Source organism: Ambystoma mexicanum, chromosome 10 (genome assembly GCF_040938575.1).
Source record: "Ambystoma mexicanum isolate Mex_15411 chromosome 10, UKY_AmexF1_1, whole genome shotgun sequence".
NCBI lineage: Eukaryota > Metazoa > Chordata > Amphibia > Caudata > Ambystomatidae > Ambystoma > Ambystoma mexicanum.
This window is the reverse complement of record NC_090932.1, coordinates 1,667,364,351-1,667,508,529: the sequence shown is the minus strand read 5'-3', so window position 1 is coordinate 1,667,508,529 and position 144,179 is coordinate 1,667,364,351.

Below are 144,179 nucleotides of genomic sequence, written 5' to 3'. Positions count from 1 at the left end.
TTAAAGAAAGGGGTGTCATTCTCCTGGGATCTACAAGCTCAACAAGCCTATGAGACTCTGAAAAGGTTGTTTACCTATGCCTCAATTTTGTCCAATCCCGACAATTTATTGTTGAAACTGTCGCCTCTCATCACGCGTTATGGGCAGTACTCCTGCAAAGATCAGATCAAGGGGAAGAAAGACCCGTCGCCTATCTGTCCAAGACTTTTAACTCCTCATAAAAAAATTATTCTGTACTTGAAAAAGAACTGCTAGCGATTAAAAAGGCATTTGAGGAATGGAGACATCTATTATTAGGTTCTCCCTTTCCGGTGGAGGTCCGTACAGACCATCAGAATCTCAAGGTACTCCAACAAGCCCAAACTACTAACAGCAGGCAGGCACGATGGGCTCACTTTTTTTTTACCCTATCGGATTGAATTCACATTCCTGCCAGGTAATCAAAATATGAGAGCAGATGCCCTGTCTCGCAAGTACCCGCAAAATACCAGATTCTCCCCAGAAAGGATATTTCCGAAGGGCAAATTAATTGCAGCAATTTCCAACTTTCTCCAGCTACTCGTACAAGACACGTTCCAACAACGACAGTTATGCAAGGAGCTTGTTTCAACTCATAGGGCCTCATTACAAATCGCCCGGTATGGAAACAACGGTGGCGGTGAACCCGCCGCCACCGTTGTTTCCATGCCAGGCGATCACAACTCCTGCAGGCGGGAGGTGATGTTCCCGCCAGGTCCGACCTGGCGGGTTTAACACCGCCCGCCTGCAGGCGGATGAGGAAACACCGGCAGCATTACGAGATGCTGCCGGTGTTTCCATGATCCCCATTCCCATTGAGTCCCAGTGGACTCAATGGGAATGGGGATAAACATCATTCTGCCTCCGTTATTCCCGGGAAACCGGGGTTGTAATGCCCCGGTAATTCTGGGAATCATGGAGGCGGAATGGTAATACAAGTCCGGCGGTAACCAGGAGGTTTTACCACCTCGGTTACCGCCGGACTCGTAATGAGGCCCATAGTCTTATTAAGAATCAAGATTTTTACTTTCATGGAGAGCAAGTCCTTGTTCCTTCCCCTTCTCTCCAAACGGAAGTGCTCCGGATGTGTCATGACTCTTGGGCCGCTGGACATCGGGGTATTCAGACCACTCTCGATCTTGTCAAACGGAATTTCTGGTGGCCTAATCTCCAATCGGATGTTCAGGACTATGTGACCGCATGCGTTACGTGTATTCAATCCAAAACTACACATGCTCCACCATATGGCCTGCTAGCCCGCATGCCTATTCCGGAGAGACCTTGGCAAGTGATATCTACAGACTTCATAGTGGACCTTCCTTCTTCTTCTCAGTACTCTGCCATTATGACCACTATCGACTATTTCACAAAGTTGGCTCATTTTACTCCTTTACCCAAGATCCCAGGGGCAGCTCACATGTCCAAGATTTTCATCTCAGAAGTGTTATCTTGACATGGTCTCCCCAATACTATTGTATCAGACAGAGGACCTCAATACACCTCTCAATTCTGGAAAAGGGTTTGCCACATTCTGGGAATCAAAAGAGCCCTTAGTTCAGGATATCATCCCCAGACCAACTGGCAGACTGAACGCCTCAATCAAACCTTGGAGGGTTACTTACGTTGTTTTGTATTAGCCGCACAGGACAATTGGGTGGACCTTTTACCTTTGGCAGAATTTGTGTACAACAACACCAGACATTCGGCTCTAAAGATTAGTCCCTTCCATTGTTCAGATGGGTATCATCCTTTCTTCATCCCAGCTGTGTCGTCACCTTCTTCCAGTTCTCTTGGGGTGGACAGCATCATTGCGATATACAAAATGGACACAGGATTGCCCATTTATCCCTGCAAGCGGCACAAGACCGAGCAAAACACTACGCTGATCAACATCGCCGTGAGATGCCAGCTTTGAAAGTGGGGGACTATGTGTGGTTAGCATTGCGATTCCTCCCTAGACATTTAGTACCCTCCAAACTGTCTCCTAGATTTTTTGGACCATTCAAGGTAGTGTCTTTGGTTGGTTCATCCGCTTTTCAATTGGCTTTACCCGTTTCCTGGTCTCGCATACATCCAGTTTTTCATCTTTCCCAGATAAAGTTGTCTGTGAACGATTGGTTCCTACGGACTACCAAAGCCTTTTCTCGCCCGTTAGTTACTGATACGGGAACTGAATATGAAGTGGCCAACATTTGTGACTCTCAATATCATAGGGGTCGACTCCAATTTCTTATCGATTGGAAGGGATATTCCACGCCCCCCGCCTGGTGCGATGGTTTTTCCATCTCCATCCAGGGAAACCGGGGTCGCCCCCCATGAGGAGGGGGCATACTGTTACACCATTCCGGCATTGGCCCTTTGGCATAACAGATGATTGTGTGGTGCAGTACGACGGGATTCATCCAAGATGGATGCTAATTTTGTCTGCAACGCGGGATGAAGCAGTCTAGTTGCTTCACGTTTTCTACAGACACGATCAGCTGGTCATGTGACTCCATTTAGGAACCGAAAGAGCCCACTTCGACGCGTCGCTACTGTTTTACGTGACGCTCCGTATGTTCGTATCTAGGTGATTGCCTGCTCTCTCTGTTGTGCTCGTTTGTCTCTTCCCTAAGCCTTCTCTTTCAACTAATTCCGTTATTACAATCCCTCTACAGATTATCCTTACTGCCATTCCTCCAGAACGTCTTTCATTCTCTGATCACTTTCAAGACACCTCTTCGTATCGATCCTCCGAACGAACATCAAGTAGTAGGACCCCTGTCCATTTCCGGAAAGTGAGTTCCTCTCTGTTATTTCTCGCTGGGTATCTCATCCTTTCTTTTGCTCTGAGATTAATTCCCAATCTTTTCAGGGACCTCTCATTCCCCACCTTCCGAGACAGAGGATCTTTGGGTCAATCCGAACTGACTCTGGAGCCATGCTTCGAACCAAACACATTAAATAGTGCCTGTGATTGGAGACCGGCTTTCCGTTTACAAAACATTAGGACTTACCTCTCTTTTGCATCTTATTCGCCTTTCCTAATTTTCTTCTGTAGAACTCTCACCTCTGCCTTCCTGTGGTCCAACGCCCAGAGGATTACGACGACTCCCAAGACCCAGTCCTGAACTTATCCATCAACATCGCAGGGTTTTTTCCCCACAGAGGGTTTCCCTGGGGGTTGTGCTCTCTCCCTTACTGGTCGTTAGTTCTGGTGGGAGGAGGCAGGATCCTCTGGGAAGTCCTTGCTTTTTGCATTGCTGTTCCTCACATCTGCCATCTGACCAGGTTAGTGCTTACTATTGGAATTGCAAATTGGTGGGATTGCAGAGGTATTAATCTACCTAAACTGTTTGTTATTGCCTTCACTATCAGTTAACAACAGTTCCCACTTAAGAGTTAACATGTTGGCTAAGCCTACCTTAATGAACCAATCTTGGGTCCCCACCAACAAACTCCTATATGCCTGAGGTAATAACCAGAGTGCTTTGTGACAGGAAAGAAATAGGGGTGAACACATGTACTAATAAGTCCCACCCATCTTCCTGTCTGTTGTGAATCAAAGGGTCTCTTTGTTTAATTGAGCTCTCTGTGGTTCCTGATTAAAGCGGCAGGTTTCCCTTGAAGATGTGGCGATACCAGACTTTCTGTCTCCATCAAATCATATATTCCTACCCTCTGAAAGGGGTCCCGCTGTGGGGGTTGCGTACTGTAAACACATGTACCAGATATGACAGCTCATTGTCATTGATACTGAGAGGTGGGGGCTAGCTTCCAGTTGACACATTGCATATCAAAGATTGTTGGAGGTTTACTGTCTTTTGTTAGCCCTGTGACCAGGCCTCTTGTGGGCCTGCTTGAATTAATTTTCACCAGTATGTGTAGCTGCCACCAGCAGGGCCGTCACAGGGCATGGCGGATCCATGGAGCCTTTGCCATTTAATCAAGCTGGCCATGGCAGGAGGATGTTTCTGCCCTCCCCCTATTGGATGCATTGATGTACTCCTGGCTGTCACATTCCAACTAAATTTGACTGGGAGGGGGGTGGCGCCTATAGGTTCTGTCCACCCAGAGTACACAGGTCTACACATTTGTCGTGCAGTGAGCATAGGAAAATCTTTGCGGATTACCCCAAACATTTTCCGAGGTTGATCTACTATCATTCAATTTCACATACAATTTTTAAAAAGCCAAGGCAAGTGCACACCCACCGTGTGGATGGTCCAATTCCTCACATCTACTGATACTTATTATCTCAGTCTCAGAAGAACACTGATTGAGCAGCAGCTCTCTCGCACTGCTGGAGCAGTGCACCTTCAAGCAAAATGTACTTGTGCTTTAAGATATTCCTAATCACTATTGTAAACAGGCCGACTCATTATTTGCTGCTGGAGCATAATTGCGCCTTGACCGCAGAGCCTGTATTACATTTGAATTTTCATCTGCTGAGCATCACCCCAGCCGAAAAGAAAGGAGCTGCAAGAGTCCCCTACTCGCTTTATGGGATATTCGCCATTGCAAGCCACGAGGAGGACTCCATGCCAAGATGTCTGCCATAACTGTCTGCCATATAATCTGTTGGCCTACCCCGCCTAACAGAAGCCATCAGCTGGCCCGAGGCGCAAACTGATTGCCCGGAGTGCCATAGGGCCGTACCAGATTCCGCACTGCAAGTTCCCGACTCTTGATTATCTACACGAGGACTGCATCTTATCGCCGTTCAATCACGGTAACTAGTCAAACTCCCTTAATAGCCCCATACAAGTTTGTTTCACTTGCTTATGAGTAACGCCAACAATACTTATAATTCATATCGGACCATTCAAAACCTGCTCAGACCGTTACTCCTATTCATGCACCCTTTCTCCTCCTCAGAGGACCAGCCTGCCTTGCCACCGATGTACTCTGCGTAACTGCATCTCCTGTGGTATTCCCACCACTATGATTCTAGCCAATAACGTACCGCTCTCTTAACTGATCCTGTACATTTGTTGAAGTCAATTGCCGATGACATCAATAACTATTTTGATCATTAACTGCCTTCATATCGTTTGATTTTATGTGCTACGGTGGCCCGCGATACCGACAAATGACTCCTGCAGATATTACCATGCGTTAAATGTGAAAGGTTCCATTTGAGATATCACATTGCCAGGCTGTGTTCAAAATCGTGTTTACATATGCCAGTACGTACCATTGCCTAACGACACTGCCTAGATACCGTGCACCTAAGTATATTGTCTTGACAAAGAGCAATGTCTGATGCTGTATAGAGCAGTGTCTACAGGCTTTAACAAACCTGTCAAATGCCTCCAATTTCAGTGATTAACACCAACTAACCGCCATTATTACCAGAGCTCTCTATCTGGAGTAAGTCATTACCACATCTATGTATTTAACCACGCTGTCCAGACAAACACTTCGCTATGAAATCACTTACTGTATTGCGTATGTCTGCTTGCCTGCATACATAGGGGGTCATTACGACCTTGGCAGTAAGGGGTTAATGGCGCCGGTCATGGTGCCGGAGCCGGCAACCCCTTACCGCCCCATTACGAGTCTGCTCGTGGGACCCGCAAAGGGCGCCTGGTTTTACCAGGCGCCCTTAGCGGGCCCCGCCAGCAGACCAGAGAGCTAACAACGGGCCGTTATTAACAGGCCCGTTATTAGCTCCCTCCCCATTCCCATTGAGCCCTATGGGGGCTCAAATGGGAATGGGGATGTACCGGGTCCGGGTTCCTTGAATGAGGAATTACCGGGTCCTCCAAGGTTGGAATGGCCCGGTAATTCCTCATTCAAGGAACCCGGACACGGTACCCGGTAAGGGGGTAACCATCCTGCAAATTGCGGCATGGTTAACTCACAGGTCATAATAACCCCCATAGTCTCCAATTGTATGTACACCTACTTCTTTAAGTTCTATGAATGTATGCTTCCCAATGCAGATTCAGTGTCCAGTGAACCAATTAGCAACTGACCGTTGTCGTTTGGTATAACCTTAACATGCCTATGATATCACTTACTGTACTGTGTATGACTGCATGCCTGCATACCCATCCTCGAACTGTATGTACTCCTACATCTTTAAGCTCCATGAATGTGGTAATATCTAGCTGTGCCCGGCTGCTCACTATATAGACTGTCAAATATAGTGCATATATATGTCCTATGTTAGATGTCTAGTTGTGCCCTTTATACTACTGCTCCCTATTGAAGCCTTGACTAGCATCAGCCTTAGGCTGCTCATAACGATTGCCCATCTGTCTGTACCTGTGCTACGAGGGCCCTTACAGGATGCACCTAAGTAAATACAGCGCTTTGACTACTCATTTCCCTATGCATAGCTGCATTGTTACTATTTACTATGCACACCGCTATCCAGTACATTGTCAACTCTCTAACAACTGCCATCCTTATTAGCCAAGAGGGCACCTGTTCTCATCTTGAAAGTAAAATCCTTACAACGGCCATGACGACTTTTACATCACAGGAGGTTAAACCCACTAAATTCCTCCCACCCCTCAACCACATCCCTTTGCACACATCTATCAAGCCAACTTCCTTCTTACCTACATTAAATCTAGCTACTTAGCCTCCTCATTATACGGACCGACCCAGATCCTCTAAAGAAGTAGATACCTTATCCCCTCGCCAATGGATTCATCTATATGCTTCGAACCCACATCTAACCAGCCATGTTCTACAGAAGTCACAAACAGTAGGCTAGATGAACCAACTCCCATACCCAGGAACAACCACCCCACAACTAAAGTTAATTACAAGAAAAACACAAAAACTAACTGTAGGAAGGAATCGCCTATTATACCGCCCAAAACTACCCTGTATATCAAAGGCGCTTTAATAAACGCCAGACCTGTGGTTGCCCATGCCACAGATACAGCTGACCACATCAAACTGGGAGACCTAGAATTCATTACCATATCAGAGACATGGTTGCATTCTGTGGCAGGACCTTCCCTGCTTCTTGCCATACCTGATACCTATACTATGGTGAGAGTAGACAGAACAACCATGAAAGGGGGAGGCATTGCCCTCATAGCAAAGTCGAACTAAGGGCTAAGAGTTGCCATGTCCCCTATGGTGAAATCTTGTGAATTACTCACTGCCAAACTAACCACATCCAATTCAAGAACCCTCACCATTCACTTGTCTATAGACCTCCAGGTCCTATTGGATCTTTTGAGGAAGATATTATGACTATATTGGCAGAAACCAAACATACTTCGCTAATCCTAATTCTAGGTGACTTTAACCTGGGTTTCCTCGACCCCAATGACCACCAGGCTAAGACCTTAGCAGATATATTGACTGAATTAGAACTTATGCAAAAAGTCAACCAACCAACACACGAGAAAGGGAGAATACTAGATTGGGTAGCAGAACTTAACTATGAGACGGCTATCACATCTGTTGAACCTCAGATGTGGACTGACCACCATCTAGTTTTTTTCACTCTTACCAAATGACCAGGAACCAAGGCTATCCCCATCGCACCACCACCTCTCACTCGTAATAAGCGGAATATCACAGCTGATAAACTCATGCCTCTCTTACTTCCTACCTTGAATTCAGTATGTGAGTCCTCAGACCCTGACGCACTGGTAGAATTATTCAATTCCTCCATCACACAAGTTCTAGACATCATTTCACCTCTCAAAATGCGTAAAGCCAAACCAAGAGTTCACCTCAATTCGTGGTTCACTCCGTAGTTAAAAGTTCTCCGCTCAGAGAAAAGAAAACTAGAAGTTGTGTGGAAAAATATGCCTTGTAAAGAAAATAAACATAACTTGAACTTAATGGCTATCAAATACAAAGCAGAAATTGTACGAACCAAACATGAAACCTATAACAAAAGAATAAATAAAGCTAGTTAGAAAAGTAAGGAACTCTTTGTGATCCTGAGGGAAATGGAATCTCTTATTCCTCCTGAGGACTCGTGCTCAAAGTATAAAGAATGGTGCACTAACAGTCAGAATGTTCATAATATCACCACTCTCCAAAAGAAAATTGAAGCCAAAAGATGTATCTTGACTCATCCAGATAAATTTAACAAATTCCAAAAGAAAATTGAAGACAAAAGTTGTATCCCAATTAATCTAGACAAACATGACAACTCCCAAAATCACCCTCTAAAACATGCACATGAATTCAAATTCTCCCAAGTCACCACCTCAGAGGTAGCAAAGATGATCGCTTCGCTCAAACCTTCGAGATACCAGGGAGACACTTGCCCTGCACAAATTATCAAAGAGGCTGCCAGAGACCTGGCACCATTTATCACTAAACTAATAAACGCCTCATTCCGTGCCTCTAACGTCCCCACCAATCTTAAGGATGCGTGGGTACTACCTCTGCTAAATAAATCTACACTGGACCCAACCATCCCTACCAAGTATAGGCCAATCACTACCGCCCCGTTCTTACTCAAAATACTAGATAAAGCTGCTTAACCCCACATCGAGCGGTATTAAGAGTCTAATAACCTACAAGGTCTAGGACAATCAGGCTTCAGACCACTCCATGGCACAGAAACGGCTCTGATTGACTTCAAATTGCAGCATTGATATTAAAGTTGCCAAGGAGACTAAAACTCTAGGATTCTACATGGACTCAACCTTGAACCTGGGTTAACAAGTCAATGCAACAGCCTCCACCACGGCATACACATGCAAGCTGATTAGGGCTCGCCAACCAATTTTATCCACCAACAGCTGCATTACATTAGCGAGAGCATTAATTGTATCTAAACTTGATTACTGTAATGCCTTGTATGCAGGAGCTAACAAATTCTGAACAAGCTACCAATTCTCCAAAATAATGTCTTAAGATATGCTTTAATCATCTCAAAGAGGCAACACATCTCTGAGGCCAGAAGTACTTGCAATTGGCTCCTGATTAAAGACAGAATTCAACTCAAGATTGTATCTCTCACTCATAAATGCATAAACAATGCGGCAACGCAGTATCTAAGAGACAAACTTATTTTAAAAACATCTTCACGCCCTACTAGGTCTGCAAACCTGCACTGTATCACAGTCCCTAGGTTTAACCTAAAAAAAGCTGGGGGCAGTAGCTTTCCAGTCCAGGCTGCCCACTTTTGGAACTCGCTCCCCTTTCATCTGCGAACAGACCAAACGTTCCATATATTCAGGAAAAACATCAAAAATGGCTTGTTGCGAACGACATCTGACCACCTCTAGTTCCTAACTTCTGGTCTCCTCTGTCCAATTCTGTTCCTGCCTTATACTATTACCTGCCTGCCTAATCTGTATGTTGACTACTGCACTTTAACGAGTTGTATTTGTCTTTTTCTGAAATTGTAAAGCGTGCATTTCTATGCAATGCGCCCAGATACCTTCGGGTCAGGAGCAGTGTTCCCTCTAAGCTGTGCGCAGGTGCGCTTGCCCAGCTTCCTTCTGGGTGCCACTCAGAAGATTTTTAGCAGCACACACAGACAATTCTCACCTATTCAAACATATTTAATAAGGCACAAGCCACTGCAATTTATTGAAATGTGCTTTCTCTTAAAATAAGCAACTAGTCTTGATATTCTGCTAATTTGCATTAACCTACTGTGCAAGGGTGACCGTAAACACCTAAAACCCCTAACAGCAAAATACACACATAAGAGGTTAAAAATTAATATGAAAAACTGGCTCCATGAAAAGAAGAATCTAACCAAGAAATGCCTGCACTCATTAACCAAATAATGTTCCCTCCCCACCCATGACTCCTAAACTTTACTCTACCACACTTTTACTGTATGACTCTAACTTCCGCCCTAGAACACATTAAGATAGTACCGGACAACGATGACTCTTCCTATCTTGGCTCTGCGAAAGGTTAGAAGAGGTGTACCTAACTCCACTTGTTTTATGTTTGTTGTAATATGAATAATATGAATAACATGTACATACTAGAATTTCTGTTACTAATTGTGCCTTACCGAAAACGTCACCCACACGATACAATCGAACTAGCAGCTAAAATATTAGATACTAACTGTAAGTAAGCAGGCTATATGGATGTGTAACCTTATCCCATACTTCCTCTTCTTTGTACATATGTCACGCAAGTGCTTTGAAGTGGCCCTCTTGCAAGTTAACGCATTATAAAACTCAAATATTAATTTGCCCTGTAAGGAGTTTAAGACAAATGTGATGCTCAGTATCTCCTTCTTTAGCATTACTAACATTACCCTATAAGTGGAGACCAACATTGCAATATCATATATTTTGAATACAAGGGATAATGGTTATGGTCTATGTCTAGGATTACTCGTCCATAGTATCAGGGCACCAGATATTATGACAGGAGAATTCTTTTCACACAATCTGCCTCATTTCCAGTGATCAAAGTTCCTTTGGGCATAGACCTTCACACATTATATGTTAACTCTCTGCAATGCAAAAACTGTTTCACTGAACACTGCGTAATCCTACACAATGATATAAGGGTGGGGTATGTTGCAAACAATCTTGTATGCACTGCAAAAGAATTACGTACATGCAGTCATGACATTCATAAAATGCACATATGCTTGCAAAGTATTGTGGACCTGCAAATATCCCAGTGAGTGTTTACTGCTACAATCCGTCACTTTTTTACAGTGCTCCATCTACTAGTTTTGGAGGCTAGGCCAGTGGCCGGGGAAGGGTGTGGGTGAAAGTGCTCAGGTCATCACTCCTTGCGGGTGATGAACAAAGCAGCACATTTCAAAAACCAAGTCAGACGTTTTGGCAGTGCACTGAAGGAAATGTGTTGCTTGTTTGCTGAAGGATAGGAAATTCTAGTACCCGTCTAGACAACAGTTCCTTCTTTTTCTTACTATGCTCAGCTTCTGAGGGCTTTTCAATATAACCATGTGCTCTGTGTGCATCGTCTCTAGCATCCCCCTGCATCTTATTGAATTAATAAAGAATTACAGAAGAGGAATTCATAGTTACAGAGGAAGGCACTCAATCAGTTCTATCTCTGATGAATTGATTATATTAACTTAAAAGGCATATATATATTTTTTATTTTCTTGAGCAGGGCACCATAACAAACCTTGTCAAAAAAGAAATGATATTGTGCCTCCTAATGCAATAAATATATGTATATTGGCTTACGCCAAGCTGCTCACAAGTCGCTTGCGAAGGAATCTGTGTTGCAGGGTCCTGACTTTAAAATCAATGTAAGCCGCCATTTTAGGTCAATCCGCCATTTTAGGATCGCTTTGTATAGTCACCCTGTGAGTTAAAATGGTGGACGATGTCATTCCAAAATACAACATGGCCATCTTGACCTCTTTATGTAGCTAATATACAACTTGCCTCCAGGCCACTTGTTGAGGTCGTGAACTGAGACCTTGTCCTTCGTTGACCTGTGTGTAAAGGATTACTTGGGCAATGGAACTAATCCACGAGCATACGTTGAAAACAATGTATTCAAATACTGAACGTAGAACACTTGTTTAACTACATTGTACTAATGTTTGAGAAGACCTGCATTGGAAATCCCAGAATATACAGTTGCCGTATAGGCTTGTTGATATATGTATTAAAAGTAAACCAGTTATATGTGGATGTGCGAGACTTGGCATGAACCCTAGATTGGTGATGTATTAGTGGAATATTAACCCGAAGTAGGGCTGGACATCGTGCTCACAAAAAGTATAAAAAGCCAATGCATTCTAATGTACAGCGTCTCTAACTGAACACACTGAACCACGCTAGAGTTCGTTGTGTTGCACTGAGGGCCGATAGCTATCTGATTTTTTTGTTTTGCTCTTTGTAACTGGATTCAGTATAAAATAAAGTACTTTGTATGTTCCTTTGTAACCCGTCTTCGGTGTATTTCCTTTTGGGGTACTCAGCCTCGATATTTTGATTTTGTTTTCACAACCTGAGTAAGGCTCTTAGTAAATTGTATCTAGGCTGTGGTGCGGAACTATAGCCTTTATTATGTGCCCTGTCGTTCCAACTTCCTATATCAGGGGTATAAGCAGGGCGCTAATCAGATGTTGCTCCCTACTTGGAGTCACATGATTTTTCAGGGAGTAAAAAAGTTATTAGCTTTGCCAGTAGGGATACATTCTGCTTATTAAAAGATGTTCTTCCCCTTAAAATTCCTGTTGAGATCAGGAATTAATAGAGTTCCTTCCTATGCCACTGCTCTTCCGGTCACCGATTCAAAAAAAATATCAGTAGAGCTGTTTTTCGTTTTTGTTGGGCACATTTTCATTTTTAAGAGTAAAAATGGATGGTGATTATGTCTCTTAGCTGTAAGGATGGTGTTATCGCTACCCAAAGTACAACGTAATGTGGCTAGTAAGCAGAGGCACATGAATATGTGTTCACATTCTGAGGTGCAGTTATTCTGATGCAATTATCTACCTTACACAAATTATTAGAAGCATGTTCTCCTGGCCCTTGAATTACTTCATTAATGTGGCACTTGAACTCCTATCAGCATGTTTTTTGACACATTGCTTTTTAATCCTTCGGCAAATGTTGTATTCTGTCTGAATTTCTTGACAGCCACATCAGTTTACGACAAGCAATATTTGTGTTTTGTATTACACATGAGTAATTTTCCAGTGGCATAAAACGTTTTCAAGTTACTCTGACAGATGCTGAAGTCTTGGGCTGGTTGATGAGTTTTCTGTTTAATCACATATGACATTCTATTTTAGCCTATGTGTTTGAAAAAAGTGTTGCAAGATTTGTCAAGAATTGCCGTGGCGGGGAAGAGGAAATTCCTTTCCAAACTCTCTTCTGCGACGATAGTTCACTAAACACGCATGCTCACATAGTGGCTTACCTCATTAGTCAGTTGCGCACAAGGAAAATAATGTGCGCGCAACAGCCAACCAGTTCTGCACATAGGGAAGAAGAATTGGAGGGAACATTGGTCAGGAGCGCAACACAAATACAAATACAACACAAATACAATAAATAAACAAAATCAAACATCTCTGACTCTGTGACTTGATCAAACGGGCAGCATCCCTGCACCAAGTGTCCATCTGGTGCCACAAGCCAGCGCGGCGGGAGACGCGAGGCAAAGCCATATCTAGCAGTGACCACATCCATTCTGACAAAGAGCAAGCATCCATAACAGGCCTTGAGCCCCTCATCTTAAGAAATCCCCTCCCACACGCTGATAAGCCTGTTGCGTGTGTCCCTCACGCGTGGCTGCTGGGGTTCAGGACTGAGAAACTCCTCACCCTGAAAGGAACACAGCAATTCACTTGACCAGTTTTTGACAAAGCATCTGCCAAATTGATGTGGAGATTATGTTTTGTGAATAGTAGATATGTTCACAAAGGTACTTGTGTTATATTCCAAGGGTATTTGAAGCGCCTGTCATACACCCCGTGAGGCACCAAGGCGCTAGAGCTAACATGAGAAGCTATAGGTGCATAGAATACTGTGATTGGCCATTTACTGGGAACGAGTTTCATAAGGCCCTGAGTAATTGAAATTATATGATATGATATGATATGTCATTTATAACGCACTTATACACAAGTGTTCATCCATTCACTTTGAACTTTAGGCAGCGGCTGAGCCCCCGGAGAACTGCTGCTTTGCTATGCAAAGGAACGTTGTCGCTTTGTGGAAAGCCACGAGGACGGAACCATCTCTATGGTTCCAGAACATTTCGAAAGAGCATGCAAGTGTTACGCTTCTGTTTAGAAACCTAAGCTCCAGTTTTGGAACGCGCCTTGAAATTGATTCACAGCGCTTTAAATCGTTTTTTTCTCTGCCACACATAGCCAATGAAGGTGTCTCACACAGCAATTGTGTTTATTGTATTGGCAAATTACATTGGCCCTCATTACGACCCTGGCGGAGTGGGTTTACGCCAGCGTTATTCGCGGCGGACCCGTCCGCCCTACTACGAGTTCCCGTAGCGCCATGGAACGTTTTCCGCCTGGTTTTTCCGGGCGGAGAAATCCATGGCGCTACGGGACCTTGATGTTAATTACGCCACCGTATTTTGCGGTGGCGCAATTAACGCCTTCCCCACTCCCATTATACCCTATGGGGCAAAAATGGGAATGGGGAAGGGTAAAATGGGGATTGGGGATTTACCGCCCCGCCAAGGTCGGCATGGGGCGGAAAATCCGCCAACCTCCATGGCGCTATCGGCAGCTTTCCGCCGTGCTCCGCGGTGCATTTAGCACCGCGATTTCCGCCAGGGTCGTAATGAGGGCCATTGTGCTTAATGCTGGTTTACGGTCTACTTATGCTTCTAAGCGAGAGACTGGTATTAAAACCATGTTGGGGCATCGCTTTGCTACCAAGGCAAGTGCATTGCCACTGAGCTGGCCCTTGGCTTGGTGTTGCGACTTCAATAGACTTCTCCAGGTGGCAGATTACAGAAACTTTGCACAGGTGCAAGTGAAAAGTTTCCCGGTATTAGCACTAGGGCAAAGTTTGCCCTATTTATAAAAACGCTGGGCTATATTGCAAAACCTTTGCATAAAGACACGTGTAGTTTGGCATGGTGTGAACGCTAAGGCAACAATTGCCCTACTGCAAAAAAGCTACATATTTGATGCATATTTGCATCGGGGTAAACTTTGCGCTGGTGTGGAAATGTAGCTTTTTTCTACTAGTGTAATTGTTGCCCTGGTGCTTATAACATGCCAAACTGCATTTGTTTTCAAATGCGTCGCAGTATTTTTAAAAATAGGGCAAACTTTGCCCTAGTGCTAATACCGTGCAATTTTGCACTTGCACTGGTGCAAAATTTCTATAACCTGGCCCCAGGTGTTAATGGGTTAGTTGAACCACCTAAACCGATTTGCAGTAATCCGTCATATGAATGCATTCAAGATGGTTAAACCCTCACATTAAAAATAAAAGGGTGGTTTTTTAACATTCTGATCTGAGGAAACCCTTTAGCGAGCAAGGATTTTTCAGTTGGGTTTGTAAGAAAAGTCATTTTCCATCGAAACACACAGTTCTGTGGCTGGTGTTGGCGCAGGGGGCAGACTTATGTCCTGTCTGCAAGTTGGTAATCACACTGGCCGAAGACACACACCCAAGCCCCTGTTTTTAATGCGTTGCAGTTGTATCTGTTAGACACCGTTGGGTCGTGTGCAAACACATCATTCTGTTAGGTTTGACCAGTTTGCGTGGAATTTGTATGTCATCTCTGTATGTGTGCAATTGCATTGCAATGGATGTGGGGAAACTCAGAGAATGTAAACGCAGATTAAGTAGAAGCACAAACGGTGTTGACCCCTGAGGTACTCCACAATTATTGGCATGGATTTTTGATTCAAAGGAGCCGAGAGCTATCGAAAGGAAACGTCAAGCCCAAAAAGATGGCATCCAGCAGAATGCCGTGCCACGAATGCCAAACTAGGCGAGGATGCCCAGGAAGATGTAGCGGGTGAGAGTACTGGAGGGTGCAGGAAGGTCCAGCAGGATACAGGGCCTGACACGCCCATTGGCCGCCATCTTTTGAATGTCATGGAACACGGCTGCTACCACAGTTTTAGTACCCAGGCATGGTCCATATCCATCCTGGACCTGGTCCAGTAGTAATACTCTCTAAACAAAGTGTCGCAGCTGACAGGTACCTGTAGTTCCAGGTAACTTCCTGAAAAGGGGAGATGAGCGTTTGAACTTAAATTGGCCAGTTGAGAATGACCAAGACATTTCTTTGGTAAGAAGGGCGGACAACCATGGCCTTTTGCCCTTAAATGCCCCATCAATTGATAAATAACGATCAGGTCTTAATAATATGGCACGATTGCTGCTGTACATTTGCTGGACATGGATTTCTGGACAAAACAGAGGCTTGTGCATTTTTCATTAAGTACTTAAAATCACGCTCGCGGAGAGGAGACGATTGGTGGTGACAGCCATCCTTCGATTGGTAGAATTAGCATCTGAATCAGGTGATGGCGTATTGTTAATTAGTTCTTGTCTAATAGTCTCTGCCTTAATAAAAAAAAATTTAAAAAGCAGAACAAAACACAATGTCCTCCCTTAACCTGGGAGAGGGAGTAAAGGAGTCTGAAAGTGTCCGAGGCTGTATGAGTTACTGTGAGGACCCACATAGGGCATAAGGGAGGATATTTGAGGTTAGGACTCGATTTGTTAAATCGATTTCCTTGGATTTAAAAATATACATGTTGCAGTGCCTCCTGTCTGTTTTAAGTGCTCATGATTCTAATGTCAATCCCTTTTTGGATGGGACCAGGTCTGATTGGCACATGGTCTTTCCCCTTTCTGTAATGGCTCGGCCGGCAGGTGAAGAGTGATGGTCTGGAGGGTTGCCCAGAGCTGTGCCAGGGGTTGACATGAATTCTAAACCTTACAGCCATCACCTCTTTTGTTTTGCTATTGTCACCTCAAGTGGGATCTGAATGCCCGCTGTGGGTCCCATGCCTGCTGGGGCTAGAGACCCAAGCTACTCCTCACTGATGAGGCCCAATGAGGATAAAACATGTCCGGGGATGCTTCTGGTCTCTCCCAGAAGGGATGTGATCCAGCAGTTCGGGCTGGACTGTCCATTTTGGGGTGGGACCAAGTCTTATTTGCATATTGTCTTCACCCTTTCTGTAATGGCTTGGCAGGCTAAAGAACGATGATTTGGAAGATTGCCCAGAGCTGTGCCAGAGGTTGAGATTAATTCCAACCTTCCAGCCATCACCTTTTGTTTTTCTTATATTTACTAAAGTCATAGTTTGTCATAGTGCTTGTTTAATATTCAATAACCGTTGACTTAATGGCGAGCCCCCATCTGCGTGCTTGGGACATTTCCTTGCATTTTATTTCAGGATTTGTTAAGGGGGGGCTGCCCCTCCGTTCCCCTGTTCAATGTATTCCTGCTCCATTTTAACCTTCCTCCCAACGCCTATTTTACCAACTCTGCCCCCCTAGTCGCCCCAAACCTACAGCAGTAAAATGCAGTAAAATGTCCCACCACTAAATGCGGCCAGTCTGCTGTGGTCCGACGTGAGGATGTCGTAGCACACTCTTCAGTTTGGGTTTTATCCTGGCAAATCCTTGAGGTGCAATGTTCTCAAATACTTTATATGAGTTTATTCTTGGGAGAGGTCTGCGTCGACGAGGGTCCAGGATATGAGTATAAAAGCTGTCAAAATATTCAAGACTACTGCTAATGGTTTCTGCTCACAAGTATGCTTCGTTAGAAGGAGTCATAGTAAAGGTTATTTCGGTTTTACAGCTGTAATAGTTTGAATATAGAATTAAACTAATGAAACTTACTAACTTAAAACTTAAAGTTGCCAGGAGATGTAAGAAAAACAATTTAAAACACGATATATTGTAACGGAATAGTGCTGTTACAGGCCTACACTGCACTTATTTATTGGCAGTCGACAACTCACCAAATGATCTCTGCCAGTCACTTAACAGATTGCAACTTACTCCCTAGCACTTCCCTCCTTGTTACTCCTAGCACTTACAGCCCAACATCCCTCTCTGCACTCGCACGCTCTGAAGGCTCACAAGGCCTAGTAGGACCACCTCTCTCTGTCATTGTTATAGTTGCCTTTCACTTCCATGTTCCCTCCCTGCTGCCCTTTGGGCGCTTTGAAACACAATTTACTTGATGCATAAGTGCCTTACAAATGCACACTATATAAATAAATAAATAAACTAAAATAAATATAAAATATTAAATATATAAATTATATTATATATATATATGTTTTGTTTATATATAAATATGAACAAATTTATATATATTTTATATTTGCAAAGAAATATAAAATATATCTAAAAATATTAAATAAATAAATACATCTAAAATATAGAATACAGTATATGATATACATAAAACCAACAACTTCTCATAAATATTAACCATAAATGAGAACCAAAGCGGAGAACAGAAGAAAATAAAAACTGCCACATCTGTTTTCCTCCTAAAAATAAAGGGGTGCCTGGTGCGGGTGCTGGGGTCCCATTGATTGAATCCTACCTGGACACTTTCATCATCCTACCTGTCAGCAAAGGGTATTTCTTAGATAGCAAACTTCTTCCCTTCCGAAGGGTCTGGAAAAACGGGGCACCCCTTCAGATGACTCTCTGGGGGCAACTGTCTGGCTGCCTTATTTGCAAGAACATATTTTACCGATGAGCCTAGCAGCTGGCACCACTCAGTGACTGGAATATAAATTCCCGCTCTTTTTTACCTCATAAAACTTCTAGTCAAACCTAAGAGCAAATGGGGGACTCGTATGATTTTTTTGGTAGAGAGCTTTTTTAATGTGTAACTCCTTGAGCTCGTGGATCTTTTGTATTTCATGACATGGCCGCCTGCATGTTTTAAACCTGCATTAAACCTTCCTTTCTTCGGGAAAGGGCCGCACACACTCTCTCTTCATCTTTACATAGAGGATTCGTGTTGTAATATTTTTGAACTCGTTGAGGAGGCGTTGAAGCACTTGCCTGCATCTCCAAATCTGACAGAAGGACCAGTACCTATGTTCTTTTTAATGTTCGGTTCCAGAGCAGGGCTCTGCGGCTCAGCTGTTTCTGAAGGGTAGACCCGGTTTAAGGACATTGAAATATGCGACGGCAGGAAGTCTGGGGTCACCGCGACCCTTTCTCTCTGCTATGCCCCGCTCCGGTTGCCCATCCCATAGTACATCTGTACTCATCCTTCTCATAGCCTTGTTCCTTTGCTCCAAACAACACTGTTTGCATTCTTCTGTGCTTTCAGTGTGTCCATCCCCCATTCATTCTGCACCCATCATTCTCATATCCTTTTTACTTTGCTCCAACACTGTTTGCATTCTTCTGTGGTTTCAGTGTGTCCATCCCCAATCCATCTGCACCCATCCTTCTCATAGCCTTTTTACTTTTCTGCAACACTGTTTGCATTCATCTGTGCTTTCAGTGTGTCCATCCCCCAGTCATTCTGTCCCCAGCCTTCTCATAGCCTAGTTACTTTGCTCCAACACTGTTTGCATTCTTCTGTGGTTTCAGTGTGTCCATCCCAAAGTCCTTCTGCACCCATCCTTCTCATAGCCTTGTTACTTTGCTCCAACACTGTTTGCATTCTTCTGTGGTTTCAGTGTGTCCATCCCCCAGTCTTTCTGCACCCATCCTTCTCATAGCCTTGTTACTTTGCTCCAACACTGTTTGCATTCTTCTGTGGTTTCAGTGTGTCCATCCCCCAGTCCTTCTGCACCCATCCTTCTCATAGCCTTGTTAGTTTGCTCCAACATTGTTTGCATTCTTCTGTGCTTTCAGTGTGTCCATCCCCCAGTCCTACTGGCCCCAGCCTTCTCATAGCCTTGTTACTTTGCTCCAACACGGTTTGCATTCATCTGTGCTTTCAGTGTGTCCATCCCCCAGTCATTCTGCACCCATCCTTCTCATAGCCTTGTTACTTTGCTCCAACACTGTTTGCATTCTTCTGTGCCTTCAGTGTGTCCATCCCCCAGTCCTTCTGCACCAATCCTTCTCATAGCCTTGTTACTTTGCTCCAACACTGTTTGCATTCTTCTGTGCTTTCAGTGTGTCCATCCCCCAGTCCTTCTGCACCCAGCCTTCTCATAGCCTTGTTACTTTGCTCCAACACTGTTTGCATTCTTCTGTGCTTTCAGTGTGTCCATCCCCCGTCCTTCTGCAGCCAGCCTTCTCATAGCCTTGTTACTTTGCTCCAACATGGTCTGCGCATTCTTCTGTGCTTTCAGTGTGTCCACCCCCCAGTCCTTCGGCACCCATCCTTCTCATGGCCTTGTTACTTTGCTCCAACACTGTTTGCATTCTTCTGTGCTTGCAGTGTGTCCATCCCCCAGTCCTTCTACACCCATCCTTCTCATAGCCTGGTTACTTTGCTCCAACACGGTTTGCATTCTTCTGGGCTTCCAGTGTATCCATCCCCCAGTCCTTCTGTCCACCGCCTTCTCATAGCCTTGTTACTTTGCTCCAACCTAGTTTGCATTCTTCTGTGCTTTCAGTGTGTCCATCCCCCAGTCCTTCTGCAACCATCCTTCTCATAGCCTTGTTACTTTGCTCAAACACGGTTTGCATTCTTCTGTGATTTCAGTGTGTCCATACCCCAGTCCTTCTGTCCCCAGCCTTCTCATAGCCTTGTTACTTTGCTCAAACACGGTTTGCATTCTTCTGTGCTTTCAGTGTGTCCATCCCCCAGTCCTTCTGTCCAAAGCCTTCTCATAGCCTTGTCTCTTTGCTCCAAACCGGTTTGCATTCTTCTGTGCTTTCAGTGTGTCCATCCCCCAGTCCTTCTTTCCCCAGCCTTCTCATAGCCTTGGTACTTTGCTCCAAAACGGTGTGGTTTCTTCTGTGCTTTCAGTGTGTCCATCCCCTAGTCCTTCTGTCCCCAGCCTTCTCATAGCCTTGTCTCTTTGCTCCAAACCGGTTTGCATTCTTCTGTGCTTTCAGTGTGTCCATCCCCCAGTCCTTCTTTCCCCAGCCTTCTCATAGCATTGTTACTTTGCTCCAAAACGGTTTGGTTTCTTCTGTGCTTTCAGTGTGTCCATCCCCCAGTCCTTCTGTCCCCAGCCTTCTCATAGCCGTCTTACTTTGCTCCAACACGGCTTGCATTCTTCTGTGCTTTCAGTGTGTCCATACCCCAGTCCTTCTGTCCCCAGCCTTCTCATAGCCTTGTTACTTTGCTCCAACACGGTTTACATTCTTCTGTGCTTTCAGTGTGTCCATCCCCCAGTCCTTCTGTCCCCAGCCTTCTCATAGCCTTGTCTCTTTGCTCCAAACCGGTTTGCATTCTTCTGTGCTTTCAGTGTGTCCATCCCCCAGTCCTTCTTTCCCCAGCCTTCTCATAGCCTTGTTACTTTGCTCCAAAACGGTTTGGTTTCTTCTGTGCTTTCAGTGTGTCCATCCCCCAGTCCTTCTGTCCCCAGCCTTCTCATAGCCTTGTCTCTTTGCTCCAAACCGGTTTGCATTCTTCTGTGCTTTCAGTGTGTCCATCCCCCAGTCCTTCTTTCCCCAGCCTTCTCATAGCCTTGTTACTTTGCTCCAAAACGGTTTGCATTCTTCTGTGCTTTCAGTGTGTCCACCCCCCAGTCCTTCTGTCCAAAGCCTTCTCATAGCCTTGTTACTTTGCTCCAACACGGTTTGCATTCTTCTGGGCTTCCAGTGTATCCATCCCCCAGTCCTTCTGTCCCCCGCCTTCTCATAGCCTTGTTTCTTTGCTCCAACCCAGTTTGCATTCTTCTGTGCTTTCAGTGTGTCCATCCCCCAGTCCTTCTGCAACCATCCTTCTCATAGCCTTGTTACTTTGCTCAAACACGGTTTGCATTCTTCTGTGATTTCAGTGTGTCCATACCCCAGTCCTTCTGTCCCCAGCCTTCTCATAGCCTTGTTACTTTGCTCAAACACGGTTTGCATTCTTCTGTGCTTTCAGTGTGTCCATCCCCCAGTCCTTCTGTCCCAAGCCTTCTCATAGCCTTGTCTCTTTGCTCCAAACCGGTTTGCATTCTTCTGTGCTTTCAGTGTGTCCATCCCCCAGTCCTTCTTTCCCCAGCCTTCTCATAGCCTTGTTACTTTGCTCCAAAACGGTTTGGTTTCTTCTGTGCTTTCAGTGTGTCCATCCCCTAGTCCTTCTGTCCCCAGCCTTCTCATAGCCTTGTCTCTTTGCTTCAAACCGGTTTGCATTCTTCTGTGCTTTCAGTGTGTCCATCCCCCAGTCCTTCTTTCCCCAGCCTTCTCATAGCCTTGTTACTTTGCTCCAAAACGGTTTGGTTTCTTCTGTGCTTTCAGTGTGTCCATCCCCCAGTCCTTCTGTCCCCAGCCTTCTCATAGCCGTCTTACTTTGCTCCAACACGGCTTGCATTCTTCTGTGCTTTCAGTGTGTCCATACCCCAGTCCTTCTGTCCCCAGCCTTCTCATAGCCTTGTTACTTTGCTCCAACACGGTTTACATTCTTCTGTGCTTTCAGTGTGTCCATCCCCCAGTCCTTCTGTCCCCAGCCTTCTCATAGCCTTGTCTCTTTGCTCCAAACCGGTTTGCATTCTTCTGTGCTTTCAGTGTGTCCATCCCCCAGTCCTTCTTTCCCCAGCCTTCTCATAGCCTTGTTACTTTGCTCCAAAACGGTTTGGTTTCTTCTGTGCTTTCAGTGTGTCCATCCCCCAGTCCTTCTGTCCCCAGCCTTCTCATAGCCTTGTCTCTTTGCTCCAAACCGGTTTGCATTCTTCTGTGCTTTCAGTGTGTCCATCCCCCAGTCCTTCTTTCCCCAGCCTTCTCATAGCCTTGTTACTTTGCTCCAAAACGGTTTGGTTTCTTCTGTGCTTTCAGTGTGTCCATCCCCCAGTCCTTCTGTCCCCAGCCTTCTCATAGCCGTCTTACTTTGCTCCAACACGGCTTGCATTCTTCTGTGCTTTCAGTGTGTCCATCCCCCAGTCATTCTGCAGCCATCCTTCTCATAGCCTTGTTACCTTGCTCCCACACTGTTTGCATTCTTCTGTGCTTTCAGTGTGTCCATCCCCCAGTCCTTCTGCACCCATCCTTCTCATAGCCTTTTTACTTTTCTGCAACACTGTTTGCATTCATCTGTGCTTTCAGTGTGTCCATCCCCCAGTCATTCTGTCCCCAGCCTTCTCATAGCCTTGTTACTTTGCTCCAACACTGTTTGCATTCTTCTGTGCTTTCAGTGTGTCCATCCCCCAGTCCTTCTGTCCAAAGCCTTCTCATAGCCTTGTTACTTTGCTCCAACACGGTTTGCATTCTTCTGGGCTTTCAGAGTATCCATCCCCCAGTCCTTCTGTCCCCCCCCTTCTCATAGCCTTGTTACTTTGCTCCAACCCGGTTTGCATTCTTCTGTGCTTTCAGTGTGTCCATCCCCCAGTCCTTCTGCAACCATCCTTCTCATAGCCTTGTTACTTTGCTCCAAACCGGTTTGCATTCTTCTGTGCTTTCAGTGTGTCCATCCCCCAGTCCTTCTTTCCCCAGCCTTCTCATAGCCTTGTTACTTTGCTCCAAAACGGTTTGGTTTCTTCTGTGCTTTCAGTGTGTCCATCCCCCAGTCCTTCTGTCCTCAGCCTTCTCATAGCCTTGTTACTTTGCTCCAAGACTGTTTGCATTCTTCTGTGCTTTCAGTGTTTCCACCCCTCAGTCCTTCTGCACCCATCCTTCTCATAGCCTTGTTACTTTGCTCCAACACTGTTTGCATTCTTCTGTGCTTTCAGTGTGTCCACCCCCCAGTCCTTCTGCACCCATCCTTCTCATAGCCTTGTTACTTTGCTCCAACACTGTTTGCATTCTTCTGTGCTTTCAGTGTTTCCACCCCCCAGTCCTTCTGCACCCATCCTTCTCATAGCCTTGTTACTTTGCCCCAACACTGTTTGCATTCTTCTGTGCTTTCAGTGTGTCCATCCCCCAGTCCTTCTGCAACCAGCCTTCTCATAGCCGTGTTACTTTGCTCCAATACGGCTTGCATTCTTCTGTGCTTTCAGTGTGTCCATCCCCCAGTCATTCTGCAGCCATCCTTCTCATAGCCTTGTTACCTTGCTCCCACACTGTTTGCATTCTTCTGTGCTTTCAGTGTGTCCATCCCCCAGTCATTCTGTCCCCAGCCTTCTCATAGCCTTGTTACTTTGCTCCAACACTGTTTGCATTCTTCTGTGCTTTCAGTGTGTCCATCCCCCAGTCCTTCTGTCCAAAGCCTTCTCATAGCCTTGTTACTTTGCTCCAACACGGTTTGCATTCTTCTGGGCTTTCAGTGTATCCATCCCCCAGTCCTTCTGTCCCACGCCTTCTCATAGCCTTGTTACTTTGCTCCAACCCGGTTTGCATTCTTCTGTGCTTTCAGTGTGTCCATCCCCCAGTCCTTCTGCAACCATCCTTCTCATAGCCTTGTTACTTTGTTCCAACACGGTTTGCATTCTTCTGTGATTTCAGTGTGTCCATACCCCAGTCCTTCTGTCCCCAGCCTTCTCATAGCATTGTTACTTTGCTCCAACACGGTTTGCATTCTTCTGTGCTTTCAGTGTGTCCATCCCCCAGTCCTTCTGTCCCCAGCCTTCTCATAGCCTTGTCTCTTTGCTCCAAACCGGTTTGCATTCTTCTGTGCTTTCAGTGTGTCCATCCCCCAGTCCTTCTTTCCCCAGCCTTCTCATAGCCTTGTTACTTTGCTCCAAAACGGTTTGGTTTCTTCTGTGCTTTCAGTGTGTCCATCCCCCAGTCCTTCTGTCCCCAGCCTTCTCATAGCCTTGTCTCTTTGCTCCAAACCGGTTTGCATTCTTCTGTGCTTTCAGTGTGTCCATCCCCAGTCCTTCTTTCCCCAGCCTTCTCATAGCCTTGTTACTTTGCTCCAAAACGGTTTGGTTTCTTCTGTGCTTTCAGTGTGTCCATCCCCCAGTCCTTCTGTCCCCAGCCTTCTCATAGCCGTCTTACTTTGCTCCAACACGGTTTGCATTCTTCTGTGCTTTCAGTGTGTCCATCCCACAGTCCTTCTGCAACCAGTCTTCTCATAGCCTTGTTACTTTGCTCCAACATGGTTTGTGCATTCTTCTGTGCTTTCAGTATGTCCATCCCTCAGTCCTTCTGCAACCAGCCTTCTCATAGCTTTGTTAATTTGCTCCAACACTGTTTGCATTCATCTGTGCTTTCAGTGTGTCCATCCCCCAGTCCTTCTGTCCCCAGCCTTCTCATAGCTTTGTTACCTTGCTCCAACCCGGTTTGCATTCTTCTGTGCTTTCAATGTGTCCATCCCCCAGTCCTTCTGTCCCTAGCCTTTTCATAGCCTTGTTACTTTGCTTCAACATGGTTTGCGCATTCTTCTGTGCTTTCAGTGTGTCCACCCCCCAGTCCTTCTGCACCCATCCTTCTCATAGCCTTGTTACTTTGCTCCAACACTGTTTGCATTCTTCTGTGCTTTCAGTGTGTCCACCCCCAGTCCTTCTGCACCCATCCTTCTCATAGCCTTGTTACTTTGCTCCAACACTGTTTGCATTCTTCTGTGCTTTCAGTGTGTCCACCCCCCAGTCCTTCTGCACCCATCCTTCTCTTAGCCTTGTTACTTTGCTCCAACACTGTTTGCATTCTTCTGTGCTTTCAGTGTTTCCACCCCCAGTCCTTCTGCACCCATCCTTCTCATAGCCTTGTTACTTTGCCCCAACACTGTTTGCATTCTTCTGTGCTTTCAGTGTGTCCATCCCCCAGTCCTTCTGCAACCAGCCTTCTCATAGCCGTGTTACTTTGCTCCAACGCGGCTTGCATTCTTCTGTGCTTTCAGTGTGTCCATCCCCCAGTCATTCTGCACCCATCCTTCTCATAGCCTTGTTACCTTGCTCCAACACTGTTTGCATTCTTCTGTGCTTTCAGTGTGTCCATCCCCCAGTCCTTCTGCACCCATCCTTCTCATAGCCTTTTTACTTTTCTGCAACACTGTTTGCATTCATCTGTGCTTTCAGTGTGTCCATCCCCCAGTCATTCTGTCCCCAGCCTTCTCATAGCCTTGTTACTTTGCTCCAACACTGTTTGCATTCTTCTGTGCTTTCAGTGTTTCCATCCCCCAGTCCTTCTGCACCCATCCTTCTCATAGCCTTGTTATTTTGCTCCAACACTGTTTTCATTCTTCTGTGCTTTCAGTGTGTCCATCCCCCAGTCATTCTGCACCCATCCTTCTCATAGCCTTGTTACCTTGCTCCAACACTGTTTGCATTCTTCTGTGCTTTCAGTGTGTCCATCCCCCAGTCCATCTGCACCCATCCTTCTCATAGCCTTTTTACTTTGCTGCAACACGGCTTGTATTCTTCTGTGCTTACAGTGTTTCCATCCCCCAGTTCTTCTGCACCCCGCCTTCTCATGGCCTTGTTACTTTGCTCCAACCCGGTTTGCATTCTTCTGTGCTTTCAGTGTGTCCATCCCCCAGTCAATCTGCAACCATCCTTCTCATAGCCTTGTCACTTTGCTCCAACACGGTTTGCATTCTTCTGTGATTTCAGTGTGTCCATACCCCAGTCCTTCTGTCCCCAGCCTTCTCATAGCCTTGTTACTTTGCTCCAACACGGTTTGCATTTTTCTGTGCTTTCAGTGTGTCCATCCCCCAGTCCTTCTGTCCCCAGCCTTCTCATAGCCTTGTCTCCTTGCTCTAAACCGGTTTGCATTCTTCTGTGCTTTCAGTGCGTCCATCCCCCAGTCCTTCTTTCCCCAGCCTTCTCATAGCCTTGTTACTTTGCTCCAAAACGGTTTGGTTTCTTCTGTGCTTTCAGTGTGTCCATCCCCCAGTCCTTCTGTCCTCAGCCTTCTCATAGCCTTGTTACGTTGCTCCAACACTGTTTGCATTCTTCTGTGCTTTCAGTGTGTCCATCCCCCAGTCCTTCTGCAATCAGCCTTCTCATAGCCGTGTTACTTTGCTCCAACACGGCTTGCATTCTTCTGTGCTTTCAGTGTGTCCATCCCCCAGTCATTCTGCACCCATCCTTCTCATAGCCTTGTTACCTTGCTCCAACACTGTTTGCATTCTTCTGTGCTTTCAGTGTGTCCATCCCACAGTCCTTCTGCAACTATCCTTCTCATAGCATTGTCACTTTGCTCCAACAGGGTTTGTGCATTCTTCTGTGCTTTCAGCATGTCCATCCCTCAGTCCTTCTGCAACCAGCCTTCTCATAGCTTTGTTAATTTGCTCCAACACTGTTTGCATTCATCTGTGCTTTCAGTGTGTCCATCCCCCAGTCCTTCTGTCCCCAGCCTTCTCATAGCTTTGTTACTTTGCTCCAACCCGGTTTGCATTCTTCTGTGCTTTCAGTGTGTCCATCCCCCAGTCCTTCTGTCCCCAGCCTTTTCATAGCCTTGTTACTTTGCTTCAACATGGTTTGTGCATTCTTCTGTGCTTTCAGTGTGTCCACCCCCCAGTCCTTCTGCACCCATCCTTCTCATAGCCTTGTTACTTTGCTCCAACACTGTTTGCATTCTTCTGTGCTTTCTGTGTGTCCATCCCCCAGTCCTGTCCCCAGCCTTTTCATAGCCTTGTTACTTTGCTTCAACATGGTTTGCGCATTCTTCTGTGCTTTCAGTGTGTCCACCCCCCAGTCCTTTTGCACCCATCCTTCTCATAGCCTTGTTACTTTGCTCCAACACTGTTTGCATTCTTCTGTGCTTTCAGTGTGTCCATCCCCCAGTCCTTCTGCACCCATCCTTCTCATAGCCTTTTTACTTTGCTCCAACACTGTTTGCATTCTTCTGTGCTTTCAGTGTGTCCACCCCCCAGCCCTTCTGCAACCATCCTTCTCATAGCCTTGTTACTTTGCTCCAACACGGTTTGCATTCTTCTGTGATTTCAGTGTGTCCATACCCCAGTCCTTCTGTCCCCAGCCTTCTCATAGCCTTGTTACTTTGCTCCAACATGGTTTGCATTTTTCTGTGCTTTCAGTGTGTCCATCCCCCAGTCCTTCCGTCCCCAGCCTTCTCATAGCCTTGTCTCTTTGCTCCAAACCAGTTTGCATTCTTCTGTGCTTTCAGTGTGTCCATCCCCCAGTCCTTCTGTCCCCAGCCTTCTCATAGCCTTGTTACTTTGCTCCAACACTGTTTGCATTCTTCTGTGCTTTCAGTGTGTCCATCCACCAGTCATTCTGCAATCAGCCTTCTCATAGCCGTGTTACTTTGCTCCAACACAGCTTGCATTCTTCTGTGCTTTCAGTGTGTCCATCCCCCAGTCATTCTGCACCCATCCTTCTCATAGCCTTGTTACCTTGCTCCAACACTGTTTGCATTCTTCTGTGCTTTCAGTGTGTCCATCCCCCAGTCCTTCTGCACCCAGCCTTCTCATAGCCTTGTTACTTTGCTCCAACATTGTTTGCATTCTTCTGTGCTTTCAGTGTGTCCATCCCCCAGTCCTACTGGCCCCAGCCTTCTCATAGCCTTGTTACTTTGCTCCAACACGGTTTGCATTCATCTGTGCTTTCAGTGTGTCCATCCCCCAGTCATTCTGCACCCATCCTTCTCATAGCCTTGTTACTTTGCTCCAACACTGTTTGCATTCTTCTGTGCCTTCAGTGTGTCCATCCCCCAGTCCTTCTGCACCCATCCTTCTCATAGCCTTGTTACTTTGCTCCAACACTGTTTGCATTCTTCTGTGCTTTCAGTGTGTCCATCCCCCAGTCCTTCTGCACCCAGCCTTCTCATAGCCTTGTTACTTTGCTCCAACACTGTTTGCATTCTTCTGTGCTTTCAGTGTGTCCATCCCCCGTCCTTCTGCAGCCAGCCTTCTCATAGCCTTGTTACTTTGCTCCAACATGGTCTGCGCATTCTTCTGTGCTTTCAGTGTGTCCACCCCCCAGTCCTTCGGCACCCATCCTTCTCATGGCCTTGTTACTTTGCTCCAACACTGTTTGCATTCTTCTGTGCTTGCAGTGTGTCCATCCCCCAGTCCTTCTACACCCATCCTTCTCATAGCCTGGTTACTTTGCTCCAACACTGTTTGCATTTTTCTGTGCTTTCGGTATGTCCACCCCCCAGTCCTTCTGCACCCATCCTTCTCATAGCCTTGTTACTTTGCTCCAACATGGTTTGCATTCTTCTGTGCTTTCAGTGTGTCCATCCCCCAGTCCTTCTGTCCAAAGCCTTCTCATAGCCTTGTTACTTTGCTCCAACACGGTTTGCATTCTTCTGGGCTTCCAGTGTATCCATCCCCCAGTCCTTCTGTCCCCCGCCTTCTCATAGCCTTGTTACTTTGCTCCAACCCAGTTTGCATTCTTCTGTGCTTTCAGTGTGTCCATCCCCCAGTCCTTCTGCAACCATCCTTCTCATAGCATTGTTACTTTGCTCAAACACGGTTTGCATTCTTCTGTGATTTCAGTGTGTCCATACCCCAGTCCTTCTGTCCCCAGCCTTCTCATAGCCTTGTTACTTTGCTCAAACACGGTTTGCATTCTTCTGTGCTTTCAGTGTGTCCATCCCCCAGTCCTTCTGTCCCAAGCCTTCTCATAGCCTTGTCTCTTTGCTCCAAACCGGTTTGCATTCTTCTGTGCTTTCAGTGTGTCCATCCCCCAGTCCTTCTTTCCCCAGCCTTCTCATAGCCTTGTTACTTTGCTCCAAAACGGTTTGGTTTCTTCTGTGCTTTCAGTGTGTCCATCCCCTAGTCCTTCTGTCCCCAGCCTTCTCATAGCCTTGTCTCTTTGCTCCAAACCGGTTTGCATTCTTCTGTGCTTTCAGTGTGTCCATCCCCCAGTCCTTCTTTCCCCAGCCTTCTCATAGCCTTGTTACTTTGCTCCAAAACGGTTTGGTTTCTTCTGTGCTTTCAGTGTGTCCATCCCCCAGTCCTTCTGTCCCCAGCCTTCTCATAGCCGTCTTACTTTGCTCCAACACGGCTTGCATTCTTCTGTGCTTTCAGTGTGTCCATACCCCAGTCCTTCTGTCCCCAGCCTTCTCATAGCCTTGTTACTTTGCTCCAACACGGTTTACATTCTTCTGTGCTTTCAGTGTGTCCATCCCACAGTCCTTCTGTCCCCAGCCTTCTCATAGCCTTGTCTCTTTGCTCCAAACCGGTTTGCATTCTTCTGTGCTTTCAGTGTGTCCATCCCCCAGTCCTTCTTTCCCCAGCCTTCTCATAGCCTTGTTACTTTGCTCCAAAACGGTTTGGTTTCTTCTGTGCTTTCAGTGTGTCCATCCCCCAGTCCTTCTGTCCCCAGCCTTCTCATAGCCTTGTCTCTTTGCTCCAAACCGGTTTGCATTCTTCTGTGCTTTCAGTGTGTCCATCCCCCAGTCCTTCTTTCCCCAGCCTTCTCATAGCCTTGTTACTTTGCTCCAAAACGGTTTGGTTTCTTCTGTGCTTTCAGTGTGTCCATCCCCCAGTCCTTCTGTCCCCAGCCTTCTCATAGCCGTCTTACTTTGCTCCAACACGGCTTGCATTCTTCTGTGCTTTCAGTGTGTCCATCCCCCAGTCCTTCTGCACCCATCCTTCTCATAGCCTTTTTACTTTTCTGCAACACTGTTTGCATTCATCTGTGCTTTCAGTGTGTCCATCCCCCAGTCATTCTGTCCCCAGCCTTCTCATAGCCTTGTAACTTTGCTCCAACACTGTTTGCATTCTTCTGTGCTTTCAGTGTGTCCATCCCCCAGTCCTTCTGTCCAAAGCCTTCTCATAGCCTTGTTACTTTGCTCCAACACGGTTTGCATTCTTCTGGGCTTTCAGAGTATCCATCCCCCAGTCCTTCTGTCCCCCCCCTTCTCATAGCCTTGTTACTTTGCTCCAACCCGGTTTGCATTCTTCTGTGCTTTCAGTGTGTCCATCCCCCAGTCCTTCTTTCCCCATCCTTCTCATAGCCTTGTTACTTTGCTCCAAAACGGTTTGGTTTCTTCTGTGCTTTCAGTGTGTCCATCCCCCAGTCCTTCTGTCCTCAGCCTTCTCATAGCCTTGTTACTTTGCTCCAAGACTGTTTGCATTCTTCTGTGCTTTCAGTGTTTCCACCCCTCAGTCCTTCTGCACCCATCCTTCTCATAGCCTTGTTACTTTGCTCCAACACTGTTTGCATTCTTCTGTGCTTTCAGTGTGTCCACCCCCCAGTCCTTCTGCACCCATCCTTCTCATAGCCTTGTTACTTTGCTCCAACACTGTTTGCATTCTTCTGTGCTTTCAGTGTTTCCACCCCCCAGTCCTTCTGCACCCATCCTTCTCATAGCCTTGTTACTTTGCCCCAACACTGTTTGCATTCTTCTGTGCTTTCAGTGTGTCCATCCCCCAGTCCTTCTGCAACCAGCCTTCTCATAGCCGTGTTACTTTGCTCCAATACGGCTTGCATTCTTCTGTGCTTTCAGTGTGTCCATCCCCCAGTCATTCTGCAGCCATCCTTCTCATAGCCTTGTTACCTTGCTCCCACACTGTTTGCATTCTTCTGTGCTTTCAGTGTGTCCATCCCCCAGTCATTCTGTCCCCAGCCTTCTCATAGCCTTGTTACTTTGCTCCAACACTGTTTGCATTCTTCTGTGCTTTCAGTGTGTCCATCCCCCAGTCCTTCTGTCCAAAGCCTTCTCATAGCCTTGTTACTTTGCTCCAACACGGTTTGCATTCTTCTGGGCTTTCAGTGTATCCATCCCCCAGTCCTTCTGTCCCACGCCTTCTCATAGCCTTGTTACTTTGCTCCAACCCGGTTTGCATTCTTCTGTGCTTTCAGTGTGTCCATCCCCCAGTCCTTCTGCAACCATCCTTCTCATAGCCTTGTTACTTTGTTCCAACACGGTTTGCATTCTTCTGTGATTTCAGTGTGTCCATACCCCAGTCCTTCTGTCCCCAGCCTTCTCATAGCATTGTTACTTTGTTCCAACACGGTTTGCATTCTTCTGTGCTTTCAGTGTGTCCATCCCCCAGTCCTTCTGTCCCCAGCCTTCTCATAGCCTTGTCTCTTTGCTCCAAACCGGTTTGCATTCTTCTGTGCTTTCAGTGTGTCCATCCCCCAGTCCTTCTTTCCCCAGCCTTCTCATAGCCTTGTTACTTTGCTCCAAAACGGTTTGGTTTCTTCTGTGCTTTCAGTGTGTCCATCCCCCAGTCCTTCTGTCCCCAGCCTTCTCATAGCCTTGTCTCTTTGCTCCAAACCGGTTTGCATTCTTCTGTGCTTTCAGTGTGTCCATCCCCAGTCCTTCTTTCCCCAGCCTTCTCATAGCCTTGTTACTTTGCTCCAAAACGGTTTGGTTTCTTCTGTGCTTTCAGTGTGTCCATCCCCCAGTCCTTCTGTCCCCAGCCTTCTCATAGCCGTCTTACTTTGCTCCAACACGGCTTGCATTCTTCTGTGCTTTCAGTGTGTCCATCCCACAGTCCTTCTGCAACCAGTCTTCTCATAGCCTTGTTACTTTGCTCCAACATGGTTTGTGCATTCTTCTGTGCTTTCAGTATGTCCATCCCTCAGTCCTTCTGCAACCAGACTTCTCATAGCTTTGTTAATTTGCTCCAACACTGTTTGCATTCATCTGTGCTTTCAGTGTGTCCATCCCCCAGTCCTTCTGTCCCCAGCCTTCTCATAGCTTTGTTACCTTGCTCCAACCCGGTTTGCATTCTTCTGTGCTTTCAATGTGTCCATCCCCCAGTCCTTCTGTCCCTAGCCTTTTCATAGCCTTGTTACTTTGCTTCAACATGGTTTGCGCATTCTTCTGTGCTTTCAGTGTGTCCACCCCCCAGTCCTTCTGCACCCATCCTTCTCATAGCCTTGTTACTTTGCTCCAACACTGTTTGCATTCTTCTGTGCTTTCAGTGTGTCCACCCCCAGTCCTTCTGCACCCATCCTTCTCATAGCCTTGTTACTTTGCTCCAACACTGTTTGCATTCTTCTGTGCTTTCAGTGTGTCCACCCCCCAGTCCTTCTGCACCCATCCTTCTCTTAGCCTTGTTACTTTGCTCCAACACTGTTTGCATTCTTCTGTGCTTTCAGTGTTTCCACCCCCAGTCCTTCTGCACCCATCCTTCTCATAGCCTTGTTACTTTGCCCCAACACTGTTTGCATTCTTCTGTGCTTTCAGTGTGTCCATCCCCCAGTCCTTCTGCAACCAGCCTTCTCATAGCCGTGTTACTTTGCTCCAACACGGCTTGCATTCTTCTGTGCTTTCAGTGTGTCCATCCCCCAGTCATTCTGCACCCATCCTTCTCATAGCCTTGTTACCTTGCTCCAACACTGTTTGCATTCTTCTGTGCTTTCAGTGTGTCCATCCCCCAGTCCTTCTGCACCCATCCTTCTCATAGCCTTTTTACTTTTCTGCAACACTGTTTGCATTCATCTGTGCTTTCAGTGTGTCCATCCCCCAGTCATTCTGTCCCCAGCCTTCTCATAGCCTTGTTACTTTGCTCCAACACTGTTTGCATTCTTCTGTGCTTTCAGTGTTTCCATCCCCTAGTCCTTCTGCACCCATCCTTCTCATAGCCTTGTTATTTTGCTCCAACACTGTTTTCATTCTTCTGTGCTTTCAGTGTGTCCATCCCCCAGTCATTCTGCACCCATCCTTCTCATAGCCTTGTTACCTTGCTCCAACACTGTTTGCATTCTTCTGTGCTTTCAGTGTGTCCATCCCCCAGTCCATCTGCACCCATCCTTCTCATAGCCTTTTTACTTTGCTGCAACACGGCTTGTATTCTTCTGTGCTTACAGTGTTTCCATCCCCCAGTTCTTCTGCACCCCGCCTTCTCATGGCCTTGTTACTTTGCTCCAACCCGGTTTGCATTCTTCTGTGCTTTCAGTGTGTCCATCCCCCAGTCCTTCTGCAACCATCCTTCTCATAGCCTTGTTACTTTGCTCCAACACGGTTTGCATTCTTCTGTGATTTCAGTGTGTCCATACCCCAGTCCTTCTGTCCCCAGCCTTCTCATAGCCTTGTTACTTTGCTCCAACACGGTTTGCATTTTTCTGTGCTTTCAGTGTGTCCATCCCCCAGTCCTTCTGTCCCCAGCCTTCTCATAGCCTTGTCTCCTTGCTCTAAACCGGTTTGCATTCTTCTGTGCTTTCAGTGCGTCCATCCCCCAGTCCTTCTTTCCCCAGCCTTCTCATAGCCTTGTTACTTTGCTCCAAAACGGTTTGGTTTCTTCTGTGCTTTCAGTGTGTCCATCCCCCAGTCCTTCTGTCCTCAGCCTTCTCATAGCCTTGTTACTTTGCTCCAACACTGTTTGCATTCTTCTGTGCTTTCAGTGTGTCCATCCCCCAGTCCTTCTGCAATCAGCCTTCTCATAGCCGTGTTACTTTGCTCCAACACGGCTTGCATTCTTCTGTGCTTTCAGTGTGTCCATCCCACAGTCATTCTGCACCCATCCTTCTCATAGCCGTGTTACCTTGCTCCAACACTGTTTGCATTCTTCTGTGCTTTCAGCATGTCCATCCCTCAGTCCTTCTGCAACCAGCCTTCTCATAGCTTTGTTAATTTGCTCCAACACTGTTTGCATTCATCTGTGCTTTCAGTGTGTCCATCCCCCAGTCCTTCTGTTCCAGCCTTCTCATAGCTTTGTTACTTTGCTCCAACCCGGTTTGCATTCTTCTGTGCTTTCAGTGTGTCCATCCCCCAGTCCTTCTGTCCCCAGCCTTTTCATAGCCTTGTTACTTTGCTTCAACATGGTTTGTGCATTCTTCTGTGCTTTCAGTGTGTCCACCCCCCAGTCCTTCTGCACCCATCCTTCTCATAGCCTTGTTACTTTGCTCCAACACTGTTTGCATTCTTCTGTGCTTTCAGTGTGTCCATCCCCCAGTCCTGTCCCCAGCCTTTTCATAGCCTTGTTACTTTGCTTCAACATGGTTTGCGCATTCTTCTGTGCTTTCAGTGTGTCCACCCCCAGTCCTTTTGCACCCATCCTTCTCATAGCCTTGTTACTTTGCTCCAACACTGTTTGCATTCTTCTGTGCTTTCAGTGTGTCCATCCCCCAGTCCTTCTGCACCCATCCTTCTCATAGCCTTTTTACTTTGCTCCAACACTGTTTGCATTCTTCTGTGCTTTCAGTGTGTCCACCCCCCAGCCCTTCTGCAACCATCCTTCTCATAGCCTTGTTACTTTGCTCCAACACGGTTTGCATTCTTCTGTGATTTCAGTGTGTCCATACCCCAGTCCTTCTGTCCCCAGCCTTCTCATAGCCTTGTTACTTTGCTCCAACATGGTTTGCATTTTTCTGTGCTTTCAGTGTGTCCATCCCCCAGTCCTTCTGTCCCCAGCCTTCTCATAGCCTTGTCTCTTTGCTCCAAACCGGTTTGCATTCTTCTGTGCTTTCATTGTGTCCATCCCCCAGTCCTTCTTTCCCCAGCCTTCTCATAGCCTTGTTACTTTGCTCCAAAACGGTTTGGTTTCTTCTGTGCTTTCAGTGTGTCCATCCCCCAGTCCTTCTGTACCCAGCCTTCTCATAGCCTTGTTACTTTGCTCCAAAACTGTTTGCATTCTTCTGTGCTTTCAGTGTGTCCATCCCCCAGTCCTTCTGTCCAAAGCCTTCTCATAGCTTTGTTACTTTGCTCCAACCCGGTTTGCATTCTTCTGTGCTTTCAGTGTGTCCATCCCCCAGTCCTTCTGTCCCCAGCCTTTTCATAGCCTTGTCACTTTGCTCCAACAGGGTTTGTGCATTCTTCTGTGCTTTCAGCATGTCCATCCCTCAGTCCTTCTGCAACCAGCCTTCTCATAGCTTTGTTAATTTGCTCCAACACTGTTTGCATTCATCTGTGCTTTCAGTGTGTCCATCCCCCAGTCCTTCTGTCCCCAGCCTTCTCATAGCTTTGTTACTTTGCTCCAACCCGGTTTGCATTCTTCTGTGCTTTCAGTGTGTCCATCCCCCAGTCCTTCTGTCCCCAGCCTTTTCATAGCCTTGTTACTTTGCTTCAACATGGTTTGTGCATTCTTCTGTGCTTTCAGTGTGTCCACCCCCCAGTCCTTCTGCACCCATCCTTCTCATAGCCTTGTTACTTTGCTCCAACACTGTTTGCATTCTTCTGTGCTTTCAGTGTGTCCATCCCCCAGTCCTGTCCCCAGCCTTTTCATAGCCTTGTTACTTTGCTTCAACATGGTTTGCGCATTCTTCTGTGCTTTCAGTGTGTCCACCCCCCAGTCCTTTTGCACCCATCCTTCTCATAGCCTTGTTACTTTGCTCCAACACTGTTTGCATTCTTTTGTGCTTTCAGTGTGTCCATCCCCCAGTCCTTCTGCACCCATCCTTCTCATAGCCTTTTTACTTTGCTCCAACACTGTTTGCATTCTTCTGTGCTTTCAGTGTGTCCACCCCCCAGCCCTTCTGCAACCATCCTTCTCATGCCTTGTTACTTTGCTCCAACACGGTTTGCATTCTTCTGTGATTTCAGTGTGTCCATACCCCAGTCCTTCTGTCCCCAGCCTTCTCATAGCCTTGTTACTTTGCTCCAACATGGTTTGCATTTTTCTGTGCTTTCAGTGTGTCCATCCCCCAGTCCTTCTGTCCCCAGCCTTCTCATAGCCTTGTCTCTTTGCTCCAAACCGGTTTGCATTCTTCTGTGCTTTCAGTGTGTCCATCCCCCAGTCCTTCTTTCCCCAGCCTTCTCATAGCCTTGTTACTTTGCTCCAAAACGGTTTGGTTTCTTCTGTGCTTTCAGTGTGTCCATCCCCCAGTCCTTCTGTCCCCAGCCTTCTCATAGCCTTGTTACTTTGCTCCAACACTGTTTGCATTCTTCTGTGCTTTCAGTGTGTCCATCCCCCAGTCCTTCTGTCCAAAGCCTTCTCATAGCCTTGTTACTTTGCTCCAACACGGTTTGCATTCTTCTGGGCTTTCAGAGTATCCATCCCCCAGTCCTTCTGTCCCCCCCCCTTCTCATAGCCTTGTTACTTTGCTCCAACCCGGTTTGCATTCTTCTGTGCTTTCAGTGTGTCCATCCCCCAGTCCTTCTGCAACCATCCTTCTCATAGCCTTGTTACTTTGCTCCAAACCGGTTTGCATTCTTCTGTGCTTTCAGTGTGTCCATCCCCCAGTCCTTCTTTCCCCAGCCTTCTCATAGCCTTGTTACTTTGCTCCAAAACGGTTTGGTTTCTTCTGTGCTTTCAGTGTGTCCATCCCCCAGTCCTTCTGTCCTCAGCCTTCTCATAGCCTTGTTACTTTGCTCCAAGACTGTTTGCATTCTTCTGTGCTTTCAGTGTTTCCACCCCTCAGTCCATCTGCACCCATCCTTCTCATAGCCTTGTTACTTTGCTCCAACACTGTTTGCATTCTTCTGTGCTTTCAGTGTGTCCACCCCCCATCCTTCTGCACCCATCCTTCTCATAGCCTTGTTACTTTGCTCCAACACTGTTTGCATTCTTCTGTGCTTTCAGTGTTTCCACCCCCCAGTCCTTCTGCACCCATCCTTCTCATAGCCTTGTTACTTTGCCCCAACACTGTTTGCATTCTTTTGTGCTTTCAGTGTGTCCATCCCCCAGTCCTTCTGCAACCAGCCTTCTCATAGCCGTGTTACTTTGCTCCAATACGGCTTGCATTCTTCTGTGCTTTCAGTGTGTCCATCCCCCAGTCATTCTGCAGCCATCCTTCTCATAGCCTTGTTACCTTGCTCCCACACTGTTTGCATTCTTCTGTGCTTTCAGTGTGTCCATCCCCCAGTCATTCTGTCCCCAGCCTTCTCATAGCCTTGTTACTTTGCTCCAACACTGTTTGCATTCTTCTGTGCTTTCAGTGTGTCCATCCCCCAGTCCTTCTGTCCAAAGCCTTCTCATAGCCTTGTTACTTTGCTCCAACACGGTTTGCATTCTTCTGGGCTTTCAGTGTATCCATCCCCCAGTCCTTCTGTCCCACGCCTTCTCATAGCCTTGTTACTTTGCTCCAACCCGGTTTGCATTCTTCTGTGCTTTCAGTGTGTCCATCCCCCAGTCCTTCTGCAACCATCCTTCTCATAGCCTTGTTACTTTGTTCCAACACGGTTTGCATTCTTCTGTGATTTCAGTATGTCCATACCCCAGTCCTTCTGTCCCCAGCCTTCTCATAGCATTGTTACTTTGCTCCAACACGGTTTGCATTCTTCTGTGCTTTCAGTGTGTCCATCCCCCAGTCCTTCTGTCCCCAGCCTTCTCATAGCCTTGTCTCTTTGCTCCAAACCGGTTTGCATTCTTCTGTGCTTTCAGTGTGTCCATCCCCCAGTCCTTCTTTCCCCAGCCTTCTCATAGCCTTGTTACTTTGCTCCAAAACGGTTTGGTTTCTTCTGTGCTTTCAGTGTGTCCATCCCCCAGTCCTTCTGTCCCCAGCCTTCTCATAGCCTTGTCTCTTTGCTCCAAACCGGTTTGCATTCTTCTGTGCTTTCAGTGTGTCCATCCCCAGTCCTTCTTTCCCCAGCCTTCTCATAGCCTTGTTACTTTGCTCCAAAACGGTTTGGTTTCTTCTGTGCTTTCAGTGTGTCCATCCCCCAGTCCTTCTGTCCCCAGCCTTCTCATAGCCGTCTTACTTTGCTCCAACACGGCGTGCATTCTTCTGTGCTTTCAGTGTGTCCATCCCACAGTCCTTCTGCAACCAGTCTTCTCATAGCCTTGTTACTTTGCTCCAACATGGTTTGTGCATTCTTCTGTGCTTTCAGTATGTCCATCCCTCAGTCCTTCTGCAACCAGCCTTCTCATAGCTTTGTTAATTTGCTCCAACACTGTTTGCATTCATCTGTGCTTTCAGTGTGTCCATCCCCCAGTCCTTCTGTCCCCAGCCTTCTCATAGCTTTGTTACCTTGCTCCAACCCGGTTTGCATTCTTCTGTGCTTTCAATGTGTCCATCCCCCAGTCCTTCTGTCCCTAGCCTTTCATAGCCTTGTTACTTTGCTTCAACATGGTTTGCGCATTCTTCTGTGCTTTCAGTGTGTCCACACCCCAGTCCTTCTGCACCCATCCTTCTCATAGCCTTGTTACTTTGCTCCAACACTGTTTGCATTCTTCTGTGCTTTCAGTGTGTCCACCCCCAGTCCTTCTGCACCCATCCTTCTCATAGCCTTGTTACTTTGCTCCAACACTGTTTGCATTCTTCTGTGCTTTCAGTGTGTCCACCCCCCAGTCCTTCTGCACCCATCCTTCTCTTAGCCTTGTTACTTTGCTCCAACACTGTTTGCATTCTTCTGTGCTTTCAGTGTTTCCACCCCCAGTCCTTCTGCACCCATCCTTCTCATAGCCTTGTTACTTTGCCCCAACACTGTTTGCATTCTTCTGTGCTTTCAGTGTGTCCATCCCCCAGTCCTTCTGCAACCAGCCTTCTCATAGCCGTGTTACTTTGCTCCAACACGGCTTGCATTCTTCTGTGCTTTCAGTGTGTCCATCCCCCAGTCATTCTGCACCCATCCTTCTCATAGCCTTGTTACCTTGCTCCAACACTGTTTGCATTCTTCTGTGCTTTCAGTGTGTCCATCCCCCAGTCCTTCTGCACCCATCCTTCTCATAGCCTTTTTACTTTTCTGCAACACTGTTTGCATTCATCTGTGCTTTCAGTGTGTCCATCCCCCAGTCATTCTGTCCCCAGCCTTCTCATAGCCTTGTTACTTTGCTCCAACACTGTTTGCATTCTTCTGTGCTTTCAGTGTTTCCATCCCCCAGTCCTTCTGCACCCATCCTTCTCATAGCCTTGTTATTTTGCTCCAACACTGTTTTCATTCTTCTGTGCTTTCAGTGTGTCCATCCCCCAGTCATTCTGCACCCATCCTTCTCATAGCCTTGTTACCTTGCTCCAACACTGTTTGCATTCTTCTGTGCTTTCAGTGTGTCCATCCCCCAGTCCATCTGCACCCATCCTTCTCATAGCCTTTTTACTTTGCTGCAACACGGCTTGTATTCTTCTGTGCTTACAGTGTTTCCATCCCCCAGTTCTTCTGCACCCCGCCTTCTCATGGCCTTGTTACTTTGCTCCAACCCGGTTTGCATTCTTCTGTGCTTTCAGTGTGTCCATCCCCCAGTCCTTCTGCAACCATCCTTCTCATAGCCTTGTTACTTTGCTCCAACACGGTTTGCATTCTTCTGTGATTTCAGTGTGTCCATACCCCAGTCCTTCTGTCCCCAGCCTTCTCATAGCCTTGTTACTTTGCTCCAACACGGTTTGCATTTTTCTGTGCTTTCAGTGTGTCCATCCCCCAGTCCTTCTGTCCCCAGCCTTCTCATAGCCTTGTCTCCTTGCTCTAAACCGGTTTGCATTCTTCTGTGCTTTCAGTGCGTCCATCCCCCAGTCCTTCTTTCCCCAGCCTTCTCATAGCCTTGTTACTTTGCTCCAAAACGGTTTGGTTTCTTCTGTGCTTTCAGTGTGTCCATCCCCCAGTCCTTCTGTCCTCAGCCTTCTCATAGCCTTGTTACTTTGCTCCAACACTGTTTGCATTCTTCTGTGCTTTCAGTGTGTCCATCCCCCAGTCCTTCTGCAATCAGCCTTCTCATAGCCGTGTTACTTTGCTCCAACACGGCTTGCATTCTTCTGTGCTTTCAGTGTATCCATCCCACAGTCATTCTGCACCCATCCTTCTCATAGCCTTTTACCTTGCTCCAACACTGTTTGCATTCTTCTGTGCTTTCAGTGTGTCCATCCCACAGTCCTTCTGCAACTAGCCTTCTCATAACATTGTCACTTTGCTCCAACAGGGTTTTTGCATTCTTCTGTGCTTTCAGCATGTCCATCCCTCAGTCCTTCTGCAACCAGCCTTCTCATAGCTTTGTTAATTTGCTCCAACACTGTTTGCATTCATCTGTGCTTTCAGTGTGTCCATCCCCCAGTCCTTCTGTCCCCAGCCTTCTCATAGCTTTGTTATTTTGCTCCAACCCGGTTTGCATTCTTCTGTGCTTTCAGTGTGTCCATCCCCCAGTCCTTCTGTCCCCAGCCTTTTCATAGCCTTGTTACTTTGCTTCAACATGGTTTGTGCATTCTTCTGTGCTTTCAGTGTGTCCACCCCCCAGTCCTTCTGCACCCATCCTTCTCATAGCCTTGTTACTTTGCTCCAACACTGTTTGCATTCTTCTGTGCTTTCAGTGTGTCCATCCCCCAGTCCTGTCCCCAGCCTTTTCATAGCCTTGTTACTTTGCTTCAACATGGTTTGCGCATTCTTCTGTGCTTTCAGTGTGTCCACCCCCCAGTCCTTTTGCACCCATCCTTCTCATAGCCTTGTTACTTTGCTCCAACACTGTTTGCATTCTTCTGTGCTTTCAGTGTGTCCATCCCCCAGTCCTTCTGCACCCATCCTTCTCATAGCCTTTTTACTTTGCTCCAACACTGTTTGCATTCTTCTGTGCTTTCAGTGTGTCCACCCCCCAGCCCTTCTGCAACCATCCTTTTCATAGCCTTGTTACTTTGCTCCAACACGGTTTGCATTCTTCTGTGATTTCAGTGTGTCCATACCCCAGTCCTTCTGTCCCCAGCCTTCTCATAGCCTTGTTACTTTGCTCCAACATGGTTTGCATTTTTCTGTGCTTTCAGTGTGTCCATCCCCCAGTCCTTCTGTCCCCAGCCTTCTCATAGCCTTGTCTCTTTGCTCCAAACCGGTTTGCATTCTTCTCTGCTTTCAGTGTGTCCATCCCCCAGTCCTTCTTTCCCCAGCCTTCTCATAGCCTTGTTACTTTGCTCCAAAACGGTTTGGTTTCTTCTGTGCTTTCAGTGTGTCCATCCCCCAGTCCTTCTGTCCCCAGCCTTCTCATAGCCTTGTTACTTTGCTCCAACACTGTTTGCATTCTTCTGTGCTTTCAGTGTGTCCATCCACCAGTCATTCTGCAATCAGCCTTCTCATAGCCGTGTTACTTTTCTCCAACACAGCTTGCATTCTTCTGTGCTTTCAGTGTGTCCATCCCCCAGTCATTCTGCACCCATCCTTCTCATAGCCTTGTTACCTTGCTCCAACACTGTTTGCATTCTTCTGTGCTTTCAGTGTGTCCATCCCACAGTCCTTCTGCAACCAGCCTTCTCATAGCCTTGTTACTTTGCTCCAACATGGTTTGTGCATTCTTCTGTGCTTTCAGTATGTCCATCCCTCAGTCCTTCTGCAACCAGCCTTCTCATAGCTTTGTTAATTTGCTCCAACACTGTTTGCATTCATCTGTGCTTTCAGTGTGTCCATCCCCCAGTCCTTCTGTCCCCAGCCTTCTCATAGCTTCGTTACTTTGCTCCAACCCGGTTTGCATTCTTCTGTGTTTTCAGTATGTCCATCCCCCAGTCCTTCTGTCCCATGCCTTCTCATAGCCTTGTTACTTTGCTCCAACCCGGTTTGCATTCTTCTGTGCTTTCAGTGTGTCCATCCCCCAGTCCTTCTGCAACCATCCTTCTCATAGCCTTGTTACTTTGTTCCAACACGGTTTGCATTCTTCTGTGATTTCAGTGTGTCCATACCCCAGTCCTTCTGTCCCCAGCCTTCTCATAGCCTTGTTACTTTGCTCCAACACGGTTTGCATTCTTCTGTGCTTTCAGTGTGTCCATCCCCCAGTCCTTCTGTCCCCAGCCTTCTCATAGCCTTGTCTCTTTGCTCCAAACCGGTTTGCATTCTTCTGTGCTTTCAGTGTGTCCATCCCCCAGTCCTTCTTTCCCCAGCCTTCTCATAGCCTTGTTACTTTGCTCCAAAACGGTTTGGTTTCTTCTGTGCTTTCAGTGTGTCCATCCCCCAGTCCTTCTGTCCCCAGCCTTCTCATAGCCTTGTCTCTTTGCTCCAAACCGGTTTGCATTCTTCTGTGCTTTCAGTGTGTCCATCCCCAGTCCTTCTTTCCCCAGCCTTCTCATAGCCTTGTTACTTTGCTCCAAAACGGTTTGGTTTCTTCTGTGCTTTCAGTGTGTCCATCCCCCAGTCCTTCTGTCCCCAGCCTTCTCATAGCCGTCTTACTTTGCTCCAACACAGCTTGCATTCTTCTGTGCTTTCAGTGTGTCCATCCCACAGTCCTTCTGCAACCAGTCTTCTCATAGCCTTGTTACTTTGCTCCAACATGGTTTGTGCATTCTTCTGTGCTTTCAGTATGTCCATCCCTCAGTCCTTCTGCAACCAGCCTTCTCATAGCTTTGTTAATTTGCTCCAACACTGTTTGCATTCATCTGTGCTTTCAGTGTGTCCATCCCCCAGTCCTTCTGTCCCCAGCCTTCTCATAGCTTTGTTACCTTGCTCCAACCCGGTTTGCATTCTTCTGTGCTTTCAGTGTGTCCATCCCCCAGTCCTTCTGTCCCTAGCCTTTTCATAGCCTTGTTACTTTGCTCCAACACTGTTTGCATTCTTCTGTGCTTTCAGTGTTTCCATCCCCCAGTCCTTCTGCACCCATCCTTCTCATAGCCTTGTTACTTTGCTCCAACACTGTTTGCATTCTTCTGTGCTTTCAGTGTGTCCACCCCCAGTCCTTCTACACCCATCCTTCTCATAGCCTTGTTACTTTGCTCCAACACTGTTTGCATTCTTCTGTGCCTTCAGTGTGTCCACCCCCCAGTCCTTCTGCACCCATCCTTCTCTTAGCCTTGTTACTTTGCCCCAACACTGTTTGCATTCTTCTGTGCTTTCAGTGTGTCCATCCCCCAGTCCTTCTGCAACCAGCCTTCTCATAGCCGTGTTACTTTGCTCCAACACGGCTTGCATTCTTCTGTGCTTTCAGTGTGTCCATCCCCCAGTCATTCTGCACCCATCCTTCTCATAGCCTTGTTACCTTGCTCCAACACTGTTTGCATTCTTCTGTGCTTTCTCTGTGTCCATCCCCCAGTCCTTCTGCACCCATCCTTCTCATAGCCTTTTTACTTTTCAGCAACACTGTTTGCATTCATCTGTGCTTTCAGTGTGTCCATCCCCCAGTCATTCTGTCCCCAGCCTTCTCATAGCCTTGTTACTTTGCTCCAACACTGTTTGCATTCTTCTGTGCTTTCAGTGTTTCCATCCCCAAGTCCTTCTGCACCCATCCTTCTCATAGCCTTGTTATTTTGCTCCAACACTGTTTTCATTCTTCTGTGCTTTCAGTGTGTCCATCCCCCAGTCATTCTGCACCCATCCTTCTCATAGCCTTGTTACCTTGCTCCAACACTGTTTGCATTCTTCTGTGCTTTCAGTGTGTCCATCCCCCTGTCCATCTGCACCCATCCTTCTCATAGCCTTTTTACTTTGCTGCAACACGGTTTGTATTCTTCTGTGCTTACAGTGTTTCCATCCCCCAGTTCTTCTGCACCCCGCCTCCTCATGGCCTTGTTACTTTGCTCCATCCCGGTTTGCATTCTTCTGTGCTTTCAGTGTGTCCATCCCCCAGTCCTTCTGCAACCATCCTTCTCATAGCCTTGTTACTTTACTCCAACACGGTTTGCATTCTTCTGTGATTTCAGTGTGTCCATACCCCAGTCCTTCTGTCCCCAGCCTTCTCATAGCCTTGTTACTTTGCTCCAACACGGTTTGCATTTTACTGTGCTTTCAGTGTGTCCATCCCCCAGTCCTTCTGTCCCCAGCCTTCTCATAGCCTTGTCTCCTTGCTCTAAACCGGTTTGCATTCTTCTGTGCTTTCAGTGCGTCCATCCCCCAGTCCTTCTTTCCCCAGCCTTCTCATAGCCTTGTTACTTTGCTCCAAAACGGTTTGGTTTCTTCTATGCTTTCAGTGTGTCCATCCCCCAGTCCTTCTGTCCCCAGCCTTCTCATAGCCTTGTTACTTTGCTCCAACACGGTTTGCATTCTTCTGTGCTTTCAGTGTGTCCATCCCCCAGTCCTTCTGCAATCAGCCTTCTCATAGCCGTGTTACTTTGCTCCAACACGGCTTGCATTCTTCTGTGCTTTCAGTGTGTCCATCCCACAGTCATTCTGCACCCATCCTTCTCATAGCCTTGTTACCTTGCTCCAACACTATTTGCATTCTTCTGTGCTTTCAGTGTGTCCATCCCACAGTCCTTCTGCAACTAGCCTTCTCATAGCATTGTCACTTTGCTCCAACATGGTTTGTCCATTCTTCTGTGCTTTCAGCATGTCCATCCCTCAGTCCTTCTGCAACCAGCCTTCTCATAGCTTTGTTAATTTGCTCCAACACTTTTTGCATTCATCTGTGCTTTCAGTGTGTCCATCCCCCAGTCCTTCTGTCCCCAGCCTTCTCATAGCTTTGTTACTTTGCTCCAACCCGGTTTGCATTCCTCTGTGCTTTCAGTGTGTCCATCCCCCAGTCCTTCTGTCCCCAGCCTTTTCATAGCCTTGTTACTTTGCTTCAACATGGTTTGTGCATTCTTCTGTGCTTTCAGTGTGTCCACCCCCAGTCCTTCTGCACCCATCCTTCTCATAGCCTTGTTACTTTGCTCCAACACGGTTTGCATTTTTCTGTGCTTTCAGTGTGTCCATCCCCCAGTCCTTCTGTCCCCAGCCTTCTCATAGCCTTGTCTCTTTGCTCCAATCCGGTTTGCATTCTTCTGTGCTTTCAGTGTGTCCATCCCCCAGTCCTTCTTTCCCCAGCCTTCTCATAGCCTTGTTACTTTGCTCCAAAATGGTTTGGTTTCTTCTGTGCTTTCAGTGTGTCCATCCCCCAGTCCTTCTGTCCCCAGCCTTCTCATAGCCTTGTTACTTTGCTCCAACACTGTTTGCATTCTTCTGTGCTTTCTGTGTGTCCATCCCCCAGTCCTTCTGCACCCATCCTTCTCATAGCCTTTTTACTTTTCAGCAACACTGTTTGCATTCATCTGTGCTTTCAGTGTGTCCATCCCCCAGTCATTCTGTCCCCAGCCTTCTCATAGCCTTGTTACTTTGCTCCAACACTGTTTGCATTCTTCTGTGCTTTCAGTGTTTCCATCCCCAAGTCCTTCTGCACCCATCCTTCTCATAGCCTTGTTATTTTGCTCCAACACTGTTTTCATTCTTCTGTGCTTTCAGTGTGTCCATCCCCCAGTCATTCTGCACCCATCCTTCTCATAGCCTTGTTACCTTGCTCCAACACTGTTTGCATTCTTCTGTGCTTTCAGTGTGTCCATCCCCCAGTCCATCTGCACCCATCCTTCTCATAGCCTTTTTACTTTGCTGCAACACGGTTTGTATTCTTCTGTGCTTACAGTGTTTCCATCCCCCAGTTCTTCTGCACCCCGCCTTCTCATGGCCTTGTTACTTTGCTCCATCCCGGTTTGCATTCTTCTGTGCTTTCAGTGTGTCCATCCCCCAGTCCTTCTGCAACCATCCTTCTCATAGCCTTGTTACTTTGCTCCAACACGGTTTGCATTCTTCTGTGATTTCAGTGTGTCCATACCCCAGTCCTTCTGTCCCCAGCCTTCTCATAGCCTTGTTACTTTGCTCCAACACGGTTTGCATTTTACTGTGCTTTCAGTGTGTCCATCCCCCAGTTCTTCTGTCCCCAGCCTTCTCATAGCCTTGTCTCCTTGCTCTAAACCGGTTTGCATTCTTCTGTGCTTTCAGTGCGTCCATCCCCCAGTCCTTCTTTCCCCAGCCTTCTCATAGCCTTGTTACTTTGCTCCAAAACGGTTTGGTTTCTTCTATGCTTTCAGTGTGTCCATCCCCCAGTCCTTCTGTCCCCAGCCTTCTCATAGCCTTGTTACTTTGCTCCAACACGGTTTGCATTCTTCTGTGCTTTCAGTGTGTCCATCCCCCAGTCCTTCTGCAATCAGCCTTCTCATAGCCGTGTTACTTTGCTCCAACACGGCTTGCATTCTTCTGTGCTTTCAGTGTGTCCATCCCACAGTCATTCTGCACCCATCCTTCTCATAGCCTTGTTACCTTGCTCCAACACTATTTGCATTCTTCTGTGCTTTCAGTGTGTCCATCCCCCAGTCCTTCTGTCCCTAGCCTTTTCATAGCCTTGTTACTTTGCTCCAACACTGTTTGCATTCTTCTGTGCTTTCAGTGTTTCCATCCCCCAGTCCTTCTGCACCCATCCTTCTCATAGCCTTGTTACTTTGCTCCAACACTGTTTGCATTCTTCTGTGCTTTCAGTGTGTCCACCCCCAGTCCTTCTACACCCATCCTTCTCATAGCCTTGTTACTTTGCTCCAACACTGTTTGCATTCTTCTGTGCCTTCAGTGTGTCCACCCCCCAGTCCTTCTGCACCCATCCTTCTCTTAGCCTTGTTACTTTGCCCCAACACTGTTTGCATTCTTCTGTGCTTTCAGTGTGTCCATCCCCCAGTCCTTCTGCAACCAGCCTTCTCATAGCCGTGTTACTTTGCTCCAACACGGCTTGCATTCTTCTGTGCTTTCAGTGTGTCCATCCCCCAGTCATTCTGCACCCATCCTTCTCATAGCCTTGTTACCTTGCTCCAACACTGTTTGCATTCTTCTGTGCTTTCTCTGTGTCCATCCCCCAGTCCTTCTGCACCCATCCTTCTCATAGCCTTTTTACTTTTCAGCAACACTGTTTGCATTCATCTGTGCTTTCAGTGTGTCCATCCCCCAGTCATTCTGTCCCCAGCCTTCTCATAGCCTTGTTACTTTGCTCCAACACTGTTTGCATTCTTCTGTGCTTTCAGTGTTTCCATCCCCAAGTCCTTCTGCACCCATCCTTCTCATAGCCTTGTTATTTTGCTCCAACACTGTTTTCATTCTTCTGTGCTTTCAGTGTGTCCATCCCCCAGTCATTCTGCACCCATCCTTCTCATAGCCTTGTTACCTTGCTCCAACACTGTTTGCATTCTTCTGTGCTTTCAGTGTGTCCATCCCCCTGTCCATCTGCACCCATCCTTCTCATAGCCTTTTTACTTTGCTGCAACACGGTTTGTATTCTTCTGTGCTTACAGTGTTTCCATCCCCGAGTTCTTCTGCACCCCGCCTCCTCATGGCCTTGTTACTTTGCTCCATCCCGGTTTGCATTCTTCTGTGCTTTCAGTGTGTCCATCCCCCAGTCCTTCTGCAACCATCCTTCTCATAGCCTTGTTACTTTACTCCAACACGGTTTGCATTCTTCTGTGATTTCAGTGTGTCCATACCCCAGTCCTTCTGTCCCCAGCCTTCTCATAGCCTTGTTACTTTGCTCCAACACGGTTTGCATTTTACTGTGCTTTCAGTGTGTCCATCCCCCAGTCCTTCTGTCCCCAGCCTTCTCATAGCCTTGTCTCCTTGCTCTAAACCGGTTTGCATTCTTCTGTGCTTTCAGTGCGTCCATCCCCCAGTCCTTCTTTCCCCAGCCTTCTCATAGCCTTGTTACTTTGCTCCAAAACGGTTTGGTTTCTTCTATGCTTTCAGTGTGTCCATCCCCCAGTCCTTCTGTCCCCAGCCTTCTCATAGCCTTGTTACTTTGCTCCAACACGGTTTGCATTCTTCTGTGCTTTCAGTGTGTCCATCCCCCAGTCCTTCTGCAATCAGCCTTCTCATAGCCGTGTTACTTTGCTCCAACACGGCTTGCATTCTTCTGTGCTTTCAGTGTGTCCATCCCACAGTCATTCTGCACCCATCCTTCTCATAGCCTTGTTACCTTGCTCCAACACTATTTGCATTCTTCTGTGCTTTCAGTGTGTCCATCCCACAGTCCTTCTGCAACTAGCCTTCTCATAGCATTGTCACTTTGCTCCAACATGGTTTGTCCATTCTTCTGTGCTTTCAGCATGTCCATCCCTCAGTCCTTCTGCAACCAGCCTTCTCATAGCTTTGTTAATTTGCTCCAACACTTTTTGCATTCATCTGTGCTTTCAGTGTGTCCATCCCCCAGTCCTTCTGTCCCCAGCCTTCTCATAGCTTTGTTACTTTGCTCCAACCCGGTTTGCATTCCTCTGTGCTTTCAGTGTGTCCATCCCCCAGTCCTTCTGTCCCCAGCCTTTTCATAGCCTTGTTACTTTGCTTCAACATGGTTTGTGCATTCTTCTGTGCTTTCAGTGTGTCCACCCCCAGTCCTTCTGCACCCATCCTTCTCATAGCCTTGTTACTTTGCTCCAACACGGTTTGCATTTTTCTGTGCTTTCAGTGTGTCCATCCCCCAGTCCTTCTGTCCCCAGCCTTCTCATAGCCTTGTCTCTTTGCTCCAATCCGGTTTGCATTCTTCTGTGCTTTCAGTGTGTCCATCCCCCAGTCCTTCTTTCCCCAGCCTTCTCATAGCCTTGTTACTTTGCTCCAAAATGGTTTGGTTTCTTCTGTGCTTTCAGTGTGTCCATCCCCCAGTCCTTCTGTCCCCAGCCTTCTCATAGCCTTGTTACTTTGCTCCAACACTGTTTGCATTCTTCTGTGCTTTCTGTGTGTCCATCCCCCAGTCCTTCTGCACCCATCCTTCTCATAGCCTTTTTACTTTTCAGCAACACTGTTTGCATTCATCTGTGCTTTCAGTGTGTCCATCCCCCAGTCATTCTGTCCCCAGCCTTCTCATAGCCTTGTTACTTTGCTCCAACACTGTTTGCATTCTTCTGTGCTTTCAGTGTTTCCATCCCCAAGTCCTTCTGCACCCATCCTTCTCATAGCCTTGTTATTTTGCTCCAACACTGTTTTCATTCTTCTGTGCTTTCAGTGTGTCCATCCCCCAGTCATTCTGCACCCATCCTTCTCATAGCCTTGTTACCTTGCTCCAACACTGTTTGCATTCTTCTGTGCTTTCAGTGTGTCCATCCCCCAGTCCATCTGCACCCATCCTTCTCATAGCCTTTTTACTTTGCTGCAACACGGTTTGTATTCTTCTGTGCTTACAGTGTTTCCATCCCCCAGTTCTTCTGCACCCCGCCTTCTCATGGCCTTGTTACTTTGCTCCATCCCGGTTTGCATTCTTCTGTGCTTTCAGTGTGTCCATCCCCCAGTCCTTCTGCAACCATCCTTCTCATAGCCTTGTTACTTTGCTCCAACACGGTTTGCATTCTTCTGTGATTTCAGTGTGTCCATACCCCAGTCCTTCTGTCCCCAGCCTTCTCATAGCCTTGTTACTTTGCTCCAACACGGTTTGCATTTTACTGTGCTTTCAGTGTGTCCATCCCCCAGTTCTTCTGTCCCCAGCCTTCTCATAGCCTTGTCTCCTTGCTCTAAACCGGTTTGCATTCTTCTGTGCTTTCAGTGCGTCCATCCCCCAGTCCTTCTTTCCCCAGCCTTCTCATAGCCTTGTTACTTTGCTCCAAAACGGTTTGGTTTCTTCTATGCTTTCAGTGTGTCCATCCCCCAGTCCTTCTGTCCCCAGCCTTCTCATAGCCTTGTTACTTTGCTCCAACACGGTTTGCATTCTTCTGTGCTTTCAGTGTGTCCATCCCCCAGTCCTTCTGCAATCAGCCTTCTCATAGCCGTGTTACTTTGCTCCAACACGGCTTGCATTCTTCTGTGCTTTCAGTGTGTCCATCCCACAGTCATTCTGCACCCATCCTTCTCATAGCCTTGTTACCTTGCTCCAACACTATTTGCATTCTTCTGTGCTTTCAGTGTGTCCATCCCACAGTCCTTCTGCAACTAGCCTTCTCATAGCATTGTCACTTTGCTCCAACATGGTTTGTGCATTCTTCTGTGCTTTCAGCATGTCCATCCCTCAGTCCTTCTGCAACCAGCCTTCTCATAGCTTTGTTAATTTGCTCCAACACTTTTTGCATTCATCTGTGCTTTCAGTGTGTCCATCCCCCAGTCCTTCTGTCCCCAGCCTTCTCATAGCTTTGTTACTTTGCTCCAACCCGGTTTGCATTCCTCTGTGCTTTCAGTGTGTCCATCCCCCAGTCCTTCTGTCCCCAGCCTTTTCATAGCCTTGTTACTTTGCTTCAACATGGTTTGTGCATTCTTCTGTGCTTTCAGTGTGTCCACCCCCAGTCCTTCTGCACCCATCCTTCTCATAGCCTTGTTACTTTGCTCCAACACGGTTTGCATTTTTCTGTGCTTTCAGTGTGTCCATCCCCCAGTCCTTCTGTCCCCAGCCTTCTCATAGCCTTGTCTCTTTGCTCCAATCCGGTTTGCATTCTTCTGTGCTTTCAGTGTGTCCATCCCCCAGTCCTTCTTTCCCCAGCCTTCTCATAGCCTTGTTACTTTGCTCCAAAACGGTTTGGTTTCTTCTGTGCTTTCAGTGTGTCCATCCCCCAGTCCTTCTGTCCCCAGCCTTCTCATAGCCTTGTTACTTTGCTCCAACACTGTTTGCATTCTTCTGTGCTTTCAGTGTGTCCTTCCCCCAGTCCTTCTGCAATCAGCCTTCTCATAGCCGTGTTACTTTGCTCCAACACGGCTTGCATTCTTCTGTGCTTTCAGTGTGTCCATCCCCCGTGTCATTCTGCACCCATCCTTCTCATAGCCTTGTTACCTTGCTCCAACACTGTTTGCATTCTTCTGTGCTTTCAGTGTGTCCATCCCACAGTCCTTCTGCAACCAGCCTTCTCATAGCCTTGTTACTTTGCTCCAACATGGTTTGTGCATTCTTCTGTGCTTTCAGTGTGTCCATCCCACAGTCCTTCTGCAACCAGCCTTCTCATAGCTTTGTTAATTTGCTCCAACACTGTTTGCATTCATCTGTGCTTTCAGTGTGTCCATCCCCCAGTCCTTCTGTCCCCAGCTTTCTCATAGCTTCTTTACTTTGCTCCAACCCGGTTTGCATTCTTCTGTGCTTTCAGTGTGTCCATCCCCCAGTCCTTCTGTTCCCAGCCTTTTCATAGCCTTGTTACTTTGCTTCAACATGGTTTGTGCATTCTTCTGTGCTTTCAGTGTGTCCACCCCCCAGTCCTTCTGCACCCATCCTTCTCATAGCCTTGTTACTTTGCTCCAACACTTTTTGCATTCTTCTGTGCTTTCAGTGTGTCCATCCCCCAGTCCTGTCCCCAGCCTTTTCATAGCCTTGTTACTTTGCTTCAACATGGTTTGCGCATTCTTCTGTGCTTTCAGTGTGTCCACCCCCCAGTCCTTTTGCACCCATCCTTCTCATAGCCTTGTTACTTTGCTCCAACACTGTTTGCATTCTTCTGTGCTTTCAGTGTGTCCATCCCCCAGTCCTTCTGCACCCATCCTTCTCATAGCCTTTTTACTTTGCTCCAACACTGTTTGCATTCTTCTGTGCTTTCAGTGTGTCCACCCCCAGTCCTTCTGCACCCATCCTTCTCATAGCCTTGTTACTTTGCTCCAACACTGTTTGCATTCTTCTGTGCTTTCAGTGTTTCCATCCCCCAGTCCTTCTGCACCCATCCTTCTCATAGCCTTGTTACTTTGCTCCAACAGTGTTTGCATTCTTCTGTGCTTTCAGTGTGTCCATCCCCCAGTCCTTCTGCAACCAGCCTTCTCATAGCCGTGTTACTTTGCTCCAACACGGCTTGCATTCTTCTGTGCTTTCAGTGTGTCCATCCCCCAGTCCTTCTTTCCCCAGCCTTCTCATAGCCTTGTTACTTTGCTCCAAAACGGTTTGGTTTCTTCTGTGCGTTCAGTGTGTCCATCCCCCAGTCCTTCTGTCCTCAGCCTTCTCATAGCCTTGTTACTTTGCTCCAACACTGTTTGCATTCTTCTGTGCTTTCAGTGTGTCCATCCCAAAGTCATTCTGCACCCACCCTTCTCATAGCCTTGTTACCTTTCTCCAACACTGTTTGCATTCTTCTGTGCTTTCAGTGTGTCCATGCCCCAGTCCTTCTGTCCCCAGCCTTCTCATAGCCGTGTTACTTTGCTCCAACACGGCTTGCATTCTTCTGTGCTTTCAGTGTGTCCATCCCCCAGTCCTTCTGCACCCATCCTTCTCATAGCCTTTTTACTTTGCTGCAACACGGCTTGCATTCTTCTGTGTTTTCAGTGTGTACATCCCCCAGTGATTCTGCACCCATCCTTCTCATAACCTTGTTACCTTGCTCCAACACTGTTTGCATTCTTCTGTGCTTTCAGTGTGTCCGTCCCCCAGTCCTTCTGTCCCCAGCTTTCTCATAGCCGTGTACTTTGCTCCAACACGGCTTGCATTCTTCTGTGCTTTCAGTGTGTCCATCCCCCAGTCATTCTGCACCCACCCATCTCATAGCCTTGTTACCTTTCTCCAACACTGTTTGCATTCTTCTGTGCTTTCAGTGTGTCCATCCCACAGTCCTTCTGCAACCAGCCTTCTCATAGCCTTGTTACTTTGCTCCAACATGGTTTGTGCATTCTTCTGTGCTTTCAGTATGTCCATCCCTCAGTCCTTCTGCAACCACCCTTTCATAGCTTTGTTAATTTGCTCCAACACTGTATGCATTCTTCTGTGCTTTCAGTGTGCCCATCCCCCAGTCCTTCTGCAACCAGCCTTCTCATAGCCGTGTTACTTTGCTCCAACACTGTTTGCATTCTTCTGTGCTTTCAGTGTGTCCATCCCCCAGTCCTTCTGCACCCATCCTTCTCATAGCCTTTTTACTTTGCTGCAACACGGCTTGCATTCTTCTGTGCTTTCAGTGTGTCCATCCCCCAGTCATTCTGCACCCATCCTTCTCATAGCCTTGTTACCTTGCTCCAACACTGTTTGCATTCTTCTGTGCTTTCAGTGTGTCCACCACCCAGTCCTTCTGCACCCATCCTTCTCATAGCCTTGTTACTTTGCTCCAACACTGTTTGCATTCTTCTGTGCTTTCAGTGTGTCCATCCCCCAGTCCTTCTGCACCCATCCTTCTCATAGCCTTGTTACTTTGCTCCAACAATGTTCGCATTCTTCTGTGATTTCAGTGTGTCCATCCCCCAGTCCTTCTGCAACCAGCCTTCTCATAGCCTTGTTACTTTGCTCCAACACGGTTTGCATTCTTCTGTCCTTTCAGTGTGTCCATTCCCCAGTCCTCTGTCCCCAGCCTTCTCATAGCTTTGTTACTTTGCTCCAACCCGGTTTGCATTCTTCTGTGCTTTCAGTGTGTCCATCCCCCAGTCCTTCTGTCCCCAGCCTTTTCATAGCCTTGTTACTTTGCTCCAACATGGTTTGCGCATTCTTCGGTGCTTTCAGTGTGTCCACCCCCCAGTCCTTCTGCACCCATCCTTCTCATAGCCTTGTTACTTTGCTCAAACACTGTTTGCATTCTTCTGTGCTTTCAGTGTGCCCATCCCCCAGTCCTTCTGCAACCAGCCTTCTCATAGCCTTGTTACTTTGCTCCAACACTGTTTGCATTCTTCTGTGCTTTTAGTGTGTCCACCCCCCAGTCCTTCTGCACCCATCCTTCTCATAGCCTTGTTACCTTGCTCCAACACTGTTTGCATTCTCTGTGCTTTCAGTGTGTCCATCCCCCAGTCCCTCTGCACCCATTCTTCTCATAGCCCTGTTACTTTGCTCCAACATGGTTTGCATTCTTCTGTGCTTTCAGTGTGTCCATCCCTCAGTCCTTCTGCAACCAGCCTTCTCATAGCCTTGTTACTTTGCTCCAACACTGTTTGCATTCTTCTGTGCTTTCAGTGTGTCCATCCCCCAGTCATTCTGCACCCATCCTTCTCATGGCCTTGTTAATTTGCTCCAACACGGTTTGCATTCTTCTGTGCTTTCAGTGTGTCCATCCCCCAGTCCTTCTGTCCCCAGTCTTCTCATAGCCTTGTTAATTTGCTCCAACACGGTTTGCATTCTTCTGTGCTTTCAGTGTGTCCATCCCCCAGTCCTTCTGCATCCATCCTTCTCATAGCCTTGTTACTTTGCTCCAACACGGTTTGCATTCTTCTGTGCTTTCAGTGTGTCCATCTGTAACGCTCACCTGATTCCCGTAGAGGCGCCGGTCTTGACTGGGCGTATACCGTATCTTCAAAGGTGATGTGTAACACATGGCTGGCTCTTTGGGCTGGACCTCTGTGCACTGTATGTCTGACTCGAAGGGTAAGATGTCTGCAGATAGAAAATATGGGATTAATGAACTGGGTTATTGAATGTCTCTCTCTTCTTCCCTTTCTCTTCTCCTGTAGAACCCCAAGGGTTAACGCTCTGACCTTAGGTAAGTGAACGCCGTGCTCTCCATCTGCCTCGGGGCAGGGTGCTGTAACCAGTTTCTTCACTGGATAAGGGGAGCAGGCCTCTTGACTTCAGAGGACTGCTGTCCGTCGTTTACTGCACTAACGGTAAGTTTCGAGTAATTCTAATGTCTTTAAAAGTCTTTAGTAATGATGCCTCTTGTTTTTGCAGGGTTCCGGCGATGGCGGATGACGGGCTGAAGTGATTTGAAGATGGAGCCCGTGTGATGAATGGAAGCGCCTGGAAGCACGTAAGTAAGCGCTTGTTGCCTGCTTCACGATACGCTCTAACTGTCTTTTTATTTTGCAGGTACAAGTTCGGAGCGGCTGCAGGGTGCCGGAATACCCACTGGGTTAGATCTGGAAAGGAGTAATGGCACGTGAGTATTAAAGTTCAGCAATGTCTTTAAACGCACCTTGTTTTGTCTTTCAGATGCGGGATGCAGCGCCGAAGGCCTCCGGAGCGTGCGAAGAGCTGGTAAGCTTTTGTCTTTCAGATGCCGGAATCCAGTGCGAAGACCTCCGGAGCGCACGAAGAGTAGGTAAGCCTTTGTCTTTCAGATGCCGGAATGCAGCGCGAGGCGTTGGTGACAGCCGATGGACCAGGTAAGTGAAGCGCTGTCACTGAAGACCGTAATGCTAACCTGTTCTTTCTTGTCTTTATAGGTGTTGCTGAAGACTGGATTCAGGATGGTAAGCCTTCTTCCTTAGGCCCAGGATCAGATGCAGAAGACACGATGAGCGTTCTGCTGCAGAAGATGCAGAATAACGCAAAGCAAGATTCAACCATCGGGTGTGGTTTAAATAGCCTACTGTCGTGCTTAGGTGTCTCCTTCCACAGCCACGCCTAGGTAAGAAAAGAGTTCCTGCTTTCCAGAAGAGTTCCAGTGTTCTGAACCTAGGGAGTGGCTCCTGCCCCACCCAACAGGAAAAGTAGTTCCAAACAGAAGAGGATCAGAGGCTCAACTGGCAGGCAAGTAAGCAGCATGGTCTGCTGCAGGTAAGTCCACCCAAGCATTATGAGCCCGGCACTTCCAGCGCTGGGACTGGGCATATTTATGAGCCTGGTGCCACTGGCGCCAGGACTGGGTCCAAAAGGTCCCAATTGGGACTGGTTGGCACTCGGAACCTGGGTTATGGATCTGCTTCCAAGGGAGTTGGGAAAACCCTGACCTTTTGTAAGCAGAGATCATGACAGTACCCCCCCTCAAGGACCCTCTCAAACCGGGCTTCTCCGGGGGTTTTGGCTTGTCAGGAAATGTTCGGTGAAATCTTTTGATTAGGCGAGGAGCGTGGACATATTCAGCAGGTTCCCAGGATCTCTCTTGGGGGCCGTAGCCTTTCCAGTCAATTAGGTAAAATAGTTTAGATTTGGAGATCTTGGAGTCCAGAATGCTTTTGACTTCAAACTCGAGTTCTCCATCAACTAGGATGGGTTTTGGAGATTTAGTTAGTCGGGTTTGAGGTTGCACGGGTTTTAATAGAGAGACGTGGAAGACCGGATGTATCTTCATGTGCGGGGGCAAGTCCAACTTGACCGCTACTGGGTTTACTATGGTAGTGATGGAATAGGGACCAAGGTATCTTGGGTTGAATGTGCGTGGCTCTTTTAGAGGTAGATATTTGGTGGATAACCAGACTTGATCCCCTACTTGATATTGAGGGGCTTCGATCCGATGTTGATCTCCTCCTTTCTTGTATTGTTCTTTAGCCCTTTGAAGGTGAGAAACAGCTTCCTTAAAGGCTTGGGTGATTGTAGAATGCAGGTAGTCTACTGCTGGTGTTTCAAGATCTTGGAGGGGATCCAACTCCGAGGTTCGAGGGTGACTGCCGTATAAAAGAAAAAACGGGGTTTTCCCAGTTCCCGAATGGACAGAGTTATTGTAGGCATATTCGGCTATCCAAAGGATGTCTTTCCAAGTTTTTTCAGTTTGTTGCAGCATGCAGCGTAAATACTGTTCCAGAGTTTGATTGGTCCTCTCGGTTTGTCCGTCGGTCTGAGGGTGGTGACTGGTCGAGAGTCTCACATCAATTTGAGCCGACCGACAGCAACTTCGCCAAAAATGAGAAATAAATTGACTACCTCGATCCGAAATTAGAACCGAAGGAAAACCGTGCAGTCGGACGATGTTTTCGAGAAATTCTCGGGCCAGAGTTGGTGCTGTTGGAAAGCCTTTGAGCGGAATGAAATGCGCCATCTTGGAGAATAAGTCCACGATTACTAGAATCGTATTATATCCGGAGCATGTAGGTAGATCGGTGATGAAGTCCATAGAAAGCGTATGCCAAGGGCGAGGTGGGATGTCAATAGGGCGTAAGAGGCCTGCTGGTCTTTCCTTTTGACTCTTGTTTTGGGCGCATACTCCACAGGACATTATAAAGTCTCTGATATCTTTTTTCCAAGACGGCCACCAGAAGTAGCGCTTGATCTTTTCTGAGGTCTTGGCCATACCGGGATGTCCTTCCATTAAAGAATCGTGATAACAAGAGATTACTTTTTTCTGTAAATCTGTGCTGGGCTGGTATAATCGTTCTTGGAAATACAATAAGTTGTCCTTTACTGCAAAGTCCTTTCCCTGCAGATGCCAATTCTGTATGTCTGCTGGAGTTACAAGTTGCCTGGCTTCATCCTTAACTTCCTCTATGGATTGTGTGGCGATTACACCCAGAATTCTTTGTTCGGGAATGATTGGTACAGGTTTAGGGTTGATCAAGTGTTCTTCCACTCCCATCCGAGAAAGGGCATCAGCTTTACCGTTTTTTGTACCAGGTCGATAGGTAATTATGAAGTCAAACTCGGCAAAGAATAATGCCCAACTGAGTTGTCTAGAGGATTGGGCTTTTGCGGTTTTCAAATATTGCAGGTTTCGGTGATCCGTAATCACAGTAACGGTGTGTCGTGCCCCCAGCAGATAATGCCGCCAAGCCTTAAAGGCAGACTTGATAGCCAGAAGTTCCTTGTCAGTAATCGTGTAATTGATTTCAGGAGGCGAGAATTTGCGGGACCAAAATGCCACGGGATGCAACTGATTGGTTACCGGGTCCTTTTGTGATAGAACTGCCCGCATGGCAAGGCTTGAAGCATCAGTTTCCACGATGTAGGGGAGTTCGGGGCGAGGGTTTTTTAAGATTGGTGCAGAGATAAATTTAGTCTTCAAATCCTGGAAAGCTTGTTCCGCCTCGGTAGACCATTCAAAACGTTTGTTTTTCTTTAACAAGGCAGTGATGGGCTGGACTATTCGAGAAAATTCGGGGATAAACCTGCGGTAAAAGTTAGCGAAGCCTAACATGCTTTGCACACCTTTTACGGAGGATGGTGATGGCCATTTGAGAACTGCATCGACCTTCTTTGAATCCATACGCACTCCGCCAGGTGATAATATGAATCCCAAGAATTCAACTTCAGTCACGTTGAAAACACATTTTTCCAACTTAGCGAAAAGTTTATGTTGACGCAATCTTTCGAGGACCATTTTCACGTGTTTCCGATGTTCAGATTCCGATGAAGAATAAACGAGGATGTCGTCAATGTAAACAACAACACACACATCTATGAGCTCTCTGAGGACATTGTTCATAAAATATTGAAAGGCGGCCGGGGCATTGCAAAGTCCGAAGGGCATGACCTGATATTCAAATAGCCCATATTTGGTGCGGAAGGCCGTCTTCCATTCATCGCCCTCTTTTACTCGTACCAAGTGGTAGGCTCCTCTAAGATCCAGCTTTGTATATATGCATGCTTTTCTGACTTGGTCCAGGAGTTCAGGTATCAAAGGTAACGGATATCTATTCTTGACGGTGATCTGGTTCAGGGAGCGATAATCTATACAAGTTCTAAGGTCTCCTTCCTTTTTTGGAACGAAGAACAAAGCTGAAGAAGCAGGGGACTTGGAAGGACGAATAAACCCATTTGCCAGGTATTGATCCAGGTATTGTCGAAGGTGAAGGTTCTCAGGCTCGGTGAGGGCATACATTCTACTACAAGGAGGAGTAGATCCAGGTATCAGGTCTATCTGGCAGTCATAAGACCTATGAGGAGGTAGAGAGTTAGCCTGGTCCTTCCGGAAAACGTCTTGGAATTCTAGGTATTCGGGAGGTAACTGGGGAGTCTCTGAAGAAATTGCTGCCAGTGCAACACCAGGTGGAGGGTGACAAGTAGAGACACATTCTGGAAACTGGACCGTTCTTGCTCGCCAAACGATCAGAGGATTGTGTTTCTCTAACCAAGGTATTCCTAGAATAATCTGAAACTGAGGAGCCTTGATCACATCGAACACGATCTTCTCATGGTGTCCATCTTGACTTACTAGCGTCACTTCTTGAGTGGTATGCGTTACTGGTCCGGAGGCTATCTCCGTTCCATCCACCGTAGTAATGATGTCCTTTACAGCTTTGGGACAAAGAGTTAGATTCATCCTCAAAACCATTTCATGATCCACATAATTGCCGATGGCACCGCTGTCGACGTAAGCTTCAATTGCATGTAATCGATCCGGATTATCAGGGCTAATGAGGACCATAGGTATCACGAAATGCGAGGTCACGGAACTGGTTTTCACGCTCGGCAAGAGGACCTCTATTCTTGTCGGGCGAGGTCGTTTCCCTGCTCAGAGTTTGTAACTTTGGTAACTGTAGCTCCTACTGCCTTCTTGGCAGGTTTCACCGGACAGTCTCGAAGAAAGTGCCCTGAGTTTCCGCAATAGAGGCATAATTGCAACTGTTTTCTCCTTTCCCGCTCCTTTTGTGTTAGAGGACCTTTCAGGCCCCCTATTTGCATGGGTTCCCCGGAGTCTACTCCTTTGGAAGGAGTTGGCGGTTTGGAAAATACTCGAGCATCAAACTTGGAACGATCGGCCTTCCTGTTCTGCAGTCTGTGATCTATTTGAACGACTAAGTCTATATAGTCCGAACAATCTTGTGGGGGATTCACTATTTGGGCTAACACATCTTTGAGCTCTCCACGTAGACCTCTATAAAACAGCGTAATCCTTTTGTCCTCAGGCCATTGAGTTTCCACTATCAGTCTGTTGAAAGACGCAATATAAGCCAAAAGGTCTTGATTACCTTGTCGCAAAAAAGAAGCTCATTGTCCAAGGCCTGCCCCTGTGAATGTCTTGTGAACAGTTTTTCCATACTGAGCTGAAAAGCTTGAAAATCATGGAGGACCGGATCATCTTGATTTACTAGAGGGATCGACCAGTCTGCCGCATTGCCACTAAGGTACGAAAGCACGAAAGCTACTTTAGCTTGATCAGTTGGAAAGGCTGCTGGCCGTCATAAGAAATGCAACCGGCACTGATTGATAAATACTGCAAACCTCTTTGGGTCACCAGAAAATCGTTCGGGCGGAGCCAGAGGTACATTCCCAGGTAGGTTGATCTGCACTGGATTCATAGAGGATGTAGAAGGAAGATTTCCCACAGATGCGGGTAACGGGGTCTGTCCGGCTTGTGACTGTAGCAATTGTCTAGCGAGATCATCTGTTCGCTCCTTGGAAATAATCAGTTCCCTTCTTAGAGCGTTCGTTTCCTGACGGGCTGCATGCACTTCTGCCCTTAGTTCCCCAAGTAACTGGGCTAGCTGGTCGGTATCTGAGGTTTCCATAGCGCCTGGACGGGAGTTTTGCGGTAGGCTTTGCGTTCTGTAACGCTCACCTGATTCCCGTAGAGGCGCCGGTCTTGACTGGGCGTATACCATATCTTCAAATGTGATGTGTAACACACGGCTGGCTCTTTGGGCTGGACCTCTGTGCACTGTATGTCTGACTCGAAGGGTAAGATGTCTGCAGATAGAAAATATGGGATTAATGAACTGGGTTATTGAATGTCTCTCTCTTCTTCCCTTTCTCTTCTCCTGTAGAACCCCAAGGGTTAACGCTCTCACCTTAGGTAAGTGAACGCCGTGCTCTCCATCTGCCTCGGGGCAGGGTGCTGTAACCAGTTTCTTCACTGGATAAGGGGAGCAGGCCTCTTGACTTCAGAGGACTGCTGTCCGTCGTTTACTGCACTAACAGTAAGTTTCGAGTAATTCTAATGTCTTTAAAAGTCTTTAGTAATGATGTCTCTTGTTTTTGCAGGGTTCCGGCGATGGCGGATGACGGGCTGAAGTGATTTGAAGATGGAGCCCGTGTGATGAATGGAAGCGCCTGGAAGCACGTAAGTAAGCGCTTGTTGCCTGCTTCACGATACGCTCTAACTGTCTTTTTATTTTGCAGGTACAAGTTCGGAGCGGCTGCAGGGTGCCGGAATACCCACTGGGTTAGATGTGGAAAGGAGTAATGGCACGTGAGTATTAAAGTTCAGCAATGTCTTTAAACGCACCTTGTTTTGTCTTTCAGATGCGGGATGCAGCGCCGAAGGCCTCCGGAGCGTGCGAAGAGCTGGTAAGCTTTTGTCTTTCAGATGCCGGAATGCAGTGCGAAGACCTCCAGAGCGCACGAAGAGTAGGTAAGCCTTTGTCTTTCAGATGCCGGAATGCAGCGCGAGGCGTTGGTGACAGCCGATGGACCAGGTAAGTGAAGCGCTGTCACTTAAGACCGTAATGCTAACCTGTTCTTTCTTGTCTTTATAGGTGTTGCTGAAGACTGGATTCAGGATGGTAAGCCTTCTTCCTTAGGCCCAGGATCAGATGCAGAAGACACGATGAGCGTTCTGCTGCAGAGGATGCAGAATAACGCAAAGCAAGATTCAACCATCGGGTGTGGTTTAAATAGCCTACTGTCGTGCTTAGGTGTCTCCTTCCACAGCCACGCCTAGGTAAGAAAAGAGTTCCTGCTTTCCAGAAGAGTTCCAGTGTTCTGAACCTAGGGAGTGGCTCCTGCCCCACCCAACAGGAAAAGTAGTTCCAAACAGAAGAGGATCAGAGGCTCAACTGGCAGGCAAGTAAGCAGCATGGTCTGCTGCAGGTAAGTCCACCCAAGCATTATGAGCCCGGCACTTCCAGCGCTGGGACTGGGCATATTTATGAGCCTGGTGCCACTGGCGCCAGGACTGGGTCCAAAAGGTCCCAATTGGGACTGGTTGGCACTCGGAACCTGGGTTATGGATCTGCTTCCAAGGGAGTTGGGAAAACCCTGACCTTTTGGAAGCAGAGATCATGACACCATCCCCCAGTTCTCCTGCAACCAGCCTTCTCATAGCCTTGTTAGTTTGCTCCAACACTGTTTGCATTCTTCTGTGCTTTCAGTGTGTCCATCCCCCAGTCCTTCTGCACCCATCCTTCTCATAGCCTTGTTACTTTTCTCCAACACGGTTTGCATTCTTCTGTGCTTTCAGTGTGTCCATCCCCCAGTCCTTCTGCACCCATTCTTCTCGTAGCCTTGTTACTTTGCTCCAACATGGTTTGCATTCTTCTGTGCTTTCAGTGTGTCCATCCCCCAGTCCTCCAGCAACCAGCCTTCTCATAGCCTTGTTACTTTCCTCCAACACTGTTTGCATTCTTCTGTGCTTTCAGTGTGTCCATCCCCCAGTCCTCCTGCAACCAGCCTTCTCATAGCCTTGTTACTTTGCTCCAACCCTGTTTGCATTCTTCTGTGCTTTCAGTGTGTCCATCCCCCAGCCCTTCTGTTCCCAGCCTTCTCATAGTCTTGTTATTTTGCTCCAACACTGTTGACATTCTTTTGTGCTTTCAGTGTGTCCATCCCCCAGTCCTTCTGCACCCATCCTTCTCATAGCCTTGTTACTTTGCTCCAACACTGTTTGCATTCTTCTGTGCTTTCAGTGTGTCCATCCCCCAGCCCTTCTTTCCCCAGCCTTCTCATAGCCTTGTTACTTTTCTCCAACACGGTTTGCATTCTTCTGTGCTTTCAGTGTGTCCATCCCCCAGTCCTTCTGCACCCATCCTTCTCATAGCCTTGTTACTTTTCTCCAACACGGTTTGCATTCTTCTGTGCTTTCAGTGTGTCCATCCCCCAGTCCTTCTGCACCCATTCTTCTCGTAGCCTTGTTACTTTGCTCCAACATGGTTTGCATTCTTCTGTGCTTTCAGTGTGTCCATCCCCCAGTCCTCCAGCAACCAGCCTTCTCATAGCATTGTTACTTTCCTCCAACACTGTTTGCATTCTTCTGTGCTTTCAGTGTGTCCATCCCCCAGTCCTCCTGCAACCAGCCTTCTCATAGCCTTGTTACTTTGCTCCAACCCTGTTTGCATTCTTCTGTGCTTTCAGTGTGTCCATCCCCCAGCCCTTCTGTTCCCAGCCTTCTCATAGTCTTGTTATTTTGCTCCAACACTGTTGACATTCTTTTGTGCTTTCTGGGGCAAATCACAGGCTTCTTTTTGGAATCCGGTCTCTCTCTTTCACACCCTTACTAGAGAGAGAGAATGGAATTCCAACTGCGCGTACTTCAATTTATGAAAAGCACTCCCCCAGGACTCTTCAAGCGGTGGTGGGGGCAAGCCATATTTTTCAATAGGCATGGCATGCGCCATATTGTTATTAGATGCGCTCGGCGCAACGCATTTCATTTCAGTAGGGCGCAGCTGCCGCGCCTTCCCACACCAGATCAGCTTGGTGGAGACCTTGAAAGACTCCCCCAAGCTGGCGTGGCTGGGGGATAATGGCAGGGCACCTAGGGTCGGCCGCCCGGGCCGCCCTGCAACAAGTCTGGCTCTGCAGTGCACAGCACTGCTAAATTGCAGGCAAGCGCCTGCACAAGCATCAAAAGAGCGCTGCTCGAAATTTCATAATTAACACGACCAGGAGAGGGAATTAACCCATTGAATGCTGAGCTAATATGCAAGTCTATGCAAATAGGACGAGCATACTCGTCCTCAGCGGTAAAATGTGCTTGACAATATGAACCTTAACTCACTGCTGTAGCAGGGACAGTCATCTTCTCCAAAGATCATTTTTTATGAGGTTCTACAAAAGAAAATGTAGGTATTTTAATACATGAGGATTTTTTTTTTTATTTGTTCCACCAACTGACAGACTTACCTTAATTATCAGTACGTAAGACAATCTTTTTAAAACAAGTACTGGAATATTTAATTTTAGTCGTGAGTTTAGCAGGTTATTGATTTTAATATTGTCTGCATCCCAGTGTAAACTCACTCACATTGAAGTAGAAATAGTAGAAGAATTGGCCAGAGACGTCCCCATGCCGGTTAGGAGAATATCATTCACCATTTTAAGTCTTTGGAATGCGGAGTGTAAAGTCTGGCCTTCATGCTCAAGAAATAATATGTTTTTAATTTTTTATTGTATTTATCAAAAACCATTTGATTTTAACAATAACGTTGGTGACTTTCTGTTTTTTTCACACAAAGACATGGACAATTTCTTTGGCTTCCGTTGATTTTCAATGATATTTTCCTTTCTCTTTTCTTTTTCCTCAATCAAGGTGAGGGCACGTTGCAGAATTGTTACCGTGGCAATTGACCAGGCAGTTTTTTCTCTGCTTATTAAGCGAGGCCACCAATCCTCTTCCCCGCGCAATATCGAGTGTTCCAGGACCGTTGCCAGATAAGACTGTCTCATGCCTTGTAATGCTGGACATGAGGTGAGTAGATGCCGAACTGATTCCACAACCCTGTTGCCTTTGCACAGCCTGCAAGTGTTTGTTGAACCTCTGATGTATAAAATTTCATTTGTCAGCAGTAGATTTAACCTCGCTTTTATGAAAAGGTGTCTCAAAGGCTTGCTCGCACATTTTTTATGAATTTCCCCTGGATCGTTATATTTCTTTTGTAGAGATGGAAGATGAGCCAAATGTTTATTCTTTGCTGTTTGATCCTGTGTGGTAATCCAGTCTAGTTCCTTCAATTTCTCGTTTACTTTGAGTGGATTCGACAACAGATCTTCTTGAGAGCAGGCAATGGATTTTAGTTTCTCCATATTTTCTGTAGCCCATGATGTTAGCATTTTTGAGCTGCCTGACTCAATTTCATTAGCCATCAGATTGTACAATGTTGACGATTCTGGTAGAAGGATTTTTCTCTACAGGGACATGCTGTTGTTGTCCACCACAGTTTTTTAGAGAGATCAGTCCCAATTCTTTTCTGATTGCTGATAAAGAAGTTGATTTAGGGACCGATAGCAATGATCTCCAGAAAAAACCTTCAATCCTTGACCAGATTTTATCTGGCAGCGTGGGCATTGCTTCTGCACCGTATATCAAACATGGGATGATCTTTTTTTTGTAAAAATTTAAAGCTGGTAGAAGCGAGAAGCATCCAAATTTGTTATCTAACATTCTAGCTTGCGTGGTCATAGAGCGTGCTTTTGACAAGATGAAGTTTCGCATGCTAGTTTCTTGCCTGGTGTTGTCAAGCATAACCCCCAAGTACTTGAACTCTTGGACTGATTCAATAGGTGTGTTTTCCAGGTGCCATATCTTGTTCAAGATTGCTTTGTTTTTTTTGCCCATGATCATTATCTTTGTTTTCCCTATATTGATCTGGAGCTTATTGTTTTTAATGTACTCCGTTAAGTTGGTTAGTTGGCGTTTAAGTCCAATCGGGGTTTGATCCATCACAGTGATATCGTACGCATAGAGGATTCTAGGCACTTGAGTTCCACCCACCTTCGGTGGAAAAGCCTTCACAGCTTCCGTTGATTTATTGTAATCACCGATATAGGCAATCAATAAAGCCGGAGCTAGAGGGCATCCTTGTTTTACCCCCCTCTTTATTGGGATGCTTTCAGATAAGGTGCCATCTCCATTGAGCTTTACACGCATTGATGTTCTGGAGTATAACACTTTTATGCGTCCCATGACGTTCTTTGGGCAATTTGCCTCTCAGAGCTTTTTCCAAAGTAGTTGTCTTTTGACCTTATCGAAAGCCTGTGTTAGGTCTATGAAGGCTAGATAGATGTTTAAAGTCCCTTCGAATGACTTGCTCCTCATGAGGCTGAGGATCAGGATGTTTATTGAGGTCCCGGAATTTTTCTGAAAGCCAACTTGAAAAGGGTCATGCAAAGATGCAGATTTTGCCCATTGTTGGAATTTGTGGAGTAATAGCATGCCATAGACTTTACCTATACAATCTAAGAGCGTGATTGGTCTATAGTTGGATGGGTCCGCCCTGTCGCCCTTTTTGAAAATGGGCACCACCACAGATGTTGTCCAGTAACCTGGTACCGATTTTGTATTAGTGCAGTTTGCGAAGACATTGCTGATAAATGGAGCCCATTCATTTGGAAATGTTTTAAGGTCCACATTTGTCACTCCGTCTGGACCAGGCGTTCGTGATGGTTTTAATTTCCGAATAATTGCCTTTATTTCATCTTCATTCGCAACATTGCCCATGCCTTGTTTGATTCTTTTTGGCTTGCTGTTTGAGATGTTTTCCTCTGGACACTGAAAGAGTTCTGAGAAGTGCGCTTTCCAAACTTCTTCATGTACACAGTTTGCCTGTGATGGCATAGGATGCGCCCCTGAGGTATTGATCAAGGACCAGAATTCCCCTGTATTTTTGCTCCCCAGCTTGCGTAGCATGTCTTCCGAGTGTGTTTGGTACATGGACAGCCGATGATTTCTCAGCCATGTTCTATACGATTTGGCTTCCGTAGTTGCATCCCTTAAAGCCATTGGGGAGTTTGTTCATTTTGCTATTCTTTTTAAACGCCTCACCAAGGCTCTTTTTGCAGCTACGGTCTTATCATACTGATGCATGTTGGATTCCTTATTCCCAAGTTTCTTCCTGATCTTGGTTTTGTACGGGCTCAGCAAAGGCTGGTAATCGAGTGTTAGTGCCATGTTCGACCACGTTTTTTCTGTTCTTTTCTGATAGTTGACATTTAAGGTTCTTATTCTTTCTTCAGTCGATTTCCTTGCGTGTTGGATTCGATTTGAGCTTCATATTGAAGATGTGAGCTATTTTGGGTTACCCATGTAGCTTTCAGCAGATTATGGTCGCTGGCAGCCGTTTTAACAATTTCAAAAGATGTTGCCAGTTTTGCCAGGTACTCTGATGCAAAGTTGTAATCGATGGTGGCGCCACAGTTCTCTCTTTCCCAAGTTGGTAGTCGGTTGGCATCAGGGAGGGCCTTATCCAAATTGTGGCAACCACGCAAAGCCATTAACTCCAGCCATCTTGCCCCACTTTTTTACGCAGGGTTGATGTTCTGTGTCCCCGGTGGAAGAACATCTGGCGTTTAAATCTCCACATATTATTAAATGATCCACTTTTAGATCAAGTGGTCCAATACTTTTTCAATTGTCTTCACAAAATCGTTGTCTTGTATCTTGCACGGATTCCAATACACAGAGATTATTGCCAGAGGTGGCTTTTTTGTAGTTTTGATGTTTTGGTCCCACATTGTCCAGTTTGTCAATACCGCCAGATGGTTTGTGGAAGCTAACACCATTTTCTGAATACAGACCCCGCTCCCTGATCGAGCCGCTAGCAGGATCCCCGCCGATGGACGACCCAAGGCTCCCTTGGTGGCAGGGGAGAATTCAATCGAGAAGCCATCGAGATGCAGTTTCTCCACTAACCATGTTTACTGTAGTGACAAAATGTCAAAATTACCCAAGTTTACATTGCCCATTTTCAACAGATGTTGTAACCCCTCGTGTTCCATGAGCCCATCTGCAGGGAGGTAAGGAGCTGTGTATTTAAAAAAAAGAAATCTCAAAATGCAATGGAAAAAACTAAGGCTTACATTTTTTCAGATTTCTTTTTTGAATTTGACCCACTGCGTCTTCCTTTGAAAAAGTCAACTGTGAAAACATGAAAAGGAAAACACATTTGCACTCATGAGAATTGCAATAATTCACCTAAAAATCCAGGAATGTTGGCGAGGTGAGCAGAGGAGAGAAAAGAGTTGTGAGGAAAAAGTAACATATTACTTAAAATATGATCTATTTGAGCGTGGTGTAGGACTCTGACGGTTCCGAATCCTTTGGGTGTTTCCTTATTCCTTTTCCGTGCGGGGTATTCGAGTGGTGGGATACCACAGAAGATATATTTAGGGCCTGATTCACGGCATTTGTTGGAAAGGGACTTTTCACTGGTGCAAGGTGACTTTGCACTGCCAACAAACCCCCTGATTCATGGAACAGTGCAAAGTGTCTTTTTGCCGTGCGGTAAAGGTAAGGGGCTTAGAAGCGGGTACTGATTGCTGTAGAAGCTTATTCTGATTGCTGATGGGGGCATCGTAACAAGTGATGGGTTCTGATTGTGAAAAATGGTGCAACCCAAGATTTTGGTTTAGAGGGTCCGAAGGCATTCGTGCGTGCGCCCCAAAATCCCTCAAGAAGGTCCTACAGCACGAGCTTGTTCCTGATCATGTCTTGGTCTTCATCACATTAGTCAGGGTTCTATCCCTTATCCTTTGTTGAGGGCAAAGTCTGCCTGGATAGGTTGTCATGATGTTCTTGAAACCTCTTTCCTTACTCACTCCTGCATTCTGATTTTCTTTCTATTACCTTCCTCCAAATCATTCTTCACGTTCTTCTGATATTCCTCTCCTGGCTTCTGATCCTTCTTAACTACCTCCTCTAAACCTCTCTGAACCCAATGTTTTTTTTATTTTTTTATCACTGCCTCAAAATCCCTCTCCTCCTTTATTTTTTTATTTTTTTATTTGTATATGGTTTTATTAAAAAAGAAAACAGATACATAGAGAAAGTACGAAAATGCAAATACAGTTGCTATATTAACAGACAAAATACCAATATATTCCCTTAGAGTAGCGTAAGTAGTGTCTAAAAAAAGGACAGCTAAATGTTTTAAAAGCAAAACATTAGGATAAATACAATTACATATGTTTCAGATGAAGGTTACGTATAAAACTAGACAGAGCCAAGCCCTCTCGGGTAGTTCCAATACACGAGCAGCGTTGCCAAACCAATTCAGTTGATAGACCCATGAATAGAACTTTAAGGTTTTTCAAGCAAGAGTCTCTCTGTGTTTCAAGTTGTGTACAGAACAAAATGAGATGTTTAGCCGTTTCAGGAACTAAGCGGCAGAATCTACAAATGCTATCCGCCATCAAAATCTGTTTCCACCTCAGTTTAGTATCCAGAGCTGGAAAAATATTCCTCCTCAATCTAAGGAGAATTTGTCGATGATCCTGATTAGGAAAAAATCCTAAGGATTGGAGAAAGAGTGCCTCTTTTCTTGTGTTCATGAGCCAGGTGAGACAAAGAGCTGTAAGAATGGAAAGCCTCCAAAGTCTGGCACCAATCATAGTCCCACAACTTCTTTTTAGTTTTTGTAGGATTAGTGATTAGTTGCTCTAAATCCGAGCTGATGTTACACAGAATTTCTTCACACAACTTAGTAAATTTAATTAAGAAACCAGATTGATTAATGTTATTCCCAACAAGTTCATATAGAGTATTTAGTTGCTCCTCTCCCACTCCCTGATATTTTCATTTCACCTCCTCCAAATATCTCTACACCTTCTCCAGATGTTCTCCTTCAACATCCTGATGTTTATTCTATCACCTACAAGATCCTGCACTTCATACGTGAACCATAGGACCCAAGTCCCACTGCTATCAGGGCTGGAGGACATTCTTATGGCATCACTCATGCTAGCCTCTGCCAAGCTCTGGCGGGCTACTATCACTTGGTAACACCTTTCTCCAAGCCCCCATTGTCTTAATTTCAGTGAAATACAGGGAAGGTAAATGAGGTAAAACACTCTTTTGTTTTGGATTGTTGACCTAAAGTGAACTTGCTTGACATTTGGTGAGTGTGGGGAGAGTACAAATGCACATGTTAGTGATAACTTGAAAGTTACAGGTTCTCCTACTTTCTTAAAGACAGAAAATATGTATTTGAATGCATTGGTTAATTGGGATTTCGAGGTAATTATGGGAATTGTTTGTTTAGAAAGCAATGTCCTCCTACCACCCCCTTCTGGGAGCTACAAAAGTGGCAAATGTTGCTTAAAGCCCTGGAGAGATTGCTTCACATCTGTGTGAGGGTCTGGAAAAAAGAGACTTCATCATCTCTTTGGGCCTGGGTAGGTCAGATTGAGATGTGATTCCAGACTCCAGGCACCAGCATTTCTTTTCAGGAAGGTAGGCAGAGTGGTCCAGCCGGGTGGGAGTATCCTCGTGAAAGAGTTACTCAAAATGAGACCGTGGGAGAGCAGGACACAGATGAAGGAGAGCAGGGGTGAGGGAGGAAGGGCACTGGTATATTCCAAGGTATGAGGTAAGGTCCCATGAGCCATTTTAGATGAGGTCCACTGCATCATGGAGTGTATTAGTCCCCTCATACACTCCTGGAATGTAAGCATTACCTGAATTGAATTGGAGAGATACTCCCGAGAGTGACAGACAGTGCTTAGTCACATTTCAGCTTCTGGGGGTGGTGGGGGGGGATTTGACACCCAGGAGAGTCTAGGGACTATTGACTCGGTCAATGGACGAACACAGCATAACGTGAACTCTCTCCACCCCCTAGAGTTAGTCACCAAGCTGTCGCCCTGAGAACCAATTTTGGCTAGACCTCAAATGTCTTTCTTCTTGGGCCTGTATGTCACAGCTCTCCTACTGAGAACCACATACGAACCACCGTCCTCAAGGCCGGTCCATCAGAACTAAATCAGATCTGACTGGAGCTGTATTGCCCCGGCATAATCAGTTATTGAGATCTCCCCTAGAAGCCTGGATTCATGGCTGAAGTTTCTCTATAAGGAACATGCAGATCCCCAACCAGAGACAGGAAGACATATAGCATGGAACCATGTCCTCAAGTTAAGTACTGACAATGGACCGGCCCCAGAGAGCCAAAATAAGAACTGGTTTGGCCAAAGGCGAGCCATCACTTACAGATTTCCCTAAACAATCTATATGTACCTTCATGCAGGCATTGTGTAGATTAATGGCAGATGCCATAAGGGAAAAATAAACTGAGAACAGGCGATCTGTGATTTTTATTTAGTGTAATCATTGTTTATTTGTATTTTTTATTTGTATAGCGCAATCCAGCCCGTAGGCATCTAGGCACGTATCTTGAATTACATAGGTTACATAAATTAAGACAAGGAATATTCATCTTAATATGTAAATTGTCTCGGTAGGATAGTTTGTCTCGGGAGGATAGCTCAGGGGCAACGTGTTCGCCTTGAAAGCAAGACAAAACAGCACCACACAGGTTACCGGGGCTGCTTAGAAACCTCTGGGTATTAAGCACGTTATAAATAACCTATCATATAATTATGTACATTGCAGTGCATGGGTCACTGTGCCTAGTTCTTTATGGTAAGGGTCCAAAAGTGCTATAAGGGCCAGGTGGAGCCCCTGTTATATCATCCTGATATAGCCGGCCCTCCCTCCTGCCCCTCCCCCACCCCCATTTCCCCAGCGAAGCAGGCCTTTGCAATGGGTTTGTAAATGAAAGGTCACTGGGCATGCAATGTGCTCACAGGGCCACAGGCCTGTGCTAATCACAGATAGAGCCATGTTTTATCAACGCCGCCAGAAGCAAACCCAGGGTTACACTCATTAAAAACCTATTTGAAGAATATTATTTAATACATTCAGGTGGTGATTCATAGATTTCAGTGCAGAGGCAGCGCGCGCAAGCAGAGCAGAAAGGGAGCGTGCGCCAGCCATGTGCGCTAAACAGCATTCTGGCGCACCGTGCATTCATGGAATTTCCAAGCCATTTTGAGCGCTGGTGCAGAAAACATCCCGCAGCACCAGTTACGCCCCCAAGAACAAGGAAAAGGCATTAAAATCCCCAATGCAGCGCAAAGGGCCGCACCAACCCTGCACAAGCTTACAGGCCCGGTACACTGTAATCGGGTGAACATACTACGCGTACCCCGCTCTCGGCAGCCAAAAGCGTGAACATGGACTGGTGCAACCCTCGGAATACACGTACCCCTCTCGCGCCAGGTAAATTGTGTCAAAAAAGCACCCCCTTGTGGCGTGGGCTGCCTGTGCGGCATGCCCAGGGTGGATGGTCTGGCTGTGGGGCATGGGCAGGGTGAGTGGGCTGCCTGTGTGGCATGCCCAGGGTGGATGGGGTGGCTGCGTGTATTTCAGGGGTGCGTGGGAAGTTTCACACGTGATACTCCAGGTGAAAGCGGGGTACGTGTATTTGGGGGGTATGTGGGAAGTTTCACATGCGATAGGCCTTGTGTGAGTGGGCAACGTGTATTTGGGGGGTATGCGGGAAGTTTCACACGCGATAGGCCTTGTGTGAGAGGGCTACGTGTATTTGGGGGGTACGTGGGAAGTTTCACACATGATAGTCCTTGTGTGAGTGGGCTTCGTGTATTTGGGTTACGCAGAAAGTTGCACATGCGATAGGCCTTGTGTGAGCGGGGTACGTGTATTCTGAGGGGTGCGCAGTGAGTTTTACACGTGATTTCGCTAGCGCGAGAGGGGTACGTGTTTTCTGAGGAGTGCGCAGGGAGTTTTACATGCGATTTTGCTAGTGCAAGAGGGGTACGTGTATTTGGAGGGCTGCGCGGGGAGTTTTACACACGGTTTTGCGAGCGTGAGAGGGGTACGTGTATTCGGAGGGGTGCGTGGGGATTTTTACATGCGATTTAGCTAGCGCGAGAGGGGTACGTGTATTCGGAGGGGTGCGTGGGGAGTTTTACACACAATTTCGCTAGTGCGAGAGGGGTACGTGTATTCAGAGGGGTGCGCGGGGAGTTTTACACGCGATTTCGCTAACGCGAGAAGGGTACGTGTATTCGGAGAGGTGCGCGGGGAGTTTAACATGCAATTTGGCAGTGTGGATCCTCCCGGTTGTGCCCCCTCCCCAGGCCCTGCAGGCAGCCCACACCACAGGGGACTACCCTACATCCCTTGCCATGCCCTGCAGGCAGCCCATCCACCCTGGCCATGCCCCGCAGGCAGCCCACATGGCACCATGCACTTGTGAGCCCCAACACATGTCCCACCCACCCAGCATAGATGGGGCCCTGCCAGCAGGCCCCAACTCATGTCCCCCTGCTACCCCACCCACCCAGCATTGACGGGCACCTGCCAGCAGGCCCTGACTCATGTCCCCTGCACACCAACCCACCCAACATTGACGGGCACCTGCCAGCAGGCCCCGACTCATGTCCCCCCGCTCTAATTGCCAACCCACCATTGACGGGCACCTGCCAGCAGGCCCTGACTCACATCCCCCTGCACTCCCACCCACCCACCATTGAGGGGCACCTGCCAGCAGGCCCGACTCATGTCCCAACAAACAACATGCCCTAACAAAACAGACCCATGTCCCTAAAGCCAACCCTAATCCCCCTTGCTCCCAATGCAAGCATGCAACCATCCACAGAACCAATTCCCAAATTACCCATGCCATGATAGTCTAAATGAACCAAGTCCATGCAGGAATGCACAACGGAGCCACATATTGGCAACACATGACTGAGGAAATGTTCAATGAGACATGCACAAAACCAATGACAGAACACAACACCAATTTAGAAGTTAGATAAAATGTATTAAAAATATAATGAACTGACTTGGAGGAATAGTAAAATGAAAATCAATGTGCAATGACAGATTTAGAAAAAAAAAATTGCAAATCCAATGAAGTTAAAAAAAGAAAAATCATGTACTATAAAAAAGTGGTCCATTGTCAATGTCCATAATAAAAACATAATCCAAATTTTAAAAAACACATTGATCCATGGGAATATAGAAAAAGAAAGTATGTACAAGTCTGCAACTATATACAAAGGAATTCCAAATGGTCCATGATCCAGAAACAAAAGGAAACCTACCAAAAAGTCCTATTAATAAAAAACTATATACACGAAGTGGAGCAATGTCCATTAACTCCAAAATAAAAGAAAAACAAAGGAAGCCTAAGACTAATGAACTATATACAATGGCGGCGGGCAAGTCCTATGGCTCACTCTGTGATGTTCCGGGACAGGGCATCATCGAACTCCACGTTGATGTCCCAGAGGCGGGCCTCTTCCCTGACCTCGAGGTCTCGCAGGGATGCAGTCATGGCCTGTTCAACTCCCTCCTCCTGCCCTCCGGCCAATGCCTGCCTCTCTGATGTTGATGGCCCGAGCCATGATGCCTCCTACGTTGAGCCTGCCGCTGCCTCCGACGCAACTGCCTCTGCCAGCACAACGGCATCCGGGCTGATTGAATCCACCGGCGCCGTTGTGCACGTGCCCTGCCCGATGATGCGTCACATCCTCCATCTGCTGGGGTCCAGTTGCTGTGCTGTCCACCCCTGCTGGACATCCGACTCCCGACTGTGGCAGGGATAGGATCTCCACCGAGCTGGCTGCATTGGTCGGGGCAGGTCCACAGAGGTCCCTGGTGGCATCTGGGCCGGAAGACGGCATGGAGAATGACTGGCGCATAGTCTGCACAGAGGAGGAGAGGGCCGCCAGAGTGCCCGACACATGTAGGAAACCCCCGACCATGGCCCCTCCCAACTGGGCCACATTGGCACGCAGCTCTTCGTGATGACGTGCAAAGATCCCCCGGGTGCATGCACATCATAACGAATGTCACACGTGTGCAACGCAACACCAATCCGGAAGGACTCCATACGGTCACGGGTCCCCTTGTCCGCAGGTAAAGGAGTGCCAGATGACGTGGACCTCCCCCTTTCTGCGGATGGGCCTGGGATGGGACATCCCTGCTGGTGCATGGTGGTGCAGTCACAGTGTCAGGGACAGTGACATGCACATGCCCCTCCAAGGCGACCTGTGCCGCCTCCTGCCCCTGGACTGCACAACTTGCACCAGTGGTACCACCCCCACCAGGCCCCATGTGCGGCTCAGTAGCGGCCTCCTCCTCCTCTGTGCACACCACCAACCTGGGTGGCTCCACACCATCTTCCGCCGTCGCAAGCCCTTGTGGGGGCTCACCTGCCCCTTCCGCTGCAGCCGTAGTGGCAGACGCGGCACCAGTCCCGTCGCTCCCGGATGATGGTAATTCCTGGGAGGGTGACTGGGCCTTGCGTCGCCGGCCGGTGGAGGCATCCCCGCTGCTTTGCTCCACAGCGCCTTCTCCACCCTCTTCTTCACTCGCCGCTGTTTAGAGGGAGACATAGAACACACGCATCAGGGTACTGTACAATAGTCCCCTAGACAGGAAGCAATAGCACATGAGTGGCACTGTCAAATGTCAGCGCGTCTTTTTTGGCACACAGGTTTCCCCTGTTCGATTCCATGAATACGTGTTGTTAGCGCGCGTGTGGGCGTTACGATTATTTACCTCCCGTACTTCTCCCGTAACGCCCACATTTTCACGCGTTGTTCCCCATTCCGCGTGTTGCGCCCCGTGTTCCATCCACTTTTCTTGTGTGCGCTACACGATGTGCGCTTTCCCGCTGCGCGTCACGCACGCCGTTTAGTGAAGTGTGTGCCCGCGTGCGCCACCCATGGATTTGGCGCACATCCCAGGTTTAACAAGCGCAGCGCATTCCATGAATCGATGAACGGCTGCGTGCGCGGCTTTAGCACGCGTGAACTATGATTTTGACGCTTGCACTCCCCTTTTCGGCGCACATTTATTCCATGAATTACATGTCCCACGACCAACCCACTAAAACATGATATGATATGACATTTATAACGCGCCTGCATACAAGTGTTTCAAGGCACGAAGGGGCATGGCACAATTAATATTGCCTGAACTGCAGTTTCCATCAGTGCCAGGCTATGATGCAAGTCTATGCATAAATGACAAGTATACTCGTCCTTGGCACTAAAGGGTTTCTGCTGACCCCATTTATAAACAAACCAATACAAAAATACAAACGCAGCACTGTATTTTTAGCTCTTCAGCTAAAGCAACAGGAACACAATCTAAATATAAAGGGGGGAAACACAATTGAGGTTGTATCCATGTCACTCTGGGAACTATTTTCCTCTAGTCTGCCATGCTGAGCACACTGCAGCTGACCACATGCACACAGCATATACAGGTACGCATTTTAATGATGCCCATTCAGAAATACAATCCGCTTCAAAATGTGTAACAGTTTTATTTGTAATTATAAGTTTATTAAATATGTCAATGTGTCGTACAACAAACTTTATTCGGCCATAAAAGTGCGTCATAGTACATACGAACTATATACAATTTAAGTATCAATCGGGAGCTACAATCTAAAAATGTAAATGTAACAGTCCTCGACAGTAATAGAGGAAAGTTATACATTTCACTCTGAAAGTTCACAAGTTGCAAAATGCAAGGTTGGGAGCACGCCTCGCCACCCCCTCCCAAAGAAAATAGGTGTTTTGCATTTGCCTATTTACTGGTTTGCAAGTATTTGTATGTTCTGCTAAATGCTTGGCCCTGATTGCCACAGCTCCTGGAGGGTGTAGCAGTACTGAACTTTCCTGGCTGGTAGTTGCTCCGGCTACTCGGCAACACACTCCAGATGTGCACGGAAGTGATTGCCTGAAGAACTGGGGATTGACTTACTTATCCAAGGAAGTGATGGTACGTATTGGGTGATGGCACCCCTAATCCTGGCCTTCTCACCTCTGCATCCCCAGATCTCGACCCACCCCTGATGGTGGATACAGAGAAGCGACACAGTTACCTGCTTGCTTCATTTGAGTATTGTCTTCCCAGCCCCTACATAAGGCACATGGCACCCCATCAAACTCTTAATTGGGGCAGGTGGCCTGGCACTCTGGAGTGGGTCTAGAAAACCACAGGCCCCTGTTTTGAATTCCAAAATCTCGGTAAGGTGACAGGATGTATGAATCCCAAAGACAGCTCCACATCACTCAGGTTGGTCTGATGTCCCACTACCTGGGAGCTCCCGGGCAGTTACAGTGGCATGAGTGGCAAGATTCTGTCACAATCTCAATGAAGCTCACTAGTGCAGTATCAAGGGCACCTTTTGGAGCAGTGGAATTGTGGTACCTGTGCAGTGGTACCTCCATGATTAAAGATCAGTGACAGTGATTGATTTTTTAAATTGTCGGATTGTTCATATTTGATCCAATTAGCACTAGTGGTCAAGCATTTGTAACCGTTTATTGAGACGCCACCCTCAACACAGGGAGTTCCTTCCCTCCCCACTAAAAGTGTGACACAACAAAACAAATTATTTTATTCAGCCCTACTTCAGACACATATCATGCCCCTAGGATCCCCTGGAAAACAAAGGGACTCTAGAGACAGACACCTGCCCCTTCATTATTCCTGCTCCACTACTGACCTAGCATCGAGAACACTCTGTATGTCAAGAGATTATGTGAACAATCTTTTTCCTGTGTTTTGAAAGCTAACTGTTACAAGTTCAAAAAGCAGAGGGGGAGACACACACAGCCACAGACAGACCGACACAGACAAACACACACAGACACACAAACACACACACACATGCACACACTCTGTCATGAACAGTAAGCAGACAAGCTGTGTTTCACTAGTTACAAGAACGGTGGACCCAGGGCTGTTGTAAAGATTCATTCCACTTGAGTAAATTACTATTTTGACAAACAAAACTCCCTTTTAATGGATCCAGATTTGGTGCATTTGAGACCAATAAGCATCCGCCAGTGTCTCTTTGGTTGTGGTGCTTGTTAGGATGCAAGTACAGCACCCCAGGCAAGCAAATAAGTTCAAGCGGAGAAAAACCTATCAACACATACTATTGTTTGAGCAGGTAGAGTTTGCATGGCAGAAGGCACATGCATTGTAGAGGAGCAGGCGGATGCATTTTCCCTAGCTCCCGCACCCTCACCTCCATCATACTGTGCCAGCAGGAGAAGGGCTTTATGTGGGACCCCATGTGTTATGCCTATTCCACATCATGTGTATGAGAGAAGATATGCACTCAGACAGCCGTACCGAATGTACCCTTGCACTGAAAGAGTGGAAGGATGCCGTATGGAAGGGCATCAGCACTCACCATTGGACATCATGGAGCAATGAGTTAAATCTGAAGAGGACAGAGAGATGTCTTGGAGAAGATGTTTGAAGCCAAGCTGAAATGATATGAAAATATTTAAGAAGTGACAAGGTAACTGAAATGACAACAGTAACATGTACGAAACGATAGAGTAATCATGAACGCACAAGAAGACAAAGTAACATGCTGATCAATACGTGTAAATACACAGTAACACAAGGTAGAAAAGATACATAGAAGTTGATATAGAGGAATATCTAATTTGGCTAGGATGAACAATTTTTGAAAAATGGATGTTGGCTTGTGTAAATATTCAGTTCAATTACCTCAGAAACCGATCATGGTTGTAGAGTCGGGAGACGCTGGAAGAACAGCTTCTGTGCAAAACAAAGAGGGATCAATGTTGGCTTGGGATCAAGGAGGCTATTTTTAAGGAATACCTGCAAAGTACAAAGGGAGGCAGGCGGATGAGTCATGGGCGCAAGACATATTTCTTAAGATTACTAAAGAAGAACATTTGCAAGAGTCAAGTATAATTAAATCAAATAGCAGTAAATAAGAGGATGAAATTGACACATTTGTGGTCTCTACACTTGTGACTCAGAAGTTGAAAACAAGGGCTATATATTAAGCCTCACATGAAGATAGTTTCACTCCCTCGAATGTCCTAGAACAGAGAACAGGCTACAAGGTCACCTACAGATGGGAGACTATGGCTCATGGCCGGTTTGATGAGACAAGATGGACTAATTGGGAAAGCGGGGAGTCATTTCATGTGATCCTAGCACCTGAGTTTTGGTTTCCTTGCGTGCTGCTAGACAAGTCGAAAGTCCAAGGTTGGGTGAGAATGCCAACCAATCAGTGGGTCTATGGAGCAATCTGCTATACAATGGTGCATAGATCAATCTGCTGCCATTTTGTTTGCTATCATCAGTATTATATGTATCTAGAGGTAGTTTGAGGGTTGTCTTAAAGATAAGAGACAATGAAGTACTAACCAATATGTATTCTGTAAGTGGATATGTTCCCCTTGTCCAATCCCTCACGCTAATAGGTTTTATGGTTTGCCATGTAGGATGGCATCATAGATGATGCATATTGGGGTATAAAACCGATGTGTAATAAAGTTTATGGGTCTCATTACAAGTCCGGCGGTAACCCTGCCGGTGCTACTGGCGGGTTGCCGGCTGACTTGTAAGATTTACTAGTGACTGGCTTGCTGGTAACACCGCAGGATTACCACCCTGCAGTTCCATAAAGTCAGGCAAAGGTAAATTGAAATTCTCCATTCCCATTGAGTCCAATAGGACTCAATGGGAAATGAGGAACATGGAAGCACCGGCACTGTTAATAACGGTGCCAGTGCTTCTGTTATGGTTTGCTTACCATGGCCGCTGTGCCCGGCAGGGTCAGCCCTGTCGGGCATAGCGGTTCCAGCAGGCAAACCCGTACTGTGCCGGTCCAGTAACAATGGTGCCGGGAGACTTGCCGGCACCGGTCTTACTAGACCAGCACAGTTATAATGAGGCCCTATGTGTCAGTGTGCTAGCCTCTGTCTGACGTTTATCAATTGACCCTGCTTTATTTACTTGAGAATAAAGTAGTACTTTGCCATATTCCTTGGATCTGTCTAGTTATTTGGTCTGAGATCTTTAATGTTAATTCCATCTACCACAAGAGACGCTTAAAGCTGCTAGAGCAGATGTTGGTAGAGGTGCGGATGTTCATGTCTAATCGACTTATGCCCAGATCCAGTTCTCAGACTGTCGGGTGCTCCCGCCATTAGCCAGAAGACTGCAGAGCTTCCTGTGGAGAACGACACGCAACAAATCACGTGATAAAAGATACATCTGGCAGGTTCCCCTTTGTTGAAATTCCTGCCCGTTCCCCACAGGTGCTCCGTGGATGGAAGGTGAACTGAACCGTTGAAGGAGAGTCGATGCTATGGGACTCGAACTGAGCCATAGTTGTAAGTAGAACATTGAAAGTAGCTTTTCTGCACAGAATATTAGCAGCCCTTAGGGCATTCCATTCTTTCAAATGGAAATTATACCAAACCTGGATAAAACATTAGGGTTCTAATCATTAATCCTTTAATTAGAGTGGTAACCAGGGATGACACCCATTCCACATACTTGTAGAGGCACATTTGATCCAATGAGTTGTGTAATCACTGTTTCTTCTTAAAAAATGTTGTGTTATAAAATGCTTTCCTTGGTCAAACATTATTTAACCTCCGTTTTTGCTTACCAAACGAATCAGGTATGAATTCAGAACACATGTTATTAAGGTCTATTACTGTATTACACTAATTCGTAAATATTGGTGATCTATTCCTCTTTTGGACTAGGATTCCAAGCATTTTTGTTTTCAGTTTCCATACCAAAAATCTTCATTTCCAATATGTTAATGATTACTTCCTGTAGTAATTTGTGTTGACTATCCATTTGAAGTTGTTATATAGTATGCAAAATATCTGATGCTATCATTGGTTCATTCTCTTTGTAGAGGTCTTATGTGAAACCCCTATTGAAGAGTTCCTTTACTCGAAATGTGGTGGGCAATTCCTTACATTAAAATTGGAACAATCCATGGACCATTGAGTTTAGTTTAGTTTAGTTTATTATTTGTTTAGCACCGCCTGGCCCTGGGGCATCCGGCGTTTGACATGGTTACAACCTAGCAATAAATTGCAAGCATAGTCAATAGCTAAACAATACAGGTAGTATAGACATCATAAAATAGTTACAGGTAATGTACATAATATGACATAATTTACAAGGATTGAGGTTGTGCAGATTGTGCAGGCAGTAAGTACATTTGTGAGGTAATAATTGGCGTTCTAAACGTCTTTGGCCAGTCGCCAAGTTTTGGCACTATGTCTGAATAAGTGAAAGGATGGTTCGGATCTAAGATCGACTGGTAGTGAGTTCCAGAGTTTCGTGGCAAGCACAGGGAAGCTTGAGCTTCCTGCTTTTTGGAGTTTGTATCTGGGGATATTTAGGCAGTGTGTTTGGGCTGATCTGGTTGGGCGAGATGGGGTGTGGTGTGTGAAGTTGTCTGAGAGGTATCTGGGTGCTTGGTTAGATAAGCATTTTTGAGTGAGTGAGAGTGTTTTGTATTCTATTCTTTGAGGTATAGATAGCCATTGCCAGGATCGTCTGACGTCAGAGATGTGTTCGTGTTTGGGTATGTTCAGAGCTGCTCTTAGTGCGTTGTTTTGGATAACTTGCAGCTTGTTGATATTATTTTGGCTGGTACCCAGGTAGAGAGCGTTGCAATAGTCGACTTTAGAGAGAACTAGTGCTCTGGCTAAGGGGGTGCAGTTGGAAGATGAGAGGTAAGGTCTGCTGGCATTGATGAGCTTACATGTGTAAGCGGTGGCGGATGAGATGGTGTTGATCTGTCTTGTCAGTGTAAGGGAGGAGTCAAGCTAAATCCCAAGAGTTTTGATGCTGTTGGAGACGGAAATGTTGTTGCCATCGATGGTGAATGTCTGGTAAAATTTGTCAAGTTTATTGAGTCTGGATTGGGACACTTTGAGAAAAAGCTCAGTCTTGTCGTCGTTGAGGCACAGGCCGTGTTTGGCCATCCATTCTTGGATAATGTAATAAATGTTGTTCAGTACTGTGTTATCGGTGGAATAGTCGCCTGTTAGTGGGATAAGTATTTGAGTGTCATCTGCGTAATTCGTGTCGATGACACCCAAGCGGTCCAGTATGTCGAAGAGGGGTTTTGTAAATACATTGTATAATGTGGGGGAAACGCAGGAGCCCTGGGGGACGCTGCATGCGACTAGGGCTGGTTTGGCAGAGGCTGTGGGAGAAAAGACCCTCATGGATCGGTTGTTCAGGAAGGACTAAATCCATGCATTAGCTTTGTCGGAGAATTTGGCTGCTGAGGTTAAATGTTTGCAGAGGATGTCATGGTTGACCAAGTCGAAGGCGGCTGACAAGTCGAGGAGGAGAGGAAGGGCTAGTTTGCCGTAGTCTTTGATATTGTCCATTTGTGTCTTGAGGTCAATCAGGGTAGTCTCGGTGCCATGTTTGGGGTGGAAGCCTGATTGTCTTAGTCCTAGTAAGTTCTTTTTCTCAAGGTGGTTCTGTATCTGCAGGTAGGCAGCTCTGTCAAGGATTTTTAGGAGGAAGGGCACAGTCGTAATAGGTCTGTAATTCATGGGTACATTAGGGTCTAAGGTGGTTTCTTGAGAAGCGGTAGAACCCAGGAATCCTTTAGGTTGCTAGGTACTATGCTGGATGTGAAAGATGAGTTTATAAGGGATGTGATGAAAGGAGCAAGATGTTTGGCCGGGTCTTTGATGACTGGTGCTGGGCAGATATCACCTTGGCATTTGGATGGTTTCAGAGAGTTAATTATATCTTCAAACTCTTTGGTAGTTATGGTGGAGAATTCGAATAGGTTTTTGTCATCCATTTGTGGGGTGTGGGTGGAAGGGATTGGATTATCAGCGAAAGTGAGACTTTCTTTCTTTGACTCAATTTTGGCTTGTAACATAGCAATTTTTCCAAAGAGTGCTTCTTGTATGTTGGTGCACCAAGAGATGTCTTTGGTACATGTGTCTGGGATGTGGGAGGGGCACTCGTGGTCTCTCAGGATATTGAAGAGCTCTTTGGTGTTGGATTTGGCGTTGCAGATTCTTTCGTTGTACATGTTTTTTTTTTGTTGTTTGGATGATTGTTGACTAGTAGGTATTGGAGGCTAGTGCGTAGGATGTTTTATTGTTAGCAGAAGGAGACTGTTTCCACGCTGATTCCGCTTGTCTTTTGTTTTTGCAGAGAGTTTTTAGTTCGAGAGTGAACCAGGAGTTGAGATGCACGCCTGGTTTGATTTTCCGTAGTTTGAGTGGTGCTACAGTATTCATGGCCTTGAGAATGGTTGTGTTGTAGCAATCTACGAATTCAGTGGGGCTGGTAATGGTGGTTGAGAAGTTGATGATAGGTTGGAGTAGAGGGAGGAGTTTCTCAACTGTGATATTTTTGCTGTTTCTTGTAAGTGTAGGTGGAGCATTGGGAGGGGAAGCAGGTGTTTGAGTGTCTTTGTTGATGGTGAAGGTGATGAGGTGGTGGTCGGTCCAGGCTCATTGTGTTTTGGAGTGGATGGTGGTATAGCAGTTGAGGTCAGCTATCCAGTCAAGGATGCAGCCTTTGTTGTGTGTGGGTTGTGAGATGTGGTTGATGAATCCTAATTTTGAGATAGTGTTAGCGATGGGGTTTGCTTTGTCATCTTTGTCGTCATTGAATCAGAGATTGAAGTCACCTAGGATAAGTAATCGTGAGTTGGGTTTGGTATTGATAAAGAGCAGGAGAGCTAGATCGTCATTGAATGATAATATGGGGACTGGCGGTCTACAGATGAGGTGGCTGGTGATTGTGCTTGTGTTGGTGTGGATAGTTTGATGGTGAGTAATTCTGCAGCTGGGAGTGACTGGTTTTGTATGTGTCTAATATTGAGGGAGCTTCTTGCAATAATGGCTACACCGCCGCCTTTGGTAGTTAGTCTGTCTGCGCGGTAGATGGTGTAGCCATTGGTATTACCCAAATTGTTCTTTTACAATTGTTCGAATGAACAATTGACCGAATTTAAAGGGTCACAATTGACCTTTTCACAATTGACCAAATATATATATATATATATATATATATATATATATATATATATATATATATATATATATATATATATATATATATATATATGGGTGTTGGGGGGGTTTGGCGTTGGGTGGGGGGTTGTGGGGGGTTTCCCCCCCACATATATGGTACAAATGACCTTCACAATTCGGTCAATTGTGAAAAGGTCAATTGTCATTCGAACAGTTGTAAAACAAACATTTCGTATACAACCGTAGCCAGAGGCTGCATGGAGCCTGGTCTCGGTAATAGCTTTGAAGTCTAGATCATTAAGCGAGATGATGTCAGCTATGTCTAAGGCATGGGTGACTAAAGATCTCGTGTTGATGAGTGCGCCTTTGATTGGTTCGGTGGTAGTTTGGCGTGGTTTTCTGTTGAGTGTGCAGGGGCAGGAGACATTGGAGCAGGGAGTGATCTGGTCGGGAGATAATTTTCGGTGTGTGAGGTAAGTGGCTGGTTTGGGTTTGGTTTTACTGTTCCTTAGGCCTGAATTAGTAGGAGTCAAAGTGTTGTGTGTCCTGGATCTGAGGCGGTCGAGTCTTGTTGTGCCTATGCTGGGGTAGGAGTTACTAATAGTGAGATTCTTAGGGATAGGAATGCAAGGGATAGTGGCCCGCATTTCTTTTTGGATACTACAGTATCTCTACTTACTGTATATGTATGAACTTTATCGACTAACTGTTTGCCATTATGTTCTAACCAACTAAGTTTACTGACCAGTAATTGAAAGCAGCATAGGGTCCCCAAGAATTCACTTTAGGATTTATTTGGAGACCTTTTGTGGCTACATATTCCTAACTATTTGCCTAATTTTAGGCCATAAGAGAGTGCGCAGGGGACGTAAAATCTGCAGTGGTTCTGAAGGAACCCGCCTTTCCAAGCATAATCCTTCTCATTCCCACGGCCAGCGGATCGGACGAAAACCTTAAAAGCAGGAAGAGGAAGGGGCGGTGATCCCGAGGTTCCAGAGAGGAAACAATGCGATCGTGAGTAATGCAATAAATCTCGTTACTTTGGAAAATGTCGTGTAGGCATTAGAGCCAGTAAAGGAAAGGTAACGGAGGGAGGTGGAGAAACAATGAAATAGTTAGAAGTAGAGAAGACTGTATATATATATATATATATTGTCAAGGGTTTTGACCCATGTTGAATCAATAGACTGGGTAGATGTGGGGATGAGCTGTCGCCGCCGATTATTCTATCCCAGAACAAACTAAATCAATAGACTGGGTAGATGTGGGGATGAGCCATCGCCGCCCACATTCACGCCAGAATAGGAGAACTGCGCAGTTGGCACGAGACCACTCCAAAGATACAACCTTCTTGTGGGGGGTTCCACATCAACACTCTTCTGTAAGGATGCCATCAAAACAATGTTAAGCAAGGGTCCTATACTATCAAGCAAAAGACCCTTCTATTGAAATGCACTAATTCAAGACAACTCAAAAATGGATGCAGTACCGACAAATTCCCCAAGGTGGCGCTAGCGGTCTAAACTCTGACAGGGAAACTGTATTTAGGAGTTGCAAGAGGGGCAGGGACTTCAAAGCTTGTTAGTTAATTGGAAATCTAGCCACCTGCTGTTCCCAGAGGCCAAGAGGCTGGGAAACCTTAACACCTCAGAGATTCCCACACTAGAAGGCAGGATATCACATGACCCTGTTGATTGATTGAGGAGAGACTTCCAGGCAGCCTGCTGGAGCCCACACAAAAGGCTCTTTCTGTTGAATGGGGTATGTTAATTTTGAGTGTTTCCTGTCAACAGCCCTCTGCCAGCAAAGAGAGACATGTGATCACTGACCCACCCAGACTCCTGGAGGCGGACCCAAACACTTGGGGGAGTTGAATTGCAACAAATATATATTTTATAGAAACAGTGATCATTTATTGCAACCAAATGACAGGAATGTACAACTTTGAGAGTCTTAGTTTGAAAAATGCCCTCACGATTTGAGTCCAAACTCCAGTTTGTACCATGTTCTGGGGCAAATCCCCGCTAATTATGATTATTGTAGACAATGTGTTTAAGCTAGAGACATGGAAAGTTACTGGGATATATGTGGAAGGGAAATGTACCTTTGTATAATTTTTGATGAAAAACCAATGTTGCAAAACCCACTAAAATCGAAAATAAGTTGCCATTTTTGAATGCAAGCTCCTAGAAACGCCAGAGTCGGGACAGGGGCTATCTTTAGTAATATATGATGTGTGTATGTGATGTCAAACAACTGTGTACCTGGGAAATATGTATTTGGATCAGAAATAGATTTTGTGCAATTTGACAAGGGGAGGTTCCTCTGACCATAAAACCTACAGCATCACTCTGACACTCCATTTCTTCCCCCCAATCAAGGGAGAGAGGAAAGCTTGGCCAATGATAAGTGAGAGGGGCAGGCTTAGCTAGGCCCAGGCACACAACCATTTTCAAAACACATAAAAAGAGACTGCTGGGACAGGTAGGGAGATTAAATTCCATTTTCTGTGGGACGCTCTGCCGGGAGACTCCAGACTTCACATCCATCAATCTCCAAAGACCAGAACTTTACTTCAGAACTTAAAGCAAGGGCCTAAACCCACAAACTGAGAACTCTTCTCAGCAGGCCTCAGCATCCTTAAAATCATCTGCAAACTATTCCACAACTGGCCGCTGTATCCAGGGAACTGACCCAGATCGCTGTGAAGTGATAACCTGGGTATCACTGGTCAGGCTCTGGCGTGGCTGACCTCTTTCCTTTCCAATCGACCCTCCCAGGTCCAACTGGGGTCCTTCCTCTCTGACATCTTTTTCTCCTCCTGTGGTGTTCCCCAGGGATCTAACCTCTCTCCCTGGCCTTTCAACCATTATCTGGCACTCCTTGCCCTCCGCATCGCCGCTCTCTGCCCCAACTTCCAGTGCTATGTGGATGATACCCAGCTCATTTTCAGGCTACCCTCAGCCTCCTCCTCTCCTTCCCTCATCTCTGACTGTCTGTCTGCTATCCAGGAATGGTGTGCCACCAATGACCTTTGCCTTAATGCCAGTAAGACTGAGATTCTACTTATCGGCACACCCACTCCCTCCTTCCCTGCAGCTCTCTGGCCGGCCTCCCTTGGCCCCCTTCCTGCTCCTACCTGCAAGGCAAAAAACCTTGGGGTCATCTTCGACTCCACACTCTCCTTCTCTCCTCATATATCAGACGTCTCTAAGAAGTCACACTACCAGCTGCACCTCCTCAGAGGTATTCTTCCCTTTCTCTCCTTCCCCCAGAAGCTCACTGTCTCCCGAGCCCTGGTTCTCTCAAAGCTGGACTACTGTAACAGCCTCTATCTTAATCTGCCTGCCTCCACTCTCCGCCCTCTGCAACTCATCCAGAACAGAACTGCGAGACTTGTCCTTGGCCTCAAGCCCAGGGACCGTATCTCTCCAGGACTGAAATCTCTACACTGGCTCCCAGTGGCTGCGAGGATTAAGTTCAAAACCCTATGCATTGTCCACAAGGCCTTCTGGGGCCTGGGGCACAAATACCTTCAACTCTCTCTTCCTAAATATCTTCCTTCCCGAGCCCTTCGCTCATCCGTCTCCAACTCCCTCAGGGTCAGCCGCTTCTCGAAGCAACGAGCTGGGGGTAGATCTCTCTCTGCAGCAGGGGCATCCCTCTGGAACTGCCTTCCTGCCTCCCTGAAACTTGAGGAGAACCACCTCCGGTTCCGGAAGCACCTCAAAACCTTCCTCTTTGCTTCTGCTTTCTCTCTCCCTCTCCCCTGCTGAACAGCTTTAATTCTTCACTGAATCTGCTCTGAATCTGCAACTGGGCCACTCTCAGTGACCTCGGTCCAGGGCCCAGCCACTCTCCACTTGCACTGCCTCCCTGGCACCCCCCTGCACTGCGGGACTGTCACTGTATCCTTACAGCCCCCCCTTCCCAGCACTTGTTCTGCATCTACCTTGCACTTGCCACCAGCCGGCCTTATTTATTATTTTTTTACGCTACTTACCTTGTACTGCACTCCCCCCCTCCCCTTCCCCTTGCACTTTTCCCTTCCCCCCACCCCTGCACTTGCGCGATCTGAATGACACCTGGCCTAGTAGGATCGTTGTCTGTCTTCCCCTTGTTCCCCCCCCCTGCCTCGTCGCGCCTTGAAACACTTGTGTATAGGCGCGTTACAAATGCCATATCATATCATATCATAAGTGCCAAGACCAGAACCGGAGTCCAGTCCAAAACCTGACCAGATCCGTGGCGAGGCCCATTCCTGCCCAACATATATTGTGAGTACCACCAGAACTGTGCAGAATCCAATCTCTTAGTTAAAATATTCTTATTCAAGCTATTTTAACCTAATTAGAACAGCCTCCTAGAAATCGTGCCATCTGTCATTTTTAAAGCTGCACAAGTGTCACCTGTCATTTTGAGTTTTACTTGAAATCCGAAAATCTACCTTTATTAAATCATCCGTATCTCCGGAACCGTTTGTGCTAGGAACGAGATTTAACTTTCATCTGAAAGCTTAGAATCTAGGCTTTCCAACCGACTTCTACTCCCTATACTCTTTCCGTAATCGCGAGACACGCACTTGCGAAATTTACCGCGATTTGTGATTTGGCCCGATTTCTTCATCTGTAGGAATCAGCAGCTTTTTGCTTCTCTTTGCTAAAATTCGTTTGCAATCTGCTAATCATTCATAGAGTATTGTTAAAGTGAGCCTGAACTAATATAAAGTAGCCATCACCTACCCTGAACCTCTAGAGGGAATTAAAAGCAATTTTAGCACCTTTTCACTTCCTTGCAAACCACATTAAAGTGATTCTCCTGTGTTTAAAACTCATCCCTGTGTTCTCTAAGCTTGCTGGGGGAACTGGAACTGTGTATTGCATTATAAAGTGTGATTTGTTGGGATTATTGAAGACTGTGTGCTCTCCTTCCATTTCTTGTATTGCATAGAGGGGGAGTGAATTGTCAATGAAAAAGTGATCATATTACCTTTTGCTAAAATCATAACAAGTTATTTCTGTACTGCATTTTATTCCACCTTGCATTTCCTTGAAACCATCAAGCATTTTCAGCTACCTCATCCTCTACACTACTCCTAAGTAACCAAATCAGTGTACCCCTGTAACATTATCCATTGTTGATCACGGTCATATTCTGAAGTGTGATATCAGTTATCAATTTATTTATAAAGTGTGATAGATATATATATTGTTGAATTGTCCAAATAAACCTTTTAATTTGCAAAACAAACCTACTTCTTGGCTCAGTGGGGTCAGGGGGATTCTAAGAGGGGGGTGTTATACAAGGGTTGTCATCCAGATTACTGAACTGGATATAAAAATACATCAATAAGGGTTTTCCTCAGCATCCCAGACTAGGCATTGACTTAGCTATAGTGTTGATTGAATATCGTTTACAAAAGTGGGGGCTCGAGTCGGGATATTCTGGGTTAGATTTACCACTTGTGCAGATTAATACAGTGTGCCAACTGACCAGATACACATATCCGGTTAGATCACCACGCTGTTTTACACTGTGAAAGCATCCCTCAAAGGAACGCTCTAAGGAAACGGTCTGTTTTGCAAAATAAAATACATACTTCTGTAAATCAGGAAGGAACTCAAATTCCAGAATGACGACCTTGGTAGATATGAAAATAGCCAGAGAGCACTTCTTACATAAGCTGTTTGTGAGAGGTGAGTGGACTCATCAGGACCAAACGGTCTGGTTGCAGGCAATCGCGCAACAGGTCACTGAAACAGGGTCAGATACATGGAGAGATCAGGGTCCATTACATGTGGCCCTGAGTGAATTATACATGGCTCCTAAAGTTAAAGATGAACATGACAAGATGGTTAGGATGGCGGCATATTTGTATCTATATATGGGAGCCATGCAGGACAAATGTGCTGAAGGCCAAGATCTGGCAAGTAGGCAACAGCTGGCGTTAGAAAAGGCCCAATCTGACCTGGTCTCTTCTGAGCAGTGGCTGCAGAGGAGCCAGGAGTCCGAAAATGATAGTAGGCAGTATATCATTAAAATAAAAGAGGACATGGATGTGGAAACAGAGAAATTGATATGAGGCCGGGAAGCCCAAAGGAAACACACCAACACAGGTTACAAAGGACATACAAAGCGCTTTATTCAAAGTTACAACAATTACCAAAAGTCAATTGACATACGGATAGCTATTCGGCCCTCAGAGTAACAGGAAGAACCGTCAACGGTAGTTCGCCGTGTTAGTGTGAGAGAGCGAATATTGGGATACCCGGGTTTTTATACTTTTTATCCAGCCTTGGCCAACCCCCTCGCGGGTTAACCATTCTTTGGACCAGGCCTAGGGTTCGTTGCCAGGTCAATCCCATAATGTATACAATTTGATCAGTTCCGCTGATACAGTTGTTCATTTACACATAGGTCAGGGATAGGACAAGGTCTCAGTTCGCGACCCCAACAAGTGGCCTGCGGGCATATTACTTATTCATGTGTGCGGAGGTCACGACGTCCAGAATCCCACTCGAAATATCATTCGGCCTCCATTTTGTTGTTCAGGGTGACTTCCACACTACAAGAGAACCTAAAATGGCGGCTAAATCCAAGATGGCGATTTACACAAATCATTAAAGTCAAGACCTTGCCGCGGAATCTATGTACACGATGTTTTTAGACAACTTGGCGTAGGCCAACATACATTCAAACAATGCGATAGGAGGTACAATATTATTTCGATTTCCACAGACCCTCCTTTTGGCCTATGCCAAGTGTTAAACATCATACCTAATACTTTGGAAAATAACTCCATGTATTATCATCCATAGATTCCGCATCATTGTCTGTAATGTCTATAGCCATAAGGTCGTTCATAAAAGTCTCTCGTACCATGAATTCTTTAGATGCTGTACCTGGGGTATATATTTTATGCCCTATTGCGCTCACTGCTTGAGCACAACACCCCCCTATCATTCCACATATACTTGTGAGGCATTGAAAACAACAACAAAGAAATAACAGAATCCCTAAAATAACCAGAATGACGGAAAGCACCTTCCAACCCCAAGATCGCAAAGAATCCCAAAACCAAGTACTAAGGTTCCAGTCTCCTACAGGGATATGGACTTCAGAACTGAGAGTATGCAAGTTCTGAATTGCTTTAAAAATTGTTGGTGAGGAGTCTGGTACGAAAACACAACAAGCGGACCCCACCAATTTGCATACTCCACCTCGTTCTGCCAAGATGACATCTAATGCCATCCGATTTTGAAGTGCTACCAATCTTATCGCCTTTTACTCTAAGCTCATATTGTAGAGTATGTCCGTGGTCCGGTTGATCGTTCTCTCCAATACCCTTGCTAATCCCCTAATGTTCTCCGAGTTTGCTATTTGTCCCCAAAAGGGCACAACCGATTTAGCTATGTCCCCCAATACTTGTCCAGGGGTATCTCCGTTGTCGTCTCGCCGTGGGCGAGCCTTAGAAACCTCCAAGGTACTAGCTACAAATACCCCGGGTAACAATATTCCTAAATAACAGGTCCCCTGCCAATCCTTGGGCAACCAGGGAAATGCTAAACTACCACAAACAAAATAAACGGGCCCTCCTACATACAGAGGCCTGTTTTCCCCAGTCAAATTTACAATATTTTTACAAGTTTCAAAATCTCCCATTGGCCTAGTGCCATATCTCTGTACACAGAAGGGAACCGAGTCAGGACTATGATTTACAGAATAAGAAGGAGGTACAGCGTCCTTATTGCCTATCGGAGCCATTTTAAAGGAAATCAGAGTTTGAAAAGGAAGAGATAGTTTGTCAGACGGCCTAATAGAAGCGACGTTAGGTTTACTTCTATTTGCGAAAAGCAAGCATCCCAGGGGAGTCAATTCACGTTTCTCAAAATCATTTAAATTAGTTCCATCAAAGTTCCCTGAGATGCTATCATTCCATCGGCCAAAGAATAGTGCTCTAAGAGAGGCATAGCAAGAAGTCGTTAAAGGTAGAGGATGTATATACCATCCCAGTCCCTTGTTCCCATGTTGCGGTAAGTGAGTACAAATCCAACAATTGCTCTTATTAAAAATGGCATGAGTAGCATTCATTACTATCATCAGAGTATTATTATAATACTTTTGTCTATGTTGGGAGTCTCTAGGGGACAGAGTGTGAAGGTGTACAGAGGGAGTCAAAACAGTTGGTACGATCTTGGTCGGTAATAAAGGTTTCAAAGGATAGACTTCTTCGAAATACCAAAGTCCTACAGCAGCAGTTACAAATATAACAATAATCAAAATCAAAACACAACAGTACGTTTTCGGGGCCCAGGCACATTGTTCATTGTTCGATTTGGTCACCCCCTTATCTAAAAGTCCAGTGCGGGGAGCAGCGGTGAAGGTGGCAGGCATCGTAGTTCCTTGATCGACGGCCCCAATGTTCGTTGCTGGCGACACTATGGTCGCGTGATTTCTTAGTCCTTCCCAACCCTAGCCAGCAGAATCCCTTTTTGTTCAACAAAACAAAACAATTTTCCGATCACCTCCTTTTCCAGATGCACGACACTCGTGCCGTAGTTCTATTTCCGTGGTCGAAGGTTGTACCTGATGGTACCCAAATTTGTCTGGTCCAGAAGCAAAGTATCGTCACTTCCTGAGGGAAGCGACGTGTCGGTGGCGACGGAAGTCGCGGAGCTCGAAACAGTGTTTTCCGGAAGTGATTTATCAAGAGAGTGTGGAGACGAAATGGACTGTTCCCCAAGCTCCACAGGCTCAGAGAAATTCTCCGACACACTCGCAGCGCTATTTACTACTCCAGGATCAGAGACTGTAGCATCAGCGAGGGGTTCTGCTTCTTCTGTAGCGTGTGGCGTCGGGTGAGGAAGTTTCTTGGCGTGCGTCGCGTGAATCCAGTTCTTCTTTCCAGCCACCCGCACTGCTGTCCTGGTGACCAATAATACCTGGTGGGGTCCCCACCAGCAAGGCGCGAGACAGGAAGACCTCTCGTAGGCCTTCACAAAGACCCAACTTCCAGGCTGTATATCGTGTCCTGGGCCCATGAACCGTACAGGTAAAGCAGCATGTACCTGGTGGTAGATGAAAAACAGATTTTTAGTTAACTGGTTACAGTAGTCTACAAGCAATACATTTTCCACCTCCCTCAGGGCTTTAGGTTTTGGGAGACCCCAAATGTTAGCAGGCCTCCCCATTACTACCTCAAATGGAGAAAGCCCAGTTCTAGTCTGAGATGTGGTACGCATAGCTAATAACACAATAGGCAAAGCATCTGGCCATTTCAGTTTGGTATCAGCACATGTTTTCACAAGTTTATTCTTTAAAATACTGTTGTGTCTTTCTACCAACCTAGCACTTTGAGGATGCCTAGCTGAATAAAATCGTTTCTCAATACCTAGGGCTGCGCATATTTGCAAAATTACTGCTGCGATAAAGTGAGGACTATTGTCCGACCAGATTATCCTCGGGAGCCCAAATCGAGGAAAGAATTCTTTTACCATAATCTTTGCAGTGGTCATGGCGGTAGCATCTTTGACGGGGAAAGCCTCGACCCATTTACTAAAGGCACAAATAATGACAAGAACATATTTTAAATTATTGCATCGTTCCATCTCAATAAAATCAAAGTGAATGACCTCAAAAGGGACAGAGGGGGGCCCGAAACTTCCCCTTAGAGTCACTGTCCCTTTACCCACATTGTGCTGTAGGCAGATCATGCAGTTCTGGACGTGCCTCTTTGCAGTTTCCAGAATTTTGTCATTTACCCAAACCTGTTCTAACATTTTCGTGATCTGCTGGGCACACACATGCGTAGGACCGTGTGCCATCGTAACCATCGCCAATACATAAGAATCAGGAAGCAACCATTTCCCTTCGGATGTATCCACCCAACACCCTTCGTCATCCAGTTTCCCCATTCCTTCAGCCCACTTTCTAGATTCTTCCATCGCGGCATCAGTCTGAATATCTCGCACAGACCCAATACCTTCATCCATTATGCAAACATCTCTCATTTCCCTCGAGGTATACATGTCCGTGCTAAGGTCTGTGGCCGTTTGTCTGGCTATCAAATCTGAAAAAGCGTTCCCTTTGCCCACATCATCTATGACCTTGCGATGTGCTGCACATTTCATGATCGCTAACCGTTTAGGGAGTGAGAGAGCCGAAAGTAATTGCACTATCAAAGGGCCATGCTGAATCTTGGTCCCATGTGAGGTCAGGAACCCTCTTTCCGACCAAAGTTTCCCGAAGTTGTGAGCCACCCCAAATGCGTACTGGCTATCGGTATATATATTTACTCTTCGCCCTTGGGAAAGTTCACAAGCTCGGGTCAACGCTATAATCTCTGCGGCCTGCGCGGAGTTATGCGAAATTCTCTTAGTTTCAACAATTTTGCTCAATGTAGTAACTGCATAAGCAGCTGTAGATGTACCATTCGAAAGTTTGAAGCAGGAGCCATCACAAAACAGCTCCCCTTCTGCATTATCCAAAGAAGTATCTATGAGATCTATCCTGCCCTTCGTTTCTTGCTCGGTGGTATACAAGCAGTCATGTGATTCTTCGTCACCGCAAACAGTTTTTTGCGGGAAAGGTAAGAGTTCAGCCGGATTGAGAACACAACACCTCTTAATTTGAATATGAGGGGCAAACAGAATTAGTTCATACCTTGTTAACCGTGCAGAGGTGAGGTGTTGCGTTTGGGTTTTGTTCAATAGGATATCAACAGAGTGAGGTACCATCAAAATCAAATCATGGCCTAGGACCATTCCCTCACTCTGTTTTACAGACGCGGCAGCAACAGCGCGCAAACATCTTGGCAAAGCGCATGCGACAGGATCAAGGGCGGAGGAGTAGTAGCCGCACGGCCTATTCTTCCCTCCGTGTTCCTGTGTTAACACATCCAAAGCACATCCATCACATTCATGCACAAACAACACAAAGGCCTTGTCATAATTTGGAGTACCCAAAACCGGTGCCGAAAATAGCGCGGTTTTGAGAAGCTCAAATGATCATTGATGTTCCGATTCCCATGGCAGTGGCAGAGAAATGCCCTTCTTCGTCAAAGCCAACAATGGTTTTACCACTTGTGCGAAATTCGGGATCCACAACCTACAGTAGGACGCCATCCCTATCAGGGCCCTGACTTCCTTCTGTGTATTTGGAACAGACATGCCAGAAATGTGTTTTATTCTTTCAGGTGTCAATCTTCTCCCCTCCTTTGACAGGAGGTAGCCTAGATAGGCAACCTCCTGACAACACATATTGAAATTTTTTTAAGCGAAGCTTTGTGACCATTTTTAGCTAGATGAACAAGCAACAGTATAGTGCCTTCTTTACAGGCTTTCTCAGAATCTGCAGCCAAAAGTAAATCGTCAACATATTGAAGCAGCGTGCAAGTAGGTGTCAATTCAAGGGTGTCGAGCTGCTCTTTCAAGGCTCTACTATAAATACTAGGACTTTCAGTATACCCTTGAGGTGCCCTTGTAAATGTAAATGAGCGTCCCCCCAAGGTGAACGCAAACAGATATCTGCTTTCTTTATGTATCGGAATACTAAAGAAGGCGTTTTTCAGATCCACAACACTAAAGTGCGTAGCCGTAGCAGGGATCATTGTTAATATCGTCGTCACATCAGGCACAATTGGAAATTGTGGGGCAACCACTCGGTTAATAGCACGAAGATCAATTATAAACCGGTATGGAATTGCATTGTCGCCTTTCTTATATACAGGTAAGATCGGACTGTTACACAAACTACCTGTAATCTCTTCGATCACCCCACGATGTACAAAATCGGAGACAACGCATTTCAAAGCATGTTCACCTTCTACTGATATTTTATACTGCGGGATACGTGGCAGTTTCACCCCATGTTTCAGGACTATTTTAACGGGCTCAATCTGTAATACTCCGACATCATTGTCGTCCACCGCCCACAAGCATTCCGGGACAATGCTGAACTCGGGAGGTAAAGGTCGAATCAAGAACTGAGAATTAGGAAGTTGCTGTGGTGAAACCGTTAGCCGTACTCCATCCGAAGAACAATGAATTACTGCGTTCAATTTCTTTAACAAATTCAACCCCAGCAAATTCTCGCCACAGTTTGAAGTGAGAAGAAAAGGGCAATGGTCCGTGAAGGGAACCAAAGAAACAGATACCGGCGCAGAAACCGGACAGACGGTTGGTATAACAGAAAACCCTACGGAAACATTTGTTTGCCCTGACAGTGGGATGTTTGGAACCCTGGAATGATCAATGGAGCACTTCTGTGCTCCAGTGTCAATCAAAAACTTTTGTTTCCTATTCCCCACTAATAATTCAACGTAGGGGCCTTTTTGATTAACGGGAATAGGCAAAGGTTCCAAACCCTGCTTCGGGCAATCCTAATAAAATAGAGCCTCATCAGAAGGAAGCTCTCCAGAAAGGTAGGCAACGGAAGGGTGATCAAATATGTTTCTCGAGTCCATACTCGAGGACTGATTTTCCCGTGAAAAAGGTTGCTGGGAATCTTGCAAAAGCTGACCTCTGTCAGGGCCCCCTGCTCCAGGGCGGCCCCTAGGTCGTCTACCCATACCCCCAAACGTACTGTTTGACCTCTGGCGAAGGACGGGGCACTGTGCTCGCCAATGACCTTCCTGGCTGCAATAAGCACATTGATTAACATTCACAGTACTCAGAGGAGCATTTCCTTTTGGAACGTACTGACCTCTAGTCTGTGTCGTACCTCCTCTGGGGTTTCTAATAATTTGCTGTAATAATACTTTGTTTTTCAAATCTCCCTTTCTCTTTTTGATTTTCTCCTTTTCATTATTAACACGGTTCTCATAATACTGAGCCATGTGCAAAACCTCAGATTGAGATTTCGCCTGCCAAGCGCTCTCTGAGGACATGATTTGTGACTGGATGTCAGGCAACAATCCACGTACAAATTTGTCCACAAACAACCTTTTTCCCGACTCTGTACCTAAATCCTGTCCACTGAAGTCAGAAAATGCCTGCTCGAATCTATTAAAAAATTCGGTGGAGCCTTCAGTTTTCCCTTGAACACAGGCCGTAAGCTTGTCCCAAATAATCCTTTTTTCTGGAATTATAGTTTTTAGTTTAGTGACAATCCTATCAGGTAAAGTAAGTATTACCTGTGGCGGTTTCTCACCAGCTGGTCTTTCTCCATCAATTCTAATCATATTTGCCCACGTATCTCCCAGCCCTGGCACATCGTCTATTGTCCGAACCTGTTTCCATACATCTACGGGTAGGAGCACAGGAAATAACAAGTCAATGTCACCCAAGGTGAACACGGAGGACTGTAAAACGGACTCTATTTCTTTATAAAACCCCGACGGCTTTTTTCTAATATCAGGAACTGATTGTCTAATTGTGTTCACTTCCTGTCGTGAAAACGGGACGTGAACGAATTGCGATACATAATGTGCAGGGATATCCACTGCGGGGGCACCAGTCGCCGCGTTGGCGGGGATCTCAACTTTTGGGACAAAGGTCGGAGGAACCTCTCTCATAGGCAACTGAGATATAGGTACCTCCGGCCGCTTACTAAGCAATAGAGCCAAGTCGAGCGCTAAGGCAGCTGTAGAAGTGTCGGGCGAAAAAGCCCTTTTACAAATCCCCAATAATTCTATGTAAGGAAGAAAACTAACCTTCTTCCTTACACATTCCTCTTGCATGTGCTGCACCATCACCTGAATTACTTTTCTTTGCATCTCTACTGTATACTGACTATACGTGTCATACACTTCGTCTGGCGGTATCGATGAATCCGAGATCCATCGAACCGCATCTTTGGTACAAATTCGTACTTCCTCAGGTGCTGTTCTTTGGCACGGAAGGAACCGTTTCTGTACATATATTCTATCGTCCTCATCATCCTCACCTTGTGATTTTTCAAAGTCTTTCCTAAACTCAAACAATCTTTCAACATGTCCATATACTTTCTGCTCTGTGTCCCTCGAAAGTGCCAAAGCATTCAGATCTCTCACCCCTTGTGGAAGATCCAAATTTTGTAATCTACCGCACATCACACACAAATGAGTCCCCAAACCTTCGATAAAAACATTCTTCTCCGGAAAACTATTCAAATTAGATAATGTAGAAAAAACATTAGCTTGATCACCTTTCTCCATGCAATGCTTAGCCCATGCAAACAATTCCTGTTTCCTGTCTGCAGAAACAGTACTACGAGTCACAATCTTTGACCCTGCACCTGGATCGACTCCGATCAATATGGGGCCACTCGGGAGCGGAGGTATAGGTAAATTTAACAAAGGTGCAGGTGCAGGGGGAAGGGGCGGTGCGATAGGCGGAGGAACGACAACCAAAGGACTAGGAACAATAGGCTGTACAGGGGGAACAGGAATAGCAACAGGAACAACAGCAGGAATGGGCAGAGTGCCCAAGACAGGAACATACGGAGGTGGCGCTGAGGCATCGGGCCTGCGTTCATTTAATAATTTCTCAATAAATTCCTCAGAAACATGGAAATCTTTAGAGGGGTAAATTTTCTGGACTCCGAGTGAAAAGGCTCTATCCATATTTTTAACTAATTCTGACCGCTTTTCTTTATCATATAATAATGCTTTTTCAGTGTTTGTTTCATGACGACGTGCATGTTTATCCCTACTTTTAAGCTGCTGCAACGCTTCTTTCTTCCAATTTTGTAACACATCAAAGGCTGCTGGTCTAGCCTTTTTCTTTAACAAAATCGATTCTAAGTATTCAATACGGGGGATCTCAAAACTACCGTTGATTGGCCACTGAAATTCGGAGGCATGTCTGGTCTGTCTGTGCCAAATATCATTAAATACTATACTTCCAATGCCATACTTACAGTACATAGTACACGCCGGCGACCCCTCCTGTGGTGCCGGGCGGCTAAATTCCAAGGATTGCCGATCGCTGCGGAACAGAGCCCTAAAACAGCTAGACAATTTCCAAGGCATTTCTCAAAAAATTGGTGTTACCTGGTCCAATAATTGTGTCTGCAGATAAAATACGCCAAATTCAAATTGTCAGGGTTAAATTAAGAGCCGGGTCACGACTGCACCTGACCAAACCTAAGGAGGACCGTACTGTTTAGAAAGAACTTACCTAACGAATTTTACCTTGCGTTTGGTGGTTTCGGCAAATCTGCCCGCCTCAAAATTGGACCCTCGTCAAGATGCCGTGTCAGACCACACAACTATCGTCCAACGATCGGATCGTGCAGCGCTGCCGAGGTATCGCGTCTCGATCGGTCAGGCCCGCAGAATCACACCGTCCGATCCCAGTTCGATAGTCTGCGTCAACCTTCAATGATCCGGCATCAATCTTGAGGGTCCCTATTCGGGCGCCAACTGTGGAAACAGAAAAATTGATATGAGGCCGGGAAGCCCAAAGGAAACACACCAACACAGGTTGCAAAGGACATACAAAGCGCTTTATTCAAAGTTACAACAATTACCAAAAGTCAATTGACATACGGATAGCTATTCGGCCCTCAGAGTAACAGGACGAACCATCAACGGTAGTTCGCCGTGTTAGTGTGAGAGAGCGAATATTGGGATACTCAGGTTTTTATACTTTTTATCCAGCCTTGGCCAACCCCCTCGCGGGTTAACCATTCTTTGGACCAGGCCTAGGGTTCGTTGCCAGGTCAATCCCATAATCTATACAATTTGATCAGTTCCGCTGATACAGTTGTTCATTTACACATAGGTCAGGGATAGGACAAGGTCTCAGTTCGCGACCCCAACAAGTGGCCTGCGGGCATATTACTTATTCATGTGTGCGGAGGTCACGACGGCCAGAATCCCACTCGAAATGTCATTCGGCCTCCATTTTGTTGTTCAGGGTGACTTCCACACTACAAGAGAACCTAAAATGGCGGCCAAATCCAAGATGGCGATTTACACAAATCATTAAGGTCAAGACCTTGCCGCGGAATCTATGTACACGATGTTTTTAGACAACTTGGCGTAGGCCAACATACATTCAAACAATGCGATAGGAGGTACAATATTATTTCGATTTCCACAATGGATATACTGCAACAGGAAAAGACAGACCAGGATACCAGAATTCTGGCTTTGCAGAAGGAGCACCAAGACAGTTTGGACTCCTTACTGCAGAGCCAGAAAAAGCTGGAGCAACAGATCAATTTCAACAGGGCATGCACAGAGCAGGTAGCCACCCTGCAAATCCAACTAGACAGAGAGAAAGAGGAAAGTAATAAATTGATTTTGAAAGACCTGGATACCCAGCAGAGTTTGATGAAGAACGCCAGAAAGCTGGTGCCTTTCAAAGGCAGAGGGACGACCTGGCGTCACAAATGCAGGCTCTTGGTCAGGAAAGGGATACCTTAGGCCAGGAAGTCTGCCATTTAAAAAGAAAAATTTAAGAAAATCATGTGGCCCTCCAGGGGCTGGGTGACCTCCAAAAAGCGCATCAGGGCTTGCTAGATCACACCAGGAGGGTGGAGGAGGCTCTGGCAAGAAAGGAGCAGGCCAGTAGGGATGGGACTGAGGAGGTAACCCTCCTGCAGCAGAGACTGGCCCAGTACTCCAGGACCAATCAGGAGGCACAGAGAGAAAATGAGGCTCTCTGCCAGCACAATGATAGGCTCCAGCAACAGGTAGCCATGCAGGAGAGACTGATAGAGTCTAGTAAGGCCTTAACTGAGGAAATGAAAGCGCAGGCTCTTGCATTGCAACAGGAAGCAGGGGCGGATAGAGATGAGGTTCGCTGGGAAAGAGAAACTCCTGAGCATAACCTCAGGAGCCCTAGTACCAGAGGCCTTCATCTCTCCCAGTCCCTGGACTCTGCCACCCCCATGTCCCCTCGCGCACATGAGCCCAGGGCCACGGGGATGGCAGATTACTATCCAGCTAGAAGTATGGGGCTCATAGGCCAGTACCTCCCAGGAATGGATGGGCGGGCATCCGGGTATGGGCACCCAAGCACAGTGCAATTTAGTGGGGAACCCCAGGAGAGTAGGCCCACTAAGGGCATCCTGAAAACCTCTGCCCGGTTAGGTCAGTGGGGGGATACCCAGAAAATCCTGGTAGCAAGAAGGGATCTGAAGACTCCTCTGAGCATCACAGGACACAGGAGACCAGGTCCCCACATTCTGCCAGCCATTCCCAGGCTCACAGAATCCGGGAAAACCTGGAAGATCAGACGGGCACCTCTGGGAGCAGCGCTTCTGAGTCGGAGGATGAATGGACCAGGGTTACCCGAACCAAAAAGGCCAATAAGGCAAAAAGGGCCTTGCTTAAGGACCCATTGAAACAAATAAAGGCAATAAGGAGTGTCATCACGCCTTATCATAAGAACGCCAAGTATTCTGTTTGGGAACACTTGGAGCTCTATGAGCAAATGATGGAGACTTTCCATTTGAAGGACAGCCAAAGCTGTATTCAATATGTAAAGTGGACCTTCTCATCAAAATACTCTGGTTTCTTTGCGGGGTTGGAGGATCAAAACCATTCAAGGTGGTCCACATACAGGGCGGCCATCTTGAAACATTTTTCTGTGCACAGAAATCCTCAAGAGGCTTGCAAGGCAGCCTACAATTTGCAATGTGGGGAGGATCAGGCCCCAAAAGAGTTTGTGCAAGAATTAAAGCGTGCTTTTGCGCAGACCACCAGAAGGGTGCGCACGGATAGCAGAGAATTTATCAATACGTTTTTCCATGCCTTACCCAAATACATAATGACCCAGCTCGTGAGAGATTTTCATGAGAAAAGATCTTTAGACTGGGTCATTGAACAGGCTACCCGGATCTATGAGGTGCAGAAGCCCATCGAAAATAAAAATAATGCGCCGAAAAACCCCAAAACCAACAGCACCCCTGCTGCTGCCAAGGTGGCGGACGTAAAGGTTGCCCCCGTTTTAGATTTGGAGATGGGTGGGCCTAAAAACCTGCCTGCACCAAATATTTCACAGCCCAGAAGGCCCTCGGCCCAGTCACAGACAGGGAGTCGAGGAGGTAGTCCCACAAATGGGGTCCCCCGCTCGCCTGACTATGTAAGTCCCCGCTACAAGGGAAACCGACCAATCCTGGGTTATGTGTGGACTCCTCCAGCCCAAGGGGGGGGATCCAGCCAAGCACCTGACCCGGGGAACTTCCCTCCTAACTTCCCCCAGGAGGGCAGAAATTCACCAAATCCTGGGCAGAACTTTTTCCCCAGGTATCCACCCAATTTCCAGCCCCAAAATCATCCATCCTTCTTTCCCCAATTCCCCGAGCCCAGACAACCTAATCTGGGAGAGGGGAGGCCAAGGGTGGAGGGGTACCCAAATCTTCCAAATCCGGGGTATTACCAGAGAAGGGATAGCTACCCTTCCCGGGATCAGCCCAGGGGAGAAAATAGAGCCCCGTATCAGCCTGAGCGGGTTTCACAACTTGAGCGCCAGGTCCAAAATATGGCACGGGATCTGGGTCACATACTGAGGGCTCAACAGAACCCTCAGATGAGCATGCCACCGCAGAATGCCCCAAACTCTGGACCTGGTGCTCCAGAACAATGACGGGGGCAGCACCCCGATAACCCACCGGTTCCCAGGGAGGAGGCACAAGGGGAAGGGTGGTGTAAAGCCTTGGAGGAAACTTCCTTCCCAACTTGTAAACAGCCCCTGGAAAACCAGGAACCGGAAACAAAATCTCCTGCCCCTGAAAGCCTGCCTCCCAAGGAGCAGAGTGGGGGGGTAGGAGAAACAAAGTACCCAAACAGGCCCAGTTTGTGGAAGAGGTACAGGTCTTCCAATTTGAGGGAGAGGGATCCTCAGAAGATCCTGGGAAAAGGATCTTATCCTTCAGGGATGGGGGAACTCTTCCCAAGGAAAAATGGGTCCCCAGGGATGCCAATTCAGACTAGGGAGATGTGGAGACTGAGCTACCACCGCCCATCATCTCATCCCAGAACCGACAATACCAAAATCCCCTGGTTCAAACCCATCCTGGTGACTGCCTCCAAAAAGGAGGGGGCGGCCCAGAACCGGAACCAGGGGAACCCACAATGGCTCTGATCTCCAGTTGTCAACTTTTTCTTTCAGATTCCCAAGGCTCTCCACAGAATTCTGCCCAAATCTCTTCGCTAGCAATGTCCAAAACCAGAAAGTTAGCCCACCAGTTGTCCAAAAATGTGCATTATCTGTGCCCCTTGAGGAGAAGGAGGGAAGATACTATGCCCCGGTACAAGTACAGGGGCAGGGTACAATTTAAGCACTGGTGGACACTGGATCCCAAGCTACCCTTCTGTCCAAAAGGGCATTTGATGAATTAAATGCAGGAAGGGGGGAGAATTACTGTATTCCTCTCACCTCTCTTCCTGGACAACTGCAGAACTTTGACGGGAAGGAAATTCCGGTCGAGGGGACTGCAGACTTGGACATTAAAATTGGGCGACACAAGGTGAAACACCCGGTCATAGTAGTGACTCCAGAGGGCACCCCTTTTTTACTAGGGAATGACCTCCTGAGAAGGTTGTCACCCCTAATAGATTGCGTAAACAAGGTCCTCTGGACCCAGACTAGCTGACCAATAAAATTAAAACAGAGTGTCAACCATGTTAGCTTAAATGGCACCTGCCACATGGTTGAACAAAAATCTGACCAAGTAGAATTTCACTTCCAGAACAACCAAATTCCAGACATGACAGTAATAGCAGTAGGACAACAGACTGGTGATGGGGGGTCCTCTCTATTTCTGAAAATCAACCTTCCTTCCAGTTTAAGGTGGTATTCCACACTGGAGGGAAACACTCTGAAATTCTTTACCAATCCACAATCAGACACTCCCACTCCTATAGTCCAGAAAGATGTGAAATTAGCTCAGAGCCTGGCTGATATTCAGCAAATTGGAGAGCAGTTGTTCATCCCTGTTCAGTTAAATGAGGGGAAGGACTCTGTTCTCGCCCGAGTGTGTGTGAACAACGGTAAGAGCTTCATCAGCGAAGCCATGTTTCGCCAACTCCCAAAAGATCCAGCCATTCCCACATTCAAACTGATAGACAAATGGGAAATGGACCTGGAACGCCCTAATTCCAAACATCTCCTGCCAAGCAGGTGTATGCTCAAAATCTCCATTGGCAACAAGAACATAGTCCATAATTGTTGGGTCGTGCGAGACGTCACTGCTGCCTTTTACGTAGGCAGTGACATTCTCAATCGCTTTGCCATTAGTTTGGACCTAATAAACTTCAAAGCTTGGTCCCGATTAGCGGATAATCGCATGGGCTTTGATGATCCAGAAGAAGCATTTAGGTCAGCTCAATTGCTACCTTATGCAGTTGAAATTCAGCTCAAAGAGAAAGTCACCATCCCAGAAAGGACCCGACAATTCTCCCTGGAAGTGAAAGTTAAAAGGGGACAAGAGTTGAAAAACCCTGATGCTTACATACATCTAAATGCTTCTCTCCAACAGCAAGGGTTGGGGGTAAACCCAACACCATTAGTCAACATAAAACATGACACCATTCCAATAGAGGTGGATAACAGCGACATAAAGTGTATTACTCTAGCCGCAGGCACCATTATTGGAATGGCGGTTGATGACTGACATTTCTCCATTGATTTAGGAAATGAACTGTTAGGACCGATCCCCAAGGACTGTTTTGACAGTGACAGTGTGGACAATACAACACCAGACAGGATTTTTACCCGGCATGGGGGGAACTTCCTGGTGTACACTTCTTGCCCTTATGGTAAGGAAGATGTGACTTGTGACTTCAGGAGGGATGAGGTGATTTTCCAGGTCCATGAGGGCTGCCTTTCCCACCTGAAGCCTCCAGTCCAAATCAGCACTCTGACCAGGGACTTCTCCACCCAGCTGGAGGAGGCCGCGGAGATAGCCAAACCAGAAGTCTTTCCAGGCTTCAGGCAGATGGTGGAAGAGAGAGTCAACCTAGCTGATGCCTGTGTGACTCTGGAACAGAAGCAAAAGTTGAAACAAGTTTTCTTGGATTTCCAAGATCTCTTTGCGGTAGACTCATATGACTGTGGTCGCACCGACATCCACATGACAACAATTCCCACGGACCCTGGCATGACTCCAGTGTTTGTGAAGCAATATCGCTTGCCTCTCACATCCATGGAGTCCCTTACTGAAATAATTAAGAACCTTGAGTCCCGGGGAATAATCCGTCCAGTCCACAGTACTTTCAATAATCCGGTGTTGGGAATATTGAAGCCAAACGGCCAGTGGAGACTCTGCGCCGACCTTAGGGAGCTCAACAATCGGTCCATACTTCCCGATGGCCTCTTCCCTACATTGACCAAGGGCTGGCCCAGATCCAGGGGTCACAGGTATTCACTGCAATAGACCTGACCAATGGGTACTGGACCGTGCCTGTCAGTAGGGAGGCGCAAAACAAACTGGCTTTTACCTTTGGGGGCCAGCAGTACACATGGACCCGGACTCCCTTCGGATACCTCAACTCCGGCAATGAATTCAACATTTTCCTACATAAGGCCATGGCCGACCTGGGTGCGAGGGGTAACCTGGTTTATGTAGATGATGGCCTCATCAAAAGTTCATCTGTGGAAGAACACAGCGGAGATCCATTATGTTCTGACACAGTTGAGGGTCGCCGGAGCAAAACTTTCCTTTCAGAAAGCACAGTGGTGTAGAACCCGTGTTAATTTCTTGGGGCATGAGATTACTCCTCAGGGTCTCTGTCCCCAAGAAAAGAAAGTGGAAGCACTCCAGAAACTGAAAGACCCCACGACTCTGCAGGAACTAAGGAGCCTCCTTGGACTGACTAATTACAGCAGAAAGTTCATTGAGGGCTACGCAGAGATCACTAGACCCCTGACTCATCTCCTGAAGGGGGGGGGTCAAGTGGGAATGGGGTCCAGAACAATCTGAGGCAGTACGACAACTCAAAAGAAGCCTCTCACAAGCGCCTTGCCTAGCTTACCCTGTCAAAACAAGACGTTCTTCCTGGAGACAGGGTTCTCTAATATGTGCTTGACGGCAGTATTATACCAAAAGCATGACAAGGTCAATAAAGTAATCTCCTATGCGAGCAAAACTTTATCCTCTGTGGAACTCTGTGGAGGGGGAACACATCATAGTGGAGACTCCACACCAGCCTCTGCAATATCTCCAAAGTGACAGAATCCGGGCCGGAAATGTGAATAATTCCTGAATTACTTCCTGGATTCTGTCAATGCAAGGCTTTCCTGTAGAGGTCAGATATGGCCAAAACAAGAAGAGTCTCCTCACGCAAGGTCTGGCTGACTTGCATGATTGTGCCAGAGAAAACTGTCTCGAGGACGAAAGTCTAAAAATAAAGGACACCATGGAGGCATACCTTAATTCCCCCCATAAAGTCTTTGAAGAAGACAAGTGTGAGGGAATGCCCACTGTCTATGTGGATGGATGCTCTTACCATGTTGACAACGGGGAGAAAGAACTGGTGGCCAGTGAAGGGAATGCATGGGTGAAGGAGTTTCCAGAACCCTCCGCTGGATACAAAATTGGTCCCCCAAGTAGTCAGGTGGCAGAATTGATGGCTGTGCATCAGGCCATCCTCACTGCTGTCCAACATCAACTCCACGAACTGGTCATAATCACAGATTCGGATTATGTACGAAACGGGTTCGTGGAGCACCTGGTTAACTGGAAAACCAGAGGCATGTTATGTGCTAATAACAAACCCTTGAAACATGGGAAGTTAATTCAAAACATAGATGATCTGGTCACATCGAATGGGATGACCATCTATTGGAAAAAGATCAAGGGTCATTCCAAAGTAGAGGGACCAGACAAAACTGGAAATGACTTAGCTGATCAGCTGGCCAAAACCGGGGCCATCCAAGGGGATCTAATAGAAATAGAGTCCCTGTTGGGGGAAATCCAGGTCACTGCTATCACTAGGTCCCAGACAAATGCTCACAATGATCTTTCAACTGCCCAATGGAGTAAGGAGACCCCTGATGCTGATTTAATTACAGCTCAGAAGGGGGATCCAATAATTGGTAAGTTTTACCAACACATTGAGGACCCTGAGAACTTTCCCCTGACGGATACTGATTACATTGGGAAAGAGGACCTAAGAGTGTTGATGAAATGTCCAAAAAGGTTCCGAATCCAAGACGGTTTGTTGGTAAGGAAATCCCAAGCTGGCCATGATCAGTGGGTGGTCCCTACCTCATTCCGGAGCCTGATGTTAAGTCACGCCCATGATGCGGCCACCGCCGGTCATAGGGTGTTTCACACAACACTGGAAATCTTAAGAGAGGTTGCATACTGGCCACACATGGGGCAGGACCTCGACCAATACTTGAAGGGGTGTCTTGTGTGTGCACAATTTCAGCCATCATCCCTCACACACCGTGCGCCTCTCCAAAAGAGGGGGATGACACTGCCATGGTCAGATTTGCAAATCGACTTTGTAGGCCCTGTAATCCGCTCGTCTAGAGGAAACAAGTACATGTTGACCGTTACATGCTTGTTTACCAAGTGGGTGGAATGTCTCCCAGTCCCTAACTGCAAGGCAGAAACAGCAGCTGCCCTGATGATTAACCACATCTTTTCCCGTTTTGGTCTACCTCAAAGGGGTAGCCACTTCACCAGGGAAGTAATGACAAAGATGTGGGAGATACTGGGGGTCAAAAGAAAGCTACATATTGCTTACCGGCCAGCTTCTTCTGGGGCAGTAGAGAGATACAACGAACCATTGTGAGCATCTTAAAAAAGTTTGTGGCAGATTCTGGGCCAAGTTGGGATATCCGATTACCTCTGGTCCTAATGGCCATCAGATCTACCCCTTCATCTGCAACCAAAATGTCACAATTTGAGTTGATGACTGGACGCAAGATGGTGCTTCCTCAACATTTGCTCTACAGGACCCAAGAGCAGACATTGATAAATGCCTCCACAACTCATGAGTATGTGGAGAATTTGAGGAAACACCTTCAACATGCTTTTGCCTATGCTCAGCGGAATCTAGAAAGATCAGCCGAGAGCATGAAGACCCACTATGATTTGAAAAATACCCAAAAGGAATATAAGGTGGGTGATCGGGTCTATCTATACAATTTCCAAAGGAAAGAGGCCAAACAGCGAAAATGTTTGCCTACATGGAAGGGACCGTTTGAAATTATAGACAAAATCTCCTCTGTGGCCTACAAGATCTGCATCCCCAAAGGCGGTTTGGCAGAGGGGGAAGACAAGTGGGTACATATAAATCAGCTAAAGTGTTGTCATCCCAGGCACCCTCTGCAACAACTGGAGGAGTCCTCTGCAACACCAGAGGGGACCGCTCCAGAGTAATTCAATTCCAACCCTAAAATATCCCACATATAGTCTCTAAAATATTATGGTTTGGAAAAAAAAATGTCTTATAATTGTATCTTGTTTTGTGTTAAAATAAGAACGCAAAGGTTTTGACTACAAAATGTGTATGCCACCCCACTATATCAATGGTGGGGAAGAAATGTCTACAAATAGGTATTGCCGCTTTCCTTTGTCGTCCTAGGAGAAAGAAAACCTGGAGACTGGCTAAGGAGGACGATCCGGGGACCGGGAGCGGAGACCCGAGGGGCCCGGGGTACTGCCCAATATTCCCATCAGGACCGGCGAGGAGAACCGATCGATCCAACTGGGTGGAGGAAAAGATGCTGAACTGTGCCATCTACAGAATTGGAAGAAGATAATGCGGACATACCAGCGCAAGGATTCAAAACCTCCTTTGCACCTGACTTCCCCTCGACTTGAATCAAAGCGCAGTCGGGCGGGAGGATTTGTCAAAGGTTTTGACCCATGTTGAATCAATAGACTGGGTAGATGTGGGGATGAGCTGTCACCGCCCATTATTCTATCCCAGAACAAACTAAATCAATAGACTGGGTGGATGTGGGGATGAGCTATCGCCGCCCACATTCACGCCAGAATAGGAGAACTGCGCAGTTGGCACGAGACCACTCCAAAGATACAACCTTCTTGTGGGGGGTTCCACATCACCACTCTACTGTAAGGATGCCATCAAAACAATGTTAAGCAAGGGTCCTATACTATCAAGCAAAAGACCCCTCTATTGAAATGCAGTAATTCAAGACAACTCAAAAATGGATGCAGTACCGACAAATTCCCCAAGGTGGCACTAGCGGTCTAAACTCTGACAGGGAAACTGTATTTAGGAGTTGCAAGAGGGGCAGGGACTTCAAAGCTTGTTAGTTAATTGGAAATCTAGCCACCTGCTGTTCCCAGAGGCCAAGAGGCTGGGAAACCTTAACACCTCAGAGATTCCCACACTAGGAGGCAGGATATCGCATGACCCTGTTGATTGATTGAGGAGAGACTTCCAGGCAGCCTGCTGGAGCCCACACAAAAGGCTCTTTCTGTTGAATGGGGTATGTTAATTTTGAGTGTTTCCTGTCAACAGCCCTCTTCCAACAAGGAGAGACATGTGATCACTAACCCACCCAGACTCCTGGAGGCGGACCCAAACACTTGGGGGAGTTGAATTGCAACAAATATATATTTTATAGAAACAGTGATAATTTATTGTAACCAAATGACAGGAATGTACAACTTTGAGAGTCTTAGTTTGAAAAATGCCCTCATGATTTGAGTCCAAACTCCAGTTTATACCATGTTCTGGGGCAAAACCCCGCTAATTATGATTATTGTAGACAATGTGTTTAAGCTAGAGACATGGAAAGTTACTGGGATATATGTGGAAGGGAAATGTACCTTTGAATAATTTCTGATGAAAAACCAATGTTGCAAAACCCACTAAAATCGAAATTAAGTTGCCATTTTTGAATGCAAGCTCCTAGAAACGCCAGAGTCGGGACAGGGGCTATCTTTAGTAATATATGATGTGTGTATGTGATGTCAAACAACTGTGTACCTGGGAAATATGTATTTGGATCAGAAATAGATTTTTGTGCAATTTGACAAGGGGAGGTTCCTCTGACCATAAAACCTACAGCATCACTCTGACACTCCATTTCTTCCCCCCAATCAAGGGAGAGAGGAAAGCTTGGCCAATGATAAGTGAGAGGGGCAGGCTTAGCTAGGCCCAGGCACACACCCATTTTCAAAACACAAAAAGAGACTGCTGGGACAGTTAGGGAGATTCAATTCCATTTTCTGTGGGATGCTCTGCCGGGAGACTCCAGACTTCACATCCATCAATCTCCAAAGACCAGAACTTTACTTCAGAACTTAAAGCAAGGGCCTAAACCCACAAACTGAGAACTCTTCTCAGCAGGCCTCAGCATCTTTAAAATCATCTGCAAACTATTCCACAACCGCCCGCTGTATCCAGAGAGCTGACCCAGATCGCTGTGAAGTGCCGAGACCAGAACCGGAGTCCAGTCCAAAACCTGACCAGATCCGTGGCGAGGCCCATTCCTGCCCAAAATATATTGTGAGTACCACCAGAACTGTGCTGAACCCAATCTCTTAGTTAAAATAATCTAATTCAAGCTATTTTAACCTAATTAGAACAGCCTCCTAGAAATCGTGTCATCTGTCATTTTTAAAGCTGCACAACTGTCACCTGTCATTTTGAGTTTTACTTTAAATCCGAAAATCTACCTTTATTAAATCATCCGTATCTCTGGAACTGTTTGTGCTAGGAACGAGATTTAACTTTCATCTGAAAGCTTAGAATCTGGGCTTTCCAACCGACTTCTACTCCCTATACTGTTTCCGTAATCGCGAGACACGCACTCGCGATATTTACCGCGATTTGCTATTTGGCCCTATTTCTTCATCTGTAGGAATCAGCAGCTTTTTGCTTTTCTTTGCTAAAATTCGTTTGCAATCTGCTAATCATTCATAGAGTATTGTTAAAGTGAGCCTGAACTAATATAAAGTAGCCATCACCTACCCTGAACCTCTAGAGGGAATTAAAAGCAATTTTACCACCTTTTCACTTCCTTGCAAACCACATTAAAGTAATTCACCTGTGTTTAAAACTCATCCCTGTTTTCTCTAAGCTTGCTGGGGGAACTGGAACTGTGTATTGCATTATAAAGTGTGATTTGTTGGGATTCTTGAAGACTGTGTGCTCTCCTTCCATTTCTTGTATTGCATAGGGGGGGAGTGAATTGTCAATTAAAAAGTGATCATATTACCTTTTGCTAAAATCATAACAAGTTATTTCTGTACTTCATTTTATTCCACCTTGCATTTCCTTGAAATCATCAAGCATTTTCAGCTACCTCATCCTCTACACTACTCCTAAGTAACCAAATCAGTGTACCCCTGTAACATTATCCATTGTTGATCACGGTCATATTCTGAAGTGTGATATCAGTTATCAATTTATTTATAAAGTGTGATAGATATATATATTGTTGAATTGTACAAATAAACCTTTTCATTTGCAAAACAAACCTACTTCTTGGCTCAGTGGGGTCAGGGGGATTCTAAGAGGGGGGGTGTTATACAAGGGTTGTCATCCAGAGTACTGAACTGGATATAAAAATACATCAATAAGGGTTTTCCTCAGCATCCCAGACTAGGCATTGACTTAGCTGTAGTGTTGATTGAATATCGCTTACAATATATAGGGGGTAATGACTCGAGCATAAGAAATAAAACCGTGAAGGATATCAGGGGGGCACCTGAAGTAAAAACGTAAAGGATATCAGGGGGGCACCTGAAGTAAAAATGTAAAGGATATCAGGGGGGCACCTGAAGTAAAAGCGTAAGGAATACCAGGGGGGCTCCTGAGCAAAAACGTAAAGATTTGCCTTGTTCCTGTGCTTTAAAGAGTGGACAGAAGGAAAGTGAATCCAGAGCCCACAGAGGGGGTCATTTAGGCTACGATAACGCTTAAAGACGTAATTAAGGGGGTTCGTTCAAATCCCATGGTGGGGTAGTGATTAGAAGGCATGTATATGTATGACCAGCTGGTGTCCGTCTAGTCTGTCTAGTCTGCCGTATATGTCCTGTGTATGTCAAATGTGAAATTACTGTACTGTTGATTGATTGCAATATATATTTTGCTTTACACGATTTCGTAACTAAGAGGGAATCGCCTTTGAATTGATGAGTTTTAAGTAATTGTTGATACAAAATTTGGCGGGAAAAGGTTGGATTGGAGCTTGCGTATGTGGTGCTCGCTCATACTAGTGGAAAGCTTAAAGAACTGTGTGAATATTGTTGGTGACAAAATTAAGAATGGAGGAAGTTTCCCCACTTGCGCATTTATGTAAGCAGCTGCCCAAGCATGCAGTAAAATTGAAAAAAATACAGCCAGGAGTGGGTTACGGGGACCGCCAATAAGATGTTCATGCCTTGGCCCCATAACGAGTCACTGTCTAAGGCTGTTTTACAGCACATGACAACATTTCTACACGCCACATATACCGGCAAGAAGGTTGAGAAACGCCTTGCTGTTCTCGAACTTTGGAAAATGTTCGAGCAAGCGAAGGAAGAAGAACCACCCGCAGACTGGATATTAAATGTATGTACGGAGGGGGGTGAGACGCCTACCGCGCCACCATTCCCGCCGGGACCAGTCATTGAGGGAAGCAAGTTCGACGGCCTTTACCCGTTGAGGGAGCTCAAAGCAGCCACAGGGTATAGCACCCTGCATATGAGTCACCTACATGCAGTAGTGACGAGACGAAAGAGAAGGAACAGGAAATTGGTTTGGCCTCCACAGTCCTGTGGGAGAAGGAGAGGCGCAGCGATGGAAGAAAGGATCAGGCACAGACTACTGCACCTTTCGATAGAGAGAGAGAAAAAAGCAGAAAGGAAGTGATGAGTTAGCATTCCCAAAAGATGAATGGATGAAAGGACAGATATTATTGAAATTAGATGGAAAAGGAAGTGATGACGTAAGACCGAGTGAACGGTCTGATGAGGCGCAAAGAAAGGAAAAGGAGAAAGATCAGGACATGAGAGACGAGAGGGTAAGAAAGAAGGATAGGTTGAGGCGAGAACAACTATATCGCGAAGAGCAGGGAATACCGCTCAGTCACACACAATACACTGCCTATGAGAAATACAGGCAGAACATGCTAAAGTTGGAGGAAGAAAGGAGAGTGCACGAAAAGAAAGTGAAGAAGCGAGAAGATTAGGAGATTAGAAGGGCAAAGGAACGTAGAAACGAACGAATGAGAGAAGTAGATGTGGCTAGAGAAGAAGCAAAGAAGTGAACAGAAATAAACGAGGAAGCAGAACGCAAGCGTAGACAGAAGGCACGAGATCTTGAATATTTAGAGCGGGAAGTCATTAAACCCAATCCTGTTGTAGACTGCAAAGACATAGAAGAGTTCTTTCCTGCAAGCAATGCAGTCCCAGGTACAAGCGGGACAAATATTGACGATGACTTCGACACCAGAAGCATCGGGGGAACGATTGATAATATATATGATGAGATGGGGCAGGAACTAATTTCCCAAGGTAGAAGGGAGCATGAGCGCATAGAGAGCACTCAGCTATATGACACCGAGGATGTCACCCGAAGTAGCGGGAGAAGGGGACTGTCCCTAGATAGGCTAGAAATTGGGCATAGCAAAGATGATGCAAGAAGTTGTGTAAACTGGGAGTATTCAGAGTCTGACTCCGGGGGGGAAATGGAGGAAGTGGCACATAACAAAGGGAAATGGTGCGCAAAGCGGCTCCCAAGGGACCGAGAGGTATGATGGTCAGATGCTAGTGGGTCCACAAGTAGGACACCGAAGTCCGCTGGACAGTCCAGCTGACATAAAGAAGCACCCCACGGTCAGAGGGGGACGTCAGCACCTGCCTATGCGGGCAGGTTGAGGGCATTGCCAGGTAGATGGCAAGGTGGGGACGCCATCCCGGAAAAAGACCAGAGAGGTACGGGGAAGGAGAAGGAGGATTGCACATTCCAATTCCCAGTGCTAGAAAAGAGGGGAACAAGACCACAATATATCCCATGGCCGCATATGGACCGAGAAAACCTAAAAAATAAGCTTCCAATGCTGACATCGGGAGCTGGAAAGTGGATACACGAGTTAGAGAAAATGACGGGGGTTGTCACCCAAGCCATAGGGGACATTAAGGGACTCCTAATTGCTATACTTGGTGAAAGAGCAGACGACATGTGGAAAAGGGCGGGATACCCTAGAGTAACCATAACTGACAGCTCCCATGATGAAGCGCCATTTAATAACTGTAGAGCAGCAGTGTGGAAAGAGCTGCGTACGCGATATCCAGACATGTCTGATATGGGAGCTATAATGACTCGAAAAATGAAAGAGTCAGAGGATCCGTTGCTTTATATCCTGAATTTTCAAGACGCATGGGTGCTCGAAACGCATGAATCTTGGACGAAATCCATCCCTGTGTTCTACCATATATTGTGCCAAGGGTTACCAGAACCGGTGCAAAAACAGCTCAAGAAATTGGTAGGAACAGAAGCTAAACCCTGGGCCGAAATCCAGCTGACAATTGCACATTATTTTATATTGCTGTAGGAAAAGAATCGAAAAAAGGATGCAACGAGTAAGTGGGAGGAGGCAAAGCTGGTGCAAAGGAAGCTCTCGAAGTATTCTCTCGAGGGAGCAATGCTCACCAGCCCGGCCGAACCAAGCATACAGCAAGCGACTAACCTCTCACAGAATGATCAAGGTTGCACAGGATTTTACCCGAGGGGAAGAGGGTTTGGAAATAGAGGATGGCAGAGTAATCAGGGGGGGTTTTGAGGTAACCAATGAGGGTTTCAGAACACACAGATGGGCAATCCAACTATGCCAGATGGACAGATGGCATGACCACCGCCAGTATGTTGGCTGTGTGGAATGACTGGACACGTGGCGTGCATGTGCAGACGCCAAAGCATATGGCAAAACAGCCAAGGGACGGGGGCAGGCATGGTGAATCAACCTGCTATCCCGCAATAGGGCAATGCACAAAATTATACCATGCAGCAGCAGGCGGCAGGGTTGCAGCAAGGTGCACAGCAAGTCGTTGAACCACGGAACATGGGGAATTTGCCACAGGGACAACCCCAGCAGACACCGCCGCAAATGGCTCAGGGCACTAATTCCGGTGGGGGAATTAACCCTGGAAATGGGGGAAACCCACAAGTATACAGTGGTTCGAACCTGTATAGAAAATAGGAAGGCTCACAGGGGACTCTGATGTGTTCTATCCTATCAGTGACACAGGACCCTAACAGGGAACGTAGGGTAAATGTCACCATAGGGGGGAACGAATATTCCTTCTTAGTTGACACGGGTGCAACACGCTCGTGCATACGAGAAGGCAAGTTCTCCTTGTCCTGCGAGGCTATAGACACCCAGAGTTTTACTGGAGCTCATAGTAGAGTTCCCTTTACTGATGCACTCCCAGTCTCTTTAGGAGAGAGCGAAATGAATGTACCTCTATTATATTCACGTCAGTCCACAGTAAATATCATGGGTCGGGACTTGATGACAAAGTTGAATATGACCATCTTGTTTACTGAGGATAGTATAGTGTGCTCCACCCCAGGAATGCATTATTCAAACGTGTGCAAAATGATCAGAGTATACTCTGGACGTGCAGCCATGAGAGCTATACTGCTGGAGCCTGACGTTTTTGCATATGGTGTACGGGTGCTTATGGCAGGATTGCCAGGCCTCACAGACAAAACTATGAGAACCCGTGATGAGTTTCTATTCAGACCAAGAATACCCATGCATGAAGAGGAGGGACAAGAATTTCCCTTAACGATACAATCTGCCGCAGTACGAGGAAAAGTGGTATTGGTTGAAGGATATGACGATGAAGGCAGACAATGTGGTGCAATTATTGTCATTGAAGAAGGGTATCGAGTGACTGACTTCACCGATGACGATCTGTTCGAAGAACACCCTGACCTAGAAGAGACAAGAGTGGAAGTGAGTCTCATATTTTGGGTCAAAATGATCAGAAGGGAGGTCCACAGAGAATGATGTTGGCACTAATATTTCCAGCATACTTTGGTAATGACATGGCACAAGTGCCTGTCATAGTATGGACTACAGGGCCCTATGATGTAGGTCTCCTTAAAGTGAAAATCAAATTGAAACCAGGAGCAATTTTACCACATGCGTGACACTATCCCATGTCCAGAAAGGCAGATGACTGAATCGCAAAAACAATCTCCACCATGATGGAGCAGGGCATCCTAGTGACATCAGAATCACCTTGCAACACAGTGATTTACCCTGTCAAAAAATCAAAGGGACGGTCTTGGCGTTTAATCCAAGATTTACGAGCACTAAACTATATAGTTGAAGCCAAGTTCCCTCTAGTCCCGAACCCCTCCACAATTCTGTGCAACATACCCACCGAGGCAAAATATTTCACGGTGATCGATTTGAAAAATGCATTCTTCTCAATCCCGTTGCACTGTGACTCCCAAGACCTGACATCATTTACTTTCAGACAAATGTGCCTGAAAAGTACAAGGTTGCCACAGGGGTACTTTGAGTCTCCATCCATTTTCAACAGAGTCCTGCAGATGGACCTAAGCAATATTGCGGTGGACAGTGTAGTCTTGCAGTATGTAGATGACATTCTGATTTGCAGCACCACTGAAGAGCAATGCAGACACGATTCTGTCCAGCTATTGACTATACTGGCTGAGAAGGGGTACTAGGTTGACAAGGAAAAGATGCAGTACTGTCAACAGGAGGTGTTGTACATAGGGCAACTGATCTCACATGAGGGGAAGAAGGTAACCCCAGAAAGGGCTGAAGCTATCATGAACTCAGCCAAGCCGCGCATGATAAAACAAATGCAAAGGTTCTTAGGCCTGTGCAATTATGTCCGAGCATGGGTCTTTGACTACAGCTCGTATACCAAGCCTTTGCTACAGGCCCTTAAAAAGGCCCAGGCAAGAAGAGAAGAAATTGAATGGAATGAAGCAATGGAGAAGGGGTTTACAGAACTCAAGGGGGCAATTTGTAAGGCCCAGTTCTCGGGATTCCTAATTATGCAGAGGAATTCTATCTGTTCTCTCATACTGATGGTAGTTTTATGACGGCAGTACTCGCACAACGAACCTCGCTGGGGTACAAGCCCCTAGCATATTACAGTGGGAATCTGGACCCGGTTATGAAGGGCCACTTTCCATGCAAACAAAATCTAGCTGCTGCCGCGTTCGCCATCGAGAAGGCGTCATCCATTGTGATGGGGTGCTCCATGACCCTGTATGTTGAGCACTCGCTGTTCACCATACTGGAAAAGCCAAAAGGCACACTGACATCTCAAAGAGCATCCGCTTATGAGGTGATCATCTCTGATCCATCAATCAAAATAGTGTGATGTAAAACCATGAACCCTGCTACGTTCATAGCTGAGCCAGTCACTGAGGGAGAACCTGTGCACGACTGTACGAACTATGAGGAATCCTATGATAAGATCCCCAGGATAAAGGAAAATGCCCTGGCAAGTGGAGAGATCGTCTTTATTGACGGGTCTTCGAGAATTGACCAAGAAGACGGACAAAGGTATACAGGCGTGGACGTGGTAAAACACATAGCGAATGGGGAGTTTCAATTACTCGTTAGCGCACGAATACCATCTCACTATTCAGCACAAGCTGCAGAACTATTGGCATTGATACTCGCCATTGAGAATCATGCAGACCAGGAAGTAACGTTGTACAGTGAATCCGCCTATGTGATGTCTACAGTTCACGCAGGACTAGCGCGCTGGAAAAGGAGGGGCTACCTCCAAGCAGACAGCACGCCAGTGCAACACGCAGCCTTATTGGACAGGCTGATAAAAGCACTACAGCTCCCAGTGGGCATAGCGGTCGTGAAATGCGCCGCTCATACCAAGGGGACAGATTTCGTGTCACGTGGAAGCCATGAAGCGGACACAGAAGCCAAACGCATGGCATCCAAAAATGAAACAGTCATAGACATGGAGGTGGCACGTACCCATGAAAGAATGATGGTAGCACGAGCCACTCCAGAGGCCTATAGCAACATTGGGCAGACTCAGCTAATGGAGCTCCAAGGGGAGGCACCTCAGGAGGAGAAGAACTTGTGGAAGCTTCAAGGGTGTTCTTTAAACCCCTCTGATGGACTGTGGAGGCAAGACAGCACTGGTAAACCAGTAATGCCTGTCACCCTCCTAAAGGTAGCGTTAGAACAACTTCACTACCCCATACACATGTCAAAGGAAAACCTTGCTGCAACGCACACAGAAGACTGGTTCACACCAAATTTAGCGGTGTATGTTTCATTTTTTATGGCAAACTGCATTATCTGCCAGCAATTCACCTCTGGGCACACATTAAAAGTAGTGAGAGGAATCATACCCAGACCAAATGGACCGTTCCAGCACTGCATATCAATTATGATGATATGATCCAGGTGTGTAATGGGTAAAGGTATTTAATTGTGGTGGTGTGTCCCTTTTCAAGATGGGTAGAAGCAGGTCCCTGCACACACCCCAATGCAACCTGTGCCGCAAAGTTCCTGGTGAGGGAAGTGTTCCCTAGATGGGGGGTGTGTGAGGTAATGAGATCAGATAATGGGGCTCATTTTGTAAATTCAGTTTTCGAACAGATTAGCTTGTTGCTTGGTATAAAGCACAAGTTCTCGTCGGCGTATCATCCTAAGGGGAATGGGATATGTGAACGAATCAACGGCTTGCTGAAGGAAAGGATAGCCAAGTTGAAGATCACATTAAGGAAAGGATGGTTGCACTGTCTGACACTGGCATTGTATGCTCTTCGGAACCAGCCAGGCTCCGACCATCATCTCATGCCGCACAAAATAGTTACTGGTCAGGCCAGCTGCAGCGACGGCAGAAAGGGGACATCACAGCACAGACCACAATAGATAATGCTGATGCAGGCGCAGCTCACAGCCTTTGTGTGCCCCTCGTCTTCCCTGGAGACAGCGTCCTCATAAGAAACTTTACCAGGAAAAGGTGGGACGAGCCAAGGTTCAATGGCCCTTTTATCATAGAGGACTGCACCTCATCCGCTGTCAAGCTCAAGGGCAGGAGAGCCTGGATCTTCCTAAATGACATTAAACCTTTTGTAGCAGAGAGCCCTCCTGCTGCACCTAACTCCGAAGAATCTACAAACAAAGGAGAAGAACCTCAGCACGTGCAGAAAAGATCCATGACGAGGAAGAAGGACGCATGAGCAGCAAAATAAAGGCAAACGAACGCTGGTTGAATTGTGGCTTTTAAAACAAGACATTTCCTCAAAACCAGTGAAAGCGATAAAGGCCAAAAAATAGACACTCTGTACATCCTAGTTGCAGGGTAAAGAGAAGCACATCCAAAGCCACAACAAAGGTGGTAAAATGAACGTTTTAAATCACGTCACGCCCAAGTAGTACAAGGAATCAAGACTCTGATAGAGTTCCAATAAAATATTCTCTGAGAGCGTAACACAGTATCCTGAAGCAACCAGTAGCAAGACTTTCTTTACATACCTAATGATACCCCCCAGCAGAAGCCTCAAGTGGGATGTGCTCATGTACTTTCAATTGGTGGTGCTATCATATCCGTCACTCATAGGAAGAGAAACAAGTGTCACAGAATTCATTCAAGATCCAGATAACAAGAAGGTAATCTGACAACTGCTGACTGTCATCACAGAAGCTTTCACTGAGCTGCCTGAATACAGTGAAAAGGGCACAAATGCTCCCACCTCAAGTGATCATCGATGAACTGACCTACACCATATTCTTCCGAATCATAGAGGAGTGCCCAAGACTTGTCGGGAGAACCAAAGATACATTAAACTTTATCAGAGATCCAAGACACAATGAATTTCTCAACCAAGTATGGTACAGATGAAATTACTTGGTTGCAACCCACGCAGCAGGAAGATGTAAAATTTGTTTGCGTCAAAGGAAGGGCTTGTGATCGGGTCCCAGCAAAACAACACAGATGTCTCTGTCTCCCGTGGATACACAGCTTGCACACAATGTTATGCTCAGACTAGACACGGACTATCCAGAAATGGGAAGGCCTGCTGATGTTGACGTTGTCACCTTCCTAAGAGATCCAGTCAATTTCCTACACATGAGGACCCTTCTCCATGGTATCATGCTCCAAGTGGAGCTGTCCAATTTCCAGCGAGAATTCCTAAGGAGTTTCCAGTGAGACTGTTCGCCGAGAGACGGATCGAGGAAAGTGCAAGACTGTTCACGCTGCAAGAAAGGCCTGTGATCTAGAGGCTAGAGAATCAGAGCAAATGTCATTAACACCAGAAGACAGCCAATAAGCATATCGTGTTTTCTTTCACCTCATTGAAAACTTTCCAGAACTAGTGGGCAGACCCACCCACATTGATGTGCCCACTTTTCTCAGTGATCCAGAAAAAAATGCTCAACTAAACAGGCTCCTGAGGGCTATTGCAGCGCAACTAAGAAGCAACTATGGACATCCACTGCTGAGGAGAGCCTTAGGAGGAGGAAATCCAAAATAGAATTTTTGTCGTCATCGTTTCACTGTGGAGCAGATAGAGAAAAGAGACACTGTTCCTCAACTTGTCACCGAGAAACGGAGAGAAAGGAGCCGACCCAAGAACTTTGCCATCCTATTTTCCTTTTTTCTCAGTTTTTCTTATTTTTGCCTATTTTTTTCATATGTTCACTTTTATTTTTATTTTGTTTTTACTTTTATGACATTTTATTTTTGTGTGATTTTTAGTAGTTCCATCTTTTCAGCCTTTCACATTGAACAGATTCCTGCATGTCCTCAAGGCCGAGGCAAATTGAAGTTGTGCCCTGAGACGGTGTTTACTATAGAAATGCAGGATGAATGTGATGTGCTAAAATGGTAGTCTAATCCTTCTCCATAGTCTAGCACAGGAACTGTAATGCATATCCAGAGACTACTATCTTCATTCGTGAAAAGGGACATTTGAATAGCACACATCACTTTAGTAGTTACGGAACTTTACAGCAACGTGATCAGAACAAAAGAAGGAATAAATAACTGACTATGAACTCATTCGAAATGGGGGCACAGAACAGTAACTTGGTTTTACCCCCAACAGAAGGGAGCCCCCGCTTTCCTGGAAGAAAATGCTGCAAACTTTCACTCAGAACGATTATGTGCATATGTACAGTGATCATAATTGTTTTTCTATTATTAACAATCAGAACTGCTTACTTTATTGGTACACAAAGTGTCCCCCTATCAGTACACTCACTGGATAACGAACGCCAGGGGCCTACAAGAGCACCCAGACCCTATATAGTGATCCCAGTTCCAAGAAAAGCTAATGATGAAGCAAATTACTTAAAATTGAATGTAATTAGCAGCGATACGTATATACGTGAGGTGATGAATGAAGAGAAAAGCTGGAGATAGGGTCAGCACGGAATGAATAATAATGTAGCACTGGCCACGACACGCACCCACACACAGAATGCACACAAACAAGGGCAAGTGTCAATGGCTACAAGGTTTCCAATGGAGGCAGCATAGAAGGAGAAACTGCCTGCCGAACACTCAATTCCAGAGAATAGTGGAGATAACCAAGAAAAGCCAAATGAAATGCCAAAGAGGGAGAAAATAGCAAAATCCCTCGAAAAAACAGAAGTGGCCATGAAAGAAATCACAAAGAAGACACACATGCTAATAGAGTGTTTGTTACCATTTATAGTCCAAGCAAAGAAACTACACGAGGAGCTGAAAAACAGAACTATAGAAACTATAACTGCAAGCACACCTGCTCCAACGCAAAAAACAAGCCGCAGGCCTACAACACAGCCACAATTTGGGAGGTTGATGAACCAATGGTGGTTACGGGATGTTTATGGCAGACTGCAAAAGGGAAGGAAGGGAAGCACAAATCCATCCCCTAACACAGTGATGCAGTCGAGGCAGCCTGCCCCATCGAGATACCCGAAGTGGAAAAGCAGCACAGATGCATTCAAAGACGTAGTCATAGCAAACTACAGAAGAACACTGAGAATCAAGAGAAGCCCGCATGAAGATAACAATGAACTTAATGACTACCTGGACAGCACAGCCCATCTCGGAAATAATATATGGTACCAGCACATGAAGGAAGTAGGACGAAGGCAGTCAGAAGTAGAATGCTTCGTCTGTGCTCTACTACCATACAGCATGGGAAAATCCAAGATCTTCGTGGCTGTAGAAATTGATGTCCATACAGCAAACTGTATGTCACATGTAGCAATGTGCAACACCAGAGGACAATTCATTGGAAGAGACACCTCATTGATATGGGCCAACGAAAAGGATTACCCAGACGAAGATGGCTACGTCCAGGACATTAAAACAAGAAACCGAGCACACACCAGAAATCATGTGATCAGGTACGAGTACCCTGGCATCAAAGGATCAGGGATAAGATGGGAAGTTAACCCGAGACTGAACGTTCAAGGGAAGACTGCACAAAGAGGCTCAAATCTCAAAGAAAAGAGGCCAAATGCAGATCTGGGGGTCAGTGGTCTCCCCAGATGGATGGGAAGATGGAGTAGTAATCTGCCGAGCGTGGATGATCCTTGGAGCCTGCAAGGAAGCAATAGAGAATTCACAGAGGTTATGCAAACCTCTGTGGCCAAAGCTAGTAAAATTACTAACATGGGTCGAAGATAGAGGGGGACCCCTGCAGATAGTTCCACTGGAGAGCCCAAAACAATGCTTCAGAAACAATGGCACAAGGAAGATGGGAGAGAATCAAAACTGCTGACAAATCTTTGAAGCCCTGGGAATGAGCCAAGGAACCACAGTTATTATGGACCATTACTGGGCGTGTGGATCCAAGGCATACATGAGGCTGCCGAAACACTGGGAGGCATATGCACACTAGTGAACGTTCACGTTCCTGTACTAGTGATCCCTAAGAATGAACTAAAGTTGGACAGTTTCCCGAAAGCAGATGCTCATCTAAGAAGAAGAAGATCTGTGGAACTGGTATCCAGAATGAAGAGGGAAAATTACTTTTCTCCCAAATCAGAAGAGGCATTCCATGCAATCCCGTACGAACATAGGCTGTTCAGCCTCACCTCAACAGTATTCACAACACTACTCCTGCCCATCATCTAAGTTGCAGTGAATGCTAAATGGTTACAGATAACCAGATGGGAGTTATTGCAGACCATCAATATCACTATAAAAGGATTCAACGCGATAAAAGAAGAGCTGAAAGCAATCAGACTGATGACCCTCCAAAACAGATACGTGCTTGACATGATCACTGCGAGGGATGCAGGTGTTTGTGCAAAAATCGGAGAATCATGTTGCACATTTGTACCATCACACGATGAAGAAAACAGAACCCAAACAGAGGCCATAAGCATGCTGACAAGCCTGAAAAACCAGATGACCAATGAAACGGATGAGGTGGATGATGACAGCTGGTTTGGGAACCTATTCTCATGGGTCCCACAATGGATGGCTGATATATTCAAGTTCCTGGGTGCCCTGCTTGCCATGGTACTGCTAGGATTCTGCATTGTCAAGCTCATCATAACACAATGCCAGAAAACTGAAAAGAAAGCCATTGGGATGAAAATTATGGTCGATGTCGAGCCAGGCTGTAAGCCAAGAGACCTGACAGATGAAGAAATCATGGACTTTGTGAAGGCCAGCGAATTTGCACCAGAAGGAACGAAGTTCACATATCCTAAAAAGTAAAGAAGGTATGAAGGAAAGTGGATCTACTGCAGTCCAAACGGACAGTGCCAGCTTATGACCTGGAACAAAGATGAACATGTCAAAACAACAGGAAGTTTGAAAGGCGTGATAAAAATATGGACTCCAAAAACGCACATGTTCACACCTTCATGTACCAATCCATGTACCAATCCTGAAGATGATGAAGAAAACACTGAAGAATCAAATGAAATAGAGGCGAAGGATGAAGCAGAAGTGGTTGATGAACCGACCAGAGGGGGGAGTGTAAAGGAGGCCCCAGATATGACCGGTACCCCAGTCCCTCAGTTCGAGCTACCAAGAGGGTATTCACCAAGGTATGTGACGTATGAGGAGCAAATGAACTGACAGAGAGCCCCACTGGGACTCTGCCCTGTGTACATAAGAAGATCTGTACCGGTTGAAGCAACCATAACTCGACAACCCTGGGCAGCACGGTACCCTATCAGACAGCCATACCAGCCGCTGATACAAAATGAGGAGTACCTACACATGGTCCATGAAGAGACCCCAAAAGCCTTAATAGAAGGACAGTGGAAATGACAAAAGGGCCTGAACAGATCCAAGAATGAACAAGAGCAGCTATCGGAGATAACACACTAGTGCAAGTAACTACGAAATTGAATGGAATATATGTAGAGAAGAGACAATGTTAAAACGTAAGGAAATGGTGCTACCAGACAAGATGGAAGCAACCGTCCTGTTAAACGTGTGTAAATAGGCTTGAAACGAAAGATGCTAAGAAATCGATACTGCCTGCAATGCTTAGTAGAAGATAGAGCGGCAAGCGTCAACCATATAACTACCTCAATAAGGCACATTATACAAGTGTGACTCCATTTTGTAAAGGCAGAAAGGTACCCAGGTTGCCAGAGGCCTGACAGGTCAAGTTTCGAAACCCAGCCAAAGGCAGGAGAAGGAGCGGAATCAAAACTCAGCAAAGAGCGGCTCAATCTTAGGAAATCGAGGTCAACCAGAGAAGGGGGGGAGAGCATGAGCTCACAAGACTCCAAATACAGAGCATACCAGCCCGTCCGTGAAGGTCAAGATAAGAGAGGCCCATGCAGGTGGGCAGGCTGACACAGAATTAAAAGCACAAAAGGCTAGAAACTGAAGCAGATTCACGGTGAACCAACATGTGACCAGCCAGGCGCGAAGAAGTACCACCGCCTGATGTCATCCAGAACCCGAGGATGCCATAACTTTTCCAGATAAGAGGCTACAGTTCCGAGGCCATACCCACCCAACTAATTGACACATAGCCCTAAAACACTGATTGATGGAAGGGAGGAAGGGTGAATCTTGGGGCACTAGGCACCTGGGTGTCCATTCTGCATGCTGCTAATTAAAAGTGGAGATTTATGTTTAGGGGTGTAACTCACCCAATCACAATGGACCATGTAATCTAGGGTCCTATAGACACTGTAACCAATGAGACATTGTACTTGTAGTGACATCAATCACATGTGATGTAAAGGGATGGGCGTAGACTCCCACCCGATAAGAGTTATCCATTCCACTTGCATTATTTCCATATACAGATATGGCACCTATACTTAAGTTACCTTTCCCAACCAATTATATCGCATGATGATTTTTTATAGAAATTAGACATCAGAGATGACGATGTTAGCCTATAAGAATTGCTGTTCTACCAAAGTTTGTGGAAGTCGGAGCGGGACCGGTAATCACACTACAGCTGATTCCCATTTGCTTCCCTGTTTGATGTATGTATCATTAAACGGACTTCCCTTTGCCAAACTACTGAGTCCTCGTTATTGAGTCGTGTTGAAGTAAGTGAATCCTGCCCCCCCTGTCCTCACATGGTGCAACTATCTTGTCTTACAAGTTCTAGAGGGTGAGCACTGACCAATGGGCCCGTCAGCGAATTCCTCCCCTCGAGAACATCAGCGCCAATCTCTAGGACTAGAATCTGTCCCAACACACAAAATGTAGAGACATGATCATCATTTTTCACACAGATCCATGTGGCATGTGGGAGGTCCTGAATGCCAAGACGTTCAGTGATGAACTCTGTCTGAACCCTATTGCATGTGCAAAGCCCTTTCTGACTGCTTCCCTTACCTGTGCCAATCCGTAATCCATTCCAGAATGTACCCTAGCAGTTCAAATGCATTGTGGTTAATGTAGTCTTTGACTTTCTCAAGCCTTTCCGAGACTGCATGCAGTGAATCATCAGATGGAGAGTGGACTGCACACCCTCTGTGGCTATTTAGACCTTATACACTCGGGCTTCAGCAATGAGCAAGGTTGTATTGAGACACTGCGTTATCAGTGGTTTACCCAGAATCACACAGTTTTGACCAAGCACCAAAGCTAGGATTAGACCCCAAGTTCAGTGATCACTGATAGCGCCAGTAGGTCGCATCTCAATAAAACCCATTTAACATCATTATTAAGGAACACGTGATGATTGTCGAGCCCAGCTCTCTGGTACCACTGGGAATTGTGACCTCACCAGAGGTTATCCAGTGCAAAAATGGAAAGTTAATGTTTCCATTCTGCAATCAAGGTAAACAAGCGAGATGTGTCACTTTGTCCTCGTTCCGCAGGCCACGTCTCTGCTTCGCCGCGGGGGCCACGCGGCGCGCTCTGTAATGACTGCGATAGCAGAGCATTATTAACAGGTTTATTTGCATACTGTACAGATGAATGAATACATGCAAATAGGCTCCAATTCCAAATGAATTTCAATCTCTTCATCTCTGTCAGTTGGCCAATTAGAATGAAATGTAGAGAGAGGGTCGAGCAGTGCTGCGGTCAGCAGCAGTCTCTAATTATGAGAATGTGTCACAATACTGAGAGTGGTCTCTGACATCTCAGAAGCTGCCAGAAGGTTTGTGGCTTGATGAAAAAGAGAGACATAACCATGGTGAAATCCTGCGTCCTCAGCTCTGCTTCTATCTGTCTAAGTCAGCAGGCACTCCAGCAGGGCTCTCTCTCGCCTGCCGAGCCCCAAGTAGAAGCAAGATGGCTCCCTGAATTCACACTCGACCCCCATCTCCTTCGTCTCCACCACTTCCTGCCTGTGGCCATGGCCTTATTCTGATCCTTGTGTCATACTTGCCAACCCTACTGATTTAGGCGGTAGGATACCGCTTTTCAAGCAGTCTTATCGCCTACCGATTTAGTGGCAACAAATACTGATTATTTTTTAAAAAATCTTTTGTTTTTGTTTTTTTTTTGCCTGGATTTATCAGCCATGGTTGCAGGGTGCGCAAGTACACAGAATCCAAGGAACGTTCTTCAGTGGAGATGTGTCCAAGCTGCTGCTTTTATAATGGTGTGTTCTTACTGGCAGCAGTAAGCAGACCAGTGCGCCAGTGCAACCTCCCCAGACTGTCAGAGGCACCCCTGAGATCCGCTCCAGCACTTCTGCTTATCAACAGCCACATGGATCACCGTACCTCAGCTCCCCGGTGCCAGTCATTTACATGCTGGGGCGAGCCGCTGAAACAATGGCGAGCCACTCCTCCTAATGAGTTCTGGCAGGTGTGAGCTTGCACCAGGAGCCGGGGGGAAACTGTACGTTTCAGCCCCGCCCTGCGCAAGTCTCGCCACTTCCACCCGCCTGCAAGTGCAATATGCTATTTCTTCAGCATAGCTGCACAACGCAGCGCCCCTCTCTCCGGCACCTGCTACATACTTGCCAACCCTACCAATTTAGGCGGTAGGATACCGCTTTTTAAGCAGTCCTACCACCTACTGATTTAGTGGCATTAAATACCGATTTATTTTTTTCAATATTTCTGAACCTTTAAGATTCCTACAGATTTTTGGTCACAGAATGTTGGCATGTATGTTGTGTCCAGATCACATCCAACTGCCCATCCTGGTGTGCAGGAAGTCCCGCCCAGGCATCAACATAAAGCAGCAAAGTGCGACTTCCCGCTTTGGTCGGTTCGGACAGTAAAGCGCAATGTCCCATCCTTGACTGAGGCCATACTGAGCCAAAGAGGCACGAGGTAGGTCAGGCAATTCTGCATAATTCCAAAAGGGCAGACACTGACTTTAAGCCCTCGGCCAGCCTGATGAGTGGATATTTGGGTTCCATTATGGAAAATTAGTGGCAAAGACAATTAGGGTGACCGAACATCTATAGGCTATAGAAGGAGGGCATATTATAAGGCTGGATGAGGAGGGGGGAACTAGTAAAATACCAATCAGAGGCCTTAGTAGGTTACCCATGATATGATATGATCGTTTATTTATATAGCGCCTATACGCAATGTGTTTCAAAGCGCTTCAAGGCAAGGGAGGGAAGAAGGGAAAATACAACCACATTCTTACAGGCCATGAACAGTAAGGATGTGAAATTAACTATCGTACTCGGCCTGACGACATTTCAGATAGTGCAAGAGCTACGACATAGATAAGGAAGGGAGGGGGAGAGTGGGAAGGAAATGGAAACAGACAGGCGACTACCGTACTAGGCCTGATGACATTTCTGGTAGAGCCGGAGAAAAACAAAAGGTGAGGGAGAGGGGTGCAGAAAGGGAGGGGAGGAACAAAACAAGCGATTATCATACTAGGCCTGAAGTCATGTCAGATAGTGCCGGATGGGTGGTGGGGAGGAAAAAAACAGTAATGGGAGGGTGGAGGAATCAGACGAGGTTGCTATCATACTAGGTCCAGGGACAATTCTGATAGAGTAAGTGCATAGAAGAAAGTAAGGGGAGGAGATAGGAAAAGGGAGAAGGGAAAGGAGGAGAGAAAAGAGAGTAAGCACTCAAAAAGAGTGGAGTATCAAGAACACTAAAAATGGACAAAGTAGGTCAGGGTGAGCCAGAGGTAGAGGCTAGACTTGGAGAAGGGTTAGGAGCTAAAAGCCTCCAGAGGCCGAGATCTCAAGCACTGGCAGAGACTACTTTAAGAGGAAGGAGGAAAGTTGCTAACCTGCATAGGGCTATATATTTGAGATAGTGCTGAGAGCAGAACCATAGGAAAGCAGGTGCTACAAGTCTGCTGGAGGCTATGTCTAAAATACTGGCAGAGACCAAAGAGAGGAAGGGGAGAAGAGGCGAGGGAGAAGAGAGAGAGACCAACAAGACGGGAGAAAGATACGACAGCAGGTCCAGAGAGAGATCAAACCGAGACATCAAAAGAGATCCAGAGACAGACAGTCAGCAAGAATCTTAGACACTGACAGTGACTAGATCGGAAAGAAAAAGAGAGACAGACAGAGGGAGTAAGAGGAAAAGATAGAGGGAGAGAGAGAGAGAGAAAGAGAAACAGAGGGAGAGAGAGAGAGAGAGAAAGAGAGAGGAGATAGCAGACAGCAGGCCCAGAGCCAGAGAGAGATCAAACCGAGACACCAAAAGAGATCCAGAGACAGACGGATAGCAAGTATCTTAGACACTGACAGTGACTAGAGTCAGAAAGAGAGAGAGGGGAGGCGAAAGAGGGAGCCATAGAGAGAGAAAGAGAGAGAGCTGTAAGGATATTTGGCGTGTTACAGCACAGAGTACAGCACTACTACACAGGTAGCAATTTTTTTTTTGCAGCACCACCACAAGGGTGCGGTGCATTGCTATGTGTGTTACCAGATTAACAAGAAAAGACAGGCTATTCAGTCAAAAACGATTTTAACATATAAGATGCAAATCTATTTTTACAGTTAAAAGCACATGTGCTCATTTAAAAATGCACACTATTTTTCACCTGAAATGCCTATGGTGCGAGAGACACATTTGAAAATAACAACTAACCTTACTGATAACTAACCTGACTAATGAAACATAATCCACTAATAAAAATGTGTCTCCACTGCAGAATTAGGCCTATTCTGAAAGTGAACTTTTAAACGCACATCCATTTTTTTTTTCTGTTCTCTCTGCTGCCCTGTCCATATAAATACAGGAAGCAAATGGGCTCGAAAGAACAGGAAATCAGTTGGTTACAAAGTATTACTATAAAAATGAGCCATTGTGTAGAGAAGGAGGAGATGGCGTGATTAATTCTGATTGGAGCAGCGTCATAGCAAGTATCATGCTAGAGGGAGTGATCAGGTTTTTGCTGGGGGGAGTTTGAGGAAGAAGAAAGGCAGTCAAGATTTGGCAGGGCTGGGAGGAAGACCTTTTCCTGGTTGGAGCATTTCTATCTGCAAAAGCTGAGAATTCCAGGCAATGACCCCGGTTTGAGAAGGCAGGCGATCCTTTTACTGGGGTTAATCTTCAAGGGAGCCACACTCAGAAAGAGAACAGCTAAAGAAAACTTCACTGAACAGATAAGGTAATTACATAAGTGTGGGAGCTTAGTGTGTACGAGAATATGCAGTCAGTGTAGGATTCCTGTGCATGCCTTAATCAAATGCTAATGTTGCAATTTGAGTTCTCTTCTCCGCCACTCTCTTTGCAGTGTGTCATAGACAAAGCTGTTACTGTGCTGTTTTAGTTATTTCTGTAAAGAGTGAGATCGTGTTTAAATGCAACTTTTATAATACAGAAAAATATTTGAAAGCAGACGGGTGGTGTGTCTTCTATTTACCAAGACAGTGCTGATGAGGGGAGATTTTTAAACAGTGCAATTGTCATTTTGCATGATCAGATTCAGTATGAACAGTTGTGAGTGATTGTAGCATAGCTTGTTGGAGGTACATGAGCCAACGGGAAGAGAGACTCTCTGGACATAATTCCCTACCGTATATAAGGTAGTGGAAATTACCACATATAGCTCTCTGTCGTAAATAAGTCAGTGAGATTGCCCATGGTGGCACACTAACACTAACACTGAAAATGTGGTATTCCTGAAATGTAGGCCTGAGGTCTCTCTAGTGATTACACGAAAAATCTAAGCAAAGATAAGGGATTCTGGACATTGGGGCCACCAATAAAACAAGGGAATAATGCTCACCAAAATACCACCAAATACGCATACCAACCACGCACACCAAATATGCATGTCTGGGTGCTGAAATAATGCATGTCCACTGTATTATTGTTGTACAGGGCCCAATCTGAATACGAGGAGTGATTATTGCTAAGTTATTTTTCGGCGGTAATAAAATACCGTCAGGCCCCAAATCTCCACAAAATACCCTACATATTTATGGTGCGTTGCAGGCCGGGAAAGTGATCATAGAGTACCTACTGGGCGTGGCAAGCGTGTCTCACACTGCCATTTGCACATTAAAGGGAACCCATTTTATAATAGCAGTGTGCCACTAAAAACGAATTTCAGAATGTCACAAAGGGAAACCACATTCTCAGATCTAGTGCAATATTTAGAGGCAAAGTTATTTGCACATGGGAATTGGTCATCGAATAGCACGTTGGAATGGAGTAACCGCATTCAGGGTGAGGTGCAGAAAGAAAAATTAGACAATATTTTTGCAGAAGGCAGCATAATTCAGGTCTGCCTTACAAGATTATTGAATGCAGCCGATAAAAGTGCAGAGAAAGACTGTTTAATACGGCTATGCGGCAAAATATGGTTTATTTTAAGCAAGTCCCTGCGAATGCAAGAGAATGATACTCAGCTAATTAACAGGTTAAAGACTGAATTAGAGGGGGCAAGTAAAAATCAGGAAATGTTGAGAGCAGAATTGGATGTATGCCAAAAAGACATGCAATTAAAATGCAGAGACTTTGATACTCAGTTATCCAAAAGCAAGAAACAATTTGAAGATAGTGAGCAAGAATTGGCACACTTAAAAGCCTTAGTGGATCACATTAGGCAGGATAAAGATGAGGTTGTTTCAGAAATGCAGATTTTACAAAAAGAACATTGTGAGAAAGAAGCTGATCTCCAGAGTGCAGAACAAGAAATGATTAAAATGATTCAAGAAAGAGACAAGAGAAATAAAGAGTTCAATGAATGCCAAATGCAAATGTGTGACATGCAGGAGGTGATTAATAAAATGAGTGATGAAAATAATTATTTGCAAAATGAAGCAACCAGACTCCTTAAAAAGTGTAAGGACTTAGAACAGCAAATGTGCATTCCCAGGTCCCAGGAGAGGCGGCAGGGTACCACATTCAATGGAGTGGAGGTGAATTCTAGCTCTGCCCAAAGAGCTAGTGCTCCAGTGACTGGACCAGTGACTGAACTTGGTTGCAGCGCCCTTGGGGGATTTGATACTCCCATTGGGGGCAGCCACCAATCTCATACACCTGAAAACAGGATTGAATCACAAAATAGTGCAATTCCATGCATTGCAACAAGTAGCCCCATAAAAATAATGAAATCCATTAAAGCCCTGATCAAACCATTTAAAAAGGGAGGTGAATGCTGCATTGAGGATCACTTAGAAGCGGTGCATGACATTTTTAAAGCACTCCAGATACCTAAGGAACAGTACAGACAATATTTTCATTTAACTTTAGATGCCCCGACGGCCAGCATCATAAGGGGATTAAATGAGCAGCAGAATATGACATGGCTGGAGTTTGAAAAAGAAATTAGGCGTCATTTTTCTCCTTTTCAGTCATTGCAGGAGGCAAAGAAAGTCGCGTACACAATTACTGCTGGACCTAATATATCCCCTCGCCAATTTTTACAAGACTTAAAAAGAGCATTTTCTCGCTTTGATGTATCTTTTGACTCAAATTCCAATGAGTTTAAAACTGCATACTTCTATGGGCTACAGAAAGACATCATATCCCAATTGGTCCGTGAATTTGACCGTGACAAGTCCCTTGAATGGATTGTACATCAAAGCACAAAACTATATGAGGTACTCTATTGTCAGGGTAGAGAAAGTGATAAAATGAAAGATACTAGACCTAAATCTAAAGAACCCTCAGCCACAGTAATGGAAATCAGGTCAGCCAAAATGTCCCTTGAGTCTGCTCAAAGCCAAGGTAAAAATAATGTGACACCTGAACAAAGGGGTAATCAACAAAGATCGCCATTTCCTGTACCAATGTTCCAATCAGATGATCCTAGTAATAGAGAGAGCTACATCAGCCCTAGGTATTTAGGGGACAGACCCCGGGTAGGATACCGGCCTGATATGGCAGGTATGAACAATAACTAGAGACAAAATCAAGATCAAAGAAATGATGGTCCCTACCAGTCATTGGGGACACAGAGCAGATTTGATCCCAGCACCATGATATATGGTAATCAGGATAGGCCCCGATATGTGGATCGATTTACTGATAATGGAAATCAACATAGGGGCCAGTACCCACAATCTGAGAGACAGGACATGAGGCAAAACGTGAACTACAGTCCACGCCAGTACAATGATTCCCCACTAGGGGACTATAATCAAAGGGTGGGTGCAACCCGCTCCACTCCACAAATGAATCAAGAGTTCAGAAACCATCCCAACCGACATCAATCACCTGAGAGGTATCAGAATAGATCAAATCAGGGGGAAAACAACCAATATCGACCTAGGCCACAGAAAGAGGATCCTAAAGAGATGGAAAGGTTCCAGTGCCTTGAGGCCCAAGTGAAAATGTTAGCTGAGCAAATAGGAAAGCTCTATACAGCGCAAAAACAACCTTCCAAAGAGGGGGCTGATGGCCATAGCAATGACCGGGGGGCTTCCGAAAAGTGACTAAGTACTCATGATAACTGCAGTGCCAAAATGACAGATTGCTCTGATATAATTTTGCATAACGACTCTGAGATGCCTAATGGATTAAAAATGAAAGTACCAGTAAATGAAATTGTGACAGAAAGTGCAAATACTTCTAAAAAAGAGGTACGGTTTAACTTAGAGCTAAATAAAACAGTAAAGATTTGCACAAATGAAAAAGAAACATTAGGAATTCCAAAAGAACAAAGGAACAGATTTAAGAAAAATGACTCATGCATGGGGAATACCAGTGAACAGGGAGTAAGTAGGGATGCTATAGCTCCTTCCCTGGGCAAGCAAAACAATGACCAAACACAGACAGATAAAGGAAATACTCACAAGAAGGGTACAAGTCAATCACCTGAAGAATTCTTTGAGCCACATATTTTTGAAGAGGCTGAAAGGGCTGGTATCACACTAAATGATCACAAATGCACAGAATTAAAAAATGACAAATTGCTGAATGATGTTGTTACACATGTTCAGTTGGAGGATTGTAATGTGGTCTCTGATGTTACCCAGATGGATGGGCGAACAGTGGCCACACTCCAAAAAACCTCTGAACATGGAGAAATGAATAAAATCTCTCGCACAGAAATGGGTAAAAAGGAGGGAAAAATGTCTTTTCATTTACCAATGTGCTTAGCCAAAAGTGAAAAAGATCTGAGAAAGGTGAGCCCTGAAATCAGTAAGAATTCACATTTCTTATGTGTATTAGAGGAAGTTGAGGACAGATATTATGCACCCATCACTGTAGAAGAAAAATGCCACACCTTTGCTATGATTGACACTGGCGCACAGGCCACAATTATGTCCAAGGAGCTGGTAAAGAGTATCAATGAAGGGAGACCTCCACAGAGTCAGATCACAGTGAAGGAAAATCAAGGCCCAGTGCATAACTTTAATGGGGAGGAGGTGCCCATCATAGGTAACTGAGGTTGACATAAAAATAGGAAAGCACAGAATGAAACAAGAGGTATTGATCACATCTATTTGTGAAATTCCATTTCTGATGGGGACAGATTGCCTGAAAAGATTGTCTCCTCTCATAGATGGGGTGAATGGAGTGCTGTGGTCCTTAACCAAAAAACCATTGAGGCCTAAGAAACTAAAATCACAAAACAGCAATATAAATGAATGTCACACCGTTGCCAAAACAAATGATGCTGTGGAGGTATAGCTCCAGAATAGCTGCATACCTAGTGTCACTGTCATATTAATGTGTCAAGACAAAATGCAGAGCGACAATGAAAAACTACCTGTACAAATATACTTGGACCCAAGGAAAGATTGGCAGACTGCCATAGATGAGCACACATTATGTTTTTATCTAAAAGAGAAAACGTGCAAACAGAATATTGCTCTTAAAACAGATTCAGAAAAACACATTACCACTCTGGCAGAAATACACATGGAAGATGAGCAACCATGGGTTCATGTTGGTATAAATGATTATCTTAAAACAATAAAAGCCACTTTAGCGCTTGAACATGAAAGGAGTTTCATTAATGAGAAATTGTTGCAAAAAATTATGGAGAGGGAAGAAATCCCGAAATTTAGGATTAAAAACCAATATGTTTCTGGCTTGGACAGTCCAGATTTTGAAAACCGAATTGCAGGCAGATGCATGCTTAAAATTAGCATTGGGCAGAAAACAATTTACCATAATGTCTGGATAGTGAGTGGAGCACAAAATGAATTTTACATGGGAAATGACATCATGCACAGAATGTGTATGGTGTTAGATTTCCTTAATCAAAAAATATGGTCACGCCTAGGTGGTCCGGCACCTGAATTTGAAGACAAAAGAAGGGCTTATCATTGCGCACAACTGGTTCCTTATGCAATCGAATTACAAATGAGGAAAAATACTATTATTCCTGCATTTACAAAACAGTTTGCAATAACACTGAAATGCAAAAATGGACAGCAGATGAAAGGCTCTGATGCATTTGTATGCCTGAATGAGTCCATAAAACAGCAAGGCCTGGATTATGAATACATTCCATTGGTAGACATTGGTGAGGGATCTGTAAAAATCATGGTAAATAATAAAGGTTGTCAGGATATTCATTTAGAGGAAAACTCCCCATTTGGAATGGCCATTCAAAAATCACATTATACGGCAGATTTAAATAACATGGTGATTGGGAATATTCCTGAAAAATATGTAGATGCCAAGGGCGAGTTGCCAGAACACCTGGACTCTCAGCCCAAAGGAATATTTAAAATTCATTCTGTGTATCCTTATGATTCAAATGAGACGGTGTGCTGCCATCAAGAGGATTGCATAATATTTAATTTAAATGAAAATGAAACAGAAAATCAGCCCATTGAAGTGGAAGCTGATATGCCAAAATATTTAAAAGTGGCAGCTTTACAAAAAGACACAGCCACACAGTTAGAAGAAAGCGCCGAGATTCCCTTACCAGAAGATTTCCAGAATTTTCAAAAATGGTAGAAGAGCAGGTCTCCTTAGCGGATGCATGTGAAAGCGATAAGGATAGGGACAACCTGAGGGAAATATTTATGGAGTTTAAGGATGTATTTGCAAAAGATGCTTATGACTGTGGTTTAACTGATTTACATGTGGCCACACTACCAGAAGGGTGTAGCAGAAACCCAGTGTTTGTACGCTTGTATAGACTACCGCTGGCATGTTTAGAATCATTGGCAGAGATTATTAAAAATTTGGAATCACGGGGAATCATCAGGCCCATTCATAGCACATCCAATACACCTATTTTAGGTGTATTGAAGCCAAATGGTCAATGGCGGCTATGTGCAGACTTGAGAGAGTTAAATAAAAGAGTACCAATATCTAGATGGCCACTGCCATTCATTGATCAGGGCCTAGCTCAGATACATGGTTCAAATGTATTTACCACATTAGATCTCACCTCTGGATATTGGTGCGTGCCATTGGCAGAAGAGATACAACATTTATTTTCCTTTACATTCGACAGGACTCAATATGCCTGGCTTAGAGCTCCGTTCGGGTACATCAATAGTGGGAGTGAATTTGGCATATTTTTAAGAAAGGCCATGCCGGATGCAGCGGAAAGAGGAACAATAGTTTATGTGGATGATGTCCTGATAAAAAATGAAAGCCTGAAAAGCCATTTTGATGAAATAAGACATGTACTTGGCCAATTACAGAAAGCAGGCGCCAAAGTATCTTTGCAAAAAGCACAATGGTGCAAGAAAAAAGTGAACTTTCTAGGGCATGAAGTGACTGAACATGGGCTAAATCCACAAAAGAAGAAAATAGAGGCCATACAAAGATTAAAAGATCCTAAAAATGTGAAAGGAGTAAAAAGTTTATTAGGGATGACAGGCTATAACAGAAAGTTCATTGAAAATTATGCAGAAATCACTCAACCATTGACTAAACTGATTAAACTGAATACTTCCTGGAAATGGGAAAGAGGGCAGTCTGATGCAGTGGCTAAATTAAAGGAATGTCTTGTAAAGGCACCATGTTTAGCATACCCCATAAAGGACAGGGATTTCTTTATAGAAATAGGTTTTTCTGAACATTGTATGTCAGCAGTGTTATCACAAAAACACGATTTGAATCACAAGACCATTGCATATGCAAGTAAGGCATTTTCCCAAGTTGAAATGAAATTTAATGAATGTGAAAAGGCCCTATTAACCACTGTGTGGGCGCTACAACATTTCCGCCCCATTGTTCAGGGAGAAAAGGTGATTATTGAAACAAATCATCAACCTTTGCAATTTTTAGAGAGTAAAAGAATTAGATCAGGCAATCTAGCACAATCCAGAATCACTTCATGGACGCTGGCATTACAAGGTTTTCCCGTAGAAGTGAGATATGGACAAAATAAAAAGAGCCCAATTGCTCAAGGGTTAGCTGACTTACATGACTGTGCAGCTGAACAAATACCAAATGAAATGGAAGTGGAAACTAGTTTGCAGGAATTTGAACAATCACCACACAAAGCTTTTGATGAAAAAACATGCAAGGATTTGCCAACTGTATATGTGGATGGTTGTGCTTTTCACATTGAAAATGACAGTAATAAACAGTTAGTGGCAGGAATAGGAAATGTCTGGTTGAAATGTGAAGGTGTCCCCAGTATAGGGATGAGGATTGGAGATAGGAGCAGTCAGGTGGCGGAATTGGCAGCCATTTATAAAGCAATTGCTACTGCAGTTGATAAAAAGTTCAGTGAAATTGTCCTGGTGACTGATTCTGACTATGCACGGAATAGCTCTGTGGAGTATTTGCCTGGTTGGAAAGCAAGAGGCATGGTTACATATAACAAAAAGCCACTTAAGCATGGAAAAATGATACAAGCCATAGACAAATTGGTGTCAGAGAATGAGTTAACAATATACTGGAGAAAAATTTGTGGGCATTTAAAAACACCAGGAGAGGATAAGGAGGGAAATGATAAGGCAGACCACCTGGCTAAGATTGGGGCTGTGATGGGAGAATTGCTACCTATTGATTATTTAATGGGTGAAATACAAATTGATGCAGTCACACGTTCTAAAGCACCAAAGGAGGTAGATCAACCGGTGGTGCAGTGGAGTCATGACACGCCAGACCAAGATTTGATTGAGGCACAAAAGAATGATCAAATTTTGGGAATCTATTATAATCATTTGATAGATCCTGAACAAAATCCTTTAACAGAAAATGATTGTATGGGAAAAGAAGAGTTGAGGGTGCTATTAAAGAACAAAACACGAATTAGATTACAGGATGGACTCATGATTAGAGAGTCCATAACAGGGCAAATACAGTGGGTAGTACCCCTTTCATTCAGAGGACTAATGCTACACCATGCACATGATGCCATAACTGCAGGCCATAGAGGTTCACAAAAAACATTAGAAATACTAAAAGATTATGCTTACTGGCCACATATGTCCCAAGATGTGGAATTATATACTAGAGGATGTCTAGTATGCGCCCAATTTAAACCTGCTTCACCAATGCATAGAGCACCATTAATGAAAAGAGGCCTAACTCTCCCATGGTCAGATTTGCAAATAGACTATGTAGGTCCTTTAAAAAGGTCGAGCAGGGGACACCGTTATATTTTGAGTGTGGTATGTTTGATGTCGAAGTGGATTGAATGCATTCCTGCACCAGATTGTAGTGCGCAAACAGCAGCCACATTGCTGGTGAACCATGTGTTCTCAAGGTTTGGGTTGCCACAAAGAATTGAGTCAGACAGAGGAAGACATTTCACAAGTACTCTAATGAGTAAGGTATGGCAAATACTAGGTGTGAAAAGGAAACTACATATCGCATATCGGGCGGCGTCTTCAGGTACAATTGAAAGAAGCAATAGGTCTGTTGTAGATATTTTAAAGAAATTTGTGGCAGAAGCAGGTTCGAGCTGGGATTTACGTTTACCGTTGGTTTTGATGGCAATCAGGTCGACTCCTGCCAAAGCAACAGGTGTTAGCCCCCATGAGGTATTAACAGGTAGGAAAATGGTGTTACCACAACACCTACTATACAGAACACATGAGCAAACCCTTGTGAGTGCATCCACAGTTCATGAATATATTGATGAACTGAGGAGGCATTTGCAACATGCATTTGCTTTTGTGCAGAGAAATCTGGAAAGAGCTGCTGACAGTGTAAAATCATATTATGATAAAAAGACATCAGTAAAGGAATACAGTGTAGGGGATCAGGTATACAAGTTTCATTTTGGAAAAAGTAAACAGAAAAATGCTAAATTTCTAGCAGCCTGGCAGGGGCCATTTCGAATTATAGATAAGGTCTCTCCTGTAGTGTATAAAATTTTGAAAAATTAAGGTGAAACAGCAATAGAGCAGTTTGTCCATGTAAATCAAATCAAACCATGCCATCCCAGACATGAGATCAGGCAGCTTGAGCATGTAGAAACAGATAAAGTCCCGTGAACACAAAAAGAGAAAATAAATGGGTGTAATCAGGAGGCAGTGACAAAGAAGTTAAAAAAGTTGATTGTTATGATGGCACATAAACACTGTAGTATATGTAAAAATATATAATATAAAATAAATAAATAAATGCACATATAACGGAAGCTCATGGTTGGTGTGCAGAGAGAAAATGTATTAAATATTGAATGCTGTTTTATATGTGCTTGTTTTCTTTTAACTTGTGTTTAATTTCAGAAAAAGAAAAACGAAATATTTTTACCAAGCATGTTTTAATTTTGGCAAAAGGATGAAGTTAGTATTATGCTATGTACTTAATTTGTTTATTTTCTATTTTGATTTAGACAATTAACATTATTTGGTCGGAGGTTCCGGGATCAGAGCCCACGGGAGAGACGATGGAGTCCTGGAGCTCACGAGGACGGATTCCGGGAAAGCCCCAAAGAGGGGTGAAGACCAAGGCTGCAAAGCGATCAGCATTGAAGATGATACCGATGATATGGTTAATGATGATGATATTTGGAGGGATCTTCAAGAATTCAGAAGCACAGGTTGTCATTGAACCTGGACCAGCATCTGGTATCGCGGTGGAAGAGGCACCAGGATTCATCATGAGTGATAGAAGGATGATTTTCCAAAATATATACATACCGTTAAATCCTGAGATTTTGATTGAAAAACACTTGAACAATACCGGAATTAAGATTGAACAGACTAAAGAGTGGCTGGAAATAAGAAAAGAGGACGCTAAGCAGTCAATAAGAGATATATTAATGCAATTGGAAAAAAACATTCGTGAATTCAGCAGACATTAAGAAGAAGAGAGGAAAGAGAGGTGCGGTGATGCTCGCGATATCAATGGTAATGTCTATAATTGGAGCAATAATAGGTACCACAATATCAACAGCCAATTCTATTTCGGTAGGAACACTGAGTACTAAAGCACAACAACTGAGTATTGACCTAGAAATAATACAAAAAACGTTAGATGGAATTAGAGGGGGACTGGATGAACAAGTAAGATTCATAAATGAAACTGCAATCATTCTAAATGAACAAGCGGATGTAATGCAACGGGCGACTAAAATAATACTTAAGCATGACAGAACTTTAAATGAAATATTGAACATAATGAGTCCTGTTGATAGACTATTAACGAATTATATGAGAGAAGTTCAAACTGCAGTTTCACAATTGATTCAAGGACATATTCCCTTGTATTTTGTTTCGCAGGATATCATTCGTCAAATGATAGAAAGATTGACCAGGAGGGAAATTGACATAATACAGGTAAAAATTGCATTCGAAATGGGGAATGCAATGCCGTTATATGTGGACTTGGAAAGACTAGAGATCGGATTTTTGCTATGCATCCCATATGTAGCCCCTGAACTTATTTATCAAACGAAGTGGGTACACAATGTGGGATTTTGGCAAGAGGACAAATTCATTAAGATTAAGACTCCAGAAGTGGTGGCATTTCAGTCATGGGAACCTGAAGTTTATTTAATACCAAACCTGGAAACATGTGTAACATTTAAAGAACAAAATTATATGTGTCCAGGTAAACCGTTTGTTCCTGATGCCACAGATGCTATTTGTGGTTTGAAATCTGACCCAAGTATATCAGAGGGATGTGAAGTGATTATTAATAATATGGGGAGTGAAGAAATGGCACAGGCTAAGATGGTCAGAGGTAAATGGTTGGTCAGCACCTGTTTAAAGAACATGACGGTAGTACATTTAAACCATGGAACATACGTGGTTAAACAGGTGAAATATAATGTTTTTTATTTACAGGTTCCAAAGGATGCAATTGTGTCAATTGGGGGATTAACATTGTTTCATGTAACAAATGATGTTTGGGAAAGCCAAGTGGAAAATATCGATTTTTTTCAAAGGGATACTATTCCAATAGATCCGGATGTGGAATATTTATTGAATCACAAAGAAAGACATGTTGTAAAAATGAATTTGAGAAAAAACAATATTACAATTAGTAATCTGGGCATAATAGAAGTGGAAAGATTTAATTGGGGGACCTGGGGGGAACGCTCAATAGTGGGTTTGGCTATCCTGGTGATAATCATGGGTGGATGGTTGATTGTGCTATCAGTAAAAATGAAAATGTTACTGATTTTACTAGCTACGTCAGGAAGAGAAAGATATCCCAATACACATGCATTTTAAAAGAAAAAAGAAAGAACAATTTGTTTTTGGGAATTGGCTTGGATTATAGCCAAGTTCTAAAAACAAAAGGAGGGTATGTAAGGATATTTGGCGTGTTACAGCACAGAGTACAGCACTACTACACAGGTAGCAATTTTTTTTTTGCAGCACCACCACAAGGGTGCGGTGCATTGCTATGTGTGTTACCAGATTAACAAGAAAAGACAGGCTATTCAGTCAAAAACGATTTTAACATATAAGATGCAAATCTATTTTTACAGTTAAAAGCACATGTGCTCATTTAAAAATGCACACTATTTTTCACCTGAAATGCCTATGGTGCGAGAGACACATTTGAAAATAACAACTAACCTTACTGATAACTAACCTGACTAATGAAACATAATCCACTAATAAAAATGTGTCTCCACTGCAGAATTAGGCCTATTCTGAAAGTGAACTTTTAAACGCACATCCATTTTTTTTTTCTGTTCTCTCTGCTGCCCTGTCCATATAAATACAGGAAGCAAATGGGCTCGAAAGAACAGGAAATCAGTTGGTTACAAAGTATTACTATAAAAATGAGCCATTGTGTAGAGAAGGAGGAGATGGCGTGATTAATTCTGATTGGAGCAGCGTCATAGCAAGTATCATGCTAGAGGGAGTGATCAGGTTTTTGCTGGGGGGAGTTTGAGGAAGAAGAAAGGCAGTCAAGATTTGGCAGGGCTGGGAGGAAGACCTTTTCCTGGTTGGAGCATTCCTATCTGCAAAAGCTGAGAATTCCAGGCAATGACCCCGGTTTGAGAAGGCAGGCGATCCTTTTACTGGGGTTAATCTTCAAGGGAGCCACACTCAGAAAGAGAACAGCTAAAGAAAACTTCACTGAACAGATAAGGTAATTACATAAGTGTGGGAGCTTAGTGTGTACGAGAATATGCAGTCAGTGTAGGATTCCTGTGCATGCCTTAATCAAATGCTAATGTTGCAATTTGAGTTCTGTTCTCCGCCACTCTCTTTGCAGTGTGTCATAGACAAAGCTGTTACTGTGCTGTTTTAGTTATTTCTGTAAAGAGTGAGATCGTGTTTAAATGCAACTTTTATAATACAGAAAAATATTTGAAAGCAGACGGGTGGTGTGTCTTCTATTTACCAAGACAGTGCTGATGAGGGGAGATTTTTAAACAGTGCAATTGTCATTTTGCATGATCAGATTCAGTATGAACAGTTGTGAGTGATTGTAGCATAGCTTGTTGGAGGTACATGAGCCAACGGGAAGAGAGACTCTCTGGACATAATTCCCTACCGTATATAAGGTAGTGGAAATTACCACATATAGCTCTCTGTTGTAAATAAGTCAGTGAGATTGCCCATGGTGGCACACTAACACTAACACTGAAAATGTGGTATTCCTGAAATGTAGGCCTGAGGTCTCTCTAGTGATTACACGAAAAATCTAAGCAAAGATAAGGGATTCTGGACATTGGGGCCACCAATAAAACAAGGGAATAATGCTCACCAAAATACCACCAAATACGCATACCAACCACGCACACCAAATATGCATGTCTGGGTGCTGAAATAATGCATGTCCACTGTATTATTGTTGTACAGGGCCCAATCTGAATACGAGGAGTGATTATTGCTAAGTTATTTTTCGGCGGTAATAAAATACCGTCAGGCCCCAAATCTCCACAAAATACCCTACAGAGCAAAAGAGAGGGAGAGAGAGCAAGAGAGAGAGAGAGCGCAAAGGAGCGATAGAGCAAGAGAGAGAGAGAGAAATAGAGAGAAAGATAAAGAGAGAGGTGTAGAGGAAGAGAGAAGGGGAGGGAGAGAGAGAGGCAGGGAAAGGTAGAGGGAGGGAGAGATCAGAAGAGAGAGAGAGAATGAGTAAGATGGAAATACAGAGGGTGCCGTACAGATAGAAAGAGAGAGGGAGAGCAACAGAGAGAGAGAGAGAGAGAGAGCGAGAGGGAGGGAGCGAGAGAGCGAGAGAGAGAGCGGGAGAGCGAGAGAGAGTGAGAGAGAGAGAGAGAGAGAGAGAGAGTGTGCGCGGGAGAGAGCGGGAGAGTGTGAGAGAGAGAGAGAGAGCAAGAGAGAGAGAGCAAGAGAGAGAGAGAGATAGAGGGAGCATGCGGGCGAAAGAGAGAGAGAGAGAGAGAGAGAGAGAGAGAGATATGAAAGCATGCTGAGGGATGCACCTCAGGAAGTGGCAGAGTACAGAGCTCCTGAAAGAAGATTGTGTCTCAGAAGGAGGGCCCCTGGCGGAGGGATGAAGTAACACTGACTGGCAAGCACTGCAAGCATGGCCGGAGAAACACCTGCGGGCAGGAATGCCTTAAGAGGATGCTCTGCGAACAGAGGGTGAGAATATCTACAGCACGCTATGATCTGGGCAATACTTGCTGGGAGGAGATGGTAAATGTGAGTGGGGTGCCACGTCCTTGGGAGAGAGTGGGCCAGAGTAGGGAAGCCTGAAGGTGCTGACGCTTCTTTCGATAGGTCCCTGCACCTAACATTTTGGGTACATCCATGTTGACAACTTTAGTGTAGTTACCCCTTTTGTGTTTTAGGGGGAATCCCTGCCCCCCCCCAGGCAATCATCCCAGCCAACCCAACCCTTGCTTATGGACATCATTTGTGACTCGTGTGTTCTGTGATCCCTCGTCATAGGTCACATTCCACACCTTCTCTCCCACACCTCAATGTGACGTTCTTCTAGCAGCATTCATTAACCCCTTAAGTGCCAAGGACGAGCATGCCAGTGCTTTTTGCATAGACTTGCATACTAGCCTGGCAGTTGTTAAAGCAGAGATGCTCGTTTCCATAGCACCGTCACCAGGCCGCCGCAAAGGCCTGGCCGGAGAGCCAGAGGCACAGGTAGGACTCGAGCTATGCTGTACATTGCTTCATGTTGGTGTCAGAGTGGCCAGTGCACCTGTTCACATGGGGGCTCATTACGACCCTGGCGCTAATGGGTTAACGGCGCCATAAAAGGCTGCAGCGCCGTTAACCCATCAGCGCCTAATTACGAGGACCTTCGCGGTAAGTATGGTACCGCAATTTGTGGTACCGTAATTAGCGCCTTCGCCATTCCCATTATGCCCTATGGGAATGGGGAAGGGCCATGGGGAAATGGGGAAATACCGCCCTGCCAACCTTGGAATGGGGCGGTATTTCCCCATTTCACCATGGCGGACACGTTACGATACCGGCACCAACCATGGTGCTAATAGCGCAATGGTTTAGCGCCGGTATCGTAATGAGGGCCATTGAATGAGGCACATTTGGCCTCATTATGAGGTGGGCGGTAAGGGATTACCGGCACCGGTAAGGGCGCCGGTGCTGGTAATCCCTTACCGCCCTACTACGAATTCCCTTTGCGGGTCCTCCCTTAATGTCTGGTTTTTCCAGGCATTAAGGATGGGACCCACAAAGGGACTCTGGAGCTAATAACGGTACTGCAATTTGCGGTACCGTTATTAACGCCTTCCCCATTCCCATTGAGCCCAATGGGGGCTCAAATGGGAATGGGGAAGGGCCCTTGTGAATGGGGAATTACCGGTCCCGCCAACCTTGGAATGGACCGGTAATTGCTCCATTCACCAGGGCGGAGTCTGAACGAGTTTGGAGGCAGCCATGGCGCTAATGCGCCATGGCTACCTCCAACCTCGTAATGAGGCCCATAATGTTGCCATCTGGATGCAGTCAGACATGCCTTTTTCTACAGGAGACCATACCTAGAATTGGCACACAGTCTTAAAGAGCCCACATTATGAGCTGATCGTCACAATAATTAAGGAATCTAAAACGCAGGTTTGAAGCTCATTACGAGTTGGGCGGTATTCTGGCAGTAAATCCGCCTGAATATTGCCCAACGGAATTACCGTTGAAGGCAAGCGTCCCCAAACAGCACGATCCTCCCCGCAATGAGAGACAATGAAGGACTCTCCCAAGATGGGAATAAGGCCAAGACAGAGTGCGGGTGAGAGTAAATGGGAGTTTATCAATCAGAATAGGGCATGCAAAGAACTCTGCAAACTCCGAGAGCGCTCTGTCTGACAATAGCAAAGACAGGCGTATATATTTACAAAAAACGTCATAAGAACCTACACACTATAGGGGGCACAAGTTCATGGGGATTGGGTGGCGACGACTAACTATAGGTGCTGCTATGATGTGGTTGGCTTTGGCTGGAAGACGTCACTGGGCAGCCTCGTGGGTTGGGCTGGGCCTGGCCGGGTGGCGGAGTTCATCCAGGCGGTGTTGTGGGGCCATCGTGGCCAGTGACAGAGATGAATGTCTCTTCCTGACTTATTAGCCCTATGCCATGCACACCGCAGTCATTTGAGCATTTTTAACCTTATCTTCTTCAGTAAATCTTACACTAGGTTATACAACAGGTTAATGCAACACAGGAGGAATGTACCTTGTGAGGGGTCTGGAGGCAATACGTCAGGGCATGGTTGCCAGTGTCCTGTTGACCGGGGCCATAGGTCGA